The sequence below is a fragment of the Homarus americanus genome, unplaced genomic scaffold (genome assembly GCF_018991925.1).
Source record: "Homarus americanus isolate GMGI-L3 unplaced genomic scaffold, GMGI_Hamer_2.0 scaffold45562, whole genome shotgun sequence".
NCBI classification, from domain to species: Eukaryota; Metazoa; Arthropoda; class Malacostraca; order Decapoda; family Nephropidae; genus Homarus; species Homarus americanus.
In genome coordinates this window covers 2,768,707-2,904,392 of record NW_024744839.1, presented here as the reverse complement: position 1 = coordinate 2,904,392, position 135,686 = coordinate 2,768,707, and the positions used below count along the sequence as shown (strand labels likewise).

The following is a 135,686-nucleotide window of genomic DNA, read 5'->3' as shown; positions in this document are numbered from 1 at the left end:
GAGAGAGAGAGAGAGAGAGAGAGAGAGAGAGAGAGAGAGAGAGAGAGAGAGAGAGAGACCACATGTGAGTTATCTCAAGTACAACACAGGTCAAACCTTGTTTAAGTGTTTACACGCGGGGTCCCTATCAGCCGTGTGTTATGATTACTGACGTCACGGTCACCCCGCTTGTTTTATGTCCACCATTACTCATGTACTGTACATCATGTCTACACGCAGCCACATTTACACACACACACACTCTGCCATCTTCATCTACATACACAAACACACTACCACCTTCTCCAATATACACACATACTGTTACCGCCACAGTAAGATAAGCTAGAAGAGAGAGAGAGAAAGAGAGGGATAACCATAATAAGATAAACTAGGCGAGAGAGAGAGAGAGAGGGGGTGAGATAAGAGATATAGTGTTGACAACGAATTTGCTGACCAATCTGCTGAGGTGTTTCAATACGAAAACATATGGCCCTCGCCTCCGGGCCGAGATTGCCCTCGAGGGTAGTCTACTGATTTCTACAGGACAGACAACACGTTGGTTCAGACCACTAGACCCTAAAACGTGAATGATCGTGAAGTATTAGAATCTGCTAAGAAACTCTAAATAACTTTAATAAGTATATTTGCGTACTGTAATTTGATCATATTATACCAATTGTCTCCTGTATCAATAGTTATAATATGTGAGTTATATTTAAGATGTTAACAGGCTATGTACTGTATATTGATTGTATTATTCACACCACGTGTCCTGAGATAACAGCATTTGTTATATGTGAATTGTTCTTTAACAGGTTTTGACCGAATTATATGGTACGAGTCAACGTTGAGGGTTTATTTCTCCAGCAACAAACCAATAACGCTCCTATGAGCGTTAACACATACATACCTGTCGTATAGTGTATTATGGCACCATCCTGACGTATACACAAGCAGTATATTGAGGTGTATCGAGTCTATTATGACATGCCGTGTGGTTGGGTTAGGCTTACTGTCAAACATAGAACCCCCCCCCCCCCCAGGTCAATGTGTGGAGGTATATATAGCGGTTATGTGTTTGGTGTGTAAGCTTCTACCACCCACACCCATACACTCATATATTACTCTAGTTGAAGGAAAAACACATTTATGGTCTTGTGTGCATGAGTGTGCTGTTTATATGTACACTTTAATCATGCACGGGTTTATGTATACACCGCTATCATGTATACGAGTCGTGTGTGTGTGTGTGTGTGTGTGTGGTCGAGGTGGTGGTGAGGAAGAGGCAGGTATACACAGGTAAAGGTATTAAATATCTTCATAAACCTACACCAGCAAACACAGCTGTACCCTCTACCCCTCGCCATCTCCTCACCTCTCGTGCTGCATCGTCCTCTGCTGTCCCCCCGGTGTGCAGCATGGAACAGGAGTATCACCCCCCCTCCCCCCTTCCTTCCCATACCCCAGCTTGACCTTGACACTGATGGTAACGGAGAGAACACACGTATATAGTTAACAGGCGTTGCCCTCCGCGGTAAGAACTAGTGCCCAGGTGGAGGGTACGACAGGTAGAGACTTGGAGGGAGTGGTGGGAAAGGGGAGGGGAGGGGAGGGGAGGGACTTGTTAACTTAATTCTTCTCTCTCTCCCACTCTCTCTATTTACGTGTATACATATATGTATATGTATGTATGTATGTACAGTATGTAGTACCTATGTATGAATGTAATGTGTGTGTGTGTGTGTGTGTGTGCGTGTGTGTGTGTGTGTGTTCACTACAACACCAGTACTACACTACAACAACAGTACTACACTACAACAACAGTACTACACTACAACAGCAGTACTACACTACAACAGCAGTACTACACTACAACACCAGTACTACAGTACAACACCAGTACTACACTACAACAGCAGTACTACACTACAACAGCAGTACTACACTACAACACCAGTACTCTACTACAACACCAGTACTACACTACAACAACAGTACTACACTACAACACCAGTACTCTACTACAACACCAGTACTACACTACAACAACAGTACTACACTACAACAGCAGTACTACACTACAACACCAGTACTACACTACAACACCAGTACTCTACTACAACACCAGTACTACACTACAACACCAGTACTACACTACAACACCAGTACTCTACTACAACACCAGTACTACACTACAACAACAGTACTACACTACAACAGCAGTACTACACTACAACACCAGTACTACACTACAACACCAGTACTACATGTTCACTTTCTAGCAAGCAGTACTACACTACTGCTTACCAGTACTACAACACCAGTACTACATGTTCACTACAACACCAATACTACATGTTCACTACAACACTAGTACTACATGTTCACACAACACCAGTACTACATGTTCACTACAACACCAGTACATGTTCACTATAACACTAGTACTACATATTCATTACAACACAATTACAACACTACTACACCAGTAATACATGTTCACTACAACACTAGTACATGTTCACTACAACACTATTACTACATGTTCACTACAACACCAGTACTACATGATCACTACAACACCAACACTACACTACACTTACCAGTACTACATGTTCCTACAACACTAGTATATTCACTACAACACTAATTCTCATATTCACTACAACACCAATTACTACATATTCACTACAACACTAGTACACTAGTACTACATGTTCACTACAACACCAGTACTACATGATCACTACAACACCAGCACTACACTACAACACCAGTACTACATGTTCACTACAACACCAATACTACATGTTCACTACGACACTAGTACTACATGTTCACTACAACACCAGTACTACATGTTCACTACAACACCAGTACATGTTCACTATAACACTAGTACTACATGTTCATTACAACACGAGTACTACACTACTACACCAGTACTACATGTTCACTACAACACTAGTACATGTTCACTATAACACTAGTACTACATGTTCACTACAACACGAGTACTACACTACAACACCAGTACTACATGTTCACTACAACACTAGTACATGTTCACTATAACACTAGTACATGTTCACTACAACACGCGTACTACATGTTCACTACAACACTAGTACTACATGTTCACTACAACACGAGTACTACACTACAACACCAGCACTACACTACAACACCAGTACTACACTACAACACCAGTACTACACTACAACACCAGTACTACATGTTCACTACACCACGAGTACTACACTACAACACCAGTACCACACTACAACACCAGTACTACACTTCAACACCAGTACTACAGTGTTCTATTCTCATTATGTATTTGATGTAGGATGTTCTGTGTGGGCTAAGTTTTCATTCAAGTTAACCGTAGCATCAAAAACATGAGTTCTCCTAAAGTTCTCACTATTCAGGAAGTCCTCCAGCTGAGGGGCGAGAGCGACGTAAGAAAAATACTAGGGGAGGGAGTGTCGGGGGTAGTTGAGCTGTTCCGCATGAATGGCCAACTCGTGTGCATGAAAAGAGCCAAAAAGCAGGCTTAAAGTTTTGCTGAAGAGGAAAATATTCTCCTCAAGTTAAACGGTGTGGGAGGCGCCCCCAAGCTACTCTGTACATGTAGCGACTACCCTCTCTACATCATGTCATACGTTGAGGGAATGTCCTTTAAGGCATTTGCCCGCAACAGTACCACGAGTGAGTGCATTAGGGCGCTAATTTCTTTCGTACAACAAATGAGGGAGATCCACCAAGCTGGACTAATCCACGGCGACTTAAAAAGTGATAACCTAGTTGTTAACGTAGACGCCCAAACCGGGGAGGTCATTGTAAACGTTATTGATTTCGGATTATGCTAGACAATCGGCAGCTGCAAACGTGACTACTCAGGAACATACAGCTATTAGTATGCTCCAGAGTTGTACCAACCCCACTTCACAGCAGAGATAGCAGAAGACATTTATGCTGTTGGCCGGATCATGGAGACAGTTAGCTATACAAAAAGGGAACTGCCGCTACAGGTCGGTGTGATTGGCCTAAAAATGCTCCACCCAAGAATCCACTGTCGCCCTTCACTTGAACAAGTTGAAGTCTGGCTACAGGATCTCATCACAACCCGCGCGGATGGTTATAGGGTGAAAGATGGCCTTCGGGACCAGATTATGGGCCAGGGAGGTTCAACAGCCAGTAAGTCAAGGTGGCCACGCTGGCGTTGGCTTCTTAAGATAGTCATTGGCGTGGTATTCTTAAGCTGCATGACCTTAAGCGTGTATGCCAAATATACGGTAGAGACTCACTGCTTAAAAAACCAGGCCAAGTTACTTGAGCTCTACGAAGGATCCTTTACCCTTACCAAAGTTCAAAACAGCATCCTGGGTGACGTTGGCCTAGGGTGGCTCAAGGCACCACTGCCTAACCCCCCCACACTCGTCTGCCACACCCCACTACACGAGGTTGTCAATCGGGGTAGGGGTCTTGTTAATTTGGCCTGATTGTTTCGTTATTTCTTTTAGTTGTGATAAAAAATTTATTTGTATTATTTTGGTTTTTATTATGATAACCATCATTATTTGTGTTGATACAATTGTGTGTGTGTGTGTGTGTGTGTGTGTCGAACAGGGAAGCAACTTGCATAAGTCTTCCCCTGCCAGTACACAGCCTCCTCAACATCAAGACTCCTGCCATGCCTCCTCGTGGCAACACACGGTAACTGGGTGCCTCGTGGGCCCAGGCTGGACCGGCAGGGGATCTCGGAGTAGCAGTGAGCCCCAGAGAAACGGCGCATAGGCCCACTGGCATGTGGACACGTCCTGGCGCCCTCACCCTTGACAACAAACAACAAGAGGACTGACGGACTAGATGGCTGGTGGTGGTGGCTATGACTAGGAAAACATGTTAGCCATAATTTGCCACCTCCCTTTAATTTCCTTCTCTCCCTCCCTCCGTCCTCTCATCTCCTATCCTTCCTTTACCTCTTCTCTCTGTTTGTTTGCATGTGTTTTGTCACCGTGAACAGCGAGGGTCATACTGTAGACTGCTTCATTTTTTGTTACAATCGAGTTTCACCTTCCTCAATCATTCTCTTCCTTCTTTCCTTCCATCCTTCACACTATCCCTTCATTCTTCCTTCCATTCTTCACTCACTCCCTCCTTCCATTCCTTCCTCCCTTCCCTCCCTCCCTCCAGCAGCGTCACCCACTACCGTCACTCAGGGCGTCACACACACACAGTCCATCCACCCCTACTCGATACTCCCGTCACTTCTTCCCGTCCCAAGTGTCGCCACGGCCTGTCTTATCCCTCTTAACACTATCAATCAAACCTTCTCTGACACCCTCTGACACGCCTTCTGACACCCGGACATCTTTCACCATGACAACCTCTCCTACGTCCTCCCAGAAACCATGACACTTTCTGCCACGCCTTCTGACACCCTCTGCCACGCCTCTGACACCCTCCGACAGGCTCCTACCTTAAAACTCTGTTAGTGTTTGTGTTGTGAGTGTTTGTGCATCGCTTGGGTTGTGTTCTGAGTGTTTGTGTCTCCAGTGTTTGGGTTGTGAGTGCTTGGGTTGAGTGCTTATGTCTCCAGTGCTTGTGTCTCCAGTGCTTGGGTTTTGAGTGCTTGTGTTGTGAGTTCTTGTGTCTCCAGTGCTTGGGTTGTGAGTGCTTGTCTCCAGTGCTTGGGTTGTGAGTGCTTCTGTCTCCAGTCCTTGTGTTGTGAGTGAGTGTTTGTGTTAAGTCATCCTTCCATCACAAACACTTAAGTCTTAAATGGCAGATAATTATTGTCTACTTAACCTCAGACAAGTTCAAAGACTTTTTTTTTGTAGAGAAAGGAGGGGTGAAGGAAGATTTGAGGTGGCGGAAGGAAGTTATAGTTCGGAAATTGAAGAAATTTAGGAGGAGGTATGAAAGGGCGGGCTGACCGCCGAGCAAAGCTAATAGTGTGTTAGGGTTGTGTCATGTGTTCGTTATTGTCTGACGGTGCAGGCACTAGACATCCTACCCTGTCCCATATATGGGTGCTTTAAGGGCCATATTTCATATTCCGCCGACCCTATTGACGGATGCTGGTCTAGGGAGGTTGTCTATTGCCTGGCCGTGTAGATCGGGGGTGGTGATGGACCTTTTGGGAACCATGTATGGTTGTTGTCGTCGTTATCTAGTGGGAGTCTTTGAAGGAGTCCTTGCTCTGATCGTTCTATCTTTTGTCAGATTCTGCTGGCCAGGGTGTGCAGCTGCTGGTTGATGGGTTTCATTCTCAGGTCTCTATGTATCTCGGCTATGGTTCTGGTGAAGGGGTATCTTTCACCTGTGACGAATCTTAGGGCTTCATTTTGGACCACCTGTAATTTTAATATTTGAGTGGTGCTCATAGTATGAAGAGGTATTGCTGGGGAAGTTAATATCGGTGTGATAAATGATGTCACCAGGCGGAGTTTTATTTTCTCAGGAAGCGTTTTAAGGAGGTATAGTTTTCTCAGCTCTTTTCTTTCTTTTTCCTTCCTGCTGTGGACATGTTGGGAGTAACCTGTCGTGGATATATGCAGGCCCAGGGGCTCCCGGACAGATGGCCGACGGACGTTTCACAGACGGACATTTGACCGAACGTACATTGAGTCGACGGACAAATGGCCTTTTTAATTAATTTTTCTTTCTTCTTTGCAATGTATTTTTTGCACATTTACTAAAGGATAAAAGATATTTATTGTAATGTAATGCGTTTTTGCAATGTATTTGCTTTATAAAACAAAGGATAAAAAGATAATTTCAATGTGATACATTTACATGATATACAATTTTTTATTTTAATATTTGTTTCCTTTAAGACCATGGAATTGATACCAACGACAAGAGGAGGAAGAAGGCTTTTGCTTGACGGCTACGACTACATCGGAAAGACAATGCAATATATTGGCGATGTGAACGCAAAGGAAGTTGTTGGGGACGATTAAAAACAGGAGAAGACTTTATTCAAGGAGAAGCACGTAATCACTCACGTCCGCCTGATGCCGGATGTAACCTGTCCTTGAAAACAGTAAAGAAAATTAAAGAAAGAGCCAGACAGTCGGCGGTTAGTGACATCGACTATTATACAAAACTGCACCAGTGAGTACCCACTTGATGCTGCAGGTGCTCTTCCTGAGAAAGAAACTCTGACAAGAATGGTGCGCAGACAACGCATGGCACCAGACGGGGACTTTTTAACTGACGACTTACGGAAATCAATTAGAGGAGAAGACTTTGTCATCCATGAAAGTGACAACCTGCTAATTCTGTCAACACCTCGAAACTTGCAGCTTCATGCTTTCAAAGACCACTGGCCAACAACTTCCTTTGCGTTCACATCGCCAATATATTGCATTGTCTTTCCGATGTAGTCGTAGCCGTCAAGCAAAAGCCTTCTTCCTCCTCTTGTCGTTGGTATCAATTCCATGGTCTTAAAGGAAACAAATATTAAAATAAAAAATTGTATATCATGTAAATGTATCACATTGAAATTGTTGTGTTTTTATCCTTTGTTTTATAAAGCAAATACATTGCAAAGACGCATTTACAATTACAATAAATATCTTTTATCCTTTAGTAAATGTGCAAAAAATACATTGCAAAGAAGAAAGAAAAAAAATTTAAAAGGCCATTTGTCCATTCGGCCAAATGTCCGTTCGGTCTACTGTCCGTTCGGTCTACTGTCCGTTCGGTCTACTGTCCGTTCGGTCTATTGTTCGTTCGGCCAAATGTCCGTCGGCTCGATGTCCGTTCGGTCAAATGTCCGTCGGTGAAACCTCCGTCGGCCAAATGTCCTTTGGCCATCTGTCCGGCCACGGGCCCAGGAGGGTGCCTCTGCTTTTGTATTCTATCTGGGCATTATTGGTTACTAATGGATGGGTTTTCCTTCTGCATAAGGGTATCACTGTGAATTTCGGGAGACTGGTTTGGATTTTCCATTGTTTTTCGTAATTATTTACCCTTTCTAATTCCCGCCTCATCTACCACTTAATACCCCCCCTCCCCCCTCAACTCACCTTCCTTCCTCTCACCCACCACAACCCATCTCTCTTATCCTCCTCATCTACCACTCAATTCCCCCTCAACACACCTCACCTTCTCACCAACAATCCCAACTCCACCCCTCTCACCCCACCCAAAAAACCCACTCCACCCCTCCCAAAACACCCACTCCAACCCTCTCACCCCACCCTAAAAACCCACTCCAACCCTCTCATCGTGGAAACCATTCACGAATATATATTTTTCCTTAATCACCCTGACACTCACTAATCACTGCCTCACCTCAGAAGACATAAACAAACCATCACTCCAGGAATAAACCATCTAATTGCCTTGTTAGACAGTTCTTGGTCGGGTTGAGTTACTTGTTTGTTTACTACTGTTTGTGTACCTGTCAACTGTCCCAGGTATGTGCATTGTTTGTGTACCTGTCAACTGTCCCATATGTGCATTGTTTGTGTCGTCAACTGTCCCAGGTATGTGCATTGTTTGTACCTGTCAACTGTACCAGGATTGCATGTTTTGTGTACCTGTCAACTGTCCCAGGTAATAGTGCATTTGTGTACCTGCCAACTGTCCCAGGTATGTGCATTGTTTTGTACCTGTCAACTGTACCAGGTATGTGCATTGTTTGTGTACCTGTCCTGTACCAGGTATGCATTGTTTGTGTACCATCAACTGTCCCAGGTATGTATATTCTTTACCTGTAACATATCCTGTTTGTACATTGTTTATATACCTGCACTGTCTGTATATATTGTATGCCTATATATCATCACAACAGAGGCAGACAGAAACAGAGAGAGATATAGAAGAAAAAAAATGAAAAAATTAGAACGGGAAAAAAAAGGTTGAGAGAGAGAGAGAGAGCACTGCCAGCAGATGATGGATGCAGTTGGGGACTGGAGTCAGGCAACATAAGGGAGGTGGAGATGAGGGGGTAGGGGACTAAGTAAGGGAGAACTTGACAGATTAGAAGGAGGAGGGGTAGGAAAGGAGAGAAGGAGAGAATAAGGAAGAAAGGAAAGGCTAGGGAAGAGATGGAGGAGATGTGAGGGGAAGAAAGGGAAAGAGAGTATGTGAGGAGAAGGAGTATGGTGGTGAGCAATACTATTAAAAAATATATATATATATATATATATATATATATATATATATATATATATATACCTATATATATATATATATATATATATATATATATATATATATATATATATATATATATATACTGTATATATATATATATACTGTATATATATATATATATATATATATATATATATATATATATATATATATATAGATAAAATAACAATAATATATATAATAATATACATATATTATATATATATATGATTATATATATATATATATATATATATATATATATATATATATATATATATATAAAATATATATATTGAGATCATATCAGCTCACCACCATACTCTACCTCCCTCCATATCATGACTCCTCCTTTCCTCACATCTCCATCTCTTCCTGTATATATATATATATATATATATATATATATATATATATATATATATATAATATATATATATATATATATATATATATATATATATATATATATATATATATATATATATATATATATATATATATATATATATATATATATATATATATATATATATAAACTGTATATATATATATATATATATATATATATATATATATATATATATATATATATATTGATGGGTTGTCAGACCACAGCATACATCTCAGAAATAGTCCAGACTTGACCCGACATTAGGGAGGTCAAGTGTAGGTTATTCACTTAACGCGTTTCTCACTTTACGCGGGACCCTCCGGGCTACATTAACCGCGTAAAGTGAGGGTTAACTGTACTGTTCAGTATTGGTAATGTAGAATATTTGAAAAAAATGTGGGTTCAGAATAACTTTGACTGTATATTCCACATATATATATATATATATATATATATATATATATATATATATATATATATATATATATATATATATATATATATGCTGATAACCACAAGGAAAGAAGAAAACACGAAGTTCCCAAGCGCTTTCGTGTAACTCACATCTTCAGGGGTTGTCAGACCACAGCTTACATCTCAGAAACAGTCCAGACTTGACCCGACATTAGGGGGGTCAAGTGTAGGGTAACTCTCGCGGCTGACCAAGGGTTATAAATCAGCCAGGCTCCCCTCCCATGTCACACGGCCCCAACAAACATGTAAGAAGGCACCGGCTGACTCTCTCCCAATATACACAATAACCTACACTCCAGAAGAAAGTCCAGACCTGACCCTACATTAGCGAGGGCAAATGTAAGGAGACCCTTCGCCGCCCCCCCGATCAGCTCAACCTGACGGCTCGCCTCCCAATATATAGGACGTCCTAGTCCTCCCTCTGCCCAGAGAGAGACAGAGAGAGAGTGTGTCTTGTAACCAAGAAGGGCCAGCTACCACGTCCCCAGTCCTGCTCGAGAGAAGTCAGGGGCCGGAGGCAAGCCGCCTCCGGTCGCCTCCGGTCGGGAGCGAGTTGCCCTCGACACACCGGTGCCCAGCTAAGCAGTCTCCCATAGAGACAACCCAGGACCACCTGCTAGGCCTCCCCTAGGTCACGTGAGTTTTTGTCAGAGCTTTCCATGGGATGAGTTACTTACGTGGGAAGTGTATTCATTTCAAGTTCGTGTCCGAGAATCAGAGTGTCTAGTAACGTAATATGATGTCCTAGTAACGTAAATATAATGTCCTAGTAACTTCAATAGAAGGTGTTATTAATGTGTCCATGTCATGTTCGTAATTAATAAAGAGTTGTAACGAAGCGGTGTTTGAGAAGTCGCCCTTAAGACGTAATAGATGTGTATTGAAGTATAAGATAAGTGTATTGACAGTGTGAATAACTATCACGGCCACGCTACCAAAGTCCTCTCTCTTTTATACTCTTATACTATCAATATTCTACCTATATGTAATCTTCTTCTTGTGAGATTTGTCTCATTACATATATATATATATATATATATATATATATATATATATATATATATATATATATATATATATATATATATATATACACACGTGACCAACTGCCCAAGCCTATCAGTGGTGAAACAATGCTTTTCCAGGAATTAATGAGTCCACGCCACTAGTCACCAGTAATGCTTTGCTATCTAGAGCTACCATATCAGCAGTGGGTGATATGTGGTCTTAAACAGATACCTACTATCACTAAAACAAGCTCATGCAAGACCAGACTTCACCAACACTGGAGCAGGTTCAAAACAAGCTAGTACCTAATTATAAAATGTGATGTCGAAAGAATAAGATTCAGTGATGTTTGCCATGAATTGAGTAAAAGAAAATGGGTTAGATCAGCTGTTCTTGTACAGTACAGAAATAGTTTTGTTTACAAGAAGCACAGCTAGCTGGTGGACACTAATAGGATTAAGTAATAAATAAATGGAAAAAAGTACCTCCGTATCAATTTAATAATAACCTGTAGAAAAAGGGGAAGAAAAGTTCTCGTATTATTTTTCGGAGGCCCCCAATATCTCGTAGGCCCTAGGCACTGTGCCTACTGTGCCTAATGGATAATCCGGGCCCGAATATATCCAGTAGCCAGCACATGCTAACAGTCAACAGTTAATCTTATAAAAAACCAGGCTTTTACGCCCTTAGTGCATGAGTCATAAAGGCAAGCATGAACTAGCTTGCTTCCCAGGTGGGCGCTGTAAACGCTTCGGCGCTTCACCTTGCACAGGATGTAAGGGGGTGCCCAATAAACTAGTCCCCTCGGGGGCAATCTAAGAAAAAATACAAATCTATCAACATACTGATGACCCCTGTCTCCAGCATGTTATTATTATATGTGTATTTGTGCCATGTCCCTTGACGTCACTGACATGTCTCGTACCGGAACATGTCGGGTACATAACTCACATTAACCAGTTGTCCAGTTGTTTCATGTACTTAACAATCATACACCAATAAATAAAATTGCATTGTCTTGCACCTTTTTTTTAGGCTTACAAAATAAAACATTCATATATATATGGAATCACTACAGTACATTTAGACATAATATGTCACTGCATGGACTTGGATTCATGGGCTTAAATATTGTTGAAACCGCTAGCTTCACAAGTTCACAACTACGTCATCAAGTTTCCATAGCCCGTTGTTACCCTTTTCTCTAAGTTTACTTAAAAAAATTTCCACATTGACTTTTCTCATGTTACGCTGGTTCAAATACTCTTGCCTCAGTCTTATGCCACGAAAAACGTAGCAAATATAAGAGTGTGATAGTGATATCTACGATTTGGAGCTTGTGAACAGTATAATCCCTTACCTCTTGGAAGCTTATAGAAGGTATATCCCTCTTCATTTACGTACACATTTCAGGAAAGAAATCTGTTTGTAGCACTATGACTCTAGTAAACACATGGACGTGTCAAGTTCATGCAAGAACCGTTGCACAGTACAGCCACCAGCTGAGTGAGTGCCTGGGTGGTTGGAGCTGTGATGAGTGAACCCAGTGAGGGCTCGGGACCGGTAGTGGCCTCGGTAGAGGTAGTGGGTGAGTCGCGGCTGCGTAGTGTGGAATCGGCATGTGTGGACTCTGGAAAGATAATAAAGTTGCCAATTCTCGAAAGTGGGGTCTTCTTTATAATAATAATAATAATAATTACAGTATTAAATAATTATATTTTTCAATAAAAACGTCGTAAAATTTTTAAGTGGATTGGCGATTGTGTATACAAAAAAAATGCAGGTACATATACTGTATTCAGCATGTGCAAATAAATGAGTGTATGGGGCGTGATCCATGTTTATACCGATAACCGCATAGGAAAATAGTAAACACGAATTACCCAAGAGCTTTCATGTATTTCACATTTTCACTTCACCGAATTGGTTGATTTTTTAAATTTCTTTAATGACCATGCACACATACGCCAGAGAAGAAAATAATATTAATATATATATTTTTTTACACAAATTATAAAATTTTCCAAGTCATTTTAAGCTGTTTCAAGATTGACCAACACAAGCAGGTTCAGATACATTCAGGAGCCAGTACATGACCAAAGATGGTCTTTGACGTGACCTTGCCAACAGTACGTAAGAGACGTGACCAACCGTCCAAGGTTAATAGTTAAAAGATTAAAAGTTATTCACGTCTAATAGGTGTGAACCTGTCCTGAACCAGGCTTCACAAACGGTAATGGCTCCATTCCGTATTGTCTGGTGCTATTATTATACTGGCAAAGTCACTCACCTGGCAATTATTCAAGGTTGTGTAAACGTACAATATCACAGGTGAGACCTTTTCAAATATTTATTAGTTTGGGCAAATTAAGAGTTTTCACTGTAAATTTAATTATACGTCTTTTTGGAATCTGTCAACTCAGCGACTAGTGGAGCAGCTATGGTGTAGGAGGACGGCTCACTCCAAATTTCAAGTCAAACGTGTTCACCTTCGAATAAGGCGGCTACTAGGTATATACGAAATTATAATTTATAGGTAGGAAGATGCACATTTAGGCGATTTCATGTATATTTATTGTCTTGTGTACTTTTTGTAAACCATCTGCAATGTCACATAATTACTGCGCAGTATTAATTGCTCCAACAAAAGTAAAAATAGCAGAAGCCTGTCTTCCAAGGATCCAGAGGCGAGTCGTAAAGTTACTTCTCGTGTTTTCTTTATTTAATGCATTTAGTACTGATAACGTTCCACTTTACAGAATTGCTAGTTAACATCAGAGTATCATTAGGATACTGTATAAAGAATGTGTCGAGTAAATACAGCACAGAATATGAATTATGTAATAATGGAGATACAAATATGTATTGAGCAGACTGTTTGGGTAGTATGGACATAGTGAGGAGTGAAAGACGGGTAAAATAAGTTTATAGCTCAGAGGAGGATGGTAGGAGGAAGGGCAGAAGGACAAGAATGAGATTAAAAGATGGAGTGAGGAATTTTTTACAAGCGTTCATGATTGAGTGGAAAGTTTGGAGTAATGAAACCCTTGGGAAATGATGTGGTGCTCGTGGGCGATATTGGCTTATGTGAAAAAATAGGGGTAAACCACATGGATATTTGTCTATTACAACAGTATGACTGATTAAATGAATGAAGAAAGGAATTGTTCGTGTACGTGTTGCCTTGATTCCAGCCATTTTGTAATAAGCGAGTAAAACCTAAAAAAAAAAAAGTATATATTAATATAATAATTTCCTAATATCTGTAAGTATAATTTACTTTAAAATGATTATTTGTAAAACTGGTGTTTATGCTACTGAGAAAGCTCTTCAGCCTTCATATTGGTAAGAACAATAAAAGCGGTGCATTATGCCGTCCTTATTTTTATCATTTTTAATTTATTTGTATTCCATTATTCTGCAGTATCATTTTGTTAAAGGAAATCACTTGCACATTGCAGAAACATTCACTCATAAAACGATTACAATTGAAAATAATAAAAAAAGGCCTTGTCATATAAACATTCCTTATATCATGAAATACAGTGCAGTACAATGTAATTTGCAATCAATGACCAGCACATTAATACTTAGTCTAATACAGTTCTTCACATACATAAGCACAGTACTGTATAAAATAATCAGTGCAAGCACTTGAAGTGCCTTATAGAATACAGATTGAGCAAATTTAATAAAAAAAAAAAAAATTACTGTATACAAAAAGTCTCATATAAAAGTTTAAGTTTTTTTTAACAGGCTCTACTGTGAGTATGAAGCATATATTTCTAGGTATCTTGGATGAAAGGATAAAAACACTCAAATAAATTTTGCCAATACAGTACTTAAGGAATGTGAAAAGCTGCACAGGTTCAACGTGTACAATTGGATTGTGAGGAAACTGTATATTTTTGTGATTATGCTATGTCATTTAATGATACAATATGGCAGACATTAGCTGAACATGAATTCAAGGCCTGGATCAGTGCCTATGTAGTCTAGCCTAGGCTTAGATTACTTTACTGCAATGTAAGTAGAGCTAGGCATCCAAATACCAAAAATATTTGAATACTGAAATGCAATCAGTTACAAGGTTTTTGGATAAAGGCTGCATGACCCGTTTTGCATGATATACGTACAGTACTGTAAAGATAAACTTTATTAGTAAACTATATAAACAGTAGCTTCAGATACAAAATGTACCGGTAAACTAATGACTACAATAAGCAGGAATGCTGATTTTCCTCATCATACTTTAATTATAAAAAAATATACACTACAGCTACAATATCGAGACCCCTTTTGAGTTAATAAGATTGGATGAAAATATCTTGGTAAATAGACATTTACAGTACTTTGGAGAGGTAAATCCTAGGATTTAATACGAGTTTCTCATACTGTGATATTATAGGATAGGAGGCTAGTGGGCTACTTCACCACAGAAGGTAGTCTCTCTCACAAGCTAGTCTATTACACAGGTGATAAAAACATATAATAAAATTAAATAGAAATTAAGTCCTAAATCTTAAAAAAAGGGCAATTTTCAGTGTGACATCACCTTTGTGATGCAGTAGCTTCTATAGCATAACTGCACTGTGGTTTTCTGCTGCATTAACTTAGTGACTGATCATATTCAACATGTATGTAGGCCTGGCTAAATATACGTCATTAACTAATAGGTTGCCTATACCCACACTGGCACAGCCATAATCATCACTGACCTTTCAATGCCACAAACCACAATAAGCTGGCTTGAATATTCCGGTAATGCAGATATAGCACCATTCATTATAACAATTAACACTCTATAAGTATCCATTCCAATAATGATCCATTAGCACTAGTAGTTTCAAAGTGAGCACACTATGATAACTAGGAATCTAACTGTTACTGTACTGACCACAAACCAAAACAAAAGCCTGTACATCATTGTCCCTAGGAAGAGGAACCTATTCACTACTTCCCAGTTTATCAAGGAAATTAGAAAGAACAAAGTGTATTACTATCTGGGTGAGAGCAAACATAACAGTGATTAATGTTGTCTGAGAATTAGCCAAAAATTTATTTAGAAAATGCACAATAAGGAGGGTGGACCCCCAATCCATTGCCAATAGTTCAATAATCATTATCCTGAAGTCACCTACTTGAATGCAAGAAGCCACATTACAAGATATAAGATTACTGTATGGGGAATAATCCCCAAATATTTTCTGCAGAAAGAGAAGATCTTAAATCAAATGACATAATGGGAACAGTGAAGAATGAAGGTGAGGGAAAAATGGCATAAAACTAGTCAGAAGTGAACATTAACAATGTTAGTAGTTTGATGGGTTACTCAGCCTTAATGGGAAAGACCGACACAAGAACTGCACAAACAAACAACTAAAATGCTAACAATGAACAACTGGGTCATAATTGACAGACCTACTGAAGGATTCCCAATTGCCCTACGACTGGGTATGAAGATGTACATAAAAAAAAACCCTATGCAGGAATATACTATGGAGATCCAATTTACCTCCAGGCAGGATCAGAGGTTTATGCTGTTCTCCAAAAATAGAACTTTCCTAAACTCTATATCAGGAAATACACTACGGGTATATGGTTTTTAAAAAATGCATAAAATTATAAAATTTTCCTATGGAATGGAAAGGATAAGATTATATCACCGAACACAGTGGTGTTCAGGTACGTACTCAGATTTGCTCTAACCCTACTGAGAGGTGTGTATCTAGACCGCAAAGAGAATACCCCCTGTACATCGGTGACCAGGCAGGCAGTTGGGGGAATGGGTGATGCCACACTCCACAGGTCTGAATATTGCTTTTGTATTTACCGATTCATTATTATATCCCTTTATGATCAGCCTCTTACGGCGTACAACCATTTGTAAATAATACAACACCTTCAATAACAGGATAAAAAATACAATATAATGTACTGTATTATATATCTAATTTGACCTTAGAATAAAGAGATTGTGAGTATCTAGAATGTGGCAACTCACTTCCTCTCCTCCCATGTCACCCTATGTTGTTTGATCAGGCAGAATTGACATTGCAATATTTTAGGTAAATGAGGATAAAAACCACTTACAGTATTATGATGAGAAATAAAATAATAAAAGGTGCCACAATAATTGAGACTAGAAAAGGGCTGTGCATATGAAGGCTGTAGAACCTGAGGTCAATTACACAGCACAGTAGTATGTACAGTACAATGGTGTTAAAATTAATAATTTCAATAACAAAATCTGAATAAAAAATGAAAGAAAAGAAAAGTGTACTGTACTTGATGATGATGGTACTACTACAGTACTGTATTAATTATGATCAAAACTAATTAGCCTTGCATCCTCTCTTATGAGAACGTTAATACCCCTGTACACACACTTGTATTTTTACAGTATACATTAGAGGGAAAAATTAATTTATGACTAAAATAGTGCATTTTAAGAAGATTTCTTTGTACATCCAGCCTCTTTAAACAAATCATAAGTTTCTCTCAAGATTAAATAGCCACCTTAATTCTAGATCACAAAATTTGAAGGTCCCTAAATCTTAAGGCTAACTCACAGCCTATTTTGCAAGACTCAAAGCATGGAGGGGAAACTTTCCGAAAGTCATTTGTCCCGATGACAGTCATTTTCACAAACATTTAATTTGTAAAAACTTCATGGTAAGAAACAATAACTAATCAAATTATTTAGCTTATGTAATCACAGATCATCATACAGTTGAGTCTGTTACACTTATGGTTATTAGAAGAGCAAAATAAAAAAAATATTTTTTGTGTTTTGCCCATTTTCCTTCCCTGAATGTGTTTTCCTATGATATACTGTACTTTAAATAAATTTTATGGATGATCCAGGATGATTTACAGGTATGTAAAGTACCTAATGTTGTGTGTGTGTGTGTGTACACCCACTAAAAAATTATTCGGCACCCGTCTCATATTGTATCAGGCCGTAAGGGTGCCAAATAATTTTTTATTGGGTGTACAGTAATGTTTGGTGTACAACATTACTGTACATAATACTTCAAAATTAATGTACACCAAATAAAAAAATTGGGGCACCCTTACGGCTGATACAATACGACACGGGTGCCGAATAATTTTTTAGTGGGTGTACATATACACATACTGTACTGTAAATAAAGTGATGTTAAACAATGTAGAATTATGAAATTAATGTAAAAAATGGGATTTTAGTTCCAGATTTTGGTGATGAATAAGATGGGATCCCATTCTTTGGTGTGGATGTTTGTTAGTTGGGTGTTCATAACTTGGGACTGACAGAAGAGTATAAACAACGGTTTGCCAAGGCTCTCAGTAGTGCTGTCAAACACTGGGATCATAAGGATGGAGAATACCTGTACAGTACTTATTACTGAACTGATCTAAAATCTTCTAATACAGTAGTATGTTTAAATATCAAGTTTTGTTGGACTACTTTATTCCTTTTTTGGAGTTCATGCCTTCCCCACACACACACATAATTTCTATTTCCTTTCTAAATGAAATGAAGTCAGTTAAAGAAGCACAAATTCCCCTCTCCCCCACTCTTATTCTAATACACTGTACATTATTAACATGCCTCATGGGACAACTCAGTATTATAAGGTGAAAGGTGAGTGCATATAAATCAGCCAAAAAATAGCACCTTTAAGTGTAATTTAAGTATAATATGACACTTCACCACACTGACTACACATGGAATAAAACAATTAGGATTTTCACTCAACACAAAAAAATTTCCAAACATCTTAAGCTACTAAGCATATTTTTTCCTGACCTACCTTATGCATTCTTTATACTCGTATTAGTTTGTTCAATGTAAATGAAAACATTACAGTACTGATTTAATTATGCTATTAGGAATTATCGTATAAAAATAATAAAAAGTACAGTACTGCTGATAGAGTACAGCTAGAGTAACTAACATACTTCTGTTCAGCAAATGCCCAAATTCATTCTTTAATTTATACTGTATTGTATTATGTAAGTACAGTACATTAATTATGATCATTTTTATACTAAGTAATACTTAAAATAATCAGTGCACATTATTTGTTGAATATTAACAATGGAACAATCAAGATCCAATGACTACTCAGCTGTTTTTCACAATTTACCATACATGAAATTGAAAAAAGTATAAGCTGTGTTGCTCTTTAAGATATGTTATAGTTCCACCACTTCTTTCTCTTCATTTAAATCAATTGTAGGGTTAAAACAGGACGGCAGCCCACCAGCCTCCATCATCTGTAAGAAGGATTAGAATCTGTGATAGGTAATTTTCATAAGTTACTTCTACTGTATATATAATGTACAGTCAACCCTCTTTGTATTTGTACATTTTTTGTGCAGTTTCATTTATACTTAGTCAAGGAACTGTGACTCTTTATTATTTGTACATGGTCTGGATTCACTACATGGTTCAACCATGCTGCCACCATACATGGTTCATGTGCAATTAACGTGCTTTGGCTCACCATCCCAGCTGCACCATAACCCCAACTTGCATGCTGTCGACCCACTCACGGTACAAATTAGTTTACTGTCTGCTTTTGTTGAGTAATGATACACAGTCTGCTTACATTTACCTGGAGTTCATCACCTTCAGTGGTTATTACCAGCTCAAAGACAAAAGCAAGTGAAAATCCTCAAAAACTGATATATGTGTGAAAAAGTAGTAAAAAAAAGCATCGACTTTGAGATCTTGGAAAGACTTTCTAAGGGTTAAAAGTCATCGCTGCTGCTGCACCCGAGAAGCTAAAGTGTCATTTTATAGTTGTGATACTATACAAAAGAAGGCCCTGAACTTATGGATTGAGGATGAAATGCAGAAAAAAGTTTCACCGGAAGGACCAATGACTTGAGAAAAAGCAAGACATTTGTAGAAACACTCATTTTACAAAAATGCTGTTCAGGTGAATTCTCAAACTTCTGACTTCAACACCAACATTATCATCATTTTAAGTCATCTTGTTACCCTTTAGTATTTTGTTTGCAAAGTTTCTATTTTCACAGCATTTTTCACAAAAATAGCCACTGTGTAAATTGAGGGCCAACTGCATATAATACAGTAACATCACTATTAGTTGGAATCTTCAATCCCTGGAACTTTCCATTACCAGGATATTTTTTTAGCATTCTGAGAAATCTCTCTCCTTTCCATTCATTTGAACTAATTTCTGAGTGACTGCATCATGTGTGGGTGGGTAGGCTCAGAGTGCTCATGAGCTATGATTGGCTACTACTGTTTTGAGACACGAAACTTGGGAAAAATAAAAATAAAAAAATATATATATTGGTGCTCCTCTACTTAAGAACGTTCCACTTACAAACTTTCAGAGATACAAACATCATCACTGAGGGGGGGTTACCTACCAGAACAGGTGTTTAATGTGGATGAGATTGGACTATTTTGAAGAAAATTCCAGATAGAACAAACATTACCTAAGAGGAGAAGAGTGAGCCAGGTTTTAAGGCTGTATTAAAGGGTATAACTGTACTAAATATCCATAATCTTTTCATTTTTTACAATATGTTATGTACCTACAAGAATAAAGTTGGACTACAAACAAGCCTCAGGAATGTAACTCATTCGTAAGTAGAGGAGCACCTGTACATTACTGCATTGCTAATCATGAGGGCCATTTGTCATTGTTGTGGAACAACGAGGCACGGACCACGCGATCCTGCCAGCTTAGCCCAAACACAACAACATAGTTGCCATGCTGCGCTCACTCATAACCTTCATAGAATAAGGTAAGAAATTTATTTTCAGTACTATATTTTTTTTTTAAATACAACTGACTTTATGGTTATTTTATTCTATTAAAACAACATTCACCAGTCAATTGAAAAGGACATTAATAATTAAAGAAGTGGAGCTGAGCATGTACGTGTGGGGGGAGTGAAATGAAAATGCCATCCATCAGTGACCTCCACCACCAAGCACTGGAAAGGTTTGGCAGCCAACTATTGCACCACCCTCGCCATCGCCACCTCCTGCCACCGGCAGCCCCCCACCCACCTCGCGCAGTCCGCCACTACAACAAAATTCAGCCCATAAGAGCCCGCACCGATAGATATAAGAACAAGGCCTGATTTATGTACTGTACAGCCCTGTAAATGTATTCAATACATATTATATCATTATTTTTAAATCAAATGTAAGTGTATATTTTCAGCCACTGGCTGCAACTCTATTAATAAACCGTTTAGAATTATTATTATTATTATTATTATTATTATTATTATTATTATTATTATTATTATTATAGTGGTGGTGGTGGTGCTGGGGAAGAGACTGTGGTGGTGGTGCTGTTACAGTAATTGTGGTGGTGTCGCCATGGCTGGTGCCAGTAATGTTACCATCTCTGTTCACATGAGCAACAAGATGTACGAGTATCATTGTAGTCTGAACACTTCCGAGATAATAATAATCAATACTGTACTGGACTAAATCCAACACTAACTGGTTCCCAGATGAATTCAGAATGAAATACAGTACTGTATACTGTAAGTGATTATAGATTATTAAACAAACAATATTAGTAAAATACTTTTAAATTAATTTAGGAATCTCACCGGGGTTGGGGGCTGAGGCAGCAGCCACCTGCCTTGCTCTGTCTGTATCGCTCAGTGTTTATGCAATACTGTACAGTACTTTGCTGATGAAATAAGTTCTAAATAAAAGAGAAACACAAAATTTTCATACCAAATTGAAAAATGCATAAAAGTGTTTATTCTAGATGCTCTTGATAATTTGAATATAAAAAATGGTTACCAGTAAATCAGCAGCAGCGTGTGGTACACTGTAAACTTCACACCATGCTCTAAGTTTTGGGAGAAGGTTTATTGAGTCAAGAGGTGAAGTACTTCCTGCCCACACTCCCTTCACATCCTTCATGTCATCAGTAAGCTCATAGTCAACCTCCATCTCTGAAACATAAATAATAATTCATTTCAGTATATTTGACTCATATCTCATGCATGAGAGTTGTCTTGCTTTCTGAATTAAATCTTTTTATGGTCCTGGAACCTGATCAATAGATCAATGAGTCATTCTCATGCCTGTGGGATGGTGACCATGAACCAAGCAGGAAAACACAACATTTAAGAAAAATGCTATGTAACCCTTGTATACGGAATAACAAATTTCAGAGCAACAGATGAAGCAAACATTAAAGTTGTAACAAACAGTTCAACTGCAATATAACTTATGAGCTATGAACACAATTCATACAGACAACATTTCTGTCAACTGTAAACCATATCTTACTGTAAACAAAAGAAAGCAATGACAACTCAATAATATAAACATATCTGACTGACTGTGCTGACAATTTTTCTCACCATAAAGATCATACAACAGGCAACTAAATCTAAATCTGTTTGAAAATAAGAAGGTTCCTTGCATTGTCCCAAATAGACTTTAACCCCTTCACTATGGGATGCCATTTTTAATATTTTATTGGACTAGAGCCAGATGTTTTTATTAGGCACAGAGAGACCCCTCGTACCCAAGGGATTAAGGCAGGGTAATCCTTGTTTGTTATTGCTATGCAACTGTAACACATAAAATTATGCCTGATAGCAGTACCTGAGGCCTAATTACAGGCAGTCCCCGACTTATGATGGGGTTAGGGACCCAAATCCAGGTCGTGAGTTGAATTGGTCGTAAGTCGAAAATGCGAAAATAATACGTACATATAAAATCCAAAATGGGTGTCTCTTTTTCTTCTCAGCACCACAAAACTCTCACTTTTAAGCTTGCCAGCCATTTTAAAGGGAATTACAAACGAAAATTTTGTCAGTACACAGCACAATCACTAACGTCGGGACTCGAAAATACGTAATTTGAAAATTTTTTGGTACTACTGCAGTGGTCGTATGTCCGGGTGGTCGTAAGTCGAGGAGTACCTGTACTATAATTTTTACACACTTAATGAAAATGGGCTTAAAAACATTTCCTTTGTATTTTTATCCATTCATGAAAATAAAATAAGAATAAAAAAAGACATCTGGTGGTGACTTTTTAACATATGCAGTATAAAGTAAAGTAACTTACCAACTGACAATACAAGCCGTAGGTCCACCTTATTTAGGCAGATTCCGTATAAGAAGCACTTTTCTCTTGAGAAGGACACGTGATCACCGCTTTCTAACCTTAGTTGACCAACTTGACAACGAAGATCAACAATATGGCCTCTTGGAACATCCTGCAAAATTTTTAGTGTTTATAATCAATAAGCCACAGCACATTAATAACTAAAACTATTTTATATACAATTAAGTACCAAAGGATGCAAAGCTAAATTGATGATCAGGGTAAAATGATCATCATCTACTGTATACAATATATTTAGGCTTGTGTCCAGAAATTTGAAAAATCAAAAAATTCGGCACACTTCTGGTCCTATGCTTGATGGATCAAGAGTCCAGTACATGTATGTATGTACTGTATTTATGTATATACAGTGGAGACCTGTGGTGTAATAGCCAGCATGCTCGCCTTGCAAGCGAGCAAACCCGGGTTCGATCCCTGGGCAGGGTGAAACAATGGGCAAGTTTCTTTATGCCATTTGCCTCTGTTTACCCAGCAGTAATTGGGAACCTGGATGTTAATTGATTTGCAAATCATATTCCGGGGTAATGGTTAGCCTGTGCAGTTGGCGAGTTGTCCAGTCTTCTCAGACTATTCTTTGACAACGGGTCATACAACTCGTTAACTTAAGGTTGGTTGTTGTGTTGGCAACAGCTACTACACCTTAAACAAATTCACACCTAGGTGGCCCTTGGACCAGCCATCCTCATTACACGAGGGGCAGCCATTATATATATATATATATATATATATATATATATATATATATATATATATATATATATATATATATATATATATATATATATATATATATATATATATATATATATATATATATACAGTATATATACAGTAGTATCCCGCTTAACGCGGTCAATTGAACCCACAGGGTACCGTGTTAAGTGAAAACCGCGTCAAGTGAACAACAGAACATATGGGATTAATTCCAATAGAGACTGGCCCGACCCCCAAACTCCACTTTTTGACGACACACAACTATGTTGTAGTGAAAATATTATCTTAAATTTATGATGGTATGCACACACAATTAATAATTAACAGAAATATCAATAATATTAGGTTTATTAACACTTACATTAGTAGAAAAGATGACTGGGCACATGGGGATGGGGGGTTGGTTCCGAGGCAGAGGGCAGATTATTGGCCCTCACCTGTATCACTTGTATCAATTGTATCACTATCCACCACAGAGGCTTACAGGGCCTCTTTGTCAAACCCCTCAAAGTCCATATAAGTCCATATCCTCACTATAATTATCACTATAACTGACTTGGACCGGCTGTGGTGGGTGGTAGGTGAAGAACTCAGTAATGTTTTGATGACTGGGCCACCTTGTGCGCATCGTGCCCGCGCCGCTTCCCGCGTATATGAGTAGATGAACCGCGTTAAGTGAAAGTTCGGTTCTGGCGAGGCACCGCGTATATGCGAAATCGCGTTAAGTGAAACCGTGTTAAGCGGGGTAATAATGTATGTATGTATGTATGTATGTATGTATGTATGTATATATATATATATATATATATATATATATATATATATATATATATATATATATATATATATATATATATTTTTTTTTCATGTAGATCCACAATGAAAACGCTGACAGGATAAATCTCGATAAAATCACACATACTGTATATGTTTGAGGACTAGTTTTACAGCTCTTTTGTGACTCCAGAGAAGAATTGTAGGGAACAAGAAATGTCATTTAAAATTTAATTATACTGTTCTTATACTTTAACCTCTTCACCACCTTTCCTTGATTTTCTTTTTCATAGCAACATAAAGGTTGTATTGGTGCCACCCAATAAAACCTCAATCTTGCAGCTTTTGGATCAGGGGGAGAACATTTGCTCAGGCAATAAGTGAGACCGACGGTGAGGATGCTAAGAGACTCGAGTACTTTCGGGAAAATTATAACATTTACCATGCTGCAAAGAATAATGCTGCATCTTGGAATCAAGTAAAAAAACACAAATTTAAATCGTGTTTGACAAAAATATTTGCCCTCAATTCACAAACAACTTTAAAGGTTTTGAGGAGCCAGTGTAGAGTGCAAATGAAAAGCTTGTTTTTATGGGAAATCGGCTTCAATTCTTTATATTTCTGTGAAATTATGAGCTTACAAAAATCCGTACAGTGTGTTGTATGTTGCAATAAACTCTAAAACACCATACAGGAGACTGATACAAAGTACTCTGTGTTCACCTTCACATAATTTACCTACTTAAATTTCTTACCATATTTTTATTGTTGCTCAAAGACAAAACATTAATTTGTTTCATTTTTTGTTTGGCTCCAGTTGAGGGATGAACTAATTGAGATCCTTCCTGAATATTCTGCATTTGTTTCCTCAATCTTGCTGCCACTGACTCCGTTTTTTCAGTTTCTTTGCATGATTTTCTAAATCCATGTATTTCCTGAAATCAATCAATCTTGTTAAAACATGATACAGTGGTCTGTCGTAATACAGCAAGTTCTTAAAAAAAAAGGAGTTATTTTTTTCTAGTAAACTGTGCATGTCTTTTATATTAAGAATAAATTAGCAAATTCCAGTTATTAATACAAGGCTGCAAAATTGAGTGACCTATTTAACACTTTTTTGATAACAGCCTAGTGGATTATCTTGTCACCAAGACAAATAAATACATTACAGTATAGTAATCCCCCAATTTACTATCTCCCTATCTACAATATTTTGTTTGAACGATGGTCATGTGTTCTCACCACCCCCCTATTTATGATAAAAAAAATTAACATGAACAATGGTCATCATCCTGCCAAAATCGCTGACGTGCGGAATAAGGAAAGAATCTCTCACTTCACTTGTCTGCTGTGGTATACCCACGCACCACCATGCGGCCACCCTGTGCATTACAGTCTCAAGCTTTATTCCATGTTGATGACACATGCTTGTGATCGTACAACTCTATGCTTATTGGTCAGTATCGGTGTTGTTACTGATTCCCTCCCCCCCTTTTTTTACCTTACAGTGTGAGGACATCACTAACGTTCACATTGTACTCTTGTTTTGGTGACAGTGAAGTAACTTTTGCCGTTTTTTTTTTTTTTTGGTGACTGTAGAGTGTTTTGTCTCTGGTGTTGTGAACATGATGTGAGCAGTGTCGGCCACTATCATTGTTCGCTGTTTTTGTGACCGGTGCTTTCACTGTTTTTGTGGCTGTGAAGTGAGCAGTGTAACTTTGAATATTACTGGGAAGGCCAAGGCACTGAAGAAAGCTGTCTCTGGATGTGAAGCTTGACATTGTTAAGCTGTGTGGGAGTCAGAGTAATGTCTCCACTCCACCAAGTCCCCTCCGCTTCAAAGGGACCATGTAATGACAACCAGACTTTTTTTTAATGATGTGGGGAGTGTTGTTTAATTATTTTAATTATATTATTATTGTAGGAATTTTATTTTCGATGATACATGTGGGTGTCATACCGGCTGGGAATATTTCCCATTGAACCCCATGTTATAATGATCCCAATTTACGACATTTTGACCCGAGATGGTTTTTTCAGGAACATAACCTCATCACAAATAGAGGGACACCTGTACTGTACATTACAATACTGTACTGTACAGGTATTTTGCTTCTGTTGGTGCCAATGACCCAACCTTGTTGTCTCACCTCCTTCATCCCACTCATCTCAGTGGAAGGATATGTACAGTATAAGTGAAATCTATTGTACTGTACTCGTTTCTTGGCTTACTGATTCCCATGCCATTTGTAAAGAAACATAACCTCAAGGCGTACTGCTCCACCAACCAAATGCGAAGCACACCTGTGATCAATACATTTATGACCCATGAGAACTCTCGTTTACTGCTCTGTTTCCTCCACTTCCCCAACAATAGTATACGTACAGTAAAAACCCCAAACATCATACTCGCCAAATTCCAAATTACTCACAATTCAAAATTTTTGGCTGTTATGAAATACTGTACTGTATATACTGTAGTACAAATTTTGTAACATTTGGTAAAAATTTGAAATACAGTATATTATAATATATGGGTATATATTACGAATTTTATAATTTCTCATAATTATGAGACATTTTTTAAAACAAATGACGCATATGTCACTATGGGATGCAAATGCCCACCTCGGTGTCACAGTTATTTCAGGTTAGTCAGCATTGGAGTGTACATTGACAGTCTACCGCGTAGGCTTTTTCCCACTTGTTCTTCCATCACTGCCCAGTGTTTGAGCCATTATGTTGATAGATACCAAACAGGGAGGTACTACCGCCTGGGAAGATATTGGAAGCATAATGTGTTGCTAATGGTAGACCCTGCTGCCATATGACATCACAAAAATTATGACCAAGTCCCAGGTTGCTAATCTGTCTTTCTGCCTCATTTACACACAATTGCAGGTCTTAAATGTTTCTCTTGCTTTGAGAAAACAACATACATATACAATAGTTTCTCAATATTTTTTTTTTCATTTTTGTATTTTTTTATGGTACTTTATTAAAGTATTATTATGATTTTATTTTTAATTATGTATTATAAATTTTATTTACAATGAACTAATTATTATTAATAAAATTATTATTAATATTACATTTTTGCCCCCAGGCCCCGATGTGGGTCGGTGGCCTGTGCCCAGGTGGGCTAATCCCTGCAAAAAAATATAAATAAATACATAAAAATATCTGGCATTGTACCTAGAAATATTTATATCTTAATTGGGGCAGATAATGTAAAAGCATCATTGTTGTTTTTTTCACCTTGGGAGATGTCCCTCATTTTGTAAAATACCACAATTCGTAAGTAATGGCATTTTTGGGTATAATGTTATCAGATATTTTAAACATTAATTTTTTAGCACAACTTTAACACTTAATATCTAACCTATAATGTAAGTTACATAATTTCTCTTCCCAATCTTGGAATCAGGATATTATTTTTTATAATATAAGATTAAAATATTTTATTATTTTTTAATTATATTCATGTTGCCAACAGTTATGACTGAGGGATGCTTCCATCACAGCACATTATGTATCTTATAACCATTATTGAACTTCACTGCAGAGGGCAGGTCCCCCAACACCCAAGAAACACTCTACCAAAATCTGTTGAAATATAAGCAGGGCAAGGCTATGTACTATTGTTCATATACACAAAACATCTTTACATCCACTAAAACTGAAATATTGTTTCCATCTTCGGTCTCTACTCATTTTCATTATTGTTGTACACATTCACTAAATTTAGCACAAATTATCTAGTTAGCTTGGGACTGTAAACATAACCAAATTTGGAATATTGAGTAAGGTATGGAAAATATGTCATAGACTAGAGCAGGGGTGGGCAATTATTTTTGATGGAGGGGTCACTTCATGAATGGTGGCACATTTCGTGGGCCACACACTTAATGTAGATGCAAATGTATTATATTAACACAAAGTAAAGCCTTGTATTTGTAAATACAAATGCAGTGGCGAGCCACAGAAATAATTTGGCGGGCCATACTTTGCCCACCCCTGGACTAGAGGATGCTGCCCCCAGAAAGAAATACTGTACCTACTGTATGTACACAAATGATGACTTAACTATAAATACAGTTGTGTAATTAAGAGATTACTCACATCACTTTGTAGACTGCATAGAGATGAAGCTGTTTCTCCTGATGCGGCAGCAATATTACCAGGCAATTTTGCATTTTGCTGCAACACTTGTTCTTGTTTACATTGCTTCCCAGGTTCAGTTTGTTTATCATTTTTTGAAGGTTTCTCACCATACCAAACAATATTTGCTAAATAGTGAACCTCAAAACCACAGATTTTCTTGAGTTTATTATGAGGCATCCAACGGGCTGAACATCCCCAGGTTTCAGCTTTCAGCGGACCCAAACTCCTTGCAAGAGAATAAATTTCAGGTATCGGTTTCTTATTGATAAAGACGTTTTCTTTATTAAAAAAGACCCTAAATGTCTTCTCTGACATTTCACTTTTCACTTCTAAAATTCCAGAGTGTCCCATAAGGTGCCATATATTTGCTGATTTAGTTTCAAGTGTTTTAGGAACTGTAATACTTGGCAAGTTCCTTGGTAAACCTCGAAAACTCTGGGCTGACAGATTTCCTACTCGTTTTTCCCAGCCTTTAAGGATTCCTTCTGCCTCTTGAGGCATCTTACGTACAAAAGCCAACAGGGCAATATCTGAAATGACATACCGTTTTGTACATATTGGGTTTTTCAGTCCAACAATATAGGCTTTAATATCGTCTACATTTTTTAGGCATGCAGACAGGGGATAAGATGGTGGTAACTTAAAACCATCTATGTAGAAGTTCTTTTTCTGAACAATTACTATTCTAGCGTTAGCATTCAGTAGAGCAAATTCATTGTCCGCTAAAAGTAGATAACACCATGAAATTGCATATGGATCTTCCTTGAAAATCATTTCCTTATCTTTCATTAATAAATCAAACTCTCTAAAATTCACAGTTTCATCCATTGTTGTATCCTTTGTGTTCCAAAGCTGTGTTTCATTGGTAGGGTGCTGGCTCCTGTCCTTCACCTGGTGTTGATGGCTTGCAGTTTTATCATCTTCCCCGTGTTTACCGATTACTGACTTTGAGGATGCATTTGAAACTTTTTTTTGTGGCACCGTATGTTGTTCTACCTTCCATTTTTTTCTGTACATGTCAAAGATTTCCTCATATTTATATTCAAAAGTTAATGGCTTATTCCCAGTCCATACCAACAGAGCAATATTAGTAACCTGGCATGTTAATATCTCAATGGGTTGCTTAAGTTTCACAATTACAGAATTGACACACTTCAATGATAAAGCTTCTTCTAGTGTCTTATTTGCCTTTATTTTACGATGGTTATGGTAGACTAACTCCCTTGTAAACAGTATATATCCACTGCCACTTCTCAGGATGCCATATGTGGAATAACTGGAACTAAACAAGCAACCTATTAAAGTTTGTGGTTCATTATCTAACACAAGTATAGATTGCAGTTCTTTATCTTTTTCATCAGATTCTTCTGGATGCAATTCATCTTCAGTGCTGAAACACGGACCATCTGGTACTCTAATACTTTTGGGTAACAAGGAATGGCCTTCTATAGACTGTTCTGATTTTTTCTGAAGTTTCATATCTGATATGGAGTTTTTGGCATACTCATTATGTATACCTAAATATGGTTTGGCAAGATGAACTTCAGACAATTTCAAATCAGTTTCATCAACTATCCTACTGACAGAAGACTGCTGGACTTTAATTTCAACCGTTTTGTTAGTTTGGAGAGTTTTGTTTTGCAAATTTTCATATTCGTTAGGTAACATAACAGCAGGAGAGTGTCGATCTTGTTGAACATCCAAATCTGCCACAAATTTTCCACAGTTGCTGTCTCCAATGGACACAGCATGGCTGATCCCTCCACACTTTTTTATTAGAGATGTGCAATTCAACCAAGTGTGGAGAGATCCAAAACTCACATCACTGTGATCTCTGGATGTGGAAAATGCTGCTTGTGATATATTCAGGGATGGATCACTTCTGTGAACTGCACTGGATATTCCACATAAACATGGTGAATCCAATGGTTTATTATACACTGACTCACTATTATATTTTCTTCGAACTGGAACTGACTCTGCCATATGGGAAATGTTATCACATTGGCTGCTTTTAAGAAGTGTCACATCCAAAAGCTGAGCTTTGTGAATGTCACACACCTGAACAATTATATTATCAACATTGCCTTTCCATGCTCCTACACCTTCCCACAAGTCCTTTTCTAATGGTAACTGTACCAATATACACCATGGACTGTCATCATCACTTGAACTTCCATTCAGAGTTTTAAGAGAATCTTTGCAACACAATACCTGTACTTCCAAATTATTTTCTCCTTGGGAACATATGAAAGACACTTTGTTACTCTCAAGATGAGAATTCATCTTTTTTCCCTCCAAGATCTTAAACAAACTTGTTGTGCACACATGATCAAAATGTTTGATTACAAAGGCTCTTGGACAGCAAATCCCCTCTGTCCTTGAAGATGGTCCACATAATTTGAATTTATTTGTTGAATCAGGAGACAGAACAGAAGGAATGGCAAGATCTCTCCATGCCAAAACAACTCTGAAATTACTACATTCTTTTGAAGCCTTAGAAATTTTAAGCATCAATTTGAGAGGACAACCAATAAAATTATGCAGCATTAAGGCTTTGTTTTGATCAAGGAAGTTGTGATGATGCACATAAATGTAGTACTCTTTTCCCTGATGCTGCACACTGACCACACCCTTGTTTGGGTCTGTATCATTAACACTTACAAGGACTCCTGTGCATTGTATGTGGCTTCTGGCATTCATGGTATCTGATGACAAAAATGCCTTATCAATTCCACTGTTACAAATATTGTCAAGGAGATGAGCAGCACACTCATCAGATTGTTCACAAAGTATTTGAATGTCATTATAAACTTCCTGTGCAATAGCCAATTCTTCCCCAATAATACTCTTCAACAAAATGCCATTGTGGTCACTACAATTATGAATTCCTGGGAGAGTTGTCACTGGTTCAATAAATCCCAATACAGCTTTTAAATCTACTGTTTTCCCTCCAAGAACAACAGCAGGAGAATGTATTACTATGAGACAGCATTTCTGTTTTTTGAGCTGCATTAGATCTTCAATGACACCACATTTTGCATCTTTAATGTAAAAATCAGACAAGTGACACCAAACCATTTCATTCAGTTTACTGGTGCACACAACTAAATGCTCATCAAAATATTTAACTTCACCAGTGGTCTTCCTTAAGCCACAACACTGTAATATTTGGTCATGGAAACTGAAAATGTTGCTTCCTTCTTTGCAGTCTAAGGCCTGTAATTCCTTTACATTAGTATTTTCATATTTTTCATTACTTTTTTGAGATGATGCACATAAAGATAACTCTTCTGAAAGCTTACTAACCAGGTTATGTGCACATTCATTCTTATACACAAATACAACTGGATCATGTACATCACAGGTATGTACTGTAAGTACACTGGGTCCACTACATGACCATGCCATTACAGCCATGGCATCTACATATCTACCATTGATCCTAATTACTTCTTCCAATGGAAAGGTGACAGCAAAAAAGTTTTTCCAGTATTTTTTGTCAATATCATTCCAAGATGTAATATTTCTGCCTCGGAAGTATATGTTGGCTATATGACAAACTGCCAGACTCTTTTTCTTCCCACACAAGATAAAACCATTACTCTCTGTGTAAAACTGTAGGCACCCCCCTAAAATTTTCATATCACACTCATTGTCAAATTTAAAACTATACAAGTGATATTTGTAACCTCCTTTACACAGAAAAGCATTATTTCTTCTTTCCTCGTATATCTGAATTAATTCTTGAACCTTATAACTGTCAGAGGATACCATGTTGAACTCAGTTTTAGTACATCTGAAGGTGTTTATGGAAGATAAAGCTAGTCTTACATTACTAGTGATGAGGAGAACCTTTTTCGTTACAACAAGTCCAGCAGTAGTTACCGGTCGGCTGTCTTCAACAACTATATGACAAGGCAATGATTCAGTTTTCACATGAGTACAGAAATCACTGACATTCCACTTGGACTTGCTTGTAAATGCACAATTTTTCTCAAAAGAACAATATTCGACAGCATCATTCTGGACACTACCAAGAACAAGTACCTGTAGTTTATTTTCTGAATCAAGCAAACTTATCTTCTGGTTCAAAAGAACATAAGGATAACCTTTTCTTTCGCCATGCCATAGTATTAAAGGATGATAAATTAACTCTCTTGTTATTTCATTAGTTTCCAAACAAACAAGAAGGTAACTCTTCTTATTACCATCCATAGAACTTCTACAGTTATAATGAAGTACATCAGTTGTATTTATAAGTATATTTTCAATATCACATTCAAAGAAAGAGGTCAAACACATTGACAACTGAAGTACACTGCCCTCAAGGGTTAGATATTCAACATGAATACATTCAATATTTTCAACAGGTGTTTCTTCAAGGACTTCACCATTCTCTGACATCAAGTAATTTTGAGATCCTACAGTATCATCTGCAGCACTGTTTTCTTTATTTGATATCTTCCATTCATTGTAAGTTTGTGGCTGCTTGTATGAGCAGGAATCTTCATCAGTAAATATGAACAGGATTACCATTACATCTTCTGTCACGTTTAATTTCAGATGTGCACTTATTTTGCTTCCACACATCAAATCCTTAACACCAGTGTTCCCATCTGGCAAAATGATATGCTCTGTGTTCTGGCAAGTAATAGTTTGAATTCTACCTCCCAAATTTAACTGTAAATTCACAGACTTCTTATTTTCAGTAGCACCACAATATGTACCTTTCTTATCATAAAAATACTTTGTGCCATCATCACATTCAACATGATGGGGTCTAATTCCAATCCATACAATAACAGCAACATACTTCAAACTGGTTGTGTTATCACAGAAAGCATCAAACATAAGCCCAGTACCCAAGGGAATTTCTTCAAAACTGACAGTTCTGCCATCAGCACACACACATCCATTCTTTGGAATTGAAATCCATAATGCAGTACCACTGGAGAAACAGAACAGGGCCATTTCATTAAGTTCATTAAGCATTAACATTCCAGCAAAGTTCTTAATGTACCGAGGCAAATCTGCCCCCAATGTACGACCGAGCTGCACTGAAGAATCATGACTGCTTAGTGATACACTATCCAAAGAAAGATCTCCACTCCGATTTTCCGAAATGTTTGAAGCTGGTCTTACAGATGAGAGGTCAAGCTGAGTTACTGTCTTTGGTATTAATGCTGATCTTTGTAGTTCTTTCGTTTTTTTGGCATTTAAGCATTCTTGAAAAACTATAAGAGGTGTCATCCAAACTGTGTGGCCACCACTTAAAATTTTTTTGAGGTGGAGAAACAGAGAGAAATTTAATGGAATTGACGGGCAGGGCTTGCCATCTGCTGTATAAATTCTATCAGTACTGCAGGTGGTAATAGTAGTAACACAGTCTTCAAGACTCACACAGAATTTCATATCATTTCCATCTTGACCACAATAAATACCAGGTACATCATAGAAATGTATTATTTTTCCATCAAAGACTTTATATGGCTTCTTCCCTACCCACAAGGCAGCTAAACAGGAGCCATTTGGTACATTGTTACCAAAAATGGCATCAAAATATACTAGTAAACCTTTAATATGTTTACAAACTTTGAAAAAACTAGCACCCTCAGCACACCAAAGTTCTTGACCCGCAAACAATTCAAGAGGTCTCCCATTTACTTCAGTAAATATCTTGAAAACTTTAGAGTCAGGTATCCAATACAGTTCTCCACACCAATTCATCAGCAAATTTGGATGATCATCAGTCTCATAATTACAAGACAACTTTGTTAAATTGGTGTGACTTTCCGTGGTAGTGTCTCTAATAAGTGAATCAATTTTGTTAGACACACTTAAGTTAGCCACCTCCTTTTCATCTTCCCCTTTATCACTAATACAGTTACAATTTGACTGTAATACCCTTTCAAGTGGAATATCTTCTGGCTCATTCTTAATTATTTTCATTAAAGTTTGATCAATTGGCCTGTCCATTAGCAAGTTTTTGTCAAGAGGAGAAGTTTTCTGGATATCATTAACAAAGTCCTTTTCTGCTGTGTCTGAGGCTGCCTTGCCTAGATTTGATTTAGTTTTATTATCAGAGGTTCCTAAATTAGAGTGAGTGTCTTCCACAACTGGTTTTATTTTCAACTCATTTATATCAAATTTGTTCTCCGCTAACTCCATTGTGTGTTTTGCTACATTTCCTGCCATCAGGTGAGAGCCACCAATCAGCTGTGAATGAGGTAAAAGGTATTCTTGTTTGGATATTATGGCAGCACCCGTTTCTGTAATTGTTGCTTCACACCCATATACAGGGTTGGAACTTTCTGACCCAGTCTTGACTAGTGATGTGTCAGGAACCTGGACCATTAAAACTTTCCACAAAAATTCCCCCATTTTACTGACTTGATGGCTAATGTGGGCCTTCACTTTTCCTCCATTAGTAGGTATAACTCTTTTATTACCATAATATATTGTCTTGTCTGAGCAAGGAATTAGAATTTTTTCTTCTCCTTTTTTATATTCAAGACTATAGCCCTTCTTACTTATACTCAATTTAACATCTGCCTCAAAATACAAGTATGACTGTTGTTTCATTTCCACATAATTGCCACATCCTTTTTCATAAAGGGTAAACCGTCTCAAGATTGTTTCTCCACAGGAGTGGATTGGCTTACAGCCTAACCATATGCAAGAGCACACAAAGCTATAAGTTGGTGTGCCATAAGAATCAACATTTACAAGCTTACAAATGTCTGCTAACAGATGTTGAGAATTATTTTCACAGAGTTTCTGTACGTCAGCTTTTCTTTCAGCCTTCTTACCATGGATGTAGACAACATTATTACGAAAGATTGCTTTTTGAGTCTCACCTCCAATGACAGTACTAACTACCCCAATTTCCTTGAGAACTACTATTATGTTCACCTTCAGATCTCGCAACTCTTCAACAAATACATAAGAATGAAGGCATGGCTCAACACTTAATGTAGGCTTAGTAACTTGCCAAATAACAATAGCAGTGTACTTCCTTTCATTTGGTCTTGCAACTGCATCAAAACAGACTTCAGTACCATCCGGAAGCTCATTCAGGACAAAGCATTTGTCCCCTCTCCAAAGAAACAAACATCCACGTGGTACTTCTGAATCCTCAATAAGAAAGCTAACAAGCACAGGAGCATCTTTGACATGTGTTAATATGAATCGAGAATTGAAAACAGTACATAATTTGCCAAGCTGATTATAAAGGCAAGATAACTGAAGACAATATAGGTTAGGAAACCAACATGAATAACCTTCAGCAGGTAGTTCTATGTTCAAATTTGTGGTAAGTGTTTCCTTTGATACAGTTAAGTGTTCAAGTTTACTTTTACTTGTTGGGTAAACTATTTTGAATTCTTCTTTTTCACAGGCAGTTGACGCTTCTTCTCCAACATTTTCATTGTTCAGGTTAAAATGGTTATTGCACGGTGGCAAACATGTCACGTCCTTTGTCTCATTTGAAAAACAGTTTGTTGTTATGCTGGAACTTTCCTTATTACACAACTCTGTCTTCATCTCTATGGACCCACTCTCACTATCTGAGCCTAAGGGTTTATTAATGAATGAAAAACCTGTACTAATCTCTTTATTTTCATGCATTTGCTTGCAAATAAGTACTTCTTCTTTGCCATTATCTACAGTGTGGCTATGACATTCAGAAGTGTCATCCCATTGCAAGTTACCATTACCTATAATTTCTCTTATTTTTTTCTGTGAAACTTCCCCAATCTCCTGTTTTGTCCATTCCTTATCCTCGGTTTGGGGTATTTTTAATTCTGATGAAGTATTTCCTGTGCTTATGTTCTCTTGCTCTGCAAGAATATATTCTTTATCCTGTAAAGGAGTTTCAATATTTTGTTGTGTTATGGATGATGATTCATTATGTTGAGGCCCTGATAGTACTCTGTGGCCCACAGCCTGGTGAACTACTTTTGTTTTCAATTTTTCACCACTTGATATTGAATCAAAACTTATAGTTTCTGATATTTCCCTGTTCTCTACTTTGGGAAATTTTTCACTGTCCTGTATTTGTGAACCTACATCATTAGGTAAATCCTCAGGATTTACTTCTCTGTCTACTTTGCAAATGAAATTATCTAAATGATCAGTAGGCTCTGGCAGTATTTTACTCACTTCAGAAGATACAGTGGTTTCCTTTCCAGTTTTAGAAAAGACATAATTCTTATCTTGGAGATTTTCATGGTATAATTCCTGTATCTCGGATACTTGCAAGCAACGTTCATTTGTCTGAATTAATGGATTAACCTTCAAAATATGGACAGTGTCTTCTTCCACAGAACCACCAACAGCACAAGCTTCTGCCTCACCTTGAACTGCTTCAGCTGCCACCTCAATTTTATCATTATTATCATTTACAATGTTGTTATCTCTACTACCAAATGCAGAGGTGGAACTCTTATTCCTCTTCTTAATGCGGTGTTTCAGCCACTTCAACATTTCTGCCTCTCATAACCACAACTGTAAGAAAAAAGTATACCGTATATAAATTTACAACATGACCAAACATACAGTATTACATCATGTCTCACAAGCTAGAATTGAATTCTGCAACGAGATTAAACATATTACTACTGTATAATTTATGTTTCACCTATAAAACATTCAAATGATAAAAAAGATTTATACTGAACATCAATCAATCAGAGTACGATCCTCATATCTGCGGATTGGTGACCACAGTCCTCCACTCTTCAACGATCTCAGGCTGTTTTTATCAATCCATCCCAGTCTCTGCCTTCCTCTAGCCCTCCTACCCTCAATTTTGCCCATTAATATTTATCATCTTATTATGTCATCCCTAATTATACAGTATGACCAAAGTATCTCATTTGTCTTTTTCTGTACATTTTGAGTATTTCTCTTAAGTTTTTGCTAATCTTAGTAATGTACTTCATTTGTAGCTTATTCTTAGCATTTTCCTATAACATCATATTTCAAAGGCCTCCAACCTCTTTCTGGTGTCTGCTGAAAGTGCCCACACATCTGACCCATACAACAGTCCTTGCCACATAAAGCCTTTCAGCAGCCTTTTCACAAATCGATGTTAATGACTTTTTATTAGGTCTTTTAGATTATTAACCCTCATGAGCACCATGACATGAATTGCGTCATATTATTGGGTAGCACTAACTGTATCGGTGACGCAAGTTTCCAGAAAGTATCACCACGTGGGTGGAGATAAGTCTTCTCCTGTCAGCCAGGCTGGTAGGTTACATCTGTGTCCCTTTAACTCTTCTCAAACCCTCCCATTACACGTTTGGAATACAGTGATGTTTTATAGTGAAATAGTTTTTCAAGTAATTTCAAGTGTCTGTAATGCATTTTTGTTAAATTTACAGAAAAAATACAAGGATTTTTAAATTCATTCAAGCAATAATGGAACATGCCTCACACGGTTCATTATCATGGGAAATATCTGGGAGACGAGGAAACTGCTTCCTACTTCAAAGGATTATGAAGCAGTTATAGTAAAAGTGATGGTGGCAAGGAAACATAATTAGGAAAACACAACAAGAATGACAAGCACGCTTGTCCCTACCACCACCGCCACCATAAATAGATCATATATATAACCTATACAGTATGTTTATATGTACAGCTCCTCCCCGACTTACGATGGGGTTAGGGACCGACATCCAGGTTGTAAGTCAAAATGATCGTAAGTCGGAAATGCTTAAATAATACATAGAAAATCTAAAATGAACATCTCTTTTTCTTCTCAGCACCACAAAACTCTCACTTTTAAGCTTGCCAGCCATTTTAAAGTGAATTACAAAAGAAAATTTTGTCTGTGTACTGACTTTGGGACTCAAAAATACGTAATTTGACCAAATTTTTGTACGAATGAGGCAGATCTTAAGCGCGGATGGTCGCAAGTCGAGTAGGTCGTAAGTTGGGGAAGAGCTGTATATAAAGTACTGTCTTTCTAAATTTATTTTTGAATATTTATGTATGTAACTGAATATATGCATAATTCATACAATATGAGTATACACATAACATACATAAATAATGTAGAGTGGCTAAGAGCATAACTCTTGGAAAAATGCCCACCCAGCAACTTCAAAAATTTATTACTGTATATGTAATGGTTGTCCATCTTGTAACAAGGATGGCCAGCCCAAGGACCACCTAGGTGTGAATTTGTTTAAGGCGTAGAAGCTGTCACCACCACAACAGCCACACCCTGAGTTAACGAGTTGCTTGACCCAGTGTCAAGGAATAGTCTGAGAAAACCAGACAACTCGCCAACTGCACTGGCTAACCATTACCCCGGAATACAATCTGCAAATCAATTAACATACAGGTTCCCAATTACTGCTGGGTAGACAGAGGCGAATGGAGTAAAGAAACTTGCCCATAGTTTCACCCTGCCCGGGGATCGAACCCGGGTCCGCTCGCTTGCAAGGCAAACGTGCTGAGATAACCATAAATGCTACGGTATATTTAAGACCACTCTTCTCTTCCTAACATTACAAGCTATACAATGCACTAAAATTTAATACAATAAACCTCATGGATACAAAAAAATCGAAAAGGGTATCTATAGAGATATTGGTGACCTTTTTTTTATGTACAGTACTGTACTGTACAGTATTTTGTTCCCGAAAATTTCTCCATAAATATTACATATATAAAAATTTGAAAGCCACTGTACGAAAACTCATAAAATTATGCTTCTATAACTATGATACTGTACACTTGCTAAGTTCGTGAGAAACTATCCAAGGTCGTATAATTTTTTTTCAAATTACGTATGTATTTTCTAGTACCGAAACGTTTCCGTCCCGTACGACGGCGTGGCATGGGCTCGGCCGCCTCGTGGTGTACAGCATTCACGCCGTAGCCTGCTTAGTTGGTGTTTGGCCGTCGTTGGTGTTAGTGATCGCGCTGTGTACTGACAAAATATTTGTTTCTAATTTCCTTTAAAATGACTGGCAAGCGTAAAAGTGAGAGTTCTGGTGGTGCTCAGAAGAAAAAGAGACAGTCAATTAATTTTGAGATAAAAATTAAAATAATAATGCAATATAAAAATGGAAAAACGGTAGCAACCATTTCACGAGACCTAGGGTTCTCTCACTCGATGATATCAACAATTTTGGAGGGCAAGGAACGAATTCGTGAGGTAGTGAAAGGATCAGCACCTATAAAGGGAACAATAATAACGAAAAAAAGACAAGGTCCTCTTCATGAGATGAAAAAATTACTTGTGATGTGGATGGAAGATCAGCTGCCAAAGCATGTACCCTTAAGCCTTCTAACCATACAGGCTAAGGCACTGAACAGACGTAGGGAGAACATCGTGATTATGTAGGAATTGGATAGCTTGACCGTCTTTCTCATAAAACTTAGCAACTTCTACCACGCCCATATTCACACTGGTCATTGAAATTACCCAAAAGTACCCAAATGTACTTAAAAGTACCCAAAAGTATATTAAATCAGGGTAAAATCTTAATGAATATCTGTTATACATACACAAAACATGTCTAATAATATTTTAAGTGTAATTTTGTAAAAATAATTTGTAAGATAAAATAATAAACGGCGAAAAACTTTCAGTATTGGCGAACGCTAAATTCCAAAGAGTTCATGAACAAGGGAGATAACTCAGATCCATCGTGATGCACTTCCCTAACCTAACGAAAAGTAAATCCTACGGCTATGTTAAATACCCCAAAGTAACAGAAACATCAGTAATTATATCTCCATTTTGGATTGGTGACTATTTGGAATTCAGCATTTTTCGCTGTTTATTATTTCATTATTTTGACTACATTTCAATGAAAACATTATTAATCAGGTTTTATTGATGTAAAACATATATTCGTTAACATTTTACCCTGATTTAATATGCTTTTGGGTACATTTGGGTACTTTTGGGTAATTCGTTGGAACGATTGAGCCCTGCAATTGTGTGTAAATGAGGCAGAAAGATAGACCAGCAAAAACACGGGGGAAGAAGGAACGAAATCAATTATAACTCCTCTTGGTGGTAGTGTTGCTCTCGGAAATTACTCCAAAATTTACCTAACCGACTACCGGACAAATATCAACAGGCCCCTCTTATTGTCAATCAGCATCATTGTCAAGTAAAACCGCCATTCCATTCAATATAGTATGAGTAAACGTTGTACTAATTTACCTTAAATAAATGTTATGCTACGAAATACTGGAGTCTTGTTTTAGTAGATACTGTCGTCATCCAGGAACTGCGCATTAAAGGAGGAAATATGGTAGACCTCCGTCTAGTCTCATCATGTGTTCACCAATGTAAACATCAACATTGTTGCCAATCTTATATATTAAATACTTTCTATGTACTGTACTTTCTTCTTATAAAAACAAATAACATACTTACCTAGAACAAATAATACATATAAAATTTATCATTTAAACACTATTTACCGTAAAATTTGGAATATTAGAACCGATGAGGCTCTTGAGAATTCAGCGGGAACCCCTTGGTGATAGAACACGCGTTCATATGCCGCGGCACCAGCAGTAGTGGGCTAACACAAATGGTCCTGGGGTTGGCAGATGCTCCTCCCTAAGTCCAAAACAGGACAACCTCTCCGTAAAAAAAAGGACATTTAAGGAAAAAAGAGGACAATTACCAGCAAAGTTTGTGGAATTAATGAAAAAGAGAAACCATATGTTATTCTTGGTTGCATAGGTTTTACAGTCAAAATGTAACTCACCTGAAATTTTAAAATTCAATAGACAAAATTTCATCGAAAGTTGTCTCCCTTTCTCCATCACTTGCGGTAATAGTGCAGGTTGAACTGGAAATACTAGGTTGCTGGCTACCTTCCTCTTGGTCGAATTTTTGTTTTTTTGCTTGCTGTACCTTTGACTTGTGAAGAGTGCTAGCATTTTTTTCAGTAACTTCAAATTTCTGGTAACAGCTGTCCTTATTGTGCAAGTGTGTTCTCACTTGTAAAATGGCCTCTAAATAATCTGGGCTTAACTTGTTTCTTGCCTTGGACTTCACATTCGTTACATGCGAAAACACTCGTTCAATAAATGCGGTACTCAAAGGAATACAATAAGAGTTCAGAGGAACGGTAGCTAGCTCTTTGTAACACTTCCGCAGCAGCATTTTTGTAATTGAAAACCACTGACCAGAACTGAACAGGGTACTGGCAAATCTGACCCATACGACGCGTGTAATGAACGGCGCTCATCTTTTGGGGAGAGGAGAGAGTGCATTGAATTTGAATTGAATTGTAACAGCTTAATTAGCCAGAAAAACACAAATACAGAGTGGATGATAATAATAACAATATTAACATGGCTGAGCCAGTTGAGAACCTGAGCTCTTCTGTAGGCACCTGATATATACTATACATTTATCTCAAGGAAGTATTATGTAACATTTAGTATCACCTGGGATAGTACACATAGCATGGTGGTAATAAAAACATCTCATAATGTTACCACGATTATCACTTAAATATTCATTTATTTATTTATATTTTTTATTATAAGTACAATAAATACATAAATTACAGTGGAATTGAAAAACATAAATATAATGGGGAAGCAGTACAGCATAGGTTGTACAGTATTAAAGGTTGAGCAAGAGGACAGAGCTGTCAGGATTATGCCTAGTTGGCAAATGTATTTATTGCAATGGTAATTTCTTATCTATTTACATGATAATTTCCGATAAAGGAGGGGAGCGTAGTCATTGCTCGGATGGGTGGGGGTAAATTGTTCCACACCTTTACACCATGATATTTTATGGGGGTCTGGAACCGAGAGGAGCGCAGGGGGGTGCATGAACGTGTGTTGAACGTGTGGATTCAGTACAGGTCGTCACAAAGAGGCGATACAAAAATGAGAGGGACAGCAGGATATTACTGAGTAAAGTATTATGCTTTGTGTTAGATTAAGCTTTATAAGTAGAAGGAAGCTAAAAAAAAGGACACAAAAGGTCATTTTTGGGCTGTCCGTTTTAATTACAACAATATAGGACAGTGGTTCCCAATGTTTTTAACATGACGCCCCCTTTTGCGAAGTCCCCCCCCCCTTATATTTTTGTATGTAAAATCTACATCACACCATGGTTATAAGCAAAATTAATTAACAAATCATCAAAGAGAAGAAATCCAGACTAAAACACACAGTTTGAGATAAATCTTACCATACAGTAACTGATGATGAGGGAGGATCGGTGGCTGGTAGTGTTGTGTGAGTAGTGTGAGAGTCAGTATGGTATCCATGACGTGTACAAGACGCGTAAGGAAAAAAAGAGATGAAATGATAGAAAACGGATAGGGGTGACTGCTATACTTTGGTTTTGCCCGGATGTGTGGGAGATTCAAACAGAGAGAGTTAACTCCTGGAACCCTGAAACAGTTTTTTCATTATATTCTTTTTGAGCAAAAAATAACAAATTTTGGCAGATGGCTTCACGCCTCCCCTGTACCCACCTCACGCCCCCCAATCAATCAATGGCGAGTGACAGGGGGGAAGGAGGTACAGGGGAAGAATAAAGGGAGGATTGAAGTGAATTTTAGGAGGAGAGAATAGGTGAGGACCCCCAGTTTGGGAACCACTTATATAGGACAAGCAAGTCTCTAAAAGGACAGATTGTCCTTTAAAGAACAGACCTAGCAATTTTGATTCACACAATAACAGTCTATTTTGAAACTACAGTAGTTCGTATTTATGTAATTTGCATAATAAATTGGGACAATTGTAGTTGAAATATCCATACAACTCTATCAAGAAAGAAATTCAATGACAAAATGTCCCGTATGCTTTTTAACGTACGCTACAAAGCGTCTTGATTATTATCTACCAACTTGGTATAAATCATTGAACTAACAATAAATGAATCACTCCTTGAAGGCAGACTTAAACTTGCTGTCGGGCGGATGAGAAGCCGAGTGATGGCTTCCACCGACCCATTTAGAGATGGACAAAACACTACTTTTTTTTTTGTCCTCTTCGCCACTGACGGGCTCGTTAGCCGCTTGGGCGGTCGGTCACGTCTCTGTTACGCACTGTTGGCAAGTACTGGGCATGTACTGGTACTACTGGCTCCTGAATGTATCCGAACCTGCTCCAATAAGGTACAGTATTCGAAAACCATTTAATGTATTGAATCACCGTTCGTTACAAAATAAATAAATAAATACATTTACACATTTATTAAAGCTAACATCACTGCGTATGATCAAATTTCCCTGAGACTGTATATTTTCTTTGGGAGAAGTAAATTCCTCCATCGAGTCAACAGATTCCTTTTTTGACAAACCGTCACTGAGCCTAAGAATTGGAAAGATCAAACATAAAACTGTAGAGTACAATAATTATGGGGCATGAGGGGTTTCTCTCGGTTGAATAAAATCATCCAGGGTTAGCCAGAAAGAAATAAAACGGATTCTTGCGATATGGGGATAAGTATTTGTGAACACTCCATACAAACAAAAACTTTATAATGGTAAAACCCATTTTATTACAGTACCTATAAAACGAGCTTCCCTATCTCAACACGACCAAATCTTACTTCAGTAAGGTTAAATAAAAATTCGTAAAGTTAGGCTCGTACTTGTAATGATGGTATCCATGCGTAAAGGTATATGTTTCATTTACATGATTGCTCATAATTGTGTACACATCATTGGTATTTAAAAAAAAAATCATCACTGCGTCGCAGACTCACAAATATCCCTATAACGCATATATAGTCAGTTTATACTTTCGAACTTATATATAATTCATTACCACCCTATCTTCTAAAATGAATTTTAGTGTAAATCGATATACTGTTTAGTATGCTTTAACAAGATAATACGCCAGTCTTCAGGGGCAGGGACACCCACGAAGTTAAGATGCGAGGCTCAGCCAGTTCACTTTATTTTTGACACTGTAACTTCATTCAGACTTCAAAAAGTGATATAAGCAAGTTCATAAAGGAAGTGAAATAAAAGAGGAGGCAGGTACCCCGTTTCCCTGGGCACATCCCTGTCCTCTTGGCAGGAGATTGGGTCACCTCCTCTGTCCGAGTTGCCGACCTCAGTAAATAGTGATCGCCATTGTTATCAATTTTATCATTAATGATGATATAAATATGACGGGAATGAGGCAGAGGTGTGTAATCTGTGGTGTGGGGGGCGGGGTAAGGCATGTCGTCACGCCATTATGTTGTATCTTATCTACTGTTCAATAAACAATTGTTTCTACACCTTCCTCCGCTTATTCCACTGTTGACTTAGTGCTCGATGTTGATGTACTGTACTGTTGTTGACTCACTGGTTAAAGGTGGTTACGCCACACCTTGTTGGTTAGCTGTGACGTCAACATTTACTGCTGCCTTAATGGTCGGCTGTTGCTGCCATTTTAATATAATTATATGCTTCGACGGCCAGGACATTTAAGCATCGTTCACTAAGTTTTAGTTTCTATGTTAGGGGAAAAATTTTATGAAATAAGAGATTTCTCTCTTTGTATTGCGGATCCACTGGGCAATAGTAATTACAAGTGATCGCGGGCCCTTCGTGTCCTTGTGAAAGTTTGAACGCTCGTGACAGCGTACAGCGAATGAGGGTGCGCCAAGTCCGTAGACTTGCATGGTTAATTAGGGTGCGCCAAGTCCGTAGACTTGCATCGTATTCCATCGTAAATAAAATGGTTAATTAATGCCTTCCTAAAGAAACCATCGACATGGGACCAGGTTTGTTCCACTCTACGATTTTTTTTGTGATTTTTCCACCAAGTTTGATGAAAAACGATTGTGCCGTTTCGGCTGCCCAGAACAGACAGACAGACAGACAGACAGACACATGCCTAGTCCTACAGTATATTAGATTGTATTGGTGTGTAGAAGCTCCTGCACTGTCCTTTTAAAAATAGTGTAAAATTTGCAATAAAAAACTGTCACTCTGCAATAAACTAATTGTCAAGTGTTTTCATTATTACTATTACTGTATTATCATGACGAATAATGCACCTGACTGGGCGGAGTGGTCATTATAAGGGCAATGGACGAGCAGGTGAAGCAGGTCATGGTCGCTGGACGGGTAAGTCAAGGTGCAAGTCACAGCGACTTGGCCACGGACGAGGGTCACTGAAGGGAGCAAGATGACCCGCGTGATTGAGAGCCGGAGACGACACTGGCATCCTGCAGTAGTGAAATAGCATTTATATAACAAGACCTCCTGTGAGCACGTAAACGTGTTTTATATCAGCCAAAAGTGTATTTGAGCATTTGACCAGATTCCCAGAAGTTCGTAGGTTACGTTTTCCTCATAGCTGGTGAAGGGAAGGCGTATTTAACAAAGATGACGGCCATAATAACACTGAAAGTGTGAACAAAGACTACCAGAGATAAAAAATAAAAATCCGAGCCTTGAAAAGAGGTCACTCGTTGATATGCCCGACCTTAGCTAGGATGGCCTTCGTTATGGTAAGCAGTGCTTGCTCCATGTTGGTGCCCGTAACAGCAGACACCTCCAGAAATTTCACACCAGCCTCATCTCCCAGTTCCTTCCCACGCTGCCATGTCACCTGTACCACATAGGGGAAAAATACTGGAAACAAATCATTAAATTTTACTAGTAACATCACTTCCATAAGCTTATAATGTATATATATATATATATATATATATATATATATATATATATATATATATATATATATATATATATATATATATATATATATATATATATATATATTAGGTTAGTGGGGGTTATATATGATGCAGATGATGGAGGTAGTGAGAAGGACATGCAGCACTATACCTGTCTGTCGTCCCCGCGGTAGTGAGCATTGGTTCCCAGTAACATTATCACCACCTCGCCCAGGCCACCCTCATCCCGCACCTTCCGGAGCCTGTAGGTCAACACCACGCACACTGGGTCACGTTAGATCAACACCACATTCAGTACACTAGGTCAGTTTAGCTTAACACCATTTACGGTGGATCAGTTCAGGTCAACAACACGTATTCTGGTTATAGGATCAGGTCATCACCGTGTTTACATTGGATAAGTTCATATAAACACTATATGCATTGGGTCCTTTCGGATCAACATGAAAAATTAAGACAAAACATATCTCTGTGAACAACATGTCAGGTCAGGAAGACAGTATCTTGGGTCAACATCATGTATCTGAGTCATATCAGGTCATTATATACCTTGGATTAACCAGAACTAACATGAACAGATGGTAAACCTAATCAGGTGTGACATTAAACTAGTAATCAAAAGTATGAACACATCATGCGTCGAATGTTATATTTAATAATAGAATGAAGACCGCACATTTTGAATATGGTCAGAAAGATCAAAGTGAGAAAATTCATTTACTCAGATACTCAAGAGGGTAAATTTCTAGACATGGCAAATGCCAATGGAGTATATGAATTTTAAGAGTGGCACAGGACAACTACAAGGCGATTAGAAACAGGTACAGGGTGTATGTCAGAGAAAAGAGGTGGGTATGAAAAAGTGAACCAGAGAGAGACTATTACCACCGTCTGGTGTTCTCGAAGCTGGTCTCGTGGGTGACATCATATACTAGAAGGACGCCCTTGGCGGTCCTGGTTGCGTCTGTGGTGGTGGCAGAGGAGGTATTGGAGGACGTAAAGGTGGTGAGGTCGTCCCAGACGGCGTTCCATAGTTGTAGTCTCACCGTCTTTCCTCCTACTCGAACATCGCGTACCCTGAAGGGTATACCTGTCAACAGGATCAAATTAAGCTTATTACGAAATATCAGTGAAAACAGAGACTTGAGGCTAAAGTTTTTATCAAGCCTGGTGTCGTCACAACATTCTTCGAAGAGTTAGCAAATCTCACCATAAAAAAGCTCTGGTAATTTTCCGAACTTGTGGTTTCTTTAACCTGAGTGTAGGTTGACGCTTTACTAGGAAAAACTTCCCACTTCGATAAAGACTGTTATTTTATAGCATCAAGGGTAACCGGAACCTAATGTATAATACGAGCAAGACAGATATGAGCGGGTGCGGGCTAGACGCCACTGATAAGAAACACACGGCGGGAAAACAGAGAAGACCTCCAGCTGACGGGAAAAGGGATATGAAGCGTACTGTACAGTAAATGAAAGACAAAAGTCGTGTCGTGAAATTTGGTGAAAACATATGCCTTGCGGTAGGGCTCTCGTAATGTTTCACGAGTTATATTTAATCTTCGGACTAAACCACTACACGAGTTTTATCTTTGATTGTACATACTTAATGACTCAGTTGTGAATTTCACAGCACGTTTTATGTTTCTCGAAGAAAATTTATAAAAATCGTGTTTAGACAAGCTGCTGAAAACCCGACCAACGTACAGTATATTCTGATGTTTACAATATGGAAGAAAAAATATATAACAAATATGTCCCATGTACCCTGAAATAAAGATTAGACTGCATGGAGTAGCATATATCACTGAAAATGCCTCTCATTCCCTCCTACATTCACACCTCAGGAAAATTAATTATTGTATACTGTTTTTAGCTAGTTTCCCATTTCACCAATATTCTGCAATTGTGTAAACCAAGGATATATAAAGTTGTATATAATGAAGAGTTAGATATATAACGTACAGGGAAACAAACATGCAGAGAGCTGTTTACTTCCCAGAGAAAAGTTTCATACTGAAACACTTACCGATTGTCGATACGAACGGCTCCTCTTGGCGTTTATCTTCCTCAAATTTAGCCAACAAATCGCATTTGCCGACCCCTGCGTCCCCAACGAGCAAAATTTTGAAGAGATGATGATAACTCCTGCTAGACATGGCTGATTATTCGTGTAAATGGGGTGGTACTTGGTTAGTAATTCGCCGCACCGTAGATTAGATGATAAAACACTGATACAGGACGGTGCTGCACCCTGCGTCACCAGCGGCTCATTACTTATTACGTCACATGTATTGTTGACACCACATGTTATCTCCAACATGTTATCATTAGCATTAAACTCAAGAGCGAGGATGTAGGGACCACTATTTAGATCGTGGTCAATGACAGATGCAATAATAGAAAACTCAAATGTGAGTGTTCCAATGTACAGTATACCAAATTGTGATAAAGAACCTCTCCTAACGACCCCACCTATTTTTTTTCGAACTAAAAACACCGAGTTAGATAGTAATATAGATTTCAAATCATAGAAGATAATAAATGACCAAGAGAAAGGCCTCATCGGGTTGTTTAGCAGTTACAGGGGTAGCGCGAGTTTGTCAATTGCGTTAAACTCCACAGGCTATTTGAATCCGGACGATGAAAAACTTTTTGCATTGTATCTACTCTGAAGTTTTTTTTATCTTGGTCTTTGTTTTCATTGTGGTAATACAGTAATAGAAGCAATCTTAAATATCTCTGATGTACATTCAAGATTGTTTTAAGTGTGTTTTTAGATTTTATTGCAACCATAGAAAGGTAAAAATTTAATAAAAAACATAATATTGGATACATCAGTTAGAATTTGTATTTCAAAGTATGAATAATAACTCGCTTTTATTATGTTGGTTTTGTGTTTCAGAGACGCGAACTCCAGCTCTCCGCCAGGTCTACCTCCGCATTATATTATAGATAAAACGTAAATCATAAATTAAAGATTTCAAATTAAATCTCATAATATGTATTATTTATAACTAATATATAATATTTAACGACTTTTTTTATAAAATTAGTAAAGATTTATTTGATTTATTACATTTAGTAATAATAGAATACAATAATGAAGAAATAGTATTGAGAGACTGAGGGATATTGTTTACAAGCTCCTGAGGTTAAGGTGGAGCTTGAGGCTAGTGAAGAGTTGAAGGTTTGTTAGTTTAATACTCTTATTTGCAGCAGTTTCAGCCAAATAAATTGTCACACAACAATTGATTTGAGAACAGTTGACGTAAAAGATTTTTCCTAAAGCCGTACAATGTATCCAAAGTTATAATTGCATCGTCATTAATACTAATGATAATGTTTATTCATTTTAGTTGTCATATAGGTTTATATTTGGATAAACATGTTTGTAAAATATATAGTTATGCAGTGCAGCATGAATATAGACAATACAGTATAGGTATGTGGTGCACGTTGGCTGTGGGGGTATGTATACAGTACAGTTTCCTGTGTGCCGAGACAGTGTAGGTAACTTTTACTTTGTACTTTTATTATTATCCTCTTCGCCACCGATGTATTAGCTAGCCGCTTAAGTGGTGGTCATGTCTCACGACAATAGTAATCAGTAAGGCAACTTGACTAAGGATAGCCGAGAAAGCTTGGTATTCTTTGTATGACATTTCAGGTTACCACATATTTATCAAGGGCGTTGATCACCATGAGGATTCATCTGATTAATATTCTGTAGTAACCAAGCATGGAATTCTATATTGATATTTATATAGGGAGATAGAACAAAAAATTATAACACTAGGGTTTTGTAGTAACTTACAGTACTGGCAAATCTGCGATACATGATTTACAGTGTTTAATTTAGTTGCTTATTGGTACTGTATCTTTGAAGAAAAGCAGATCTTAAAACTAGTGTTAAGTAACAAGTAGTTAAAACAAATTTTTTATTCATCACCACAATGATTTAAAATTTACTATTTTTTTTTCTCCAGGTTTCCATTAGGGTCATCAGGACATCATGGGTCGTCGCAAGTCAAAGAGAAAGCCACCACCAAAGAGGAAGAATATTGAACCTTTAGATATTCAATTCAATTGCCCATTCTGTAATCACGAGAAGTCATGTGAGGTTAAAATGTAAGTACAGTACGTTCAGTATTCACTTATCTGAATCATAAAGGATGTTTTATTCTTTATAGAGTTAGAGGTGCTCTTCATGAATAAGTCTAGTTAAGATACCTGGAATGTACAGTCATTGGTGCATTTTGTGAAATGTGGCAACTCCATTGAGATGGATTGGATTTGCCTGAAAAGGCAAAAACGATATTGTTTTTCTATGATGTTACTTCCTAATTGCTGATATTTGTGTATGCATGTACTGTACCTGTAGTTGTGATAATTGACATGCAATGCACAGAATGACCTATGATAGGTAGGTTCATAGCTTAACATGTAGATCAAGAGTGGAATGAGTATGAAGGGGAAGATAAAATGCAAACGCAACTGGAGTAGCTGAAAAATGAAGTGACGTGGGATACTGAATGGGTGAGAAAGAAGAGGTTAGAAAATTGTTGGAAAGGTTTCGATAAATTTAACAAAAGAGGAAGACCAAGAGGGAGTCGCAAGGATATAATGAAGTTTGTATGTGAGAGAGATGTTAAGTCTGGAATATGTAATACTGTTCAACAATAAATTTACAATTCAGTCCTTACAAGAACTGCACGAGCCGCATGAATTGGTATCAGGTTTGATGTCACTGGGGGTCTGTATTTTGTTTGAAATATTTGGGAATAAAACATAAACTTAGTTTTTCCTTATTTTAATTTACTTTATTTTTCAGGGATAAACCGCGGAATGCTGGCAGAGTTTCATGTCGAGTCTGTTTGGAGGACTTCCAGTGTACCATCAATTATCTCTCTGAACCTGTTGATGTTTACAATGAATGGATAGATGCATGTGAAACAGCAAATTAGTGGTCTTGTATGTTTAATCACTTGTTCTTTAATTTTGTCTTTCTTTATACTAAAGGTTATATACTGTATATTGAATTTGGGCCAACTTTGCTTTTCACCGTGTTCTGTGAATATTTTTCAGCCTTTCAGTACCATATACTGTACTGTAATTATAAATTTGTTTTAAAAACAAGGATCTTTCCGATTCTTTCATGTGTGATGTCTCAATATTGGAGTGTGAATCAGAGGCTTAGGGAAAATTACCAGAAATACACAGAGGGGAAGTGTGTTTAGACTGTTTTTTTTTGTTTCTCATGAAAATATCATTGTATGATCAACAGAGTTGAGGTAAATCTGACAGGGTATAAAAGTGAGACGTACAGCGGCTGGTTCTGAAGGTGACAAAAATGTGGCTATTGTATTATTAGGTATCAAGAGCACCATTGTGTAGGCTTTATCATTTTAATTACACTACTATGGTATATACTGTAATAATTCAGAAAATTCCCGACTCCAGGGCCAAGCTTGCTCGATAATATATTACAGTATTGTAATGCTGTTTTCTGAAGCATAATGGGAAAATGTGTAAAATTTGAAGCATCATCATGAAATAACTATTGTATTACGTTGCCAGGTTGTCACTACTTGTCGTCAGTTTCGTGTAAATGTCTTGCCAATTGAGTCATGCAAGGGTATGAAAAGTCTTACCAAAGGCTCTACGTTAAAAATCCAAAAGCCAAGGTATGAGGTGGGCAAGAGCATTGGTGTTAATGGTTTTCTATTACATAGCAGCTTGCAATTTCTTTCATTTCATAAATAGTGTGATAGGCATTTACAAGTTTGAAATATAGGTTATTAATGGATGGCTTCATACTGTTGACTCTTACATTACATTTGATTAAATATAAGCCAGCTCTGTCATTTTATAGGTAGGTTGTATGAATTTCTTCACTTAAAAGCTTTTCCTACTTTAATGTAGAGGCCAGAAGGAAAAACAGTAATAGACTAGACGTCTTTGAGCCACCTGATCTTACTTACTCTGACATCATCATAAACTACTGTGTCATGCTGCTTCTTGGATGCCCATCTCCCTTGTTCCTTTTAATCCTTGTAATTTTTCACCCTCCTACCAACCACTTCTTGATTTATACCTTTTTCATTCTCTCAGGATATCCATGCTGTACCCCATATTAATACAGCACTCATGGTCCTAGTTGTCACTACCCGAACCCCCCCCCCCTTCATCATGGTTGGCTCGAATCAGGGATGTTGGCCAGCCAGCAATCTTTTTCTTTTTCACTGAAGCAGTTTTTCCGACTGCACACTGACATTTATGGTATTACAGCAATGTCTATATAAATAAAATCATATAATGAACCACATGAGCAATAAAAAAAGAAAAGAAAAACAAGTATGTTTTGGTGAGTATAAGATCAAATCCATCATTAATTTTTCAGTGAACTTACATTTTGATTACATAAAACACCATTTTTCTAAAATGAATTATAGCAAAAAAAAAAAATCGGAATCGGTTTTACTATGGTATTATTAAATCCATCATTAATTTTTCAATCAACTTACATTTTGATTACCGTACATAAAACACCATTTTTCTAAAATGAATTATAGCTAAAAAAAAATCGGAATCGGTTTTACTATGGTAACATAAAATCTCTTAAGGTAAATAATAAGGCTGTACAGTAATGGATTTTAGAAAATAAAAGGTGACCCCCTCAAAAAAAACATTTAGTAAATTCTGAGTCAATTATCATGTTTAAAAATAATCAGTTTTGTAATATTTTATTTAAAAATAAAAAAAATGTATGTGGTGAGCTGAAATCCCATCAGCTGGAAAGAACCATGGAACATTTATCTCCCACACTAGACATTATCTATATAAAAGTATATTAAATGTTTATAGAACTTGATCCTATGCTAAATTTTCCACAGAATCTAATACTGTTATCTAGTCCCCATCACTATTGCTAGCTAAAGCACTCAGTTTCTTTGCTGCTCTTCAGCACTTGATACAGATGATGGTGAATAGCGAGTCATGATAATAGGGCTAAAATTTGAATTGTCATAATTACTACACTAGGAAATGTTCCAAGAATTATCTGCATTATATACAGTCAACAATAGTACAGTACTCGCATGTAACACAGCAGACGAAGTGTGATTAGGTTTAATTATCCATGCACGATAGCAACCCTCCTCGCTCGAGGTCTTGACCAGACTAATTTGACAAATTTATCCTGCGAGCAGACATAGATGGTGCCAGTTATGATACGCTTACCGTGGGTCTTCATGCTACAACCTGTACTTCATCCCAAGTGTCCATAGTAGTTTTTATAATAAAACTATTTTTTATCTTGAGAACACCACTGGTGACCTAGACGGAGTGTAGCGCAAGTACAGTATTTGGACAGGCCCCCTAGTGACCAAGACCGTGAAATGTTTAACCTTTCATCTGCTATGACGCATCTAAGTGTTCACATCTGTCTGATGTGAATATTTCATATTTACATTTTCTACTTTCTCCTTATTCTGCCCAAATATAACTCTCAAGCTCATTGTTACTGTTCTGTTAAATTAATATGTTTCTTCATGTTATATCCTACATGTTGATTGATTGTATAATTCCAAAATGAATCCCCAACTTCCCAATTTTGACAGTCTTCTCTCCATACAGTTTCTAATGCACCTTTTAATAATTTTATTTTTATCCCGATTCAATTTGTCACCCATGTTCCACCAGCCGACACATCCATTCCGAGATACAATAACTGAAACATCACTTTCTCCAGTCAAGCTGGTGTGTATTACACCATTTCTTTGCAATTCACATTCCTGGTTAACTATATCCTTAGTAAACACACTTCCAGATTCATTTCTTACACATTTTGTATTATTTAATCATACATTTGTAAATGGCACTTAATTCACTTCCATTTGTAATCTGTATTGTTTACCAAGCGTACTACCCTCTTAGCCATATTCAACTGAATAAAACCATGGCATCATTATGTATCTTTAACATAGATTTGCTCTCACTTAAAGCAGATTCTCTCTTCACACCACTCGTTTTCCTTAAAACTTGATACATACGTGTACTGTACACCATTTTCTAAACTTACACTACTTGTCTCCTAATACTTGGAGAATGTTACAAATAGAAATAAATGGTTAGATAACTGTTTTGGATAAAAAGCAAAATACATTTTGTTTACGTGGAATGTTCATTCATTATTTAAGAAAAAATAAATATATTATTTGTACTGTAATTTCACCCAGATATTATTTAACAGGACTTTAATTTACCTATTGGTTAAATCGGCAAAAACAAAACCCAACTATTTTGATTGAGCCTCAATCCTAGATGAGGATGATCAAAATTTGACAAGGTACTACATAAATATACATTAGTGTTTTAGGACCAGTTCTATATTAATCAAATTTTTGAGGTATCCTGTAGGAAACCAAGTGAATGAGTCCATTACAATTTCCTTCCTTATTCCTACCAATGAGGGAGATATATACTTAGAGCATTATAGATATCTCGTTCATAGTTGGGTGTAGTCGGGCAAAAAATATGCATCATCTTACTCAGAGAGGAGTTACATGCCCTACTCATTAGAGCAATACAATATTTTTAATTACCTGGTGTACTATGCTTCATCTGTTCCACTCCAGTTTCCTGGTGTAATGTGCTATCTGAAGGTATTAGCTTCCATGAAGTGTTACTTGGTGCTACCATATGCACTTGATGTAGCAGGCTTAAGACGATTTGTACCTGTTCTACTCTTGAGAATGGAATTAAAGTGTGGCCACTTGACTGATAGTGTACCAAGATATACTGTAGAAAAGGTCCCCGGGTTAAGAACAAGGTCCCATAAAATTAAAGCTTTAATTTTATTATTATTCTTTAATGGGGATTAGCCCACCCAGGAACATTAGACAACAGAACTGTTTCCAATATCTTCCCAGGTGGTAGTACCTCCTTATTTGGTGTCTACCTAAACCTGATGATTTATTTGTTTACTTTCATTTACTGTATTTTGTTATTCCAGTTCTTTTCTTTTAAATTAAATGATTTGCAATGCATATAAGGACTTAGGCTATGATATAGTGGGATTTGAAACATTGTTATGTAAGTATGGTATGAACATAGGATATGTGGTTCGACTTAAGATTGTCTGTAGCAACGAAACTTGTATATAACCTGGGGACTGCCTGTAGTACAAGTTTAGGGGTCAGAGGATATGAAAATGACAACAAATGATGGATGGACACGAGAAATATATTTCCTTTTAAAAATTCTGAAACTCCCATAATACTGTGACTGGCAACAAGTTGTCAAAAGTGTCCGGTTTATGCAGGTATCTTGACCTTGGCTTGGTTGTTTCGATGGGTCAGTGATTAACTGTATGGAAGGAGTCTTGGCTTCAACTAATTATGATGTGTTGGACATATGGGGCTTGAATATGCAGGTAACATACAGTACACCTCATCTCAATTATAATCTGAAAAAGCAAAGGTGTAAGAATTATTAAAAAAAAAAAAATTATATATATATATATATATATATATATATATATCACACACTACTGTGTATGACTTGAAATGTCAGTTAGCCAGTAGTTCTTATCAGAACAGGTCCATCACATGTGTACAAGAACCTCTCGATTTACGCACTAATTACATTCTTGAAAATGGTCGTGTAAATCAAACAATGTAAATACCACAGTAGAGATTAGGGAGGTTCTTCATTAATAAGACAGCACCTAATATTATATACACCAGTGAAAAACTGCAGTACAGTATACACGTACCAAGAAATATAAAATATCAGCTGTTCATTCATCTCTCTCAACGTTTGACCACATCCATCTTAATGGATATGATTTTATACTTCTTAGCATCACAGGTACCAGAAAACTTAAAAAAGAAATTGGTGGTAAGATGCAAAGCAGGTGCAATATACTGCAGCACTCTGTGACAGACTGCATCAACGCACTGAGGACTGCAAGGCGGGAAGCTGGCAAACACCACCACACTGCCATCCCAATGATGCTGTTTGCCGATGGTCGCATTACAATAAGTCCTCGCTTAACATCGGGGTTACGTTCCTAAAAATGCTACATTATACGAAACAACGTTAAGCAAATCAATTTTCCCCATAAGAAACAGATAAAATACTGGAGTTAATTACCCGAGCCTCCCTTTGCCCTATGAAATACATTACATATACAGAAAATCATTGCCATTTCTATAGAAAATAGTGCATACATATACAACTACTAAGTTTGAATTGGTACTCACTGATGGGCAGAGGTGGTAGAGGGAGTGTGTGGTGGGTAGCGAAACAAAGGAGGCAGATAGCAGGGGGGATGGCTGGAGCGGAGTAGGGTAGCGAGTCACTGAGACTGCACCGAGCCAAGAGAGCATGGCCAGACAAGAGCAGGTGATGCGACATAGAAAGTAATCCGCGACAACACAAAACGACGTAGTATCAGATCACCGGGACGTTAAACGAATTGTTGGTCTCTTAAATTTTAGCGACGTAGTACCGAAAGAACGTTAAGTGCGGACTTACTGTGTTTCAAACACAAGCCGGTGTAAATACAAAGATTAAATTACGTAAACCAAACATACGTAAATGGTGACGTACTACACTTGATACCAGTTATATGATTGTCCAATGTTTCAAAAGCTTGCTATATTTACTACTGAAAAAGACAGGAAAATACTGTAGTGTACCCACCTTAAGGCAAAACCTTCAGGATAATGTTTCACCACAGAAGATCATCCTAGAAACAGTAATTAAGAAATTTAGATAATGTTTAATTAGCCCTTGATAATATTTAACATGATCAATTCCATCAGCATCAAAAATAGCTTCAAGTGTCGGTCAGCCGGCAATTCCTATCAAGATGGGTTCATCATGTGTATATCCAATATATATATGATGTCACAAACATTATAATTATGAGAATATAATACTGTACCCAAATGTTTAACATTTTATAAATTATCCTCCATACAAATAAAACAACCACAATACAGATCTATTCACCTTAATTCAAGAACTCCAGAGAGTTTAAATGTTGATTCCCATTACAGCAGCTTCCTAGAAAAACAAAACAAAATATGAAATAAAAAAGTCCACACATCCTTAAACAGTGAATTACAAAGTTTCATCAGCACTGAAGTTGGCTTCAAGTATCGTTCAGTCGGCAATTCCTATCAAGATAGGTTCATCATGTGTATGCTTGACGTGGCACCTACATCACATTAAGAGTAACTATGCTCATATTTCTAAAAGCTGACAATATAGTGTGTCATAATTACAAAGAAAGATAATAATACATACCTCTTTAATACCAGGACTCCAGAACAAAATTCCCAGGATTTTCTTCCACAGCCAGACCTCAGTTCTTGAATGAAAAAGTGTATCCTAAATTTGGCATCCTTATTTTGTATGTACTGTAATTCGGCAAAAATTTCAACAATAAAATGATTTAAAAAGCAGGTCACCTGGCTATTCCTATAAAGGTAAGTACTGTACATCATAATGATGCTTGTTTTGTGTGAAACTCACCAAATGCCACATGTAAATATTGTTCTCAGATGATCAAACGCAAACAATTTATCATATGTACAAAGAAACAAAGTAGTAGTACATATTTACCTTAATCCAAGAACTTGGTAGAATTCTCAGAGATGCTGTTCCATCACACAAGCTCACTCCTAAAAAAGAAAATTCATTTATTAAATAAAAATACTGTACAGTATACCTATCTATAAACTGTAGGACTAAAATTTCTTCAGCACTGAGGGTGGCTTCAAGTATCGTTCAGCCGGCAATTCCTATCAAGATAGGTTCATCATATGGATTTTCAAATTGCATAAAAGTTACAAATATTGATATTATGTTTAGAAGCTTCCATGACAACATACTAAACTAGATCAATCAGCATGAAAGGCTACTCCTGTTCTTTCCCAATGCAAAGCGGAAGACTAAATTACTCAGAATTTATGGGGTATAACTCCCAAGTGGTACAATTAATCACTTCAAAACTGTCACACTCATGAACATACTAATCTAAATATTAGCAATTACAAGTTTAATATGAAATGTGTCCACAGAGAACCAAACGTGAATGTTATATGCCACTGAGTTAGAGATGGGAGATGTAAATACAATGGTACTTAACAATGAGACTTTTTAAGACCCTCCAAAACTTTTTGTACATGATAATTTGTACACAATAAAAAGATACCTACACTATTTCTATTATATAATCAAAGTTTCAAAAGCTTACTATATTTTCTACTGAAAAAGACAGGAAAATATTGTAGTGTACCCACCTTAAGGCAAAACCTTCAGGATAATGTTTCACCACAGAAGATCATCCTAGAAACAGTAATTAAGAAATTTAGATAATGTTTAATTAGCCCTTGATAATATTTAACATGATCAATTCCATCAGCATCAAAAATAGCTTCAAGTGTCGGTCAGCCGGCAATTCCTATCAAGATGGGTTCATCATGTGTATATCCATTATATATATGATGTCACAAACATTATAATTATGAGAATATAATACTGTACCCAAATGTTTAACATTTTATAAATTATCCTCCATACAAATAAAACAACCACAATACAGAACTATTCACCTTAATTCAAGAACTCCAGAGAGTTTAAATGTTGATTCCCATTACAGCAGCTTCCTAGAAAAACAAAACAAAATATGAAATAAAAAAGTCCACACATCCTTAAACAGTGAATTACAAAGTTTCATCAGCACTGAAGTTGGCTTCAAGTATCGTTCAGTCGGCAATTCCTATCAAGATAGGTTCATCATGTGTATGCTTGACGTGGCACCTACATCACATTAAGAGTAACTATGCTCATATTTCTAAAAGCTGACAATATAGTGTGTCATAATTACAAAGAAAGATAATAATACATACCTCTTTAATACCAGGACTCCAGAACAAAATTCCCAGGATTTTCTTCCACAGCCAGACCTCAGTTCTTGAATGAAAAAGTGTATCCTAAATTTGGCATCCTTATTTTGTATGTACTGTAATTCGGCAAAAATTTCAACAATAAAATGATTTAAAAAGCAGGTCACCTGGCTATTCCTATAAAGGTAAGTACTGTACATCATAATGATGCTTGTTTTGTGTGAAACTCACCAAATGCCACATGTAAATATTGTTCTCAGATGATCAAACGCAAACAATTTATCATATGTACAAAGAAACAAAGTAGTAGTACATATTTACCTTAATCCAAGAACTTGGTAGAATTCTCAGAGATGCTGTTCCATCACACAAGCTCACTCCTAAAAAAGAAAATTCATTTATTAAATAAAAATACTGTACAGTATACCTATCTATAAACTGTAGGACTAAAATTTCTTCAGCACTGAGGGTGGCTTCAAGTATCGTTCAGCCGGCAATTCCTATCAAGATAGGTTCATCATATGGATTTTCAAATTGCATAAAAGTTACAAATATTGATATTATGTTTAGAAGCTTCCATGACAACATACTAAACTAGATCAATCAGCATGAAAGGCTACTCCTGTTCTTTCCCAATGCAAAGCGGAAGACTAAATTACTCAGAATTTATGGGGTATAACTCCCAAGTGGTACAATTAATCACTTCAAAACTGTCACACTCATGAACATACTAATCTAAATATTAGCAATTACAAGTTTAATATGAAATGTGTCCACAGAGAACCAAACGTGAATGTTATATGCCACTGAGTTAGAGATGGGAGATGTAAATACAATGGTACTTAACAATGAGACTTTTTAAGACCCTCCAAAACTTTTTGTACATGATAATTTGTACACAATAAAAAGATACCTACACTATTTCTATTATATAATCAAAGTTTCAAAAGCTTACTATATTTTCTACTGAAAAAGACAGGAAAATATTGTAGTGTACCCACCTTAAGGCAAAACCTTCAGGATAATGTTTCACCACAGAAGATCATCCTAGAAACAGTAATTAAGAAATTAAGATAATGTTTAATTAGCCCTTGATAATATTTAACATGATCAATTCCATCAGCATCAAAAATAGCTTCAAGTGTCGGTCAGCCGGCAATTCCTATCAAGATGGGTTCATCATGTGTATATCCATTATATATATGATGTCACAAACATTATAATTATGAGAATATAATACTGTACCCAAATGTTTAACATTTTATAAATTATCCTCCATACAAATAAAACAACCACAATACAGATCTATTCACCTTAATTCAAAAACTCCAGAGAGTTTAAATGTTGATTCCCATTACAGCAGCTTCCTAGAAAAACAAAACAAAATTTTAAATAAAAAAGTCCACACATCCTTAAACAGCGAATTACAAAGTTTCATCAGCACTGAAGTTGGCTTCAAGTATCGTTCAGTCGGCAATTCCTATCAAGATAGGTTCATCATATAAATACTGTGTACCCCTGTACTTGCTTTTTATCAACATGACCGATTACTGAACTGAACCACATGATACAATGCAACCTAAATTAAAACATAACTACTGTATTTGGATCACCCAAGCTTCTCCAAGATCAACCTTGATAATGCTCCCTGAGAGGAGTTTAGCTTAATGTTATGGTGAAATAAGTTGGGGGTGGGTGGTGAAGCTTCAGGTGATCCCACACCCCTATGTTGGACTGAATGTGGTTTCCACTCAGCAATTTCTATTAGGTAGATTCATTATGCAAATACAGGTATGTCACAAGTACCAAATATATATTATAGTCAAACTTCCAAGATTAAAATACAGTAAAGAGTATACCTAACTTTCATAAAAATATAATAGTGCTCACCTAAATTCAAGACTTCCAGAAATTTTCCAGGACATTGTTCCTCCACATAATCTCAAACCTAGAAATAATTATAAAATGCTAAAATATTGTTGAAATATCCCCAAATTACACATAATTCAGTAAAATTTCATCAGGAGTAAAAATGGCTTCAAGTGTCGTTCAGCCGGCAATTCCTATCAAGAGAGGTTCATCATTTGGTTAGACAGGTTATCCACTTTTTATATGAAATAGATGTGTTCCTGATATTTCACATCACAGAAAATTTTCTAGAATTATATTAAACTACAGAAAACTATTATATAACTGGAGATTCATTCCTTGGGGAAAAATACATCCAGGAGCAAATGCCAATGTTTAAAATTTATCCTCTAACAGAAATAAACAATAATATAGTATTTACCTTTGTGTGAGGCCTCCACTTAACCATCAAGGACAGTGTTCCACCACAGTCGGTTCTAGAAAGAAAAGTCTCACAAACACCTTTAAACTGACAATAAAATACCAGCTTATGTTTAGTGCAGTGAATTTTTATCAATTTATACAGGTTATAACAAGAAAAGGATGCTAAACTTAGAAGTACAGTACTGTATATTAACAATCATGAATAGGAATATAATAAAAACTCTTAACATTTCTCTATGAAAACCAACCTTTCACTGGAAGAGATCTGGCATCTGGTAGCTAGTGTTGATTTTCCTTGTCACATCGGAGTATTCTAATCTGACCTAAACTGGGTGAACACTCGACCATATTTGATCCTTGACATGAAATCTTTAAACCCGACTACAGACATTAGATGTTCACTCCCCAACCTTCCATGGAGATGGTTGGTCGTGCAATACTCAACAAAATATTTATCCTTGTATGTAATCAAAGTACAATATTACTCTTTCCTAATGAAACAAACTTTAGTATACACACTAATCACACAAAAAAAATTAGGATAATGAAGGTTAAAGAATCAATATTTCTTTATTTAGTCAGCAATTGTTTATTTGGCTTTCTTGGCCTTGACGACTTCCCTCTTTGCCTTCAGGTTTTGTTTTTTGATGTGGAAGTAAGCAGTCTTGACAATCTTGTTTCTTGTCTGCCTTGCCCTTCCCAACTTGTAGCGATCAAAGTCAGTCATGTTTGACCGCTGAAAAGGCATCTTATTCCATTAAACTGTTTACTATTGATCAATACTGTACAATATTATAAAATATATTTAATTCTATATACTGCACAGTAGAATGTATTGTTTACCATTTATATTTATTAATTATATAATTTCTTCCAAAAATTGCTTAAAACTATTTCAAATATCCAATAAAAAATACTTAAATCTAGTATTTAAAAAATTAACTTTGGGTATTAACTGTTCCAACAAACTTTGTAAATTACAAATGATGAGTGGTAATACAATGATAATGAGGGGATTACAGATGTCATTCAGTAGATAACTCAAACCTACCAAAGGAACAAGAACTAAGGTGCCTAAACATGAGACAAAACAAATGTATAGTAAGGGGGGACCACTCAAGTGACACACACATAATCTATTCAGATATAATTTTATAAAAGAAACTTATCTTAACCCTCTGAACAGAAGTTGTACTTTGAACAATGTGTTACAACATGGATTACATGGGATAACCTCATATGGGATTGAGATGACATCAAACTTGCTATTTCTGTGTTAGGTAAATTAAAAGTTAACTCACCAGGACATCCTTGTTCAAGTTCTTGTTCCACACAGAACCGTCAAACTTCTCGGTAATCTTTTCATCGTCCCAGGCCTTTCTCACAAGCTTGGATCTCTGGCTTCGGTTTATTTTTAGCTGAAATAAATAATGACAGTCATATGTCAGGAAAAAGGGAGACAGGAGCACAGTAACAGGATATGTGCTTGATGAACTCCCCCTCCTTATCTGAGTCTAGTGAACCACGTTTATGTATTCAGTTACTAAAAAGTTGGAAATGTCGTCAGCATGACAAAGGAGAGTAATTGATAAGTCAAAAGAGAGGCAAGCAGGGGAAAAGTAAAGGGAGTGAAACCAGGAGTGTTTGAGAGAGTAAGAGCTAAAGCTGAGGCAGTGTTGATCAGTAATAAAATTTAAAGTTTTTTGACTACAGGTATAAGAGGGTCAGCCACAGAACATTATGAATCAGATAATAAGAAAGGAGAAAAGGGAGGGTTTTAGCGAATACATATGCACTATGGAATGAAAACAATGAAGAGTAAAGAGAGGTTCAAGGAAGACCTGTATTGAAAACTTATTACGAGAGTAAAAGTGATGGGGGACTTGCGTGTAAGAGTTGATTGTGGGAAATATGTAGTGCCAGAAATGAATGGCTATGAATAGACTGCTAGATATGTGTATTAAAAAGAGGATCTGTCACAAACAATTGCTTCAAAAAGAAAGCCCTATAATACATAGAGGCAGGAGTGATCTGAAAGTACTTCCTGAGGTGGGACAAGAGTCTGCCCATCATTTGGTAAAATTGAGATTAATAGTTAATATAAGGTTGAGGGTGAAAGATTCTAGGTGAAAAGGCTACAAGCCAATGAGCCAAGGAAAATCAATGTAAGTAAAATTTTAAGAACTAATCAAGATACACAAGAAATAGGGAGCAAAGGAGATGTCAAAGAATGGGGAGTTTGACAAATGTGCTGTGCCACCTTTAGAAATGCAGATGAGATGTGTAGGTAAAGTAATCAGGAATGAGAAAGAAGAAGATGGAATGGAATGCGAGGTTGGCAGTGCTAATAAAGAAGAGAAGAGCAGGTGATTGCCAATGGCAAGAAAAGATATGAAAAAAAAAATAAAATAAATAAATACAATACAGGGAAATTAGAAGTAAAGAAACAGGTGAAAGAATAAAAAGGAGAAGAACACTACTCTGAAGGGAACTATGAAAAAAAAACCCTATGAAGATAGTACTATTTAAGATTGAGAGGGGATACACTGCGGGTTATCAGGATCCAATGTGACTATTTGCATGTCACGCCACACGCTCGGCCACAGGGAAGCTTCCTGAACGTAAGTACAGTACCTCCATCTGCTTGTTTCATTATCATTGTTTGTCCATTTTATCATGTTGTATCTAAGCAATATTACTAAAACTAATGTAGTTGCATTGTAGTGTAGTATTACTGGAAAATAATGCTATGAATATGTTATAGATGTATTTATTTGTGGAATTATTATTCCGATAATTATTTATATGCATTACTTACTCTACCAAACACAAAGACAGCCTGGCGACGACTGCATGTGTGTCACCGAGCACTTTTTATGAAAAATAATGCAAATCAAATAATCCAAATGAATTATTTATCGGAAATAAGTATTATGATTAGTAAATATATGCATTATTGGCCATCCCGGATACAAAGGTAAGCAGAAAATGGCCGCTAAGTGCGTAGTGACCACGAGTGCTAGCCGTCAAAACAACACTGTCCCCTTATCTCCCTCGCCACTGCTGCCACAGGGAATTTCTAGAGGGCCAATATATTGTAGAAGTATCTTGTTTATACATGGAGAATTACATGATATCAAAGTAAAAGAGAAAAACAGTTTGGGGATGAGGCATGACTGACTGCATCAAAACTGAAGAATGTTTAAGTTATAAGTTATCAAGAGTGGATTGAATCACCAATGAAATGTTCAGGATGTGAGGTGGCATACTAACAGAAAGGATTACAAAAAGTGTACAGGCTTGGTATGACATGAGGGCAGGATCCCATAAGAATGACAAATAGTACATTACAACAGTTTTTAAATAAATGGATAGGTAAAAAGAAAACAGAAAATTATCGAGTAATATGTCTGTTGAACATTCCAGGGGAAATATGGCAATATATATCATTAAGATAACTGTAGCAAAACCTGTGTATTATGGGAAAAGCAGTGTGGGATTCAGAAAATGAAGAGGATAGGTGGTTGCCATCATGTAAATTTTACTGCTGGATGCAATATATGTAGGACTTTGAGTGCCCTCTTAGCTGGCAAGGTAACTACCCATAACTGAACTTAATTTGAAATTGGCCTTATTTTGCCAAGGTTTGAGTGATTATTACTAAAAATTATGAAAATTTTAGTGTACATTCCTTTATATCCTATGTATAAGCTTTCGGCATCTTCAAAGTAGAATCCAAAGTACTGTACATAGCTCAAATTTGTAATCTTATATACTTACCAAATACTTTGTGAGGAACATTTCAGAAAACATGAACCCTTGGCGAGGGACACCGGTGGAAGGTCCATCAATCAGAGCCTGGGAAATTAAAACCTTTCAAGTAGTTTTGTTTTTACCAAATCACAGCTCTTCAACATGTATTTTTTACCAAATGGAATATTCTTTGGTAACTCTGTTAAACTCTGTCAAAGTTTTTACAATTAGTTCATGGTCTAATGACACCTGTATTCTTGTTATATTCTAATCTATAAACAATTTTTACATGTGTATCACCTTAGTGTGAAACCAATTCAAACCAAATTTTTGTTTAATCCAGGGTTATCACAAGAAATCCTGAAAGCACCTCAACTTCTGTCAATTATCCAAGAGCTTTATTAATTGTTGAATTCAAGGTATGAAATTTAGTAGTGGTTCATAATATAGATAAGACAGCTGGAAACCTTATAACAATAAAAGCTGACAACTAATGAAAATTGCCAAAGAACCCTTATTTCTATCTCAAATTTACATCACTCGCACAATAGACCAATGAGAATCACATTTTGCACCCCCCACTGAGAAACCCTCAACAAACACTTCGCACAAATCTCCCTCCAAGCACACGTGATTATACACAGGCAGTCCTCACTATGCTAAATGGATATATTATGTAGAAATGATGTTAATAAATAAATCAAAACAGATCATCACTAAATGTAAAATTAAAGGAATACCCATATTCAACATATACACAGGGTGATTTATTTGAGAACTCCAAATAATTCCCATACGAAAAACTATACAAGGTAGGAAACTAATATTTTGCCTAAAAGTAGCCTATGTTACAGAAAGACAACAAACCGTAATCCTGAAAGTTATCAGGTATCATGTGACCCATCAGCGGCATTAAATGGTTTTCTCTCAGTTACACAATGGCACTCACTGTGTTCATCCTGCACAGGAACTTACCCTATTGGCATCGATAACGTCAACAATTACTGCCAGTCTGCCCTTGTATCGACCTTCATTGAGGTACACCACCCGCCCAATTTGGACAAGCTTTCGGAAAGTCTGGAAAGAAAATTTAAATACGCACGTTAAACAGTATTTAACTTTCATTGCATTGTTCATGGAAATATATGGAGGATATACAATATTCTAAAGTGGATTTGTGAGTGGTTACATGACAGGAAATGAGTAAGCAATAACGGCACTAAATCCGAGTGGGGTAATGTCACTAGTGGAGTAACCCAAGGCTCAGTACTTGGACCATTACTATTTACATATTGTATACATAAACGACACAGATATAGGTAGAGACAGCAACATAAGTAAATTTGCCAACGACACTAAAATAGGGCGTATAATTAAATCTACAGTAGTAATAAGGATATAAAAGAACGAAGTGAGAATATTGGCCAACGCATATACAATTAGTTATGTTATTGTATGTTAATGATACTCTGGATAGATTGGTTTAAAAAATCACAACTACACAGAAACAAGACCAGTATGAGTAACAAAAGGACTTGATTATGTCACACCTAATATTTACACATTTCCTATTTAGAGAGAGCAGATGCATTTACTCTTAATTTGTTAAAGTTAAGGTCAAATAAACATAAAAAAAAAACAATTGCTTTTCATATATTAAAATCAACCTTGTCCACATTTCCATTGTGGATCAACATTTATATATGCAATGGTTAAATTAAGACAAATTTAGATTCAGGCATGAGATGGGTAAACACTGGTTTGGAAACAATGGTGGATGAGTGGAACAAGTTACCGAACTTCATCATTAACTTGAACACGCTGGAAAGCTTCATATTGGTTGGACAGATAAATGAGCGATAGGGGTTGGGTGTGAATGGAGCTGCCTAGTATGGGCCAACAGACTTGCTGCAGTTTCTTCCATTCTTATGTTCTTAATGTTTTCGAAGTGGAGATAAATAATCGTCCAGTGGCTGCCCTCAGGTTTTGGTATGAGAATAAGTCTTTGGGGGTTTTATACTCAAATCTGACTTTCATTTCTTGGACAAATTAGCAGTTTGTGCAAAAAACAAACATTTTAATTTTTTTTACAGAAACTGCGGTAATTATATAGGACTAACCCACGAGCGAAATTGATTGAAAACAATTATAAAAAATGTCGGATTTTCATTGTTATATTATAGTTATATTATAGCGAACTCGTAACAATGGTTTTAAATTAGACAAATTTAGATTTAGGCGTGAAATAGGTAAACACTGGTTTGGAAACAGAGTAGTGGATGAATGGAACAAGTTACCAAATATCATCATTAACTCGAATACGCTGAACTGCTTCAAACATAGGTTGGATGCTTATATGAGCAATAGGGGTTGGGTGTAAACGGGACTGCCCAGTATGGGTCAATAGGCCCGCTGCAGTTTCCTCCATTCTTATGTTCTTATGATATTTCTTCCAAGTTGGTTTGTTTACATGTACCCTGCATCACTTGTTTCAATTATTCTCTTCACCTTACCTCTGTCCTCAAATAATACTGTACAGGTATATTCTAGATGATTAATATATTGATCAGGCTATTTAACAGATCAAATATAACAAAGATGATTACAAAATACTACGATATATTTTGAAGGTTCTCCTTACCATGATCCCCGTACGCCGCCGACCTGGTGAAGGGTCAGTAAGAGATCGTCTGTAATATCCCCGATGTAAACACTCCATTTATATATATAGTTTTTTTTACTATTTACAAAAAAATTGTGATAAAATGTTTAAATATATAATATATTTATATTATATTAAAATAAATTAGATTATTTTTATATGAGTTTGTGAGGGTATTTATTTTCCGTATTTAATATTTTCTATGGCTGTCAACTCAACGTTCCTTTACTGTCTCGAGCTAAACACGGAGTCATGGGGAAGGAGGTTAGAATTATATTATCCATCAGTATTTCAATCATCATTGTGAATATATGAAAAGTGGTGCAAGTTTAACATTATTAGTGTATTAACTATTAACGTGCGTTACACTTCGGTGCCAGGAATTAATATTAGTATCGTATATTGATGAAGCAAGTGAATTGAAGTTTGTAAACAAACTGGTATGGGATATGTGGTCTGCCTGAATTGTAATTAGAATCCTTTATTTTCAGTCGGAGGCCACCGCTACTATCAGAACCAGGAAGTTCCTGACCAACAGGCTTCTCAATAGGAAGCAAATGGTATGTATTATACCTGTTTTCTCTTGATATGGAAGAAGCCATTATTTGGTAGAAATTAGTGAGTGTCATATTTGAAGATTAAGGAAAGAAATACCTACATGGAAGTGGGCAATTGTAGGTTAATGTCTGATTCGTTATCCTGGCAACTCTGCAGGTTGGGTAAACATACTGTACAATAATCTTGTTCAATGGGCCTTTGTTAGCATTTTCGTCATGGATATTTTGCCGTGACCGGCTAAATTCCTACTAACGATCTAGATACTGAGATCAGCAGTGACATAAGCAAGTTTGCGGATGACACCAAAATAGGGCGGCAGATTAATTCAGGGCAGGATGCAAACGCACTACAGGAGGATTTAAATAAACTGCAGGAGTGGTCAGAAAAATGGCAAATGAAATTCAACACCAGCAAGTGTACCGTACTGAATATTGGAAGAACAAATACTCTGTCAATGTATACAGCCTTAACAACATCAACCTAGAGAAGTCAACTTGTGAAAGAGACTTAGGGGTACTTGTAAGCCCGGACCTACTGCCTAGAAAACAGTACGTTAATGTTCGATATAAGGCAAACAGAGTATTAGGTTTTATATCTAGAAGTGTAAGTAATAAGAGTGCAGAGGTCTCATTGCAACTATATCTTGCGCTAGTCAGGCCGCACCTCGATTATGCGGTTCAGTTCTGGTGCCCTTATTATAGAATGGATATCAATTCACTGGAGTCGGTGCAGCGAAGAATGACGAAAATGATTACGGGACTTAGAAACCTTCCATAATAAGATAGGTTAAAGGAACTAAACTTGCATTCCCTAGAAAGACGAAGAGTGCGGGGATATATGATAGAAGTATTTAAGTGGGTGAAAGGAATCAATAAAGGCAATATAGATAAAGTTCTTATAATATCCGAGCAGGATAGGACTCGTAGCAACGGATTTAAGTTGGATAAGTTTAGGTTTAGGAGGGATATAGGAAGGAACTGGTTCACAAATAGCTTAGCAACTTTGTAGTAAGTGCTGGAAAGTTTAAAAAAGGCTAGATAGATTCATGGATGATAGAGAGTGGTAGTAACTCTAGACAGGAGCTGCCATGCACAGGCCAACCGGCCTATTGCAGACTCCTTTTGTTCTTATGTAACGCTAATTTATGGTGAGTGTGCTCTGATTGGCTAATAATTCATACTAGACAGCCCTGTTTACACATAACCCTTATCACTTTTATATCTATCTAACCTGCTTTTGAAGCTTCCCAGCGAGTCCGTGTAATGATGGTGGTGTTATTATATGCCATTGTCTACAACACTATTTCCAAACCAATCTGGGTAAAGATTTCGTTGACTTCATTATCAGATATTACTAACAAAAACAGGTGTTTGTATGTTATTGGGGGTAATTTAAAAAGAATGACCTTTATTTTTGGGGATGGTGTTGATAGATACTGGTCATTCATACAGTGATGAGGGAAAATAGTTAAAACCTTAAACACCAATCAAACCTTTGGCAACCTGACCTAATCTGTGATTGAGTAAAAGAGGACCGTTGTGTGAATTTTGAACAAAATCCACACGTTTCAAGTATATAGTCTACATAACTTATGGGCACAACGTAATTGACATTTGAAATAATATGTACTGTGTGTTAAAAAATTTCGAAGGTCACAGTACTGTACAGTATTGGAAATATTTCTTTCTGTAATGCTCCAAGCCAACTAACATAGGGGATGAGGGAGGGATAAAACATTTTATTTACTAATGTAATGTCAGTTTGCCCATTACAAGGTAAAGTAGTTGTATATACAAATATTGTATGGCCGTCCATTACAACAATGATTGGTTGAACTATTTGTTTGTCTTTTTAATGCACTTTAGACTTGTAGGGATCATTATATTCTCTGCTGAATGGAATATGTCTTAACAGTGTCAGATATTGAAGATTTACTATATTCATGTACTGTACTTAGCTCATAATAAATTACTTTTGAATTTTGTATCATGATCAATATTTTTTTCAGGTTGTGGATGTCCTTCATCCTGATCGGGCCACTGTACCGAAAACGGAAATCAGAGAAAAACTAGCCAAGGTAAAGTATTTCAGGATAATCTTCTGGAATGGATGTGAGAGTTACTACCTCATTCATGACGGGAACTTAATTGATGCTTTTTGGGTGCATAGAATGAATTATGGCGGGGAGTTGTGAAAAATAATAAGACCATGAAAATGTCTTAATTCTTATTGTGTGGTGTAATGGTTAGTGTAATTGCCTCAAGTGACAAGATCCACATGATGAACTTTTGGTACAAATTACTCCAAACTTAACAAAAGTGTTGCCATGGTAATGGTTCATGCAATTATAACATGATATTTTTTAAGATTTAAAAGAAATTTATAATGTGAAATAGTACTTATTGATGACTACAGTGCTTAAATTTACAGTAACCACCATCATTTCACTGAAAATATTGAAGCAGGTTGTGTCATGACTGTATATAATGTTTAATCTACCTACAAGTGCTCATAACACTACTGATGTACTCATTGGTGCTTATGATGACCTCAATGAAACTCAGGTATACATAAGGATATACAATATAGTGGCTCAGGAAATCAAAATGACTGTATGCTCATAATGGCCCCAAGTGACTCATGGATTTTCATAATAATGCCAAGTAAAGTGACTGCATTTTGGGTGTGTCCCACTTAACCTCACTTGTTACTTTGTTGACACACATCTTTTGTCCATTTTAAGTCTCCTGTACTTTATATCGCATCCATACTTGTAACATCTTTTCATACTGGATTTTAGATGTAATAATTCTTTCATTATCCTAGTTAGGTGGCAGTTCAAAGTATTTAATTATTTGTTTTAATCTTCATATAGCTACAGTCTTTCTAAGCAGTTGATCATTTGAGGCTTCATGTAGTTATTGGATGTTCAATATGTTTTTCATTTCAGATGTACAAAACTACTGGTGATGTTATTTTCTGCTTTGGCTTCAGAACAGCATTTGGTGGGGGAAAGAGCACAGGCTTTGCACTTGTGTATGATACACTTGATTATGCTAAGAAGATTGAGCCCAAATATCGTCTTGCGAGAGTAAGTGATAACTCTTGTCTGCTCTTGATAGTTGTCAAAAAAATTTCACCCCCTTATGAGGGGGGTGACCACAATGGAAAAGCCATTAGGGCACCCTACTACCCACCTTTTCCCTCTATATCCTTCAAGTTTATCCCATTCCCTGTTCTTTTCATAAAGTACAGTACAGGTGAACCCCAATAACTGACATCCAGTTGACTGATTCGCTTAACCAATGATTACATATTGGGGAAATACCCCGCAAGTTTCGTGGATTCCCCGGAGATCCGACGATCGGCAGAGCTGGCATGGTGTGAATTCTTGGCATCAGAGGGCTCTGCACACAGAAATGTCATTTGACATAAAAAATATGCCTTGGGGTAAAAAAATGGATTTTTGTTTAATTTTTCATACAAAGGAATTATTTTACATGCTGATCAAGTATTTGGGTTCACAATTTAAAAATTCGAGTACAGTATTGTATTGTTCTACCATTCTCTCAAACAATGTAGATGGTCCTTTTATCCAGTGTACTTCAAGGCTACATATTTAATATTCTCTGCTTCTGAATCTTTCCCACATTTCTTATCTAATGATTAAAAATGTGAAACTCTTATATTGTCTTATCTGCTAGATTTCTCAGTTATGTATGGTTTAGCAAGGTCCTGGTGTCAGTCTCCTTCCTATCTTATCACACTGTATCAAGGTTATGCACCCTTTTACCAATTCCTGTACTTTTGACCAAATCATTTCCTAATCCTAGCGTAGGTGTGACACTAGTGACCATAACCTACCACCCTTCGCTTCATTTCCTATTACATTACAACCATGGGGATATCACAAATCCCTGTTAACTCTCATTTGCCTTGCCGCTGGTGGTGTATGTGTTTGCTAAATCTAACAATTTTCCTCCTCCATTGGGCTTCATAAATGCTTCAGGCAGTTTTCAATTTTACCAGTCTATATTTCTGAGTACGGTGCAGGGGGGGTCCCACCCAAATTCGCTGGGGTTAGGTTCTCAAAATGGCTGCAAATCCGCGATTAACATTTTGGGGGGGGTGCATTTTTACCTGTGTGCAAAGAAATCTATATTCCCTTTGTGTTTGCCCTTAGGACAATTATTTCTATTACCTGTATTGTATATATGTGTGTGTGTAGACACACACACACATATACAGGTAATGGAAATTACTGTCTAGAATGAATGGCTCCCTGTCCCAGCCGCAAAAATGCCAGTGTCATCCACAAATTTGGGGGGGGGGCTGTACTGTAACCCTCGTTGTATGAATAATGTTCACTATTTATATTCATCTATACCAATATTCTCTTACACCTTTTTTTCACCAAGTATACAAAACTAATCTCATTTTTCCGAGTATGGTCCATTAAGCCGGGGGTTAGGGTGCTGCTGGCAGTAACAACAACCACCCCAGTGCACGTGGGTTTTTTTCCGTGCTTTTTCTTGTAGTTGGGGATTAATATACAGTAGTTAGGTTTTTTTTAACCCGTATGTCATTGCGGAGCCGAAATCATGTTTCCCATTTATGTTATTTGATATACGAATATTCACTTAACAATTGGTTTTCAAAGAACTTAATCCATTCGTATAACAAAGGACACCTATAGTCAGAGCCTGTGGTCTGAAGAGCTCTTATCTTTCCCTACATTGTTTTCCCTTGCCCTCTCGGTTGCAACCCTACCATATACTTTACCAGGTACTGTACACTCAGTAGACTGATTCCTCCCTTTGTCATATTACTTCTCCCCCTTTACAAGGGTATTATTAGAAAATGCTAAAAATTGTAATTTAGAATTCATGATGAACCTGTATGATAGGAATTGCCGACTGACGACATATGAAGCTAAACTATCACCTGAATTATAGTTTAATGTTTTTGTATTGGTAATTTGTTTTATTTTGAAGTTAATAGTGATCTCTCCCAATAGCAAGGCTTAATAGAAGTAAAGAGAACTGCCCGTAAGCAGAGGAAGGAGCGCAAGAACAGGATGAAGAAGGCTCGTGGTACAGCCAAGGCTAAGATGGCTGCTGCTACTAAAAAGGTAAACCATTATTGTTGATTTTGTTCATGTGACTCTGGAAAATTTCAGTATATGTCACTTAATAGATGAACAGCTTTGAGGAAATGTTGCTTGTAATTTAATAGCTGGTACAGATTTAATGTAACTTATGTTTTGATGGTTAGTACTTTGGGTTAATTTAAAGATCAAATACTGTACATACAGTATATGATAGTTTCTTTAGTCACAATAAATGGATCATTCCATCTTCTGTTTTATATACTACTAGCTATTTATTTAAACAAAATCCTTTGGTGTTTTCAATAAATTAGTAGGTCACTTAGCGTAGTGTTTTCTACTTATTAATGCTTCTCCATTTTTCTTTGCAGAAGGTACGTTAGAATTATTGGTCTTCACATCTGGCAGATGGGTAACCTTGCTGTAATGAGAATGTGTGAATGGGCCATACAGTGTGTTTGTGTTTAGTTGTTTGCTCTTTATGTATTGAATTGCATAGTATTAGAGGGAAATGTTTAAAGTTAGTTAAAACCAATTGTGACAGGTATATACTGTAGAAGAAAAAACATGTTCTCTCCAAAAATAGGTCCATAAGTAATAACACAATTTTTAGGCCCCCCCCCCCCCGTTTGGAAATAGTTGATTGTGTTGGAGTGGCTGTTTATGTTGTCTTACTGACGAAATGAGTGAAAATATTCATGTAGGCATGAGGACCGATAGTTGATTTTTAGAATGATCTGGCAGTAATCATGACTAAGTTTAGTGCGTGCACCACAAAGCTGACCTGCAATCAAGTGCATTTAATTTGATAGTCCTATTCTCTAAAAATGATCCTTCTCAATATCCTTTGACTTGTTTCCTTTCATGTTTAAATGTGATTTGGGCGGATTGCTACATTAATATATATATATATATATATATATTTTTTTTAGGATATTTTATAAAGGGAATGAATATAGATAGTAAATTAAACTAAAATATTAGAGATTATCATCATTGTTACCCATTTTTTAATGTGGGGACAAATATATTGTTGTTAAAACTTTAGTCACAATAACCATTTGCTTAATTTACTAATTTTATTTTATTTTTTCTCCCAACAGTAAATGGAGCTGTGAAGAAAAATAAATTTGAGATGAGAACTGGTAATTTCTTTGCCCGCTATTTGTATATCTGTGGAATTACACATTTTAACTAAAAAAATGTCTTTCAGAGATACCTCACAGCCTGCCTGTGGAATTTTGGTTGTCTATTCATCACAAATAGAATTTACAAACTGTATAAAATGGGATGACTTATGCAATCTTTCAGAGTGGCACTGAATGGGTTCCTCAAAGATTTTATAAAACTTTTGTGAAATTGTCTGGACTGTTAATTGGGAGTGGAAAGAGAAAGCAAGTATGTGCTGCTTCTCAGAGTATACTGTACAATACTCCTCGTATGAAGCTGTCATTCTTTGACCTGGTGATAACTTATTTTCATAAATATGAAAATCACCCTCTCCATACTTGAAGGTAATGCACTCCAATTGTATTGAGCCATGTAGTTGTGAACATGCCTTAACACTGGGAAAAATGGGCATTCGGTCATCCTTGTTAACAGGCGAGTACCGAGAAACCTAGATAACTGATAGACCTGGACAAATGAGAAAACTTGTGTACAATATTGCAAATTAACATTCGATGCATGTCTAAACCTGCACAAAATAACCTGCAACTTTTTGAGCTGAACATATGTACTGTATATTGTAATGACTTAATACAGGGATGGTGTACAGCAAGCATAGGCAAGCCGCGGCAGACCATGTGTTTGTACAGCCCGTGGAATGATTGAAAAGTTCTATTTAATGTGGCCCGCAGTCAGTTTATGGTGAGTAAAGCAATATTTATTTAAAGAATAATCTTCACACAATTTGTTAGTGTTTCATCACCTAAGAGGAAGTAACTACGAAAATGTTACCGTAAAATAAGTATATATAGTCAACAATATAAATAGTAACTTGTATGAGTTTATGGGCCAAGTTTGGAGAGTCCTGCTTGATGGATTAGCTATATGGCAGTGGGTCACTTGGGAAATAACAAAGGTTGATTAAGTCCAAGTGGGGTCACAGGGTTTAACTAATTAAGTATTTCCATAATAAAAAAAAATTGTGCATCAGAAACCCATAGCATTGAAATAAGGTAATTAATATCTTGCAAGTATCATTACAGCCACTAATTACCCTGCAATTGAGTCGTGGAACATAGATTCGGACTGCACGCGCAGGAGTACCAATACTGTACTGAGATTTTCAATTAAACCTAATTTTTGGTTGAAATCGCCAAAATATTAAGCCATATGTCTTAGTAATTTTTCAACTGAAATATACTTTTCTCTCTGATTTTAATTTAAGGAGTAATTAAATACTTCCAGAATAACAGAAAAATCGCACCTCGGAACCCATAGTTGACGAGTAATTATCATTTAAGTAAGTATCTATACTAACAGCATTCAATAACCACTAATTATCCAGAATCTAATCGTACCATAGATCAGAACCGGCATGTCAGGAGAATTTATACTGTAATTGCATTTAAACAAAATCTAATTTTGGGTTGAAACTGCCAATAAATAAATATAATTCCAATGTTAAAATTAGCATATCAGGAAGAACAATGGAACAATGTATAGGTACATTCTCTCTCTCTATAATATATTATATATATATATATATTATATACAGGTATATATATATATGATGATTAGCCCACCTAAGCACAGGTCACTGACCCACACCAGCCTGGGGGCAAATGTAATAATAATAATAATTCATAGGAAATAAAAATTTTAATAAAAAATACAAAATTGAAGATAAAATAATAAATTTATAGTGATGATAATAATAATAATAACAACAGGTCATAATAATAAAGAAATTCTAAAATGAGAAAAAAGAGAGAGAGGGAGGAAGATGTGCCTGTAAGTAGTTTTATTGTAGTTGCTCATATTCCAAGATTAACATTGGCATTATTCTGGTGGGTGTGTCATAAGTAAGAAAATGCTGTAATTGTAGGAAATATCAACGTATTCTGTTAAATGCCAAGAAACTTACATACTACCTAAAAAATTATGATGGATTTGTTTCATAAATGGGGAAAAGACTGAATGTAAACTGAAAATATCATAAGGTGGACGTGAGGATAAACTTCTTCACTGTCACCTAATACAATATTAACATTACTTTTGGGCTCGGCAGGGTATAAATTTGGTGGTTGGCAGGCAGAAAAATACCAAATCGTAATGCGGCCCATGAGTGCAGAAAGGTTGCCCATGCCTGGTGTACAGTATATAACCAGGGTAGAGGCATAGTCAATACATCTCAAATTATTCTTTTTAGAGGGCAGCTCCACACTATGGTAGTACAGTATTTTATTCTGGTTAATACCAGACAATTTTATTCAACCATGAGAACCCTTTGCCCCTTAAATGTGTTGGTACTGTGCCTTAAATTTAATTTCAAGTTCTTTTGCTCGTCATTTTGATGCTACGCACAACTAAGAGCTGGACTTGTTAGTACATGTTGTCACAGGGTTAATCAGAAATTTTTATGTAATTTTTGCCACGTATCAGCTTACTGGCTATTTGGGTATAACAGCTATGCAAATTAGCTACTGTACACAGAAAAGGTGACACTGAAAACCAACACATCCAATAATTTTTTTATTTTTTATATTGCATGCTGCCTTTATTAGCCACTACTGTAATTTCAAGAGTTCATAGCAGTTTCCTAATGATTCAGAGATGATATGTAACTGAAACATTTATGGGGAAAGTAGATATGTCTGCACGAAATTGTGACACAAGTAAGTAGTAACTGTAAAGTAATGGTAAATAATATAATACAATTTAAATATAAATGACAGGTTTTCAAAAAGTTGCTGCTTTATAAACAAAAGTATATGATAACTGATAGCTAATAATGGTTAACCCTTAAATGGTGGCCATTATCATTGGATGTTAGCGGTAGGCGACAGTGACTTACGTTCCTTTGTGTTCCATATTCTGCATACGGAGGCAAATTAGAGAATCCTTGGCCACAATTTAAGGGTTAAGAAAACTTAGCAAGTGACATCTTGTTCTGAGAATAGATTTATGTTGAAGTAATAAATTCATGGATAAAGATGTGTGAGTAAATAGTTCTTTACTATGATGGTATTTGGTGTCAAATAAATAAATAAATACATAAACAAATGAGACACACTCATTTGTTTCCAAAAGTTACAAGGATGTACTAAATCACTTTTTGCCTGATGTCACTGATATCAAATTACATCTGGTTAGAGATAAAAGTACCGGGTATCTCCACATACGGCTTTGACTTGATTCAAAAGTGAGAGTCCTGTACACTTGCTACAGAAAGTATCTGTAAGGTGGGGGCCAATGGATGTCAGAATGAACACAGATTCCTGTTGTGTCGGTAGGGTTGTCAAAACCCTTTGTCTGTTGTCATATCCCTCGTTTAATGAAGGTTCAAGATAAGAAAATTCGCTTATAAAAATTAACTAAGTTAACACCTCTTTTTCATCTAATAAAAGCTTCCCCTGCTAATACGAATTTGGGTCCCAGCAAAAATGTAAATTGTGTGCCTTGGGAGTCAGCTGGGGCAGCAATCTTATGAGAGATGGGCAGCAGTGTATTCTCGCTTAATGATGATAACCCCAGATCTAAGCGGAGGCAGCATCCAAGCTGGGCTGAGTTGCTATGGGGAGCTTTGAGGCCATATGGCTGCATATTGTGCAAATAACGGCTGTATTAAACTTTTATTTAGCTTTTCTTGATGGTTTTAGCTGCACATTTTCATATAGATAGAACTCAGTGTTTTATTAATGTTTTAAATGTGTTAGGTAGTGAAGTAGTGTTACTGGATACAGTACAGGTACTGCACTATTTTTCATTAGTTGTGTAGGTTTTTTGTTCATGAAGCAATTTCATATTTTGGGGGTAATAATATTGGGTTTCTTTGTCGGTGAAGAACCGAACCCTATTTTCCTATTTGTTCTATTATTTGAGTTATTAAAATCCACATAATGAATAGTTTTCCAGGAACTAACCCATTCGTTAAGCGAGGAATACCTATACAATACTGTAAATGTTTCATTTAGAATTTATCGGAAATTAATTTTCATAATTGAAAAGAAAATTGTTACAATAATTTACATAGATGTGATGAAAAAGTTAAGACAGTAAATTATGACAGGTAAGATACACATAGCAACATAAGCATATAAATTCAGTAATACTGTATTTAATTTAATACATAAAAGTAAAAAATAATATAAAATTTAAGAAAGTTAAAAAGATATGCCAAATATCACAAATTATTTTATTAATAAAGTCTACTGCTGGATAAAATTAAGAACTTTCCGTAAGTTCACCCAGTGTCTGCTTCCTTTGTTCATACAATTCTTCAACCCACTGCTTCACTTTGGGGTGCGTAAATTTTCCTTCGGTGGACTTGAAAAATTCTTCCAATGTTCCTATTCGATTCTGACTTGTTTCATATTCAAAGGCTTGTAAAATCATGTCGAACCTATCCAAGTCTTTAACAAGTTTTGCCTCAGGTGTCTTCTGATCTTCATATTCCTGAAAATAATAATTCCACTTATTGCATACAGTACAGTATATTACAGTACCTCTACTTGCAAAAAGTAAAAATCAAAATTCAAACAGCAATACTATATTGTATACAAGGTGATCCTCAATTATGCATAAATTACAGGATGTGTTTCTGAGACTTCTAAGGCACAATGTCGACAGGGAAAAATTTTGGAATCCGCAGTTTCCTAGCTACAGCACTTGAAAGAGTGCAGAAGCTAAGAGTACCTGCTCTCTTCTATGAGAAGAAGTAATAAACAATGGCATAGATTGCAAGCATAACTCCTCTCCCAAAGGGTGGGAGGGTTTGACACAGGTGTAGCTTCCATGAGTACCTCATCTCACTTCCCAGACTACTGGCAACCGACACAGGGACACTCCAAGATGCTTGTATCATCAACTCTGCATCTTTTGATATGTAAAAAATTAGCAAATTTTTTGTCATCTTGGCATTTTGCTTGTAATAAAGCAAAGGATCCCCCCCGTTTGTACAAGTTCAGCTCAGGCCCAATGCATGATCATGTGATATTGCAAAATGGCGAAAAGGTACACAGGCGGATTTTACAGTTGAACCGTTACTCAGGTTTAAATTGTTGGTACTTAAGTTAAAATGGTTGATGTTTTGAGGTATCTGAAGTTTGAAGATAGAGTATTTTTTTTTTAACGGGGATTAGCACAGGTCACCGACCCACATCGGGGCCTGTGGGGCGAAAATGTAATATACGTAATAGTAATAATAATAATTCATAGTACTGTACTAGAGAAACAGTGGCTATCCAATGAATTATCCGTAATCTCATCACAATAACTAGATGAACTCACCATAAATAAGTTGAACATCTCATTGCCAGCTTTTTCTCCAACCAAGGTAATAAAGTGCTCCATGGCTGCCACCTCTCGTGTATGTTTGTCTTCTTCTGAGACTCCACAGAGTGGAGTGAGGTCACCCACTACACTTTCTGCCATGTCATGAACCAGAGATATCTTCATAACTCTGAAATAAATCTACTTATAGCATCAATTACCTTAAAAAAAATCATAATACTACAGTATGAATGGCCCATTTACTATATACAGTACAGTAATTTGTTTGGTATTTTTTTATATGTACCGGTAGGTCCTTTATATTTCTGTACAGAACTGTTTATTTCAATGCAGTGTTTCAAGAATCTGATTTCTGATACATGGAAGAAGTGAGTTTAATTGTTCAACTAAATTTCTGATTAAAAAAAAAAGCACAACTAAAATTTCACTGCAAACAGCAAAATCTCACCGGTCTCTATTAACATTATCATTTTCATCAAGCAGGAAAGATATGATTGCCATTCGGTACATATGACCTGATATAGTTTCTGGTTCGTTGACATTGCTAAGAACCCATCCAGTTCTTTTCACATGCTGGAATAAAGGGAAAATTACCAATTAAAAGCTCCTACACAAGTTTCTCACTGAAATCTGAATATTGAGGTAGTGCCAGAGGCTGATATATATTTATCAAGGCATTAAATATGAAATATTAGACCTAATAAGACCATGGCAATAGGTTTCATCATGGGTAGTCCTTTTCACTGAGTGTTATGGTATAAATTAATTTCGTTACCTCTTGTACACTCAAATTATTTCTTATTTAAAACCTGCCCCTAAAATTTTTACTCTAACTTGTTGTCAATCTAAACTACAATAATACGTGTTGGGATTGTTGATGTCAACATTTGTCCAAATATAGAAGTTAAATCATTATCAGGCTCAGGCGAAACTTGATCCATGTATCATTTCGTTTAGATAATTCATATCATGAACTTAGGAAGCACAGAAATCACAGCATGGAGATAAAATTAGGAGGGATAAAATTATTGAACTTATTACATTTGTGTAGCATTTGCCCAATTGGATTGAGGCAAATTTTAATAGGATATAGTCCTTAGTAATTATATTAAAGGTTAAATTCGTATGAAACACAATGAAATACACTAAACACCAATACTGTATTCCATAATAATTTCCATGCCTGCAACTTTGAAAACACAGTTTTATTTTGATATGTATTTTAAATTACTTTAAATAAGTTCGTTAGGGTCATTATTTTTTTTTATATATTGTTAACAAGAGGAAGACAAACTCAGAGGTCCATGGAAATTGAAAATTCCTCCACCCATTACTCTCTATTCACGAGGTAAAAGTCACATATTCCTCTTACTAGTACTGTATAGATAAGTGGGACTAGTGTACACTATTGGTGCTCACCTCAAAAACTTGTCTCATTTAATTTTAAAGTTTTATTGTCGTCTTCGTAACATTTCATGGTACATTATTTGATTTACTGTTGCCTTCCCATTAGTCTGACGTCTTAGGTATTACCAGAACACGTGTTAAGGTGGCACTATAACATTCTTATTCCTTCACCTACAACATGTAATACAATGATGTTATTAGTTTTGGACAAATTCATTCCACACCTTCAGCCATGACAGATAGGATTAGGAAACCATTTAAGATTTTAGGTTAAAACATTAAGTAAGAAATAATGGATCTTACCTTCAATCGACCTATATGTTTAAAAAATTCCAAGCAACTTTTAGCACTTTGTGTCGCCATTCCGCAATACAGTATCTTGTTCACAGCTTAATGAGGCACTGATGGGTTCTGTTCTGTCTGTGATTGTTGTTGTATTTTAATATAAGTGAATAAAACAAATAAGAAAAATATAACTTTAAGGATCATAATGCCACCAGAATAGACTAATAAACGTTATTAGCTTTGTAAAATAGAATCAGAAAGTACACATATACCTTCTTCTAGTGTCTATAGATACTCTTGATCCAAATGAGAAGCTCTAATGGATACTCAATATTTCGTTTCATAACATTAGAATGATTTCTTAATAAGTAATATTTATTATGAATTTTAATATACATTTTATTTAATATTATCACATGGGAACTGACATTATATCATACCATATGACAATACTTGATATTGTATCACTTGATCATAGCTGCAACTAAAATAACAATGGCCTCCTCCGTAAGACAGAGTGTTTTAATATTGACAACTAAAGTGTACCGGCCTTTGTTAAGATGTTGTTCATCGTTACCCACACTAAAAACTGTTCAAAATGCAAGCGAAATTTCCACAGAGAAGTCAACTGCTGAGCCTGGTGGGTTTGCGAAAGCATTTGCAAAGTACCCAAGAAGCAAGTACAGAGGCAGAGCCTAAGGAAGTTCATCCTCCCAAAACATTCGTCTCTCTCTTGAGGAATTCTAAACTGATGCAGGTATGTGATATCATGCTCTTAATCCATTGATGGCAGGGGCTTTTCTCAGCTGAATAAAATCACCTGACGTTTGCCAGAATAAAATACCTAAGTGTGACACTACTTAAGGGTTAGATTAACAAAACCAATGGTAATACCAGTATTATTGCTTTTAATTGCCCCACAAATTTAGGCTAGGTTAGTTTGTTAGGTTCTGATGGCAAAAACATCTGGCTGGGGCCACTGTGGTGGTCTGGGGGGGTGGGACAATTCAAAGAAAATATACCGTAATACCAGCCCAGGAGTGGCCAACTGGTGACATGAGCTAAGCAATGGCCAGATACATTTTCAGAGACACACATATAAGTGATGAGTAATGGGTAAATGGGTGCTTGGTAATCTTGTACTTAATGGGCGTATAATTACCAACACTGTTGTTGACATTATTACCTTTTACATTCATCTGACTGGGAACCTTGCAAAGTATTATATATACAGTATATATATTTTTATTATAAAATTAACCAAAATAACCTATCTAACCTTACCAACCCAATATTATTAGGAGGTTAAGTTAGGTTATATGCGAGGGAAATGTCAAAGAAGAAAAGTGTCTTAAGAATTATCTAAACTCTTGATTGTAAAGATAAAATTTCTAAGGTTCCTGTGTTACCAAAAGTGAAAATTTACTACCAACTCGATCTTAACTTGAACTCCACCTTAGCATTAATTTATTATTTAGGTTAAGTTACGTAGGTTAGTTTGGTTCATTGTATGAATGAAAATTTATTGTGTACTACTGGGCTAATATATGCTGGTGACCGTCAGCAGTTTGATAATTATGGAGGGTGTTTTTAGACACAGTTTTTTATGCTGATTACTTTCATTTTTATTTATATTTTGGACAAATGCTTAGTTTTCGAAATATGGGTGAGTTAAGATATAGGTTTTCTTAGGTTTGGTCAGGTTAGCACATTGTTTCAGCCATTTTTATATTTTTTCAAAACAAAATACAGTATCCCATAATAAAACCAATAAAAAACTGAGTACAGTACTGTATTTTTAAACCAGTTTTCAATGAAATATCAGTGGACAGTCATTAACTGAATAATTACCCAGTACTGGACTATACTATTGTATTAATGTAATAATACTTGATACTTATGAAAAGTCCCTGTCACCCAGTGTATGTGGTAAAAACATGCAAAAAACTGATGAGAGGGAAGAAGATAATTGCTCAGGGCTGCCCAGCTGATTACAGTACATCAAGCAGTTTAAATTGTGGCACAAAAATATAAAACATCAATTGACAACAATTTCAGTGAACTATGCATCATCATTTGGTGATTATTGTGAAATGTGAATAAACTTCCAACATTTTCTGGTGTATTTCATCTTTTATTTAATACTCAAAGTATATTTAAAGATAGAATTGCATTATTAGTTTATTTTTCTTTGTTGCAGCTTGGAGACCCACAAGGCAAGGTGGTAGAAGGTACAATCTTTCATGTAGTTGCGGATGACCTGTACATTGACTTTGGCAGCAAATTTTACTGTGTTTGCCCTCGACCTCAAAGAAATTCAGAGTAAGTACAGGCTGCAGTATACTGTATGCAGTTTATCAAGTAGTGGGTATATACTATTGATCTTTGCTTCATATGTCTGTACCTTAACTCTTAAGCCAAACCAAAATTCTGCACTTTTTAGCCTTTGTTCTGCCCCATTCCTGCTCATTCCTTGGGTGATAAGTTGCACCAGAGGGGATATACATAACCCTTTAGTATCTGAAGTGTTTGGTGCATCAGTTGTTGATGCAGTAAGTCCTGGGGTATTCATGAAAATATAATCTCCATATGCACCACAACACATGTGAGGCAGTGACTGTACTGTACTTTATAGTGCAGGAATATTTAATATTCACCATTAGACTGTAGAGGTTCATTACAGTTATAAATAAATTTTTCGTTGATTGGATCTCATACAGAAGTTATTGAGAAACCACCCCATCGGTTGTGATGTAGTGTGAGACTGTGAGGCCCAGCCAGACATATTGTTTGAAACTTTTATGGTTTAGTATATGAATAAGGAAAGCTAAACTTATCCATAAAACATTTTATTATTTCCATTGACATCAGATCAACTCTAGGACACTAAACACATCAGTTAACATACAACATCTTGAGAGCATCTTGCCACTTTTTCATGTGTAACATTCCTGTGAGCCATGATAAGTAAAACTCAACATGTATATTATAGTTGCCCACTCTTCATACAGTACAATAGCTATAAAATTTTTAGGTTGTCTTTAGAAACTGACCAGGACCAGTACAGTGGGACCTGAGATATCTCTAACAGTGCCTTGGCATCTTTCCGTGCTGTGGAAAAAATTTTAACATTAGATTTTTTGTGTAGAAATTTTAACTGGACAAAATTTTATTTTGTAACAATAGATTTCTGTAAAGTGGGTGTCAGTAACAGATTTCTCTTCAGTATATTGGATATTCCCAACAAAGTATGTCTTTTCGTCCAAATATTGGGAAAATTGTCCGATATTGACTAGACTCGGTACAGCAACTGACAACATGTTGAGGATACTCGTTTGGATGGCTGACTGTTCAGCTATTCGTGCTATGTAAACAAAGCACCATGAATTTAATATGACACAATAACTCATCTGTTTGTTTTTCCTAGGAAAATTTAGTAATTTATGATAATGTTTTATTAACCTAGTACTCAGTGAGCTTAAATAAAATGGGCATTGTTGGGGAAATTTCTTACTGTTGCTATATAGGTATCGTGCGGTGATGTAGTGGTCTGAGAGTGGAGGGAGGGAGGGAGGGGATTTTCCGCTTAATCCAACAAGCTACCAACCTTACCTCTCCCACAGACAATTGACTTCCCATTCTTCATTTTTCTTATTATATAGTTTTATAATATACAGCTACCACTGTTAAAAATTGTCAAGAGGAACATTCTCCTCAAGACGGCTAATGATGATGTGATACCCCTAGGATCAATTTGTGCTTCGGGGTGCAGCCCAGTTGTTATTTTGGAAATGCAGATTTGAAGGCTATATGTTCAGTTCTGGGATTAAGGTGAAATACAGTATTTAATTAAACAGCTTTCTAATGGTAATATAATCAATAAACCCATAAATTGGACATATTGAATGATGTTATCCATCGCTTTTCTTCCATGTAATACTAGGAGTTTCATTTACAGTAGTCCTCGTTAATCTAACACAATTGCTCCAGAAGGTCGTTCGTTAACTGAAATTTTGTTAACCAAACCATTGTTTCAATGGGATTTTGGGTAACTGGTTCCATTATCAAAAATTACATACAAACTAAAAATAAATGCAGTAAAGTACACTTACTTTGAGGTGTTGTAGAAGGCTCCTGGTTGATGATGATGATGGGAATTAGAATGGGGTGGAGGAGAAGGGAGAAGAGAAAACATTGGTGGAGGAGAAATCACCCCATGCCTCCATTTCACCCATAAAATTTTAGTTCACTGGTGTAATTCAAGATTATTTTCTTAAATCAACACTGCATTATATAGTCAATATGTAAAATAAACTTCAGAATGACCAATACTGTAATTGTACTGTAAAAATGTAAAAATATTTTATGTTCAAGAGCTGCCTGAAGCAAGATGCTTCTCCTGAGCAGGGACACACTGACTCCATTTTGGGTGTGTTGAGGGCTGTTTGGCTGCTAAAACTAGTTCCCGAACTTCAGTTATGTTAAATAATTGTTAAAATGACTAAAACTTTAATATAATACTTGGAAAATTATTGAATTGTACAACCTTCTTGATATTTACTCAAATGGTAACGAATTTAAGCCCTAAAACTGATTACTGTATTGGCGGACTATACTACAGCTGGTGAGCAGGCGAAAACATGTTGGGGAATTAAAGAAATTCGTTAACCAAAATTTTTTCGTTAACCGAAGTGAAGAATCTTATGGAAGGTAATTCGTTAACCGAGGCGTTCGTTAACCGAGGGATCACTGTATAAATAAGAAGTAAATATATACGTGATACACACTGAAGCAGAAGTTTAATTCAGTTGCATGAGATTGATGTACAGTACAGAATCAAACTATTATAGCCTAGAGGTGTTATTCCAAAACATTTGTCTAAACTTCAACTTGTAATTTGCATGTAATTCACAATGTACAAGGAAGATGACATTATGTCCACTTATTCAGAAATTTTGTGAGAGGAGCCAGAGTTCGCCTTCGTCTACAAGAGCTCGAGCTGTCTACACGCTTTTTGGGATCATCCACAGATATGACTTTACTGGAAGCAGATGCAACACTTTTGGGTTTAATTCGCATGCCAAAAAAATTTGAAGCCCAGAAATAGTGTACAATATACTGATTTCCATATTTCATAATCTTTAGCTAATCATATTTTATACAGTACAGTATGGTACTTGTCTTTTAGTTATGTAATATAGTCATGTAAATACTTTATACAGTATTGATAATATGAATGTGAAGAGTGTTTTTTTTATATTGAAATATTAGTAATAAATTAGTACTATAAATGCTTTTTCTTGTTTTGATATCCAGTGAATAGGATTATAATGAGTGAAATAGCTTTGTAAACCCACAATGCAGTATGCAATGTTGTATGATGATACGTGTGTTATTTTAACATACAGTAACTCGGGTATCATTTGAAATACAGACCAAGTTTAATCGTTGAGTGATGGTATTACTTTTGTAGAATTATGCTCCTGCAAATGCAATTACAATGAACCCTTACTAATTCCACATTAATCATCAAGATTAACTGCTAATTCGCCATGTTTACTGCTGTGAATCAGCAAAAATTGCCCTGCATATGTTGCATCAGGTTGGATGACTAAGGCATACTGAGAAATGCATGCAGCTGTTTGGCACAGCTCAGACCAAATTCCTCTAGTATTTCACTTTCATCAGCCCTTGGGAGTGCATATCAGTGCTGCTGTTTGACTGTATGTCGTCTGCTAGATGGTAAAAAATGAATCCATGACGTAGTCGGTAGACTGTACCAGCCTGCCGGTAAAATACAGTACCAATACATATGCTGCTGAAAGGGAGTAGCCTTTTATTTTTGTTTATCATTGTATGAACTTGCTTATGCCTAATTTCCTAGGAAACTTTCCTTTTTCTCTTGGTTTTCTAACCTTCTTATCTGTCCCATATTGTTACTCCATTTCCTTGCCATTTTTTGGTAGGATTACTAATGGGATTGGTTTTGAAGGCCTGTCTTCTGTAAAATTTGGTTACAACAAGAGGCACTTTGGGCCTTGTATGAGTTTTAAGCACTTGCTCCACTCACATAATTGGGAAAGTACTGTAATGATAACAGGGCTATGTCGATATTTGTGAGGGTAGGGTTATGTGGAATCTGTCAGCGGCAATGTGCATTAAGGTGAATTTTTTATATTTTTTGTTGGTAAAAAAATACAGTACTGTTCCACAGTGTCACTACTGTATCTAGTTAGCAGCTGTAGCCTGTATATCTCTAGATACAGTATAATGGCTCTATATCTAGATATTAAGGTGCTCTATAATAAAGCACATTAAATTTCAAGTCATAAGTAATTGTTTCCAGGCACATGTCTAGAGGAAGCAGTTGGTTATAAATAATATTCTACAAAGACAAGTTTCGAATTACAGCAATAAAAATTGCAGACGAAAATAAGGTCAATTATAGTATCACACCGGTTTTTATTTCGATATTAAAAATAGGTTTTTCCTAAGTATTTTGATGAGTTTCAAACGAATTTGATATTCATTTTCACCGGAAATCACATGTTTTGTTGGATAACTCCCACCCAACAATCATAACGAAAAAAGTTGGATTTCTTTTTTTATAATAATTAACAAATTATATTACCAACCACCCAAGAAAACCTAACCTAACCCGTTGTTCATGGCGACACTATGACTGAGCGAAAGTAATAATCTTGAAAAATTAATATATCGGTTATCCTTAATTTCCGGTGGAAATATCATAGAATAAAAATGTCTTAGAATTGATTAAAGATTACGATATATATATTTTTAATACGGAAATAAAGACCGATGTGATACTTGTGACTGAGCGAAAGAAATAATGTTGAAAAATTAATATCTCGGTTATCCTTAACTTCTGGTGGAAATATCACAGAATAAAAATGTCTTGGACTTGTGTAAACATAACGAGATACATATTTTTAATAAGGAAATCAAGACCGGTGTGATACTATAAATTCACTGAAAAAAATGACCTTTAATATACGGTAAGTACAGTACTACGTTCAGAGGTCCTCAGCACACACAGCTGTTATGGTGTTCGACTGATTGAAAGGACTGTGGCGTAATTTTCGACTCCAGCAGCACTTGTTTGACATTCTGGATTTATTGTAATAATTCTAAAAATACAACTACAGTAATATATTTAATTTATTAACAGACACCAACAGATGTAAAATTTTGCACTATGGTTAAAATTTAATGTACAGTACGTTTACAATTGGAATTGGCTAGAGATTTGGTGAGGGCCCGGTGGGCGGTGTAACGTGTAGGTCGTTTAACACCCAACAACGCTTGTGGCACTTGGTAAGAGAGTTACTGGTGTTTTTGTGTCTTGTTTGTATATAAAAATCATACTGACAGCAGTTTATGAGTGGTATTGTTTTCGCTCTAGTGTGGCCAAAAGTCAGATATCCTTGACACGTCTCTCATAATACTGTAGAATGAGCCAAATTGGATAAATGGTGTCTTGCCTGGTTGGCCATAAGCAGGCCAAGGACTAAGATTTCGCTGATCCCAGTAGCAAATTTAAGAGCTGAATTTTGGCGAGATTCATTGTAAACTTGATAATGTTTTTACACTCGCCTCTACACCTTATCCCATTTTAATTTTAATGATCATAATAATTTATATACTATACTGTACTTGTACAGGTACTGTATTTACAAATTAACCTATTTTTATTAAGTCATTTAGGATGTGGTATATATAACATACGGTATTGGTGGAGGAGACGATTAGCAATAGAAATAACTTATAAATTGCACCAAAATTTTTGGAGGTGTTATTTGAATGATACTAAACAAGAAAATGGAAATGACAATGCATGGAACCTAACAGAACCTGACCTAACCTACCTAACTTCCTATCCCCCCGGCATATTAAGCAGAAAGAACTTACTGTACTGTGATATCAGGTACCAATGAAAACACTTTTCTTGAAGCAACAATGTGGAATTTTACATTTTTTGTAGATGTAAGAGTACTATCGGTTGTTGCACTGGAACAAATATTTTAAGTGCACTGACAGATGGTCTTCCTCCACAAGCATAGATAACCGATCGCCCAAGCGGCTAATAGGATCAGTGGCGAAGAGGATAAAAGTAAAAAGTAAAGACACCATAGCAATGCCATTGAAAAACAAGATGGCTAGCCTGTAGAACAAGAAGTACTGTATTGGAACTTAGAGTTCACTTAGAATACTGTACAATGCTACTCAAAAGAATTCGGAAATGTATCAAAACGAAAACCCATAATATGGGATATGGATCCAACTACATGATTCTCATCCTTTATACATAGAATTGGTTCAAAAACCAAATGCGTGAAAAAGATTAAAAGGAATTTGCACAGGCCGTAAACAACAAACCAGGAAAAAGAAGTCTATAAAATATAATGCAAAAGAGAAAGAAGCCAATATTTGTGATAATAAAACTGCCAATATGAGGCCCCAGCATTATTTATACACAGTCAACCCTCGCTTCTGGCGGTCCCACTTTGATGTTTGGTACCCTGCGAACCGAATGCTCCCTTTCATGTTGTGTTCACCTTGGAGAAGCAGCAGAAGATGCGCTGGAGTAAGGTCAGTCATCAAAACATTACTGAGTTCTTCACCCACCACCCACCACAGCCGCCCAAGTCAGTGATAGTGATAATGAGGATATGGACTTATATGGACTTTGAGGGTTTGACAAAAGGTCCTGCAAGCCTCTGTGGTGGATAGTGATACAATTGATACAAGTGATACAGGTGAGGGCCAATAATCTGCCTCTGCCTTGGAACCAACCCCCATCCCGTGTGCCCAGTCATCTTTTCTACTAATGTAAGTGTTAAAAACCTAATAATATTGATATTTCTCTTAATTATTAATTGTGTGTGCATACCGTCATAAAATTAGAAGTTATTTCTAGCATTAGGTATTGTGTCTGAAAAGTGGAGTTTGGAATTCGGCCGGTCTCTATTTCAATTAATCCCATATGTTATGTTGTTCACTTTACGCGTTTCTCACTTTACGCGGGCGCCCGTGGGTTGAATTAACTGCGTAAAGTGAGGGTTCACTGCATGTTTACAAAGACTGGATTCACAAATTTATAGTTTAAGAGGGATGAGAACAATCTGCCCCATGGAGGTTTGTCGGTGGATTATTTATAGTAAAAAAATTATTTCCTTATTTACAAAACACGTAGACTAGCATCCAACCAACACCTGTGGAATATACTGTGTAGTACTGTACTACGTTGATACCTACTTTTCAGTCTTGCATGTTTTTCTTGCAAAGATAAAGAATGGAGTAAATATATTGAGTAAAGCTTAAATAGGGCAGCACATGTTAACTAGTGTTACTCATGCAGTACTGTACAGTACAGCTTGTTAAGGTATATCAAGTAAGACTAGGTGGATAGTGCTGTTAGCATCATGGTATCTTATTGCACCTGGAGATTTCCCTCTTTACTACTGTTTGTGATAGCCTGTCAAATGCTTTCTCTAAGTCTACAAATACGAAGTGCAGCTTTCTTTTTTCCTCACCTGCATCTCTGACATATCAGGCATAGTGTGTGTGTTCTTGGCTATAAAATGAGATTTTAGAGTCAATTCTTCATTTACGTTACAGTAATGTTGTTTTTATGTGAAACAAATCTCAGTTGGTATCAGTCAAAATGGTAACAGGGTTTTGTTTGGCATAATTTTGTTTATAACACAACTGAACTACAGTACTGTATACAGTACAATATATAGTGCTGTACAGTAAAGTACAATATTGAAAACGAAATGATTCTTAATGCCATTTTTATTTTCAGTGGTTGAATCGAGTTAGCTGGCAAGATGTCAAAAAATAACAATACAAATACTTTGAGTCTTAAGATTGTGGCCATTAATTTGGCTGCAGGAGGATCTGCCGGTGGGTTATTCTTTTGTTGTGTTTATACCAAGAGTTATCTAGTGTGTCTGTATACTGTGTAGTATACCAAGAGTTATCTACTTAGTTAATCTTATTTAATATTTATTTATGGCATTACAGTACACTGTATCATGAATATTCAGTGTTTTATCTCTTAAAATACCGGTAGATTTTACCTTACAGAAATAAATTATTTCAAGGATTTGGTTGATGGAATCAAAGAGGTCTGTCTCATAATTGCTCTTCAGTAGTTACAATAATTACTGATGATCTGATAAACTTAATTTCAGTACAGGTACTTGCCTAATAAAAGTTTAAATTAATAAGAATTTTTTTTATTGATTTGTCACAGCTAATGAATGGTGGAGAGCTGGCTTTAAAAAAAAAGAAAGGAACTGTATTCAGACCATCTTGGGACATCAAGACAGAGGGACAGTGCCAGGAAGAGCTGCATTTGCATCTCAAAGACCTTCACTCGGTCTTTGGTGGTAGTCATGATTGGCGCTGCCTCAAGGTTACTTACTGTAGCATGTTTGTAAGATAATCACTGCAAGGCCTTGGAGATACAGTGTATTCCCTTATATTCATTAGAGCAGGCCTCTTGATTCTTTTAGAAATAGGTGTTTAGATACATGTAAAAAAATTCAAAAAAATAATGTTATGTTGACCTTATAGCAGTGCTATGGTCGAAACCACTAAGCCCAAGACTGAGACCTGACATCCAACCAAGACTTTAGAAGTATTTATTTACTGCATATGCTTGTGGATAAAGCCTTTTTTTTCTACATTTATTTAAAAAGGGAGGAGGAGTTGAAATCCATGAATGATGAAGACTCGCTACAGGACCCTAATGCTGTGCTGTACTGTACTTTTTGCATTTTTATTTTCATGCCCCATTCCTCCTCATAGTTTTAACTTGAATATAATTTTTTAACCCTCTGGCTCTTTCTTGGCTTGTCTATGTAATTTAGTTATGCATGAGTAAAATAAATGTTGACAACACATTAGTATACTGTATGTCTCTCTCTTATGATACCATTTTGTCTATTTTCTTCCATTACAGTATAAAGTCACTCGTCTTGTTTTTCAGGAAAGTTACTAGCATCAATTTGCTTTCTTCCTTATTGTATAAAATAAATTCTATTAGCAATAAATTAGACTTAAAAATTATAAGTGGTAGATAGCCATATTTTATTTATTTTTTATGTTTTATATTGAAGATGAACTATTCCATTTTTAATTTTGCAGGTTTTACAGAGATATGCATCATGCATCCTCTAGATGTTGTCAAAACAAGATTTCAGATTCAGACAACAGGTGTTCCAGGTGACCCAAACTACTATACGTCAGTGTTTGATTGTATAATGCAAGATGGCCAGAAATGAAGGGCTATTGTCTCTGTATAAAGGTGTTTTGCCACCAGTACTAGTTGAAACACCAAAGCGAGCTGTTAAGGTACCGTAAATTGTATTTTGCATTTTTGAAAGTACAAGGTACTGCATCTTATAGTTTTGTAGTTTTTAGAGCATATCAATGAGGAATATGTTTATTCCTTAGATAATTCATTTTTTAGAAGGAAGTGTTTTTATTTTCTTGCATATCAGAAATAATTATTTAAATTGTTTTTAAAAATATATTAACTTTTGGAAGTGCATTACGGTACTTATTTTTTATAAGTAAATTTGGGTTCAGATTTAGTAACCAAAAACTCAAGCCAGAGTGACCACTAACTTGTTTGGTTTGTGTGACATCTGTCCACTAGATAACTAATTTTAATTTAATACAGTAGTACTTACATTGCATGTATTTTATGTCTGTGTGTATTTTGAGAAAGATTCAACTGCATGTCAAAAACATGATATTTTTCTTTCAGTTTCTTACATTTGAAATCTACAAACAGCTGTTTGGTGGTCCATCACCAACAGTAAGTACATTGCAGTACAGTATTTTTTATGTTTCTTAAACTTAGTGCATGTCTTTATGATAATTATTCAAAATTTTCGTAAATTTATTAACTTCTGTACTGAGAAGATGTCTTTCTTGAAAGTTTATACAGTATTGTACCTGTACAGTACTGTAAAAAAAAACACCATATATTGTTCTTTTATCATCTTGAAGTTAAATATTTATCAGTCTAGGTTCCATGGCCTGATGCTTGAATAGTTTAAACTTAGAAAAAATCATCCAGGATGTGCCAAGGATTCTGTCAGTTGAAGATTAAACAGTTACTGTACATCAAAGCTGAAGAATCCAACCTGCTACAACTTCATCTGTGTGCTAATTTGGATTAAGGGTCAAGGTTAGTCAGTTATTAGAGTGATGATGTTAATACGACTGGAATACTTTGGAAATAACTATAACCACAGACATGAATCAAGTCCACAAGTTAAATTGATCTGAAACCCATTCCTAATCCTCCTCCCTTCTTGACAGTGCAGTTGTGTAAGGCATTGGCTTCTGATGGCTCATGTCACAGGTTAACCTTTATCATTTGTAAGTACTGTACATACTGTATGCTTTCCAAATTAGGATATTAAGCATATTTTTGGTAGTTTGCCAAGGCTGTAATTATTATTGCTTTTATTTTTTTGTTATACAGAAAAGAGACCTAGTGGATTTATTTAGTTAAAGTTTAGTGGATTAGATACATATTGGTTAATGGATCTCTGGTAGTTTGGGTTCCTAGCCTTATCCCATGCCATTTATGATGATTTTTTCCAGACATTTTTTCTGGCTGGCTTGGGATCAGGAACAACTGAAGCCATTCTTGTCAACCCTTTTGAGGTTGTAAAAGTTACACAACAAGCAAATAGGTAAGTTTCACTGAAGCACAAATTTATGGAACATACTGTACATCATTTATGATTACATTTAAAAACTGTGGAGTTGCCCAGTAACTGAAATGTGTGAAGCATGTTTAATGTGTAGCTTACTGTTAATACTGTACAGTAGTATTTTAAGAAAGTAAAAATTGCTGTGCTATTAATTTTGTAAGTATTCATACCTCTTAGGATGCTGTTTTATCATTATATATGATACTCATTTCTGTGGAGGAAATTTACTGTAAAACAAAAAAGTTATTAAAATCGATAGAATGGTTCGAAAGTTCCACTTGAGACTTCAACAGGCAAAGCTCTCTTCTTTTCTATGAACTTCATTCTTAATTAATGAAAGTGGTGTACTCCCCACTCCTGCACATGTGTGTTTACTTCACTGTGGTACAGATTTTTGTGAAGAATATATTGGGATCCTGTTCGTAACTCGGGGACTATACCCTTTCCACACTAACCTGGCCCATAGGCCCCGCCCCTATTTCTTTACTAATAGCTGATTGGTTCATAGAAAATTCAAACTGTGTTCACAATTGGTAAGCAGACCTGTTGTTATCTAAAATAATGTTAAATATATGGATTATCAAAATGCAAATCATTTCAAAGCATTCGCACTTAAGAAAAGATATTAGAAAATTTTAGATATTTATTATAAACGGTCCATATAACTACGTGCTTATTTACATGCAGTCCAGGGGAGGTAAAACGCCTAGGGGAACCAATCTGCTATTTGTAGCTGTAGACGAGGGCCGTGGCTTACAGGCCAGCTTAGTGGAAATAATATAGGTTCATTCACTGTCATATATATATTCATTTCACTCAAGACTCGGTGAGTCTTGTCTTATGCTTATTCTTTTGTCCTCAAGCTCAGCTAGTGTGTTCATGCATTTAAAACTAATTTATTAAATTGTATTTCATGCCAGGTATGATTGGGGGACACAGTGTTACCTTAGTTGAATCTCAGTAATCAGACTACAGAATTTCAGACAAAACTGTACTTTCCTCCTCAGAGCACAGCATAAAGTTTCTCCCAGCACTTGGGCAGTTGCTCGAGAGATTATAAGAACTCAAGGATTGGGGTTTAGAGGCCTTAATAAAGGCGTCACTGCTACCATTGGGAGAAATGGCCTCTTCAACATGGTTTACTTTGGTCTTTCCACACAGTGAACACTCGAATAACTCAACCTAAGGTATGTCAACAACTACCACTAATTTGTAATGCATCATGTAAGATTACATGACTAATAATTGTTGTCATTCAAAATTAAGATTAAACTAACTTCACATCAGCACCCAGGCTTAGGACAATGAGCTCATTCTTAATTATGCTCCTTGTTAAGAGGACCTTAGCATTTGTTGTCGAAACTTCAAATTCCCTGGACAAAAAACATACAAATAAGATATGTTTTGTCAAGTTGAAATGTAATTGACAAGAAAATACAGTGTACTAATAATACAACTTGTAACTTACGTAAGATTTAGACGGTTCTTAAGACATGCTCCCCACCAGAAGCCCTACATTTGGACCCTCCTTGGGGTCAAGAAAAACTCTATTCCCCAGCAGGTACAGTGTGGTTCACTTGCTGGTTAGCCTTTTTATTTTTTTTTTATTTTTACGGGAATTAGCCCACCTGGGCACAGGCCAAACAACCCACAACGGGGTCGGGGCAAAAAAATAAGAACAGAAAGAAATTGAAAATAGAGAAGAAAAAGGTTATACTGTACTGTGTTAATCTACACCACGAAGATGCCGGAAAACCAGCTTTTTAAAGTGAGACAGATTGTATAAATATGGAACACAGAAAAAGGCAGAGCATTCCACAGTTTGGCTGTGTGAGGAAAGAAGGAGGTACTATAATGGGTTATTCTCATGCGACCGACATCCACAGAGAAACGGCGGGCACCGGGGGCAAGATGTGTGTTACGAGCCCACGGCCTTGCCGATGGTACACAGGATGCCAAATCCACCGAACATTGCCCATTAAAATACCTGTAAAGAGAGGAGAGTGAAGCAACATTGCGTAAGAGAAAGGGAAGAGAGATTGTCGACTAAAGGAGGAGAGTTAAAAAGAAGAAATGCCTTTGATTCCACCCTATCTAACAGTTGGACAGAAGGAGAGCCACCCCAGATGTGAGAGCAGTACTCCAAGCCTACATAAGCCTCACACCAGTGTAAACCTTAAAGCAAACATTTGCCAGGAGATTGAAGCCATTCAAGAAGACTTGTTACAGCAAACATTCAATAATAAATATATTGGTTTCTAGATAAGTTACTGTACATTAGTGAATCCCTGGAGCTACCACCAAGTGAATCACCCTGTACAGTATAGTGTTATTGTAGTGTATTATTATCTGTACTTTGTTATTTTTTCTAAATTTTCATATACAGTATTTGAAAGCTACAACTGCACCCTAATCAGGGAATCCGAGTTTACTTCCAAATTCAATTGAGTTTTAGCATTTTATCCGACCTTGCAGGTAAAATGGCAACAAAACCTTCAGAAATTCTTCATTGGGTTAGTGGCAGGTGTACTTGGATGCTTGATAAACATTCCCTTTGATGTTGCTAAGAGCCATCCAAGGGCCACAGCCAGTCCAGGGAGAGATCAAGTACCGCTCAACATTTGCCTCCATTGCTCGTTAGAGGAAGGGGTGATAGTCAGTAAATGTGTTATTCTATTATGTGATATATATATATATATATATATATATATATATATATATATATATATATATATATATATATATATTTATATATATATATATATATATATATATATATATATATATATATATATAGATATATATATATATATATATATATATATATATATATATATATATATATATATATATATATATATATATATATATATATATATATATATATATATATATATATATATCTATATATATATATATATATGCTGATAACCACAAGGAAAGAAGAAAACACGAAGTTCCCAAGCGCTTTCGTGTAATTCACATCTTCAGGGGTGAGTACAGACTAGAGAGAGTAATACAAATCAAGGTGTATATATACAGAGGAGGGTGAGACCAGGTCCACAATGGTCAGGTATTAGGTAATGACCCTACTAATCTTTAAATTGCACACAACGGTTGGTGGTCAGGTCAGATGGTCAAGTGACCCGGCCTTCTCACCTGATCACAAATCTTCTTAATTACAAAATTGTCCAGCTTGTACATGCCGTTACTCAAATTCATGTTGAATGCTTCGGTATGTTTAATAAGACTAGATTCTATGATGTTCCTACTGTCAATTGACTTACATGGTAATATTGAGGAGGCATTATCCCAGTCAATGCAATGCTTGTTATCCCTCAAATGAACAAACAGAGTATTGGATTCCTGGCCTGTCCTAACACTGTATTTGTGTTGTTTAATTCTAGTTGCAAGATCTTTACCTGTCTGGCCTAAGTAAAACATATTACATTCCTTGCAAGGAACTTTATAAATGCAACCAATTGTGTTGTTGGGGGAGTTCTTGATTAACATTTGTTTAACAGTGCTTGAGTTTTTAAATGCCACATTGACGTTCCAGGTTTTTTAGCTGTGCAGGAATGTGTGAGAATTTTTGTGAAATGGTAATATTAAGATATTCTTATGGTCATGGGTGGGGTTTGGGTCAGTTCTATATATATATATATATATATATCTATATATATATCTATATATATATATCTATATATATATATCTATATATATAGCATATATATATATAGAGTCTATATATATATATATATATATATATATATATATATATATATATATATATATATATATATATTATATATATATATAGGTTATTTATATATATATATATATATATATATATATATATATATATATATATATATATATATATATATATATATATATATATATATATATATATATATATATATATATATAATTTTTTTTTTTTTTTTTTTTTTTAAAGTACAAAAGTAATCTTCAAAGTTCTCGGACCCATTGTGTATGGGTCCCCTCAAAGCTGAATAAAATCTGGCATTAGCCAAATAAAATATTGAAAGTGACATCACCATAGTGAAGGGGTTAAGTAAAAGTACAAATTACTGGACCTGATCTGTAAAGTACCCTAAGTACAATGTAGTTACAGTACATGTATTTCTAATTATAATTTTATTGCTTAATGATGAAAATTTTGTGTTAGAAATAAATTAATTCTTAAAGGTACTGTATTTGCTCAGTAATGAAAATAAAAATAGGTAAATAAATATATACAGTAATTGTTTCTGCTGTAAAATAAATTGGAGTTATCTGTTGCAGCTTCCGTGCATTGTACAAAGGTCTGGTGCCCAAGGTGTTGAGATTGGGACCTGGAGCTGGTATCATGATGATTGTATATGAAAATGTCCATGGTTACCTTGTCAAGAGATTCCCAGATGATTAAGAGATGTTTTACCATCACAGAAGCTTGAGGAATGAGGATGAAAAGCCATCGGCTGTAGCAAGCTTCCATAAGATGAACTAGCCACATGGTTGGATGACTGAAAAATTTTACCAACTTAACAAGATTCCAATGTAATAATAATAGCTGGTTGTTTGTTTCTTAAAAAGCCAGTTCTTCCAGATAATTCACTGGCACTCAAAATACTACAAAGTCAAGGACCGATAATAAAAAAGTAAAAATACTACAGTGTACTTCAAAAAAAGATCACAAAAAGTGAGTATATTCTTAAGTTGTAATATTTCCTAAACGCTATAGTTCTTCATCACTGTACTTTCTTCAGGATCATAAACTTTAAAAAAAGAAAGGTCTTGAATTGTTTCTTAAAGGCCTCCACAGAAGTCAGTTGCTTCATGGATGCAGGCTGTATAGGAAAAGGATCGGGCAGCAATAGAGCATTCCTGTATTGCTATAGGCTCAAGGTGTGAGGGATCATCATTACTATGCAAAATAATTTCAGAACTTGTGGTCAGAGGATTTAGTAGGTTGGATAAATACTGAGGATCACCAAACATAGGGTCTTAAAAAAACATCAGGCATAGTTTGAACTCTATCCTAGCTTTAGTTGGAAGCCAGTGCAATTAGATTAAGAATGGGGTAGTGGGAATCCTCGGTAGGAGAGCAGAAATAAGTCTGACAGGCCTGTTCAACTCTGTTTGAACTTTGTTCAGTAGAGACCCATAAAGAATTACAATAGTCAACCCTAGACAAAATAAATGAATGTAATAGTGTCACAAACACTGTATCCAAAAACTGTTTAACAGCATATAGATTTCGAATTTGAGAGTCGCAACTCTTAACCACTAAATTTATATGCTCTTTAAAATTTTGTTTTGAGTCAAAATACACTCCAAGGACTGAGTTGTAGTTCCCAAAAGAGCCAAAATCATCTTTGCTGTCGCCTTCTATTTCCTCGGATGACGATAGTTTCTCCTAGCCATCCAAATCTTCTTATCAGACATCAATGATTTAATTTTCTCTTCAATATCCTCAACATTTATCATTTGCACATAAAGCTGTGTATCATCAGCATAGAAATGGTAGGCAACACCAGGAGCATCCAGCAGGAATGCAAGGACTACTGATATAGGCTGTAAACAGGAGTGGTCTCCAAATTGGTCCCTGTGGGATGCAAAAATACAAAGGGTCTGAAATGGTTACACTGACCATCACACATTGAGATCACTCTGACAAATAAGATTCAAGCAGTGAGAGTGCATCATCACAGACACTGAATGGCCCACCGTGTCAAAGGCTGCAGAGAGATCCTGTAAGACCAGTCTGAGAAGCATTCCATGACCATACCCATGGCCATTCTAACCCAGATCCCTCCTCCTTTAAGTGCGTGCCTTGGGTACAATTTGCCCCGAACAATTCAGCCACCTGGAATTATTATGACTTGGAGAGCACCTAAATATTTGCAGAATTATCCTACATGCTGGTGTGGCTCCTATGAAAAAGTTGCTGCTATTTGCTCTGATACCAAGAATATGGATAAAGGATTCACAAGTGCCAATTTGAAAGGGAGGAAGAAAGATGGAAAATGGGAATGTTGTTGTCAGTTTAAGGATAAGATAGTAGAGTAATTTTGATTGGATGGTAAATATGGAATTGATGAATGAGACAGACTTACACCTGAGGTTATGTGCTTGTGGCCAAATCTTTTTTTTTAGTTTTCCAGTGATGCTTCCATGGGCAACCAAAGCCAAGTGATAATGCTACTCTAAGTTTACAATTCTCAAAAGGAATCACACTCATTGGGTATCATTGCATCATGTAGAATTAACTTAAACAATTAGAAATACAGGTCATCGTCACTTAACATATATTTGTTTTAACGAAGTTGATAGATTGTGGAATAATTGTAAAACAAAGTCCATAATTTTTATAATATAGTTTTTAAATCGTGAGTTTTTAATAAAGATTTGCAGCTTTTCGTTCCTCTCAAGTTTGTTAACACCTGTATGGCATGGGGCTCCTCCACTAGCCCATACCTTGGTAGACTCACTTGCTGTGTTTGTTTGTGTAGTTTCACCACCAAGCCTCGATATGCTACTGCTTCATTTGACTAGTGAGTAGTGTTATTGTGTTTATGTTACTTGTATATATATTTTTTTTTCTGTATAATAATTTTTGGTGAGTTTTAGGTACAATATTTTTTGCTTGGAACCTATTTGTAACTTATAACATAGCAGTAGAAGGGAAAACATGTTTCACTTAACATATTTTCACATAATACATGTTTGGAATGCACATATACGTGATGTTAAAGTGGTATCGCTGACGTACAAAAACCTAAAAGTTTATTGATATAAACTTTAAAAAGTAGATTGTTATAAATGCTATTGATATACAGTATAGTCTCATTTTACCTGGTCAATTAAACCCATGGAGGTCTGCGTATAACGCGAAACGCGTAAACAAAATAACAACATATGGGATTAATTGAAATAGAGACTGGGCATACCGCCAGACTACCCTTTTTCCGACACAATACATACGTTGTGGTAAAAATAACATCTTAATTTTATGATGGTATGCACACACAATTAATATTTAAGAGAAATATCAATAATATTAGGTTTTTTAACACTTACGTTAGTAGAAGAGATGGCTGGGCACACGGGGATGGGGGGTTGATTCCGAGGCAGAGGGCAGATTATTGGCCCTCGCCTGTATCACTATCCACCACAGAGGCTAGCAGGGCCTCCTTGTCAAAACCCTCAAAATCCATATCCTCACTATCACTGACTTGGGCTGGCTGTGGTGGGTGAAGAACTCGGTTATGTTTTGTTGACTGGGCAAGCAAGGTTAAATAGACCAATCACAGCTCGTGGCGGAGGGGATGTGCGGGTGGTAAGGATGCATGGCCCAATCACAGTCCGAAACGTCATCTGACATCAGCGGTGACGTAAGAGTGACCTAGCGCCCAGCTTGTCCTCGCCGCTTCCCGCGTAAATTCAGGAATGTACTGAGTAACTAATAATTGGCCCGTCTGGACAGGTGCCGCGTAAATGACCAACTGCGTATAAAAAATCCTCGTAAACCGAGACCATACTGTATTTATAATAGTTGGGAATTTCTCAGATTTTTTAAATTTTTAATACAGTATATAGAGCATGTAAAGTATATTTAGCTTTATTTTTTGCACAAAGCTTCTTGGTGCTCTGATCAAATAGATTATAATACAGTATAGACTTTAATTGATTAGGCATTTGTTGTGGCTTCTTGTGTTCAACTTGAGGATGGACTCTGAAGAATCCTTTTCTAATGCTGAAATCATCAAAATTTTAATACCTTCTTGTTTCGAAGAATGAACAGTAATAATCAAATGTTTGCTAAAGAATTCTTCTTGTACGTTTACGTATCTTGTTCATAAAGCAATACTCAGTGGCTTTCACTAAGAATTTAGTGTTAATGAAAATGTGGGGGGTTGCCAAAACAAAGATGGGAAAACAAAAAATAAAAGAGGTGAGAAATAAGTTAGAATAATCTACAAGGTGTTCCATTTGGATGGAACTACCTGTTTGGGGGTAATGAAAACTGAAAAGGTTATTGGTATTTTTATTTTTTGTACAGTACTGTACGGTATATGTTGTCATTATTACTAAGGCATTTTTGTAATATTTCTACCCAGTTACTGTACTGTGAAATCTGTTGAAGATATTTACTGTAATTTGAGAAAAGGTTTCATTAAAGTCTGCAGGTGTCTGCCTTGCAATACTATTATGTGGTTCACATATTGTGTAGTTCATTTAAATGGAACACCCTGTACAATTATTCTGCTGCTGCCGATCCCATCATGGGTGTGCGCGTGAATGATAGAGAAGAAGAATAGTTCATGCTTTGCCATGTAGAGGTGGAGCTAATAAATAAAGAAATGAAGTTATTTTTCAGCTACAATAATCATCACCTCTAATATTAACCCAAGCCTTAGTTTGAGTGTAGTGCTGATGTCAGTGTTGGAATTGTAGAATAGCTTTATACTGTGCAGTACAGTGTACTCAAATTTATATAAGAGAGCTAAAAAATGTTTTTTAACACTGCATAAAATGAATATGTATAACAGTTGATTAGTGTTGTTATAATGTAATTTTGCATAATTAAACTGCAGTATAAAAGAAAAGTGGCAGTACAGTATAAATAAAAACACCAAAGGAGAAATACTGTACTGCTTTCTTAACACTTACTGTCTCTAACAATTATCTGTTGTATATGTATCTGTTGCTACACTCCTATATTTAATGGTTAATGATCATTTTACACCCCCCCACCTAAAAAAAAAAAATAATAATAAAATAACATTTTTGTCAGTTAGCTTTTTTAAGTATTTTGTTAAGAATTGCACAAGATGACATTTTAAGCACATGTCACCTATTTACTGTACTTTTAAGAAATTAAGGCAAAAAATCAGGGATGCCTCTGTTAATACATTTGCACAGGCAGAGTAAAGTAGGACAGCTGGACAAGACGAGGTAGAATGGTGAAGAAGCAATATTAATCTTGAATACTGTTCTCTTATGTCTAAGTGTATGTGGAAGATTACTTCAGTAGTAGGGTGTGATATGGAAAAAAAAAACAAATTACTTGGGGAACAGACTTCATATTTTTATGGTAATCCACAATAGTAATTCCAAATAACTTGGGCAGATCGCTTTGCTGTACGTACTACAACTGAGATTCTAAATCCCATGGTCTATTGCGATCATTAGAATACAGGTACTCCTATAATTACATTCCAAACTTTAGCAATACAACATTTGACTTCGCTTTAACATTCCACAGGAATAATTCATGTAACCACTTTTTCATTGTTTTGGTATTTTGTAGAGACAAAGTTTTTAATTTCACTTTCAAATTTTGTGGTCAGTAGGATGTATGAATTGCTGGTTTATTTACATTTTGCCCATAACAAAAAAGAGTGTACATTCCTTATAAAGTTGTCATAACTATGCATCTAGGTACAGTTTTTTTGTATCCAGATCAAGTTTGTAGGATTTTCCTGTTCATGTCAGGTAATGACCATCCCATTAAGGGTAAGCATCTAAATGATTTGGGAAGGAATTTTTCATATTTGTTTAATTATCATTTAAGCAGGTGCACCATAGTTGTACCAAGACTTGTATGACTGATGTGTGAAATTTCATTTTATGGCCAAGGGATGAAGTGAGTGTTGTGCAAGATCCCAAATGATGAACACCCTGTCTCAGCGCTCACTATGTCATGAAGTATAATCATTTGGTGGCTGTGTTGGGTCTGTCTGGGATATGTGAATATACGGTATACTTTCTGGATTAATGATTCTATGTTCTGACTTCACAGATTTTGATAGGTGAGTTTTTGGAGCTTTTGACTACTGCAAAAATTGGATGACACATTCCACAAATAATTTAGATGTCTTTGAAAAATAGAAAAGGGGTTTTCTTGAATGTTCTTAAGAACAATGCAGTTTTTATAAATCCAGCTCTTCATCCAGCATACCAGGAACTTTTAAAGATATCCAGCAGAGTAATGATTTTCTTATTTAGCTATTCTGTATAGTACAGTATAGCATTTAGATCAGCAAGAACATTCACAAAGCCATATCCTTGTGAAGACAGAACTTAACCTGTGAGAGGCAAGAAGGAATCCAGGTCATCCACCTCAGTCTCTGCCTATGAAATCGAAATTCATTCATTAGTCATTCCATTATGGTTTATGTTCCTCAGTGAATGACAGCTAAATATAGATCCAATAGCAATAATAATAATAATAATAATAATAATAATAATAATAATAATAATAATAATAATAATAATATAATATTAAATAATGTGTCCTGCTGCTAATATAACTATACAGTCTGTTCACTCGAATCTTGCAACTGAGGCCTAAGGTCAGTTTATAGTAAGTCAAGTGATTGGTTGGCAGGAAAGTCACTACGTACATCTCTTTGGTGTTTAATCTGTTGTATTTATAGTATATTTTAAGGGATAACTATTCTTTGTTGATCTCTGATGTATAAATAACAGAAAAATATAGGCCAAGTAAGATCTCATCCACTATTGTTAAGTTATATCCCAAGGTATAACTGAAATTATTTAAAAAAAATATTGTACAGGTATCCATTTATATCAAAATCCTATTATAAATATTTTTGTGATTGTAATTTAAATCTAGATTATCTCCATAATGATGACCTTACCATTTAAGTTATACTGTGCTGTACTGTACTGTACCTCATGCAATATAAAGACATCAAATATCATGTAATGCGGGTATACCTTGTATGATGCACAAAACTATGCTCAAAGATCTTCACACTATTAATATGTAGTATGGTTGTAATTTATCCATGATCAAAGTTCAACCAAATGGTCTTACTCATATTTAACATTTTGTACGTGTTCTTTCTTGCCTATCATATTACTGTACAGTATATTTATCTTTAATGTTTTCTCTCATCCCACCATCAAGTTCACTGTGGCCATTAGTGGGATTTGGGGGTGATCATCAAGTGATGGTGAGCACCACTCATGGAGACTGGATATACAGTACAGGTATTCAAAAGTATAGTGGAATTATGATCATTACAGTCTGAAGATGTACTTTAGACATTAATTCTATCATATACTGTATATGCAGTATACAGTATATGGCTGTGGAAATCAGGACTAAAAATATTATTGATATATAAAAACCTATTTCTATTTTATCATTATTAAACTGTACTTCTGTTTACTTAAGGTGATTCAGGTTTTTCAAGTACAAGAAAATATGATCTTTATGAAATGTTAGTGTAAGAAATTTAGCATCTTTTAATGCCCTTCACACACCACTCTTCATACTACTGAATGCTGAATCGTCATTAAACTTACCTCCACTGTCTACTGCCTATGATTTCCACTCTTCCGTTTATTCTCCAAACCTAACATCTTTCTTACTAATTTGGCTCATATCCTACACGAATTGCTTTCCTCCCGTGCCTTCGACCGTGCTATTTTCTCCCAGCCTATATTTCATTCATTGCTATACTGTACCTGGCTATGCTGCCTTCAGAAAGCTAATGTTCATGTGGAATTTTGTGAATATCCTCACCTCATATCTTTCTCATCTATAGTTTCACTGTGCAAAGTTGCATTCTGGAGTTTCTTACAACAACATTTTTTAAGTCACTGTTCATAGACCACTTCAAAAACTTTTTTCCTTCCACTTTCTTGCTCTGGAGTTATATTTACGGTTACAGTTATTGAACGTTTATTTTCTTCCTCCTCTTGCCAGATCAATAAACCATTCTGCTGAGCTCCTTTTGACAGAAGAAACATAGGTGTAATACTGTATAATATATGTGGTACATACATGAACTGCAGGAGCTTCACACCTATACCACCATGGATTAGTAATTTGATATCCCTGACCAAGTAGGTGAGGGAGAAAGAATCAGCTGGGCGAGCAGCTGGTTCTTTCTTGAAAAACATCCTCATTGGTAGTTGTTTACTCTTGGCTTTGAAGTCTCTAAACATTTCCTGGTAGGGAGCAAATCCCTGGTTGATTTCTTCGATGATCTTAAGGCTCCTTTACATGGAAGGGTTGTGGTCAACAATAAAATCAGTTACCACCTTCACTTGTCCAAATAGCTCACCAAAATTTTTCAAAGCCCCAACCTTCTTGTTGCATTACTAGCACTGACACTAGGCAGTCATTTAGGGGCTATTTCACACAGAAACATTAAAGTTTTGAGTACAACACAATAGATGATGTGCTGCAGACAATGGTTGAGCGCAAACAAAGGGAGAGGAAACGCTGCGGGTGTGTGGGGGTGACTCGTAACACTGCGGAAGAGGCCCGTAAGCTAACCACCATCTGCTTACTGTGAAGTTGAAATTGCAAATCGCAAACTCAAGAATAGCAAGGGTTTACTGTATTTCATATCTTTATTTCATGAAGCATGTCAAGTTTTTTGTCATTCTGATTTTTATCTTTCTCTGATGTAAATACTGTATGCTCAGCAGTTAATTTTTTTCTTAGATTTTCTAATATTATTTTATGGCACTGTTATGCCAGTTCTTTTTATTTGTTGCTGCTCTACGCATTTTTTTTTAGTCCAATGAGTCAAATAACTTAACCCTTCAGTATGATTACTGTACTTATTCCCTTGAGTCAGGGCACACTCAGAAATTGGGTAGAGGGGGGTTTCTAAATATTTGGGCTGGGTGAGGAGCCAACATGGTAAACCACAGATCACTAACACTAGAAAAACATTGAAACGGAATCAAACCAGAAATTTATCTTATACTAATCCTTTTTTTTATTGTACAGGGTAATATGAATTTTCTGAGTAACATTGTTTCAAAATGTATGTTGGGTCAGTTGTTCTGTAACTAACAAGATATAACAAATGCAAAGTAATAGTGTATTGTATTACTGTCTTCTAATACTTGTACTCCTGACTGTGTTTGATCATAAAGTATGCTTTCATTACTAACTATTTTGTACAAGGGCTGACTAATCAAAAATACCTAAGTGTTGAAAATTATTGTACTACAAGGCTACTTAGTCAGGCACAATTATATTTTTTATTGATGTAAATCTTGTATTATTCACCCAGACTACATACCGGATTTAAAAATTTGTCAGATCCCTGAATTAGCGAAGTGTAAGAGGGTGCATCTGGGGCGTACCAGCGGTAAGGAGGCGTATCATATGTTCCAACGCGATGAAGAAACTGCACTATTTGAGACAATGTGAGGAGGACCTAGGTGTGTATGTTGACAGTGAGCTGAAGTTCTCGGGTCATTGCGAGAAGAAGGTAAATCAGGCAAATAAATTATTGGATCTTATAAGAAGGTCGTTCAGATATCTAGACGGTCCGTCCCTCGTAACGATCTTCAAGAGTGAAGTGCTTCCCCATCTGGAGTACTGTCATCCCGTCTGGTCCCCGAGATATACTAGGGACTGTCAGTTAGTTGAAAATGTTCAAAGGAGGGCCACCAGAGTGGTGCCTGCACTTTGGCACCTCAACTACCCTGAGAGATTGGAGCGCCTGAACTTGCCTAGCTTATACTACAGTCGGGCAAAAGGCGACCTAATTGAGGTGTATAAATATCTCAAGGGGCACTGCTCAGTCGAGTGTTCTTACTTGGAGCTGGCGGACGCTCGCCCAACAAGGGGTCATAGCTCAAGATTGAAGAAGCTGCAGGTCCAGAAAACTGTGAGGACAAATTTTTTCCGAGTGAAGGTTGTAAACTCTTGGAACAATCCACCAGAAAGTGTTGTGATGGCACCGAGTGTGAGCTCTTTCAAGCCTCGACTTGACCAACACTGGAGCAGGTTCAGGTACATTCAGGAGCCGGTACTTGCCAACAGTGCGTAATAGAGACGTGACCGATCGCCCAAGTGGCTAACGAGCCGATCAGTGGTAAAGACGATAAAAACAAAGCTAATGTAAATATCACCCAGACAGGATATCTTGCATGATATTATCAGGTAAATACAAACCTTTTAGGAGGTCCTATGTTCTCATTGAAGTTCTTGATATACCGGTATTGTTATGTTCACAGTAGCAAGAAGAAAATTTTATCTGAGCCAAAACAAATACGATCTATTGTTGCTGATATGTACTGTATATAGTTCCTGGGATCATCATCACTAGAATGGAACTAATTGAGCTGTAAGTAAAAAAATATAATTATTATACTGTAGATTCTGTTACACATAGGAAACAGATTAGTACAGTATTACACATGAAACAAATACAGTACTATACAGTTTATAAGTTTGATATATAATGCTGTATACTAACTATATGTTACACTAGAATGTCTGATATTGTGCTTGTGTAGTGATATGACAGTTCAGTATAATAATGGGAAAATACTGTATTGGATAAGACATGATCATTGCATAAACAACTAAAAAGGGGGGACTGATTGCTTCTCCAGACATAGCAAAAAATGACTGGTTTAAGGCATTAAAAATCTTATTTAATGTTCAGAGCAAATGGTGACAATTTAAATTTATCTAAGTATTAGCTCTAAATAGTGATTAAATATCAATCACGAGGAAATACCATTCATCACATACAGATGCCATATCATTACACTCTTAAGAGGCAAAAAAATTATGTACTAAGAAATACATTTAGAAAATCTACAACAGATAAAATTGCAAACCTGTGTATATTGTCATAAAGTATTTTTGTGCCATAATGTGTTTAAATTTATGAAAGGAATCACTGGCCGAAACACTCAATGTATTTTAATGTTATTCTGCAGTAATGTATAGTATCATTGATCTGCGAATACCCTCACTAACTGTCGAGTAACCCTCCCCCCCTATTGAAAAATTCTGGAATCCCTATTAATTCTATTATCTATGTATTATGAAACTTATTTCGTATTTAATTATTTTGTTTTTAAATTACTGATGTCCATTAGATTGTGGTGAGACTTGATTGCTATACTGTATTGGGACATGTATTCTTTCGCTTATATTGCAAATGGTTGCAGTTCATTGCAACTAGTTGTTTGCTAATTATGTAGTTTAACTCGAGGATTAGATATATAGTCCTTGGTTTAACTTATTTAATCTAATAAATAGATGTATTTGTATTTGCATATACGTATATACATGTGAGACACTCCAAGGGTTTGGTTCTCACGTGCGTCGACGCAGCTCACCTGCGGAGGGATACGCACTCACTCCGTAGTGCGGTTTTTATACATCTAACCTCTTGATTGCTAAACTAAACTCTTTAATTACTCAATATTATAATTATACATTAATATAATAATATAACAGGCGAAATATGTGAGAATTGGGTTACGAACTACTTAACATCCAGAGCGGAAGGTCTTTTGGCGGGAAGAGTGTGCGTCGTCTGCAGCTCAATATCGTCAGTAACAAGTGGCAGGTGCGGGAGTGAAGACCGGGAGGACGTCTCTCGTGACCCAACCACACCGGGGAAACTTATCTCAAGGATTGTCATCTTTCTTAGCTGTGTTCTTTGTCATTATTTACTATAATATATATATAAATTCGGCATTCGTATTTCTCTATTCACGTTTTAATTTCACAACCAATTGACTAAAGAAGTAAGAACTTAAGTCAAATAAACGCGTGCGATTTCCAGTTAGATTTTTCCAACTTTTAATTACTTGTCATTTAGCCGGCAAAGTGGAGGGCCTGAGGAGCCAAATGATGGACGGCAAGATGGTGTCGGAGACGCTGAAAAATATATATCCATCTCAGTTACCGACTCTGAAAATGGCGAAGAGTAACGTGCGTCTGCTGGCGTATATAGTGCTATATATGGTGTTCCTGGTGCTGGGGGCGGCGATCTTCTCGGCCATAGAAGCGCCCGACGAGGTAGAGATGATCCGGGCAATCCGACGGCGACGGAACAAGTTCTTGGTCGACTTCCCCTGTATATCAGGTGAGTGAGAGAGGGTGTCATAAGAGTTTCTGAGTGTCATGGGACTTGGGTGGCGCGGGACTTAGTGAGGATAGATCTGGGCTTATTGGGGGTTACGGGACTTGAGGCTTGTTGGTATTGCTGGACTTGGTTAGGCGTCACATAATTTTGTGGATGTTACGGGAGTATGTGCAAAATTTCGGCAGTTATAATCTTGTGTAAGTCCTATTACCTTGTTGAGAGTAAACCTTCCTTAGATAGGCTGCAGGGGGCAGTACATGCACTAGTTACACTAATAACACAGTGACTGCTCACAGCCGGCATAATCCAATTAAACGTAGCAAATCACTGGGCATTGTGCCGGCCAATCAGCATGCACGTTACAGTCATGGACCAATGAGGCTATGATATACTCGCTGCTTTATTGTACACACTACACATGAACTTTTGCTCAGAGTGAAATTCGTTTTCAAGTTTTATTGGTCCTGGTATTTTAATTAATGAATAGACACACGTTCTCGGTGTTTTATTGTGATTGATAGTAAAAGTTCCGCTTTAATTTAGTAGAAGTTTTTACCCGAGTTGTGAAATGCAGTCAACAATATTTGCACCATAGGTTGCAAATACGATAACAGTATCAGGCAAGCTTGAACAGATTGACTGCAAGATGGGAAGTTAAATAGCAGATAGGAAGACAATCATGCGGTTTGTTTGTTGCCAGTTTACTTCTGTTTTTGTACTCTTATTTTCAGATAGGCAGTTTCATATGCATAACTAGATCAGTGTTGAAGAGTGATACAATAATTTGAGCAGCACGATGTAAGGAACTGGATAAGGTTGGTAGGTATACATTTCTGTTAACGAGAGCAGTCTGTGATCTTATGCGTAAGAAGAGATGTTGGTTTACGTGTAATTTTCTTTATTAACTTACGATTAATGAATACTGTAGTGTAAGCTATTATTTTGTTATACTGTTGAAAATAAAACAAAAAGGAGAGTTTTACAATTAGTGGGTGTATTCCGGGGAAAGTTTATTTTCAATACGTGCTTACAAAATTTTAACCTTGAACATTTCGGTCAACCACAGTTTGTATGCAGGTAAAGTATTGTGGGCTTACCGAACTTTTAGTTGGTTCTGTAGCGACTTAGTAAAAAAAAAGTAGAAAAGTTACATAAAAGCCTTTTGAAATGTGTTAACTGATGGAAAAGAAATTCAGGATTAGAATTTTTAGAGTAAAGTAATGGACCCAAGGAGTTCATATTACGGTTAAGGTTAGGTTAGGTTAGGTTCCAGGTTCAGATCCCTATTTAGTGAATCTCGACACAGACCTGTACATTTTTATTCAGACCACTCACGAACAGTGTGTGTGTGTGTGTGACTCATTATGCTATTGTATTCACAAGAGGGTGTTCTTGCCTTCAGTTTGTCGCCAAGACATTTACGTAATTCCACAGACAATAGAGCAAGTTTTTGTCGATATTCGAGTCTTGTTCCGGTATTAGTTTTTATGTGTAGTATGCACCACACACACACATACTGTACAGTATATATATATATATATATATATATATATATATATATATATATATATATATATATATATATATATATATATATATATATATATATATACTGTACAGTATGTGTGTGTGTGTGTGTGTGTGTTTGTATAAATATGTATTAATTGTGTTGATGTTTGTGCTTCCTGGTGTAAGTATTGGTGGTATTTAAGCTAGGAATGGCCATGATAGCAAGGATAACATTAGATATTGGTATAAAAAGTGGACGGCACGAAACAAGAAGTTGCCCCGTGTGGTGTACTTCCACATCATATTGAACTTTTTGTAACTGTAGTTGTACTGCCACATTGTATATACTGTATATATATTTTATAGATATTGTGTGATTTTTAATGTTTACGTTCTTAATGTTTTATCTATTCCACTGCGCTATATCGCACTATTCTATATACGGTATAGGTTATGGAAGCTTATTCTTACTTTTTTCTCCTGTGTGTATCCCTTCACCTCAGTTTTGTAAAAAAATAAATGAAAATGGTGGAACAATAGTGGGTCACGGCCCAGAACTAGGTCACTGGGTTAATTAAGGTTAGGGGGACAGTTTTTCAAGCAGCGAGTAGAAAGTGGACACCGGTAGCGAGATGCATGTGGTAAAATTTAATTAAATATGTGTTACGAGAGTCTAATGCAACTTGTAAAAAAAATAATAGATGGATAAATATGTTGAGTTCAAATATTGAGCTGACCGAGTTTTCCGAGTATGCAAAATTAAACACCACCACCCCATTACTTATTCACAAGAATAAACACATGGCTTGATTAAACATAACTACATACAGAAAGCTGTCTTCAATTTCTACATTACTTTTTTTTTAATGGTAATTATTTACATAATCCAGAACAACAAATCACTGAAACCTAGAGAGTTGTAGATATTATTTTCTCGCTTTAATTACTTTTAGGAATTAATATACTTATCACCAAGCTTTGAGTATTGTTGTGTGCTAATATGAATCTTTGGTGTTTACTGCTTTGTTAGAAAGGAAATATTAACATTGCTACCGATAGAAAAATGAATCTAATGGTAGAATGTCTTCGTCATCTGCAGGGGGGGGGGGGTGCTTTTACGTTGGCGTGTTGTACTACAGACACTTCATGCGTTGGAGCAGACCGGATGTTATTGTTACTGCATTAAAAAAAGTAATCTGTTATTCTCTCAACTGACGCATATAACTATTGAAGTATATCTCCACATCCACACTTGAGGTAAATAATGAGATATCTCAAGGGACCTGTTATTCTATCAATTTTAGTAGATAACTTAGGAACCTGTTATCCCCAGCCTTGAAGTAGATAGATAACTTAGGACCTGTTATCCCCACACTTGAAGCAGATAACCCATGGGACCAGCATTATTTTTACCTTATATTTCAAGGGTCAAAGACTACCTCGCGAGGATTTCAAGGTGGATTATTTTTCAAGAGAGGATTTAGTTTAAGTCTACTCAGTGCTTATCCAGATTTGTCTTACTTTATTTTTATCCTCTTCACCACTGATCGGCTCGTTAGCCGCTTGGGCGATCGATCACGTCTCTGTTACTTTTCTTTGCTTGTGTAAATTGAGCAGGGCGTAGAGTGATGTCCGTTCTTGTTTACTTTGTTTTAATACATATTATAAAAAGAGAAGTTTATGCTGTTGATGGTGGACAGAAAATTAAATTTTCCAAATATGAAAGGTTAGTATTTGATCGTTTTTTTTTTACGTGACAGGAAATTGTTGTATTGATTTGTGTTCAAGTGTTGACTGTTTACTATGCGTAGCATGATTTTCCTTGTTAAGACCTGCCCAATCTGTTAAACCACTACACTGTCAGTATACTTCCACTTATTGACTTCACGCTGGCTTCGCTTTCAAGAAACACTTCCGTATTTTGATTTCATTGAGAGTACTGGAGGAAGGCGTGGGTCTCTAGTATCCAGATCTTAATTTTCGTCTTTATTTTCTCTGGTTCACTGTTAGTTTATGTTCTCAGACAACAGACAACCACTGCATGTTGGATTATTCACCCAAGCTAAACCATAATAACAGAAACCCTCTCTGTGTAAACCCAGTGACAAAATGAGACTCCCTCCCTTCGTCTTGACCTCCTTCATGTGTCATCAGCTAGCTACCACACAATACCAATATTTCCCTTGGCTTTGTTATACACCCACAACATGGCTAGATCAGGTTTACTTTCCTTGTTACCCGACCACTATACCCTCTCGGCTTTTGTCCAGTTGTTGAGGCTTTACTAAATGCCAGGGGGGAGGGGGCGGGGGTGTATTTTCACTTATTACGATTTCTTATATAAAGATTTCTCCACTTGTTGCTCCATGGCAGGCGTCCTCCACTTGTTAGATCATCGACCAGTGTTCCTTCCACTTGTTGCTCCAATGCCATAAGCCTGATTTCTTCCTGGCATCATCAAGGTTTCATTTAGTTTGTTACATCACCACCCAACCTTCCTATAGTTGATAAATTACCACTCATTGCTTCCTCCTCTTGTTAGACCTCCACCCAAGGCTTCCTCCTCTTGTTAGACCTCCACCCAAGGCTTCCTCCTCTTGTTAGACCTCCACCCAAGGCTTCCTCCTCTTGTTAGACCTCCACCCAAGGCTTCCTCCTCTCGTTCGACCTACACCTAAGGCGTCCTGCTCTTGTTAGTCTACTACCCTTATGAGGTTTACTCGACTTGTTATCCAATACTCATACTACCAATTTAATTAAAGTTCCCTCCCATCTTACTCTGTTCTCTCTTATTCAGGACTCTTCTACTGTCACTTGATATCCTGTCCTTTTGTTAGATCATCGGCTATACAAAGATCCCCTTTCTACGGCCCTCTCTCTTTATATATATACTCTTTGTTACTGCAGCATACGAAGATCCCTTGATGTTTTGTGTCATTACCACCCCTCGGCCTCCCCTCCTATTGTTTAATCCTCCGCACAAGTCAGGTTCCTTCATTTAGTCTGATGCCTCTAGTCTAAACCGACCTTCACAATCCCCTATTCATCACATCACATACTTTCTACATTTATAGAGGTGTTTACTTAATGAAATTCTTTTTTATATAAGTAGAGAAGATGTCATGTGCTTGTTTTAAACGTGAAAGAAAGGCAAGGTGACAGTAGCGTAGCGGTGGGGGGAAAAGCAATATCCTAAATGGATGTTTTTGGTTGGGAGTGGTATTGGTATACAGTATGGCTAGTCGTGAGGGGAGGGGGGCTGTCAAGAGATGCCAGGTAGAGGGAAGGTGCCATTGTACCCAACTCTCACATACACGTAACACCGACTCAGGATTTTTTCTGGCACACCCGGAACCCACAAATTTTTTTCTTAAGTGATTTTGAGACAATTTCGTCATAGTAACTGACTGGAATGATGAAAAGCTCCAATAAAAACAAATATGTTACATCACACATTACTTTGCTTGTGTATTGGGTGCTGGGGATTGATATATACTGTACAGGTATATTGGATCATGTGTGTTCTCTTGTTTTCTTTTTCATTGAGGTGATGAAATTTTGGCGTCACTCATGCCCAATGTGTATTTTGTGATACCATAACATTATTGGCCTTATGGTAACACTTCTGCAATTTTAATGTACTTCCTCATAGGCCTATCGTCCATTTTATGAGTGAAATATTAGTTTTAAATTTCTCCGAACTCAGTGACACCATAACAACGAAGACCCAATTAAATATAGTGTTTTTCATTCCCTGAAAAATATTATATACTGTACTGGAGTTCATTTCCTGGTTAGGAAGTAAAATAAATCGTCCTGTGTTATTTTAACTTATTTTCACCAAGAATAACTTAATATCTTTTTAATAAAATAAGTAGATGTCGTGCAGTTACCAGATTTACGCCACTCAACTCTTTTATACACATTATTTAGAGAGGAATTGGTTTTAATATCTGATACCCACTATATTGGAATTGTACCTTATGGTGTGTGGTGTACAGGTGAGAGCTATTGAGAATTATTTAACATTGAATTATAAATAGAAGCTTTTCAGAATTGCGGTTAGCTTAGATTTCCTGACCTGACAGATGACAACAATAACAGTATAGTATTCACATGAGTTATTTGCTCGGGGGTGTTTTGGTGGCCATTCATTGTTGAACTATTTTTCGTGCCTTCCAAACAAATGCTCTTAATATAAAATCATTCTGGTTATTCATAGGTTTGTAATTATATTTTGTAAAATTTTAAACGAAATTAGTCAGTGTTTACATTATACGTTTGGAGACTATAAGGACATTTGTGTACTGATCTCGGTCGTTGACATGTAAACAAACAAATTTTGAAATACGTTATGACCATATTAGTGTTTTAACTTTAATATACTGTATTTAGCTTTTGATAGTCTGTGTTTAGTAACATCTACGGCTGGTGTTCTGTTGCGTATTTTCTGTTAAACAAACAATACTCACCGAGACCTATGTGTTTCTAATCTCGACAGATTCAGTTACCTCAAAGTTCTCCGGAAATTAAACGTTGAGGAATGTATTGTTGGTGTGGAAGGATGCCTCGTGGCAGCATCATATCCGACCAATGCTTTGTGACTGATGGAAACTTTCCCCGTATGTTGTGCACCCGGAAGAACACACATAGGTAATCAAAGGTGTACAGTGCAACATAGGGGATTGTTTTACAGTAGGCCTAACCGCTGTTTCATTTTTAAAGCGGCCTTAATGACCTGAGATGTCGACGGTCAGCAAAACAAAGCTGCCAGCCATTTCTAAATTAGCGTTGAAAATTAAAAATATCTTCCCTTGGAAACGAATATTAACATTTTCTTTATTGGGGAAGATTAATGTTTTTGTTTTTCGACGTCGTCAATTTTAATTTTATTTCGTGCCTTCGATAATGAAAATTTGGTTTCCATCCATGTGTCCCCATTTAACCTATGTCACTGCAGTTCATTCATTCTTTAGCATACATATTTCACATACACAAAGAAAACAATTAAGTCAAATACAGGTAATAGATAATATTGCACACCTTTGTCTTAAATACACAGAATTTTTTTTATTTTTTGTGACAGTAAAATAATGAAGACGTAGTTAATTAGTCACTATCTTTATACCTTGAAGATAAAATGCCTTATACATTCAGGACAGATGGTAGCGTGTTTGAAGTGTCGCCGCTAACATCAGGTTTCCGAAACTGACCATGGAATTGTTCCTCGTGTGTCTGTCTCAAGTCTTTTAAATGCAAATTATTTAGTTAAAGTTTGTGAGCGGATCAACTCGTCACGTGGAAGATGTTATATAAAACCTTTGTTGTGAGTTAATGATGAACTTGATACTCGGACTCTATAAGAAATTAATTATTGTAAACATAACTTTTTGATGAAGAAAATTAAGATGAAAATACAGGGTAATTATTTTTTTCCTGAGAGTACCCTAATTAATTACTACATTTTAGGACGTGTAATAAACAGGAACCTAATAATCAGTAGGAATAAAGTCCTGTCATTGTGATGAACGTTTATTGTCTTCACAATGATATGATAATATAGTACACCTTTTACTCTGTGTTTATTTGACCATACTCACTGACCCATTCCCCCGAAATATTCCAGTGCCCACAGTTTAGGAACAATTGTAACCTGTGACGTTTCATACAGGTAGTCATGGCGCGTGTGGTATCCGATAGAGTGTAATAGTAGTACAGCCTCTGGTCGCCAAGGGACGACTATGCAGTATTTGAGCAACACCAAAGGAACGATCCCACCCCTCTGCCTGGGCTATCATGTAGATGGCACTCCGTTAGTTCACGCCGACCCGTGTTATCACCCTATCTATAGTCATGACGTGTCCGGCTATACTAGTACTGTAACTTCATTGATCCAGGCCTGTAATGATACTGTGGTGCCGTACATTATTGTTTTAATAATATTTAAAGGTAGTAGTAATGGTATTGAAATGAATGCCATGAGTATTATTTATGAAGTAATGACGAATAAATTAAATTGAAAGTAAACTTAAAAAAAAGGTCAATATGAAATACGTGCATATGTAAAAAGATAAAAATTTTCAGCTGCCTTAGTCAGTAATGGGAACACCTTTCATGACTAACTTTACAGACAGACTGACAGGGACGATTTTCTAGTTCACAGGTTCCTTTAACTCCTCGTCGGCCCAGCCATGATCCATATCAGCTGCCTTCGTCTCCTACCGCATTTCCGCCTTCTGCACCATAAGCCATCTGTGGCTCCTCACTACACCCCTGGCTGGCGTGGCTCAGCTCAAGTGCTACACATGATCAAATTTTGGTCACCCTTGTTATAGTCAAAATTCATCTGTTATTATTTCAGTATAAATTGCGATCTGCTAAAATATTCCGGTACCATAGTAGGAACCTTTAGTTTATAAAGGTAGTGTGTAAATGAAGAAATTCCATTGATAATAAACATGAAACAGTAAGTCTCATCATAACATGACAGATGTGTAGACAGTTAATTAATTGTGTCACTCATTTCGAACCACAATCACCTGAAGAGCATGTTGGTGTGAGGTGTTTGTGTCGGGCAGTATCTTGTGACAGCTGCCTGCATATTTCTGGCATCGATTATGTGCTTGTAGCCAATTGGTGGTTTTGTTTGGACTTCAGTGAGGAAAATCAGACTGGAGTTTTTGTTCTCATAAATTACAACACATGTATACATTTAGGTATAAGTATGGCTAGAGCAGTTCCTATGTGGTAGCAATACTAACTTAGTAATATTACCTGTAAGTGAATGAAAATATACAAATAAATTCTTCCCTTAGTTCTGAGTGTGTGAATGATTGAGTCAGGGATGACGAGAAGCTTGTACTAGGAAGAGAAAAGTAAGAATATAATATGGAATAAACTATTGAAATTGAAGTAAGACTATTGAGGCGACGTCGTTCTTGTTGGTGAATATAATTTATAACATTGATACATCGTACACGAATGGCTAAATATTTTAAGGGAAACAGGTATTAAGTTTTCAACCAACATTAACTTCCCATTATTTCTCTCTATGTTTATTATAATATGAAACTTGACACTTGTACTTCCATTTCCCTAAGCCCATAGTCTAAGCACAACAGTTTGGTTCCTTAGCGAGAACATTCATACCTTTTTAACACATTTTGCCAGTATTCATTACCGTTAAGTAACCAATTCTTCAAACCCCACAAATGTAAATGTTTTATCCGTCATCCGTTATTTACATCCATCATCCATTATGTTATATTCACATTTGATTTTGGTTTGTTGTTTAATTCTCGCATTAATTTGTTGTTATAAAATTTGGCGAATGTCTCCCCCCCCCCCCCTTTCATGAAACTGGTTGAGTAGTGTTCCGCTAAATCCAACTTGGCGAAATAGAGCGAGGGAGAGAGAGAGAGAGATACACATAATTTATATAGAAAGGGAGGGTAAAGAGAAAGAGGAAAGGAGTCGGAGAACCATAAATGGAGGGAGAAAGACAGAGAGGGCAGATGAAAAAGAAGAGAGATGGAAAAAGATAATTCGAAACAATGGGGTGGGGGGGGGGGGATCTGCTCCAAGCATGATCCACACACATCACAAGGGAGACTGTGTTTACGGCCAGACAAGTGTCATTAATTTGATGTTGTGGCCGCTCTTTAACGTGGTGGGTACAGTCTATGTGTTATTTACTACCTGCTGTAGGGTTAGGTTAGGTTAGGTTAGGTTAGGTTAGGTTAGGTTAGGTTAGGTTAGGTTAGTGTATGTGTTTGATACCAGGTGACTCGGATGTTCATAATGACTCAAAATGACTCATAGGCTCTTATATTGACACCCTAGCGACTCAAATGTGTTCATAATGACTAATATGAATTATATTTCGGTTGAACTTTGTATATTATATAAGGAGTTATGCCAGGTTTTTGACATTTTGTAGCTATTATGTAAATATATAAGAAAGACGTCTTGTTCTTTCTTCAGCTGATACGAAACAAAGATGCTTGTGTTTTATTATTAGTCTAGATTATAAAGATATGTGTATGCTTACTGTATACATGTGATAATGGAGGTTTTCGGCTACGGTATATGATAGAGTAACGTAAACAGAAACAAACACTTAAGTACATAAATATCGTCAAACACTTTTATGTGAGAACACCGAGGATTCTGGAGGCTCTTTCGGTATGCACAAACCTTTGAAGTTATAATGGCTTCGAGCGAGGGCACAGGAGACGTTTACTCTGCCTTATCTCACTTGATATATACAGTATATTGTATTGTTTGCAGTAAAATTTGTTAATTACAATTTCAAGCTTTTCTGGTTTATATATTAAGTCATTTGTTTGATTTATAGAACCAAGGTATAAAAAAAGAACTGAAAAGGAAGTCAATTTAGGTTCAACAATGTTTATCTCAAAGCATAATGTCTTAGAAGTTAGTGATGGAAGTAAACAGCCTGGAAATTCAGAATCCTTGATGCAACACGAGAATGGAAACTAACACTACAACAAGAGAGCTGTTGTGGTTAAGATGATCATGAGAAGGGCGGTCCTTTTGGGATGGCATATCTTCCACTGTCTCCCATTCTGTCTGAAGAATGCGTTTATTAAGGGTCCAAGCATTGGCTTCAGAGGGACGATTGATGTGTGGCCAAGGTCGTACCGGTTATTATTATAGAAGTTGTGTGAGTTCACGAGGGAGAAGATAATTTCTTAGGTGACTCCAAGTCGAGCATGTGGAGAAGATTGGGTATGTTATGAGATTTAGGTTGGGTAGTACTGGGGGGGGGGGGGTTCAGTTATGTTTAAAGGGAGAATCAAGTGGAAGAGAGTAGTGAAGGCTGAGGTCAACGTCGTCAGAGAAGAGGGTACGGGTAGATGCGGCCTAACATGAGGTGCCACCAGTCGAGGGTGCCTCCACGTGTGTCAGTTGGTAACGTTGGATGAACTCATAAAGATGAAACCCATTTAACTTAAGATGTCGAGCCTTGAACTCTGCCATGTAGATCACACCAGGGATCATAGAAGTATGGAGAACAGAAACGCACGCACACGGATCATGGCAATTTTTTATACAATTTGTCCCGCGAGGGGTTCGGAATGCTCCAGAAATCTGTGTAATACTTTATGTTCCGGAGGATTAATCTATATGTAGTCTGGCACCTCTTTCAGTAGGTACAGCTACACACTTGTGTCATCACTCACACTTGTGAACGTTTTTTGCCTACGTTATTTGTATCTTTAACGTGTGTGTGTAATAATAATAATAATAATAATAATAATAATAATAATAATAATAATAATAATTAACGGTTTATTGAAAGAGCTTGGCGGCCAGAAGGCTGAAAATATACAGTTACATATTTGGGGAATGGGTTTCGAATTACAAATATTACACAAGTAACATAAGTGATACAAATAAGATATATAATAACTAGATGGGGAAAAGCTCAAACTACAGTGCATTTCAACATAGTGACAGTGCAAGAAGTAGTATTTACTGGGAGTGAATACACTGGTTTATTGCAAGTTATCGATAATTTTTACAATGGTTGGGACTGGGCTGTTCTTAAAGCGATCAGTTCGTGCACGTATGGGCTGGATGCGGTTGTGGTGTCGAACAGCAATTCTCGGGCTAGGGATCTCAGGTGGTAGTAGGAGCCGGTGTCGAGGATGGTGTAGAAGCTTCTTACCAAATTTGCAGATGAGGTCGTGGTGATGGTCAGTGAGAGTCGAAAGGGTCAGTGTGTTGAGCGCTTCTTGATATGTGGAGTAGGAAGGGGAGAGAATAATCTTGCATGCCCTCTTTTGCACATTTTCTAGGTGTTTACGTTGTGTGGCATTTAGGGAGGAAGACCAGATAGGGGAGGCATAGGTGAGCTTGGGAAGTATGAATGTTGTGTAAACACTGAGGAGCTAGGGTGCAGGAACTCCAGGGGACTTGAGTCGGCGGAGGTGTGTGTGTGTGTGTGTGTGTGTAAAATAAGGATGTATATTCGAATATATTGAAAAAAGACGTTCGTGCTCGGTAATTTCAGGAAGGATTAGACACGGTAGTTTCATATTCCAGCACTTTGCAAGACGAATCACCATAAGCAGCCTAAAGGTGTTAAGTCTCCTTCAAGCTGCTTACATAGTGAGGTAGATTACTCTCTCTCTCGTATATCCTTGAGTTACCTTCCATTACTCTTCTTCCAAATATCTTCCCTCGTTGGCCAGACGAAGTGTACTGGTACGAATTCCCGCCTTCTTCACTGACGGCGGCGCACCACATCTTCTGCGGTTACGACTCGGTGCCCGAGATTTACGAGCGTAATACTTGATGGGATCAGTGAAGTGGCGAAGCAGATTTATTTTCTCCCGAGCTTCCGCAACATCACCTTCCTCCCCTCACCAAGATGCCAGCACAGCCCAGCCCGGGATAGTGGTAGAAATGTTTACAGTTGGGGAAGAGAGAGCGGCAACTGTAGTACCGAAGGCTTAGTGTACAGTGTGTTATATCCACATTACCTGATATTAATCTACCATTGTTGTCTAATTTTCTCGCTTAATAAACAGTTTCAGATGACCATTCAGTTTTAAGGACCCATGATCTAGCATTAGGGTCTCGAAGGGGAGGTCCTGTCTTGTGCTAGAGTAGTCAAGTGTTACTGGGATGTGTATAAGTGTATGTGTATTATGGAGACTTATTGATGGTGGATTAAAAAGACTCGTTCATGTTCACTCCTCATTCATCATTGTAAGAGTAGATGTAGTGATGTAGGTTACTCACTCGTGTCTGCACCTAAGTCTAACTGAAACAGACCTACAGTATCTCGGATATAACTTCACCACATTAATACAGGTTCGACTTCAGGACGGGTTAGGGTGATACAGTTTGATGGTGTGGGTGGGTTGTAGTACAGCACTAACTGTAGGTGTGGGGAGACTGGCGTGAGAGTAGAGCTGAATGTTGCGTTTCGTGCACTGCTTATGTATTGTGCCTCTATAATAGAAGTTGGAAGAAGAGTGAAGTCAGTGGAGCTTTTCCCTTTTAACGTGAGCTGCGTGGTGAGTTTGGCTTTACCGAGTTTAGCGAAATAGTCAATGCTAGTGGAAGCTGAGGAAGCTGACTACACAATATTATCCTCAGCTTTAAGTCAGGCTGATTACTGCAGGTATAGTTGATCTTAACACAGGTGTGGTCATTTATCATTGAAGCTGCGTATAATTTACCGAATTTATTCTCATTACTAGCCTTAGAAACACATCCATTATAGGGTTGTAGTCTTGTTTATTAATAATGAAGGTTAATGATGTGTATAGGTTGGACATGTTTACCTTCTGTAGTGATGATGTTATGTGTTTATATTTATCAACCTGTGGATATATAGAAGTATGATGTGAGTCACTGTCGTTTGGGGGAGAGTGCAGGTGTGGCTAGGAGATGGGGGCCAGCAGGTGTGTGTGTGTGTGTGTGTGTGTGTGTGTGTGTGTGTGTGTGTGTGTGTGTGTGTGTGTGTGTGTGTGTGTGTGTGGTTCGGCAAACTTGGTGAGTGAGGATTGGTCCACCTGGTCAGGCAAGTTAGATCATTACAGTTACGGCATGTAGAAATGGAAGGTCCTCTCTCTCTCTCTCTCTCTCTCTCTCTTTAATCCTATCTTTTCCTCTCTACCTTTCTCTTTCCACTGTCTACGTTGTTTTCTCACCTCTCCCTTTCCCCCATTTCATTTATGTTTGTTTATGATTCTTTGTACTGTATTCACCCACCAGCCCATCTATCTGTGTCTGTCTGTGTCGTTTTGTTTATTTATCTATGTGAGTGTGTCTATCAATCACTCATTCTATCTATCTATCTATCAATCTATCTAAATGTCTGTCTCTCTGTCTGTCTCTCTGTCAAGGTATTTAAGTTACTCTCCCACCAGAAGAAATTTTACTCCTCTGGGACGATCATGGACGGATTTTTCCCCACGATTCATCCCTGGGCCGTGAGATCTGGTTTAGGGGAGTTTGTTCCTTTGGGGGATGAGCAAGAGGAGAGGAAGTCTGGTCGTCAGGTATTAGTGTAACTCCTATAGCTATACGTTTCTGCGACTGTTCGGGGAATGTCTATGGTCTTGTAGTATTGTTATGAGTCGTAGTTTTAGTGTGTTATGGACAGCATCTCCGGGGTTGATGTTACAGGCGTCGGTAAACTTGTCAGATCCATTGAACATTTGCATAACTTTTATTAGTGTGTATAAGTATCTACACTGACACCCCGGCTAGTGGAATAAAAGGTTAAGTATCGTGTAAATGAACTATTGTTAATATCGTTCGTATCTTCATGATTTGGTAACTAGTCATTTAATTTAGTCATTTATGTGTTAATATAGATTGTTGATTTAATTTGTAACTTTGCCATGAATTATCCTGTTAACCATCAGTATCATCATGATATTATGGTTATTGAGCGATTTAGTGAGTTCTTGAGCGACTTAGTGAGTTCTTGAGCGTCTTAGTGAGTTATTGAGCGTCTTAGTGAGTTATTGAGCTTCTTAGTGAGTTCTTGGGCGATTTAGTGAGTTCTTGAGCGATTTAGTGAGTTCTTGAGCGTCTTAGTGAGTTCTTGGGCGATTTAGTGAGTTCTTGAGCGACTTAGTGAGTTCTTGAGCTTCTTAGTGAGTTCTTGAGCGATTTAGTGAGTTATTGAGCTTCTTAGTGAGTTCTTGGGCGATTTAGTGAGTTCTTGAGCGACTTAGTGAGTTCTTGAGCGTCTTAGTGAGTTCTTGAGCGTCTTAGTGAGTTCTTGGGCGATTTAGTGAGTTCTTGAGCGTCTTAGTGAGTTCTTGAGCGTCTTAGTGAGTTCTTGAGCGTCTTAGTGAGTTCTTGAGCATCTTAGTGAGTTCTCTTAGCCGAATAGTATTATAAATCGTCCCTTACATAAGCGTATTTAACTGCTAAGTGAATTTTGTTATAAGGAAGTCTATTTAATTCGTTTATATATATTTAACTTCTCGTGGAATCCTAATCGTTGGATATTTTTTGAAAGCCTAATTTATTTCTGTAATTTTTTACGATCTTCTATGGAACTCTGGGAATAATATATACTAGTATGGATCAATGTTCCTTTGGCTAGGGTATATAAACACAGACACGTACTAATTGCATTGAAATACATATATGCAAATATTTGTTATATATGTACATAGAAATACACATAATATCATATACTTAAATATTCTATGAAATTCCCCCCTTTAGAGGTATACAGAATGTCTATGGAAATACAGCAATACAGACAAATGGACGATACACCCAAGTACAGTATATACACACAACAAGGACATAATTATACGCTACAGTTCATAGTGCGTTCACCTGTAGCCTTCCCTGTAACACCTGGTCTCTTCACACCACCACTCCACCCCTCTCACCACGTCAGTTACCCCACTCATCTTAACCCCACCTAATGTCTACCACCCCACCAGCCACGTCACCACCTCAGGCACCGTTTCCCTACCACTCTCACCCTGTTCTCGCCTCCCCACAAAGCGAGTAATCCACTCACACCTTCCCACCCTGTAGCTAGGTGTATCAGGTTGTCTCACCATACGTATGTTACAATACTCCGTTTATTTCCATGTTAAGCATTTAAAGAATTTAGAATATTTCATGGTTGATATTAAAGTAAGCAGGTCATCCATTAACTAAACATCGTTTATACTGTATAATAGTGCACCAGTTTACCTGCCTCGTTAGTTGATCTTTCCTGTTGCTGATTAATGAGGAAGTGTATCATTAGCTATACGAGCCAGCTGCCAGGAATTACCAATAGACGTTTTTAATTAATAATCTTTCTGTCAATACACCGCTAGAGCGGCACGAGGTGAGACACACAGAGGCCTTGATTATGTGAGCGAACACACACACACACACACACACACACACACACACACACACACACACACCTGCCACATTTTAGGTCATGGGTTGTTTTATTAATAACCCGGGGGACGCCTGGTACCTTAGCTAGCAAACATTGAAGGTGGTTGAGATATCACGCGACCACGGCTGAGTAATAAATAATGTATCTCCATTTAACTGATGAAATCACACAAAGTGTACAAAGCTAACACAAAGTTTTTTATTTCCATTTTATTTCAGCTAACACAACTCACATTTGTGAAAATCCGATAAGGGATGCTGTCTACTTTCTAAACAATGGTCTTCCACTTATATACCTTGGCTGAATATGGTACACGTAGATAAGAGCAGTAACAGTAGTTGAAGACATCATCCACAGGAAAGTCTGCTCATCTAATCTGAGATGAAAGCTGTACTGTATGTAGGTGCTCTATATCCTACTTATTCATAATTTTAAACAAAAGCAGAAGACCTGTTAACACCAAGCATCGCCTAGTTTTGTCCACTAAGTACAAATTAATTAAGAAGGGATACACAACGTTTCATGATGGTAGTGCAACCTGTACTCATATGGTCCAATAAAACAAAACAAAAACAGTGAAATCGTCAATACGCACCTGTACTCTTTTTGATAAGCGATGGCACAGATCTAGCCCTGGCGTGCTGAGACGTCTGCTAGTGTGCAGATATTCAGGAAACACGTATTGATTGACAATCCATGTGCGGAAGGTAGCAAGTCTGGGCTGTGCCACTATCTTCTTACCACCACCGGGTGATGAATGACGTACGGGGTAAGGGTGAAATACTCTTACAGAGGTATATATATATATATATATATATATATATATATATATATATATATATATATATATATATATATATATATATATATATATATATACCGGCATATTACAGAGATGGGGTCTCAGAAATTTCAACTTCATTCAATAAGAAGAATAACAGAGGCGGTGTACTGGATCTCTTAAATGTCCAACAGTTGGGAACTTTACATCTCCGTCCTCATTAACTACCCGAGGAAACAACTTGCTGTATTACACGAAGCAAATGATGTGGTGGTCTTACACATCAGATATTTATTAAAGTAAAAATAATACCTTATTAAGAATACATGGTTATGGTACTTCGTAAAATGGCAAAATAATTAATCAGATGAAATGATACAGTAAAACGAACGAACGCGAAATAACATCATTAAATCAAAATGAGAGCAATACAAATGCCATTAAAATCAACTGTGTAAAACTTGCCAGAGGTACAGTCTCGTTCAAGATTCTTCGAACACTGCTGGAGACAGCTGGCAACTCGAGGCCATTTGTTTACTATAGTGCGTAGTAAAAATTATGAATGAATGTAAAAGTGATTGGTGATTGGTTACTTAGTTCCCCGTTGCTTAAGTAATGGTTGGGCTTTTACATTCATTCATAATTTTTACTACGTACTGTAGTAAACAAACAGCCTTGAGTTGCCAGCTGTCTCCAGCAATGTTCGAAGAATCTTGAACGAGACTGTATACAATGCTTCGGGTTCACCAGTCTGAATCTCGGGGGGTCGTGGTTCAGGGGGAGAAGCGAACGGTGGAAGTGACATACATTAGACGGGTTAAGTGGTGTATAAAAGATCACAAATGTTAGAGGCATATAACTTAGTGCAGTTAATGGTTTGTACTCTCTCTCTCTCTCTCTCTCTCAAAGATCAAGAGGAAAACTTACTTTTGAGCGAAACCTCGTCAGGTTTCCCCAAACTTAGATTAGGGGAAACTGGACCTATTTTGTTGTCGGGGGTTCTTCTCAAGTTTGTTTGTGAGTAAATATTACCAGCAAAACTTGATTATTCTCTCTCTCTCTCTCTCTCTCTCTCTCTCTCTCTCTCTCTCTCTCTCTCTCTCATCATCATCACCATCTCTAATGTGTAATTTGGGTATTAATGTATATGTATCACAGAAGATAAGTTGTAGGACAAATCTCACCGAGCGCAATGTACATAACCCTAACAAGATATCATTAGCAGGATTAGTTGGATTTGCAGGATTAGTGGGATTAGTAGGATTTTGTTCAGTTATTATTTCGGCACTGGGATTATTTTTAGTAGGTAATAATTGTGTGTTATTTTATGTGCAATGAGGTTTGTCTCCTTTGGTTTAGTGAAACAGGGATTTCATTCATTGGCGACCTTGGGATTTCACTCCGCTGTGCATTAATCCACTGTTATTTTGATGGTAGGATTTAGTTGTGTTTTTTTACCTGGTAGGGATTTTGAACCGATTTTGTTTTGAACAGATTTTTGTTTTGAACTGATTTTGTTTTGAACCGATTTTGTTTGAACTGATTTTTATTTGTTTTGGGTGAACTGAAATTTTGTTTTGAACAGATTTTTGTTTTGAACTGATTTTGTTTATTGGGAATTGTTTTGGGTGGAAATTTTTATCCGATGAGTTTTTTGTTGTCAAGTGGAAGTTTAGCCGATGGGAGATTTTCTGGTATGATTTTTTTTTTTTCCAGTTGGGATTTTTGTTTCTTCTGTTAACTAAAGAAAAGTCAGTGGTTAAATTGATGGTCACGGTAATAACTAATATGTTGTTTTAGGCTATTTTTTCGATCCCTAACCTAACAAATAAAAGTTTCTGTTCATAAAAATTACCATAAGTCATGTTTTTCTTTGCATACCACAATAAATACTATTATATCATTACTTCTATTAGATAAACAGTAAAATAACCCAACACCGAGCAGCACTAGTTTATGTTACTAGATATATTCACGATGGGGGAAGATGAGTTCACCCATATGATTTATGTTGATATATAAAGGTGCAAGTGAAAGTCGTTTTATTTTGATTTTAATCCTTTGTTTATTACGAAAGTTGGTGATTTTTTTGTTACGTATTTTGTGTATTTAAAGGTTTTCTTTTTTTGGTTGATAGAAATGTAGAGTTTATTGAGATATAAATTATAAAGGTTATGGATGTTGTTGTTATGTTTTAAGTCAACAAGTTAGGTGAATTAGGATGTTTTCAGCGACGGGGAATATTCACTGTACAAAGCTTGAAGAATATGGAAGTAGTAATTTGGAGTGCGAGAATGTGTCATGATCTGTGTGTGTGTGTGTGTGTGTGTGTGTGTGTGTGTGTGTGTGTGTGTGTGTGTGTGTGTGTGTGTGTGTGTGTGTGTGTGTGTGTGTGTGTGTGTGTGTGTGTGTGTGTGTGTAGTAACTGTTTCTACTCTCTCTCTCTCTCTCTCTCTCTCTCTCTCTCTCTCTCTCTCTCTCTCTCTCTTGTAAGATATAGACTCGATGAACACACAACCTTACAACGAGAAAGGAATAGAACACACAAATACACAAGAAGGAACTCAATAGCCACCATGAATTCCTTCGGACTCGGTGGCATCTTCCCCCAGCAGACACTGGCGCGCCAAACAGGATTTCTGGGGGTGTAAAGCCGTCCCTCACGCGTCGGCTGCCTGAGTTTGGCGGTGCTGGAGCGAGAAGTCTGTCCGGGCGAGAGACGGAGGTGGCGAGGAGAGTCGAGAGGAGCAGACGGGGCAGGAGGATTTATTTTTTGGGGGGGTGGGTGGGGGGGGGGTAATGGTTAAGGTGGAAGGCTGGAATTTGTATTGGGTTAAACGTTAAATTTCCTTCGTGTTTGGAGATGTGATAATTCCTCAAACTAACCTAAGTAAGATTCTACCTTAACTAGATACGTTCATTTAAGCACCAGTTTGGGGGTGAAATTAACTGTGCGGGATCCTTGTGAATCTTGACCTTATTTCTCATGAATTTTGGTACCACGACTGTACTGTACATGATGGTTTACTATTGGCACCCTAACGCCACTTAGAAGGGTTAGGTTTAGAGTGTTCAATCATCACGTGAGGATTAAATGCCAGCGGGGTTAGGTTAGAGTAGAGTGCTTAACAGTGTGAAATAAGCTCGGGTATTTAATCATCCGATAATCCTTTTCTTAAGCTACAGTAAGCATAATTATGTTGTTGTGAATAATTAATCACCCGGGGCAGTATATTGGTATACCTCAGGGGTCACGATCCCAGATTGTAGCAGGTGTACGGTGCATCACACTGCTGACGACCAGGTGTACGGTACATCACACTGCTGACGGTCAGGTGTACACACTGCTGACGGCCAGGTGTACGGTACATCACACTGCTGACGGTCAGGTGTACACACTGGACGGCCAGGTGTACGGTACATCACACTGCTGACGACGGCCAGGTGTACGGTACATCACACTGCTGACGACGGCCAGGTGTACGGTACATCACACTGCTGACGACGGCCAGGTGTACGGTACATCACACTGCTGACGACGGCCAGGTGTACGGTACATCACACTGCTGACGACCAGGTGTGCTCCTCTAACATACTGCCAATATAGATATTTTTCTTATAAGACCAAACGTGTGTTTTGCATCCCGGCTGTTAGTATTTTTATTTTATTGCACATTATATAGTGCGTAACTTTGGTGATGTGTATATAATTTTATTTATATAATTTAGACGTTGGTTAAGTATATAGTTGTGTCTCAGTTTATGGCGAGTTTAGGTTCGTCTTACCTCTAACCTTTAGCCATGATAGGTTGTCGTCTTCAAGGGAGAGGGAAAGGGTGTGTGTTGGGGGAAGGGGTGTCACCTCTGGCCTTACCTCCCGGCATATAACCAGGGGCAGTGGGCGATACATGGGGCGGGGATAACTTGTGGTGGAGCGGTTACCTGGGTCGACACTGGAGGTATTTTTCATGTTAGATATTTTCATCTTTTTTTTTATAGTGAGTGGCTGTTGTGCCTTCTCGTGCTTCTGGGAAATAGTAATCATTATTTTTTCGCGTTTGTTTATGAGTTATTCTTACGTTCTTAAATATTTATTTTTGTCTGTGAGAGCTAAAGGTTTTATCCGTGTCCTGGTGAAAAGTTCTCTACCTGTCTACGGGCGATGGATTACCTTTCCCTTAGATGCGTTTACGGTCGATATTCAGCCAGGCAACCAGATGTGTTTACCAGAGAGAGGTATAGATCCTCCCCTCGTCCCCCCCCACACACACAACCTACCCCCTCACACACACAATCTACCCCCTCACACACACACACCTCCCCACACACACCACACACACAATCTAACCCCTCCACACACACAATCTACCCCCACACACACACATCTACCCCCCACACACACACCCCCACACACACACAATCTACCCCCCACACAATCTAACACACCTAACCCCTCACACACACAACACTACCCCCACACACACAAACCTACCCCCTCACACACACAATCTACCCCTTCACACACACAATCTACCCCCCTCACACACACACACCCACACACACCCCCCACACACAACCTACCCCCCACACACACAATCTACCCCCCGCCCACACACACACACACACACTTCCCCCCGCCCCCCATACACACTCAACTTTAGACGGTGAGAGAGCCTTGTTTTACTGCCTAGTCCTCCTACTGCTGGTGGCCTGGTAGTGTGTACTGTCGGAGATGGGATATAGCACTAAAGATTTTACCAGGGAAAAGAGAAACTGTTAAGTTTTTCCGGAGATGGGAGAGTGTGAAAGGTTGCCGAGATGAGGTTTTATCTGGTGATGACAGCGCCACTACAGGGAATGTGTTGATGTGTGTTGGGGACATCTCATTTTAGCAGGTAGGAGGAAGGTAAAAGATTTGGCCTCGCCCCAGAGACCTGGAAAGAGATTATTTACCAATGGAAAGTTGTAAGGTTCTTGATTTTGTCCTTTCATGTCAGTGGAAAAAGATGGAACAGGATGTGCGTCAAGCAGTAATCTTATCTGGTCCTTCTTCCTCCGCGACCTGTCCTGCTCTTTTGAAATAACACACAATTTTCACTCGTATATTCAGTGCTCATATTTCTTGGTTGGTCTGGAACAGGAAATGTGTGTCACTAGTATTTTTAGTTAGATAATGAACCTCTTACCCTTGTGATATTTGTTGTGTTGCTTTGATGGTATTTAAGACGGACACACACACACACACACACACACACACACACACACACACACAATTTGGGCTACTCTGAGACAAGTGTTGAGAGAAGCATTACAGTACGGAAATGTAAATAAAGTGGTCATAATTGGTACTAAAGTGGGGGCATATGTGTGTGTGTGTGTGTGTGTGTGTGTGTCTCATAACTCACACCTCCATCAAAGTAGAATTAAGAAACAACACTCAAGTTACCATGGCGTCTGTGAGTAATGTTAACCTTTATTTTTGACGCTATCTTTGCATCGTAACTTGAGTGGGTCAGATGCTCTGTTCTCAGCGGAAACTTATAGTGAACGAACCTTTGAGAATATCTACCAGAGGCGGTATATGTTACGTTCCCTGTGACTGTCTAACCTGCCTCAATACTCCTTCTATGTCCTCTATACACTGTTTTTATCTTCCCTCTACCATTCTTGAGTTCCCTCCAGCCTTCTTAAGTTCCCTCCACCCTTCTTGAGTTCCCTCCACCCTTCTTGTGTTCCCTCCACTCTTTTTTCGTTTCCCCCGTGCTTTATTACCCTCCGCCTTTCAAAAGTAAATTCCCTCCCTCGCAGCGTGTACCTCAACATCGTTACGACCCGTGTGTATTACTTGGAACAGTGGTGATGGTGGCAGCCTGGTCAGCGTGTCGTAAATTTGACCAATTCGCAGGCGAGTCACAGCGTCCCGGGGAAAACTTATACTGGTTACCCACACGTCGCTTAATATACCCGTACCAGGAACTATATACCCACACGTTCATCCATACCCGCACACACACACACACACACACACATACTCACACACACATACACACACATACACACATTTCCATTTTCGTCCTCTTTTCAATCTATGTATAATGGCGTTGTTTGTTTTGTCTCTTGTGATAGAAACAGAATTACGCCCTACTACCCACTTACCAATGTGTTCCAACTTGTCCATAACATCTGTCCTCCATGTGACCACGATAACTTGTGAAGGGGTGGACTGGCTCACATGTTACCTGGCCGAGTCACTGGTTACCTAGAGAGTTTGATAATAAGGTTAATCTGATTATTTTAACCAGGGGATTGAGGTCGTTTAGGGTTATACCAATATACTGTACTGTGGCCTACTTTCTAAGACATACTGAGAATATATATTGTATAGTCTTGTAATTTTTGACTCTATATTAAGCCACTGTAGACATTCATATAGATATAAAAGTAATACCTTTTATGTTTGATTCCCTGATGCAAGAATTAAATTTTTAAATGGAATTATAATCAAAACATATTTAGGATTTTATGGTCAGGTACTTATACAATCTCTTCCGTTGGGATAATTCTTGCTGGTTTAATGAGTTACTTGTTTAGTACAGGATGCCAAACTACTTGACCTGGGATAACATTAAGTAGTATTTATTGAGTTAGTGGTTACTCAATTTTAGCAATTCTATGATGACAAGTCTTGTCCCCTTAACCGGCTACTTGGTGCTCCTTCACCGGCTAATTAGTGCCCCTTAACCGGCTACTTGGTGCTCCTTCACCGGCTAATTAGTGCCCCTTAACCGGCTATACTTGGTGCAGGAATAATATACAATTAGTTATACCGCCATCAATATTTTAGGGTATATATAGTCCACATTACTGAAACTCTTCCTACAGTGTTGCTTCTTGTTTACACCTGGTGACGGGAAGTGACGGATGTATGAATTAGAATATATTTACGCCTCATTATTTATTGATCAGTCAACCGGATGTAACTTGGTGCAGAAAATGTATGATGGTAGTACAGCCTGCAGACCGTGGTTTATTAGTTAACTAAACATATCCTTCTTGTTGGTTTAATAAATATCAGTGGTAATACTATTTTGCTGTTGATGGTCGACAACGTGAAGCTCTTCCTCTACTGGTAATTAAGTCCTGTTGACACCTGGATAAGTCATTTGATTGAGTTAGAATATAAAATTGTCATTATAATCTGACTATTGTTGACCATTCTCATGAAACACTTCCTGGCAGCGGTAATGTCCTTCCTTGTTGATATAACCACTGATAACTGGGTGCAGGGAAGACAGAAAATACACCCTGTAATTTCCCAGCCATCTCTTGGACCAACTTGAGTGACAGAAACAGCTTAATTGATTCATTAAAATGTCAGACGATGAAGGAGAGTGGTGGTTGTCGCCTCCTCGTTCTTGATATCTGGCTCCACAGGCATAAAGGTTCCTCTGGTGGTCTTTTCTTCCTTAGTAAACATAATAAAATATACCTAATTGGTTAACTTAAGGTAAATGCATCAACATTATACTGAGACTTCACCTCCACTAGATAAGAGATCTTTTCCGAGGATCCTGTAACTTAATTTTTATTACCTTTACTACTAATTGGAGGTAAATAACCGTACAATATCTAGTTAAGGTAAAGTCTCAAGTGTAATTTCTGGGTTGTTATTATTGTACTCTAGCTTAAGGTAATCAGTTAAGGTATATTCTGTGTTCTTCAGCTGTAAGGAATGTTTATCGTAGGAATCTTTGTGACTGGTTTATGGTCGGCCCTGGGTGATGGTGGTGGTGGTAGACTCAGCCTCACCATTCACGTCGTTTTACCTTTTATTTATTTATTGTTTGAAAACGTTTATGAGTCTGTGTTATGTTTGTTATATATTTTTTTATATATATATTTTTCTGAAGGAAGTTGTATGAGTGGTGATGAAACAGCGGACAACACGAGAGACATTTGGACGCGGTGTTTTATTTGTATTATTTCAGATAAAGTTAGAGTCATCATTTTGTACGGCTGGATAACGACGGCAATGTTCACCCAAGAAGGAACATAATGGGGGCAGCAGTGTCCAGTGTGGGTGAAGGTGATGTACAGCGGCCAATTAGAAGGTAGAGGGGATGGTAATGACCAATCAGGAGCAGTGGAGGGGAAGGAGGTTGAGGTTATTGGTCTTCGGGAACAGCCAAGATACTCGACCCTATTTTTTTTTAGTCTTTCTATAAAAAAAAAACTTGTTAGTAGCGATGATATCAAACAGGATTAGGTTAGGTTAGGTTAATGAGTCGTAATTTAATAGTTTGGGTTAGGTAAGCTTAACTTAGGTTTGATACATTTATTTTAGAAAAGCTTAGTGTAGGTGAATATGGTTCTAAAATTCACCCAGCTTGATCTCTGTTGGTCACTGGAGGGAGTCACTGGGGGGGACGCCACTTGTCATTCGTGTCAGCTGCGCCACGACTCCCGCTATCACAAAACACCAGAGACAGCGAGAACCCATACACCCTGCACCAATTTTCTCGCCGATATTTTTTCCCAGTAGCTGTGTGTGTGTGTGTGTGTGTGTGTGTGTGTGTGTGTGTGTGCGTGTGCGTGTGTGTGTGTGTGTGTGTGCGTGTGCGTGTGTGGAGTTCCTAGAGACTGGCAGACTATCTCAGCACGCTTTTACCCTGAAAAATCATCACCTGGTATAACCATCTAACCTTCCCTCAATCACATGTATTATGATTGGAAATAGACACATTAAGGTCGCTTCGTGAACCAAGTGACCCCTGACACTCACATGTGACCTCTCCCAGCGTGTCAACCTCTTATTAGTGATGATTACACCGAGTGAGAGGGTCTTTGTGAGGGAGTGAGAGGGGATATGATCTGTCCATTTAATCAGAATTCAGTTATTGATTTTCACTTTA

At 36.9% G+C, this 135,686-nt stretch overlaps 8 protein-coding genes and 1 long non-coding RNA gene across 12 annotated transcripts; 4 read left to right on the top strand and 5 right to left on the bottom strand.

Moving 5' to 3' along the window:
* Window positions 1–14,393: 14,393 nt before the first annotated feature.
* On the bottom strand, window positions 14,394–45,421 carry LOC121878207. 3 transcript variants are annotated; one of them, XM_042384289.1, is made up of 7 exons: window positions 43,006–45,421; window positions 28,764–37,313; window positions 27,734–27,790; window positions 25,397–25,576; window positions 23,094–23,244; window positions 21,810–21,964; window positions 14,394–19,276 (listed from the first exon to the last, which is right to left on the bottom strand). In XM_042384289.1, the coding sequence occupies exons 2-7, from the start codon at window positions 37,290–37,292 to the stop codon at window positions 19,196–19,198; spliced, it is 9,153 nt and encodes a 3,050-aa protein (XP_042240223.1). In that variant the 5' UTR covers window positions 37,293–37,313; window positions 43,006–45,421; the 3' UTR covers window positions 14,394–19,195. The 3 variants fall into 3 exon arrangements, with proteins under 3 accessions (XP_042240223.1, XP_042240221.1, XP_042240220.1); XM_042384287.1 differs by lacking the exon at window positions 43,006–45,421 and adding an exon at window positions 41,265–41,373; XM_042384286.1 differs by lacking the exon at window positions 43,006–45,421 and adding an exon at window positions 41,002–41,149.
* Window positions 45,422–45,581: 160 nt separating this feature from the next.
* On the bottom strand, window positions 45,582–48,703 carry LOC121878210 (ras-related protein Rab-8B-like). The gene is made up of 5 exons (XM_042384291.1): window positions 48,493–48,703; window positions 47,350–47,554; window positions 46,616–46,706; window positions 46,251–46,376; window positions 45,582–45,990 (listed from the first exon to the last, which is right to left on the bottom strand). The coding sequence occupies exons 1-5, from the start codon at window positions 48,620–48,622 to the stop codon at window positions 45,934–45,936; spliced, it is 609 nt and encodes a 202-aa protein (XP_042240225.1). The 5' UTR covers window positions 48,623–48,703; the 3' UTR covers window positions 45,582–45,933.
* Window positions 48,704–50,452: 1,749 nt separating this feature from the next.
* Window positions 50,453–54,714, top strand: LOC121878050 (transcription elongation factor 1 homolog). Its single transcript, XM_042384013.1, has 2 exons — window positions 50,453–50,594; window positions 51,298–54,714. The coding sequence occupies exons 1-2, from the start codon at window positions 50,479–50,481 to the stop codon at window positions 51,428–51,430; spliced, it is 249 nt and encodes an 82-aa protein (XP_042239947.1). The 5' UTR covers window positions 50,453–50,478; the 3' UTR covers window positions 51,431–54,714.
* A 977-nt stretch (window positions 54,715–55,691) lies between these two features.
* LOC121878051 lies at window positions 55,692–61,188 on the bottom strand. Its single transcript, XR_006091093.1, has 11 exons — window positions 60,700–61,188; window positions 60,388–60,433; window positions 59,708–59,766; window positions 59,390–59,453; window positions 59,093–59,146; window positions 58,781–58,826; window positions 58,101–58,159; window positions 57,783–57,846; window positions 57,486–57,539; window positions 57,174–57,219; window positions 55,692–55,932 (listed from the first exon to the last, which is right to left on the bottom strand). It is a non-coding gene; the product is annotated as an uncharacterized LOC121878051 (long non-coding RNA).
* A 1,047-nt stretch (window positions 61,189–62,235) lies between these two features.
* On the bottom strand, window positions 62,236–68,114 carry LOC121878047 (60S ribosomal protein L14-like). The gene is made up of 5 exons (XM_042384010.1): window positions 68,073–68,114; window positions 66,407–66,508; window positions 65,459–65,536; window positions 62,980–63,096; window positions 62,236–62,414 (listed from the first exon to the last, which is right to left on the bottom strand). Exons 1-5 carry the CDS (start codon window positions 68,073–68,075, stop codon window positions 62,268–62,270), a joined length of 447 nt encoding a protein of 148 aa, XP_042239944.1. The 5' UTR covers window positions 68,076–68,114; the 3' UTR covers window positions 62,236–62,267.
* A 191-nt stretch (window positions 68,115–68,305) lies between these two features.
* Window positions 68,306–74,900, top strand: LOC121878049 (40S ribosomal protein S24-like). Its single transcript, XM_042384012.1, has 7 exons — window positions 68,306–68,357; window positions 68,585–68,653; window positions 70,660–70,728; window positions 71,602–71,742; window positions 73,669–73,782; window positions 74,130–74,132; window positions 74,862–74,900. Exons 1-7 carry the CDS (start codon window positions 68,346–68,348, stop codon window positions 74,862–74,864), a joined length of 411 nt encoding a protein of 136 aa, XP_042239946.1. The 5' UTR covers window positions 68,306–68,345; the 3' UTR covers window positions 74,865–74,900.
* A 2,544-nt stretch (window positions 74,901–77,444) lies between these two features.
* On the bottom strand, window positions 77,445–82,133 carry LOC121878046 (5'-deoxynucleotidase HDDC2-like). 2 transcript variants are annotated; one of them, XM_042384007.1, is made up of 4 exons: window positions 81,928–82,133; window positions 80,666–80,790; window positions 80,215–80,386; window positions 77,445–79,380 (listed from the first exon to the last, which is right to left on the bottom strand). In XM_042384007.1, the coding sequence occupies exons 1-4, from the start codon at window positions 81,985–81,987 to the stop codon at window positions 79,150–79,152; spliced, it is 588 nt and encodes a 195-aa protein (XP_042239941.1). In that variant the 5' UTR covers window positions 81,988–82,133; the 3' UTR covers window positions 77,445–79,149. The 2 variants fall into 2 exon arrangements, with proteins under 2 accessions (XP_042239941.1, XP_042239943.1); XM_042384009.1 differs by lacking the exon at window positions 81,928–82,133 and adding an exon at window positions 81,637–81,883.
* A 247-nt stretch (window positions 82,134–82,380) lies between these two features.
* Window positions 82,381–87,204, top strand: LOC121878048 (28S ribosomal protein S28, mitochondrial-like). Its single transcript, XM_042384011.1, has 3 exons — window positions 82,381–82,666; window positions 84,110–84,231; window positions 86,860–87,204. Exons 1-3 carry the CDS (start codon window positions 82,508–82,510, stop codon window positions 87,014–87,016), a joined length of 438 nt encoding a protein of 145 aa, XP_042239945.1. The 5' UTR covers window positions 82,381–82,507; the 3' UTR covers window positions 87,017–87,204.
* A 3,745-nt stretch (window positions 87,205–90,949) lies between these two features.
* Window positions 90,950–101,624, top strand: LOC121878045 (mitochondrial 2-oxodicarboxylate carrier-like). Its single transcript, XM_042384006.1, is given in 10 exon segments — window positions 90,950–91,836; window positions 93,085–93,203; window positions 93,205–93,291; window positions 93,710–93,760; window positions 94,558–94,649; window positions 95,678–95,817; window positions 95,820–95,857; window positions 97,146–97,240; window positions 97,242–97,319; window positions 98,979–101,624. Coding segments are annotated over 10 exon segments (900 nt in total). The 5' UTR covers window positions 90,950–91,760; the 3' UTR covers window positions 99,103–101,624.
* The last annotated feature ends 34,062 nt before the right edge of the window (window positions 101,625–135,686 follow it).

Coding starts and splice junctions, on each gene's coding strand:
- LOC121878047 (XM_042384010.1), bottom strand. Junction 65,537..66,406: donor ACGTTATCGATGCCAATAGG/GTAAGTTCCTGT, acceptor TTAATTTCCCAG/GCTCTGATTGATGGACCTTC. Junction 63,097..65,458: donor TGTTCCTCACAAAGTATTTG/GTAAGTATATAA, acceptor TATTTATTTCAG/CTAAAAATAAACCGAAGCCA.
- LOC121878207 (XM_042384289.1), bottom strand. CDS start 37,292: ATGTTGAAGTGGCTGAAACACCGCATTAAGAAGAGGAATAAGAGTTCC. Junction 27,791..28,763: donor TATGCAGTCTACAAAGTGAT/GTGAGTAATCTC, acceptor ATTTTTTTGCAG/GGATTAGCCCACCTGGGCAC. Junction 25,577..27,733: donor CGGGGCCTGGGGGCAAAAAT/GTAATATTAATA, acceptor GATTGATTTCAG/GAAATACATGGATTTAGAAA.
- LOC121878049 (XM_042384012.1), top strand. Junction 70,729..71,601: donor TCAGAGAAAAACTAGCCAAG/GTAAAGTATTTC, acceptor TTTTCATTTCAG/ATGTACAAAACTACTGGTGA. Junction 71,743..73,668: donor CCAAATATCGTCTTGCGAGA/GTAAGTGATAAC, acceptor CTCTCCCAATAG/CAAGGCTTAATAGAAGTAAA.
- LOC121878050 (XM_042384013.1), top strand. CDS start 50,479: ATGGGTCGTCGCAAGTCAAAGAGAAAGCCACCACCAAAGAGGAAGAAT. Junction 50,595..51,297: donor AAGTCATGTGAGGTTAAAAT/GTAAGTACAGTA, acceptor TTTATTTTTCAG/GGATAAACCGCGGAATGCTG.
- LOC121878046 (XM_042384007.1), bottom strand. CDS start 81,987: ATGGCGACACAAAGTGCTAAAAGTTGCTTGGAATTTTTTAAACATATA. Junction 80,387..80,665: donor GATAATGTTAATAGAGACCG/GTGAGATTTTGC, acceptor GATTTATTTCAG/AGTTATGAAGATATCTCTGG. Junction 79,381..80,214: donor AGATGTTCAACTTATTTATG/GTGAGTTCATCT, acceptor TATTATTTTCAG/GAATATGAAGATCAGAAGAC.
- LOC121878048 (XM_042384011.1), top strand. CDS start 82,508: ATGCAAGCGAAATTTCCACAGAGAAGTCAACTGCTGAGCCTGGTGGGT. Junction 82,667..84,109: donor GGAATTCTAAACTGATGCAG/GTATGTGATATC, acceptor TCTTTGTTGCAG/CTTGGAGACCCACAAGGCAA. Junction 84,232..86,859: donor CGACCTCAAAGAAATTCAGA/GTAAGTACAGGC, acceptor CCACTTATTCAG/AAATTTTGTGAGAGGAGCCA.
- LOC121878210 (XM_042384291.1), bottom strand. CDS start 48,622: ATGTCTAGCAGGAGTTATCATCATCTCTTCAAAATTTTGCTCGTTGGG. Junction 46,707..47,349: donor TTCGAGAACACCAGACGGTG/GTAATAGTCTCT, acceptor GTTGACCTACAG/GCTCCGGAAGGTGCGGGATG. Junction 45,991..46,250: donor CGAAGGCCATCCTAGCTAAG/GTCGGGCATATC, acceptor TCACTACTGCAG/GATGCCAGTGTCGTCTCCGG.